At 48.5% G+C, this 141,810-nt stretch overlaps 2 protein-coding genes and 1 long non-coding RNA gene across 6 annotated transcripts; 2 read left to right on the top strand and 1 right to left on the bottom strand.

Annotated features, from left to right (window-relative positions):
* Positions 1 to 27,788: 27,788 nt before the first annotated feature.
* On the bottom strand, positions 27,789 to 34,559 carry LOC309812675. Its single transcript, XR_014295374.1, has 2 exons — positions 34,393 to 34,559; positions 27,789 to 30,924 (listed from the first exon to the last, which is right to left on the bottom strand). It is a non-coding gene; the product is annotated as an uncharacterized lncRNA (long non-coding RNA).
* On the top strand, positions 33,765 to 130,861 carry TCF20 (transcription factor 20). 4 transcript variants are annotated; one of them, XM_082636594.1, is made up of 5 exons: positions 33,765 to 34,050; positions 77,076 to 82,793; positions 115,564 to 115,657; positions 123,678 to 123,727; positions 124,806 to 125,876. In XM_082636594.1, exons 2-5 carry the CDS (start codon positions 77,112 to 77,114, stop codon positions 124,887 to 124,889), a joined length of 5,910 nt encoding a protein of 1,969 aa, XP_082492720.1. In that variant the 5' UTR covers positions 33,765 to 34,050; positions 77,076 to 77,111; the 3' UTR covers positions 124,890 to 125,876. The 4 variants fall into 4 exon arrangements, with proteins under 4 accessions (XP_082492720.1, XP_082492717.1, XP_082492718.1 ...); XM_082636591.1 differs by lacking the exon at positions 124,806 to 125,876 and adding an exon at positions 130,642 to 130,861 and having other exon boundaries at positions 33,932 to 34,050; XM_082636592.1 differs by lacking the exons at positions 115,564 to 115,657; positions 124,806 to 125,876 and adding an exon at positions 130,642 to 130,861 and having other exon boundaries at positions 33,932 to 34,050.
* Positions 130,862 to 136,389: 5,528 nt separating this feature from the next.
* On the top strand, positions 136,390 to 141,486 carry CYP2D6 (cytochrome P450 family 2 subfamily D member 6; the record flags this gene model as incomplete). The annotated part of the gene is given in 11 exon segments (XM_082636403.1): positions 136,390 to 137,413; positions 138,131 to 138,302; positions 138,953 to 139,071; positions 139,075 to 139,105; positions 139,194 to 139,354; positions 139,765 to 139,941; positions 140,088 to 140,186; positions 140,389 to 140,503; positions 140,506 to 140,615; positions 141,067 to 141,208; positions 141,308 to 141,486. Coding segments are annotated over 11 exon segments (1,485 nt in total). The 5' UTR covers positions 136,390 to 137,233.
* Positions 141,487 to 141,810: the final 324 nt, after the last annotated feature.

The raw sequence follows: 141,810 nt of genomic DNA, 5'->3' as shown, positions 1-141,810 counted from the left end.
TCCTGACAGTGCCGTTTCTTGAGAAGGAGGCAGGGAGGTACAGGGGAGGGAGGAGGGGTGTGGTCCTCATCAGGAGGAAGGGGTCAGCCACTACCTAGTATGAATTAGGGAATTGGCCCAGCTCATTAACTCACCCACAGCCTTAGGGCCCAGGAGACAGCGCTGGAGGAGCAGGGCTGATATTTGCTCCGGTTGTGTTTTAGGACCCAGAGGGTGTGCAGTAAAGGTCTTGCTCTCTCTCCCTCCCTACTGGGTGACCAGGGAAAGGGTTTATTGCGTGCCCAGAGCTCCCCAGGGGCTGTGCATTTCATTATCTGTAGGTCTCTGGGCTTCTCTGAACTTATTTCCTTGGTTTGGAAAGGGCACAAGCCATGGAGACAGACCCTAGGGCATGGGGCCGCTGGTAGAAGCTATACAGGCTAGCTGGAGACTCCGGGGACTCAGCCTGGAAGAGGGTCCAGTGCCTGCCCCCACTGTATAGGACATGGTGTCAGCTTCTCTGGGGAGACTGACACCTGGTTCACATCCCGCCAAGACCACCCTGAAGTGAGGGTGTTCCTCAGTGGAAATCTTGTGCCTCGATATGGAAGAATAGACACTGGGCAGCCCAAACCTGCAGCTGCTTGCCACCCTGGGCAAGTCACCCAAGTCCTGTGCCTCAGTTTCTCCAGCTATGAGATGCTTCTGCCCACCTCACAGCATTGCTATGACACTGAAATGTTCATCCAGGTGCCTACCTGGCATAGGCCTGGGCCGCAGCCAGCCTGAGCTGTGATGTGCTGATTACAATAGATACAAGTTGATCTGTAGTTGTCACTCGTCCCCAGCGCTTGCAGTGGGGCCAGGGGAGATCTCAGAGGGCATCATGGACATAAAGGCAACCAGCTTTGTGAGCCAAGGGGACGGTGAGAAGGGAGGGCTCGGGGGAGCATTGTGGGTGGTGCTGGCCAGGTAGGCACCCAGGACCCAGGGTGATATGTGACCCTCCCCCCCCCAAGTCCAGGGCTCTCTCCCTGCCAAGCTCCTGAGCCAGCCACCCCAGCACCCACCTGGAATCCTGGTGCCACCTGCACCTACCCAGCCTCCCCACTTTCTGGAGCCACCACTGCGTTGGACTCTACCTGCCTCTCCCCCAGCCTGTGTTCTGGTTACGGAATTCCTGGGCGGGAATCTAGCACAGCTTTGATCTTTTCCGAGGGAGGGAGGAATGGGCAGCTGAGGCCAGCGGGAGCTGACTGTATATTTTCTTCCGTAATGGGGTATTAAGTAGACAATCCAGATGGGGATCTTGGGCAGGAGGGGGTGGGTGCAGCCTGCTTTGTATCAGCCTGAAATATGGCCCCATCTCTGCCAAACCTCAAAGGACGCTACCTTGGGGCTGGCTGGGAACCAGCTTTGATGTTCTAGCGGCAGGGGGACTGGGCAGATCTTCCCTGGCACAGAGGGGGCTGGGGCCTTGGTCCCCGTTGGGCTGGAATGTGGCCCCTGAGGGAGAGGGGCCCCCTCCTCACGTTCTTCTCCCTTCCTTCCCGCCCCCTCTGCTTCCCCTTTGTCCTTTTCCCCTCCTCCCTCACCCCTTTTCCCTTCTCTTGCCTCTCCCTCCCCCTCTGCTTTCCCTCACGCCCTCCTCCCCCTCCTCTTCCCCCTCCTCCCTTTGGCCTGAGCCAGTTCAGAGCTGTGCACACTTCCCATCCACAGGCCAACCCCCTGGCATCCATGAGGGTCCCCTCAGTGACTGTGGAAATGGCACAGGCCTTGGAGACCAGCCAGGGTGCAGGTTCCGCTTCCTCCCTCACCAGGAGGCTGATAAGGGGAGAAGGTGGTTAGAGGTGTAGACTGGGGCCACACAGCCTGGGATTGAATCCCAGTGCTCTTGTTTGTCAGGCAAGTTACCTAAATTCTCTGTGCATCCAGGTCCTCGTCTGGAAAATGGGGACACAGTAATAGCTGCCTAAGGGGTTGTGGTGAAAGTGACGTGAGTAAAAATGCAAGGTGCTTGGGTCTCTGCTGTGTGTTGGCTGTAAGTCACTGCTTCTCTGTGACTGAGGGGAGTGGCTGGACCTCTCTGGGCCTCAGTTTCCTCCTCTGTACAATGGTATGAATAACATACTCCCCACCCACTCCCTCATAGGATGGGGTGGTGAGGATAAAAAGGATCATGTGTTACAGGACTTAGCACATGGGGGTTTCCACGAATAATTCACCTCAGTGTTCAGGAACCTCCTACTGTGTGCAGGGCTGGAGGCTGGGGTTAAGCCAAGTGGGGCCTCAGCCCTGGAGCAGGAGGGCTTCTACCCAGTGAAGAAGTCATTCCAGAGCTGCCAGGCAGGAGGGGGCTGTGTGCTCTGTAGGTTGAGGATGGTGCAGAGGTGCCCTGGGAGAGGCTGTCTGGGCCAGGACCACCAGCAGTGCCAATTTCTTTCCTTTTCCCTTTCCTTTCCCTTTTCCTTTCCTTTCCTTTTTCCTTTCCTTTCCTTCTTCACACTCCCACCCCCAACGTGAGACATCCAGGAATCCCACTAATGAAGGATCAAGGAACAGAGGGTTGGCACCTGGCTCTGCCTCTCATTGGCTGGTGACCTTGGTAAAGCATCCTCTCCTTGCCTTGGTTTCTTCATCTGTAAAAGGGGGGTCGTTGGTGGCTGGCAGGTGGGGTGGGAGCTCTTTGAGTATAGAGATTGGTCTCCTGAGCTCCACCTTCCCTGGGGCTGGGCACATGGTGGACGAATGGAAGTACCAGTGAGGAAGGCAGGCTGCCCAGGTGGTTCCCTTCCAGCCCCTCAGCCCCCACTCTCAGCCGTCCGTGGATTGTCCAGGATTGAGGAGAAAGCCGCCTACCCTCTGGGTGCTCTCTTGGGCTTTGTCCCAGAGCAGCCCCTCTGCTGGGGCCCTTCTGCCCTGTCCTGTCCCTTCCAGAGACCCTGACTGTGGTCTCTGCCAGCCTCAGTGCCTGTCCTAACTCTGGTGTGGGAGCCCCGCCTCAGTTTCCCCATTTGGAGAACAGGACTCATAACACCTTATAGTGTTGTTATTGGTGGCATCAAGGCTCGTGCTCAGTGAGGGGTACCCTCCAACTCCCCCCAAGCACTGACCCCTTTCCCCACTGTCCCCTTAGCTGCCCCTCTGATGCCGACTCCGGAATCGGGGTCAGTGCCATGCTAGGTCTATTGTAGGGGTTCTCTCGAGCCCCCCAATAGCTCCTCTCCTGGGGCTCAGGTTGAGGGACCCGCTGGAGGTCATCCAGCTGTCTGGGCCCGGACTTTGGGCCTGTCAGTCTGAGTCTTGCTCACAGCAGCCCGTGTGGCTGCCCAGCCAAAAGGCTCTGTGCACTAGAAAGTTTTCTTAACTGGAAGTGAAGTCTGTCCGCAGTGAAGCTGCCCATCTGCTCGGGTTCTACAGATAGAAAGGGAGTCCTCCCTCCCACCCCGTGATGGCCTTCAGGGGGCCAAGGCACGCAGCCAGGTCCCCTCACCCTGCAAGCATCAGTTGTCTTGCTCCCTCCCTCACTCCCCCATTGCCCTTGGGATAAAGTCAGGAAGCTGTGTCACCTCAGCCTGCTGAGCCACGTCTACTACTGACACTTGGAAAAGCCCTGCTTCGTCTCATCTCTGGGTCTGTGCACCTGCCGCTCCCTCGGCCCTCTCCTTGCAGGTGGGCTCCTATGCGGGCCAGCTCAGTCCGAGTCGCCTGCCCGCCCAGTCCGGGCCTCACCACGGCCCTCTCACCCTGCAGCGGTGTCTGTGGCATTCACACGGCTTCCCCCACCACCTGAGGGCCGGCACCCGTTTGACTGCCTCTCCTCCATCTGCCTGGGGCCTGGCGCAGAGTCAGTGCGCGGTGAATACTTGTGGAAGGAGGAAGTGGAGGAACGAAGGACTTCCATGGCAGCGAAGATCTGAGCTGACCTCCCTGCTGCTCAGACACCTCCAGGGGCTCCCAGTGTCCTCAAGAGAGATCTCCTAAGCTTCTGAGTGTGGTTTCTGAGGCTTCCACATCCACCTCCCACCCAGCCTTACCTCTAGACGCCAGCAGCCCTTAACTCAGCCCCCCATCACCTTCTGCCTAGAGTTCTCAGTCCCCTGCCCTGGACCTTCCTTTGGAGAGACCCCTCCACCCCAGTCACCACTCCACAGAGGTAGCTGCTTCCTCCTTGGAAGCCCAGCCTCTCCGTCCCAACCATAGTCCCCTGTCCTGGCCTTATTTGTGGGGTGGGAGTGGACAGCAGAATGAATAACTGAGTGAATTAATAACAATGCAGCTGAGCCTGGGGCCTTAGGGAGTGAAGGAGTTAGCTGATGGGTCAGGACGGAATGTGAGAAGTGGGCAGGGGGAGCAGGCTGAGTGGAGGCCAAGGGGCAGGTCTGGGGGAGATGAGTGGTGGGCGCATTGGCCCCCGGCTGGACGTGGACGGGGGGTGGGGTTCTGACACCATCCCCTGCCCAAGCCTTTCCCTATCAGCCACAGCCCTGCGCGTCCCTTGGGCTCTGGGACCCTTGCCTGTCTGCCTGACCTGGAGGCTCCAGCCTGACCTTGAGCAAGCCCCTTCTTCTCTCTGGGCCTCAGTGTCCTCACCTGGGATACAAGTAGTTTGGAGCCCAGCAGACTGGGGTCCTGAACCCAGGTCAGCACTTGCCCTATTTGGCCCATGTGGTGTTCTTTCTTTCTCTTCTCTCTCTCTCTCTCTCTCTCTCTCTCTCTCTCTCTCTCTCCAATATTAAAAAGAGGAAGCCTTCACCTAAAAATCTGGATTTCCGGCTGCTCTGGATAACTGGGCTGGCCCTGCCACCGGCCTCCCACTAGCGGGCTTGGAGTCGCTGGGTGGCCCTGGCCCTCGGCCACCTGCCCAGCGGCTGACCAGAGGCCCCTTCTGCCCTGACAGCCTCCTTGGAGGGAAAGGTTTCAAAACCTGCCTTGAGACAAAGCTCTCGGACTGCACCCCCCACCCCCCAATATTCCAGGCAATCTGCCTCGTTTTAAAATTCCTTCAGCAGCCCCAGGCCCAGCGGCTTCTCCCAGCGAAAGAACGAGAGGAACGAGGCCGAGCACGTGACTGAGCTCTGCGGCTGGGAAGGCTTTGATGTTGCAGGATTTCAGACGCCCCTCCCCCTCCCCCTCCCCCCTCCCCAACCCTCCCCTCTCCCCAACCCTCCCCTCCTCCTCCTCGCCCCTTCCCCTCCTTCCCCTCCATTCTCTCCTCCCCTCCCCCTTCACTTTTCCCTCCTACCCCTTTCTCTCTTCTCCCCTCCCCCCTCCTCCCCTACTTCCTCCCCCCCTTTCTCTACTCCCCTTCCTCCCTTCCTCTCCCTCCTCCCCCTTCCCCTCCACTTCCTCTCCTCTGCGTTCTGTCTTCCCCACTCCTCCTCCCACTCCAGGTGCCTGCTAATTGCTTTCCTTTCCTGACATTACAGACCTGGCCAGTCACCCCAGAAGGTTGAAGTTTTGGGGAGGGGGCTGCCTTGCCGGGGAGAGGTGCAGGGGGGTTGGTGAGTTGCTGGCTGGGGAAAGAGAGAAGAACCCCTGACCAATGAGGGTTGTGTCCACTGTGGAGGAGTGACCCCCCTCCTCCTGTGCCCCAGTCCTACCTGTTCCTGAGTGACCCACCACTGCCACCATCTTTTATTCATGAGGTCTTGAGGCCAAGGCTGCCCCGTTCAGGGCTGCAACCTTTTTGTCCTGGCGGGAAACTGGTGCCTGGGACGTTGGAGGCCCACTGTCAGGACGGAGGGGAGAGGGGAGAGAGTGGACTGGCAGGGAGTGATTTGGGAGGGGGAAATAAGCAATATAGGAGTGCGCAGTGCAGAGAGCAGACGGGGTGCAGGTGGGAGGCGGGTGTGAGAGGCAATCAGGGAAGGCTGTGAACGCCCAGAGGGGGCTGGAGGGAGGGGAGGGGCAGAGCTGGAAAGGAGCCCTCCGTCCCCTCCTGCCTGCCCTCTCCTGCCCAGTGGATGCTCTCTGGATCCCCAGTTGGTTGCCATCTGCCCACCACCCCTTCCTGTCTCCCCAAGCCTTCTAAAGGCTGACTCCCCAGGGCCCATATCCAGATTTGTCTGGTAGCCTCATACAGCCTCCTCCATTTTTCTCCCCGTCCCCAGAGGGCAGGGGTGGCTGCGATTCCACCGCACCCCAACCCGGGTTATTCACTGCCCAGTGCACTGGGCCGCAGTCACTGAGGCTGAGGATACATGAGCGGGGGCCTCCTCTAGGCCGACTGGCAACAGGGATGAAGTCCAGGGTGCTGGGCTGGCTGCTTCCAGACTGGCCTGAGGAGGGTGATCTGTGCTGGGGGGAGGGACATCCACCAGCCGGCCCCCAGGCTTTGGCCTGTCCCTGCTCTACTTTCTGTGGTTAAATTTGTCCTCCTGGCAGGCGTGTCCGTTAAAGGCAAGTGCAGAGACGAAGCAATTAGGGCAAAAACTGTAATTGTGCCGGCAGGCTGGTAGGCCTACTGTGTGCCCAGTGCGTCCCAGGGGCAGTGAGGGGGTCGTGTGTCCTGCTCCACCACGGCACAGTTGAGGAGCCCAGACTCAGAGAGGTGCCAAGACTTGCAGTCACACAGCCGAGCCAGAGACCAGACCCTCGTCTGCCATCCCCACCCCCACCCCGGATCAGGGTGCCTTCTGCTGCCCCGGTGTCTGGCAGGAGGGCACAGAGCAGGCTTCTGTGATGCCACTGGGACTTTGGGCATTTCTCACCAGCTCTCCCACTGTGGAGTCACCAGGAGTGCTCCTGGCATCTGCCGGGTTTCCCTCCTCGAAGCCTCAGTCAGTGACGCTGGGGCTGGCTCCTGCCTCTGGGTGCCCACAGTCAGCTTGTCAGGCTGACTGCCCGTGTGCCGATCCTTAAGTACCCTCTCTCCAGAGGACCTCTTCCCACCCAGAGGGTCATCCTTCACAGTCCTTCCTCTGCTCCCCTCAGCCTCTCGGAGGAGTTGCTCTGGGAACTGAGCAGTGGCTCTGAGCGGAAGGGCGTGGCCCTCCCTGGGTTAGGGTATCTGGTGATAGGTGTGCCAGGTTTGCACCCTGATTAGCTGTGTGGCCTAGGGTAAGGCACTGTCCCTCTCTGGGCATGTGGGACATGGGGACGATGGCCATATCGTCTTTCCCATGGGCTTGTTTTGAATTGAACGAGAAGAGAGATGGTTAAAAAAAAAAAAAAAAAAGCCCCCAGCACTTTGTACAGATGTGAGCAGCTGGGCCGAGTGGTTGCCTTTGCACCCTCAGTGCCCAGCCCTGATCCTGGCACACACTCACCACTGACTGCTCTGTGCCCTTTCTGTGAGACCTTGAACCAGGAATGGTGGGCCCTACTTGATGGTCTGCTGGGGGCACAGAGGATCTGGGCCGAGAGACCAGAGAGATCACACAAGATGTGTCTGCACAGGTTTGTCTAAATCCGTTGGCCTGTTATCCTCTGTCCAGTTTTTCCCGAGTTTACCTTCTTGGGGTGGGGAGAGGCAGTTACAAAGGGGCCTGTCCTGAGGCTGATCCTCAGGGCCCTGGCTTGGTGGACTTCCACAGTTGGCCCTGGGAACTTCCCCTCCCCAGCGCCCATTCCCTCTAGCCAGCTGTGGCCGTGAAGGGTGCCCTGGAGGCTGGTGCGGGGAGGTGGAGGCAGGCTGGCAGAGACTCCGATGAGATGGGTTTCCTCATCCTGGGGCTCATTCCTCCTCGTTTTGCTGCTTGGTGAATATGACCAACCCCCAGGCTGTATTCAGGGAGCACGTCCTTTGCCCAGTCCTGATTTTCTATCTTCAGCCCCTGGTCAGCGGTACAGAGTGGTCCTGTCTGATGGTGCCCATTTCACAGATGGCTGGCTTCCTTTGCCAAAGGTCACCCAGCTGGACAGTCCAGTGTGGGTACCTAGGCCTGCCTGAGCCAGTGGAGTGGAGGGGTTGGGGCATGGGTTCTGGAGCCTGAGTTCAAATTCTGAGTACACCCCCAGCTTGCTGTGTGGTTCTGGGTGAGTTGCTGCACCTCTCTGAGCTCAGTTGCCACGTCGGCAGAGGGGATAATAATAGCATCTCCCTTTGGGAGGACTCAGTGCAGTCACACATAAAACACCTGGCACAGAGTAAGTGCTTGCTAAATGTCAGCTGTAGTTGTTGCTGTTTTTATTATTATTTGACTTGAAAATTCCCTCTGCTCCACGTGCTACTTCCACAATAGTGAAAAGTTGAGCTGAGTAAATGCAAACGAGTCCTCTTGGGTCCCCACCCGGCGACATTATGTCCCGAGCCCTGCTTGGGGCTGGCAGCCACAGGGCCCCCTTGTAGCTGTGGCGGTGAGAAGCTTGGCCCTGTCCCGGTAGCCTGGCCAGGGCCCCGTTCAGGGGCGGGGGTCTCGGCCCCGCCTGGCCTGCCTCCTGGCTGACAGCTCGGGTACTGTGAGCTGGCTGCCAGCCAAGCTGCCTCCTCTCCCGGCTGGCTGGCAGCCCGGGCCTGATGCCAGGGGGCCGGCTGGTGGGCAGCAGCTCGAACGCCGCAGGGCTGTGATCCCAGCCAGGAGGCTCCAGGCAGGGCTGGGTGTTGGGGCCTCCAGCCACCGCACACAGCCCTTGGGAGCCAGGCACAGCTGCGACGGCTCTCAGCACCGCCCCCGAAGTTGGTGTCTCTGAAGAGCTGAGAAGAGCCGATTCACAGAAGCAGCAGCAAAAAGAGCACAGCCGGGCAATGGGTTCACAGAACAGCGGCAAGCCTCTCTGGAAGCCTCCATTTCCTCATCTAGAAAAAGGAGCCAGTTGTACCTCCACGGCCTGTCTCACAGGGTCAGTCAGCTAACAAGCACTCACTGATGCACATATCTAGGGCTTGTGCCGGGGCCAAAGGATACAGCATCCAGTTAGCTGAGGCCTGGCGGGGGGAGGATGGGCTGATGGTGATGGTGACGATGATTCTAGGCAAAACCACACACTTACCAGGCACTTACCTCTACAGATAGAGGACTTACCCCCCTGCCGCCCCATTTATAGTTGAGGGAACAGATTCAGAGACGTTCATACAGCTAATAAGTGACCGAAGCAGGATTTGAACCCCAGCAAGAGGGCTTCAGAGTCACCCTCTCAAGGATGCCTAGGGTCTGAGTGTGGAGGTTGGTCACTCTGCCTGGGGCACGGGAAGGCTTGCCCAGAGGAGGGGATAGATGTGGGGCTGGGGCCGGAGGCTGCACAGCATTTCTTTCGGCAGCTGCTCAGGGCCTTTGACGGAGAAGGACGAGGTAGGGAGTTCAAGGAAGGTTTATCCGAGACGGGGACCTTTGGGCTGTGACCTGAATGACATGAGCCAGTCGTGTAAAAATGTAAGGGGAGACCGTCCCAGGGAGAGGGAGCAGTGAGGTGGGAACAGGCTGGGCAAGTCAGAAGGTGCAGAAGGAAGGCCCCTGGCTTGGGAGTGTGGAATGGGCAGGAGCCACAGAGGGCAGGGCAGGGAGGGGTTTGGAGTTGTGCTGGGACAGAGGCAGCCATGCAGGTCCCTTCAGGTGTTATTGTCAGAGACGGAGTGCTCAGGCCAGGGGTGGGAGGCTTGGCTTGGGTACTAGGCTGTGCCACACCCTCGCCTTTCCCTCTCTTCATCATCTCCCTCGGTGGCAGCAGGGGTTCATCATGGGGGTCCCTGAGCCCCCTTGCCCCGTAACTGGTGATGTTCTTCTCCCGCCTTTAGGTTCTGCATGGGTCCCCCTGGGCAGCCTCTAGCCAACCAGCTCCTGGCTTTGCTGTGTCCATGGCCCAGCCCATCTTACCGCACAGAAGCCACTGTGCACCGTTAGACCTTTCCTAAGGATCATCCCTGTGCCCCCAGACCCTCCAACCACGTCCCTGGCTTGTGTTTCCTTCTGCAGGCATCCAGGCACTCTGCCTGTCACCAAGTATAGCTGGACAGTCCAGGCTTGGCTGTGTGACCACGGCATGCCACGGCCCCTCTCTGAGTTTCCTTGTCCTCATCTGTACAGTGGGGACATCAGTGGCTACCTTGTGGTTGGCTGTGAGGCTTAAGCGAGATAATCTTCGTCAGGTCCCTGCCAGGAAACTAGCCTTGCCTCCATCAGTGGCCGCTGTTGCAGAGATGAATCCTAAATCCTTGTGACCGCCAGACCCAGCACCCTGGACAGCAGCGGCCTGGCCCTGCCCTCTCCCTGGGTTGGAAGGGAAGCTGCTTCCCTGCCTCCGCCTCTCCGACCTCCATCAGCCTCCCCTGGCCTCCCTCCCGCTCCCGGAGTCTTTAGTCTTCGGCACAGTCTGGTAATTAAAAACCTTCAAGGGGGACTTTATTGAGTTAGCATTAGTTATTTTGTCAGGCTGGGAGAGCGAGAGAATTATCTGCCCTCCGGGAGAGGGGGCTGGGGCGGGGGCCGTGGGCTGAGATTGGCAGGTGCCTGCCTGTGCAGTGAGCACAGCGCTTGTGCTCCCTTAATGCGCTGCACTGCAGGCTCTGCGTGCAGGAGGCCGGCAGGGGTGGTTCCCCACCAGAAGGCTCATCCTGCAGGGATGTCCCCACTTCCCAGCCCCTTCCTCACTTCCATGCTAGGGCTGATAAGCTCCTGGCTTTCAAAACAAGCCCCCGCCAGAGCCCAGGATGACTGCAGGCTTGGGGATGTAGGCAGTGCGAGCTCTTTTCTTCCTGAGCTGGGGTTTGGGGCCAAGCTAAGCCTTTTGCCTCCCTAGCCTGGCCCTCAGGCTGGGGTTGGCCAGTGGGCTGGGTTTTGGCGCCTCAGGCCTCCCTGCCACCCCTTTGCAAAGCCTGAAAGCACCCACTTAGGGAATCAGGCAAGGAACACCTGGGACTTGGAGCTCCGTGACGTTGGGCAAGCCCCCTCACCTGCCTGCCCTCAGTTCCCCACCTGTAAAATTAGAAAAGTAGTTCCTTCCCCTCCAGGCTGTCACGAACCATAAAGGAGGTCAATGGGAATTCCCTTGTCCAGGAGAGGACCTGTTTTTATTTCTGTGGGTCTCTTTAAATGCCCAGCCCTAGGGAAGGAGCAAACATTTACCCCCTCTATTTGTCATTCACTTTCAGACAACTAATCACCCGGAGTCTTCACAATAACTTCGCAAGATAGGTTGTGCCCGGTCCATGTTTCAGATGCACAAACTAAGGCTTAGAGCTGAGAGGTGGTTTTCTCAGTCTCAGCCAGGAGTGGGGAGGCTGGGCCTGGACCCGGGTCTTTCCCTGGTTACAGCAGCCGGGAGCCAACACTTGAAACTGTTGAATCTCTTGGGGGTTGGTGCCCAGGAAGGACACTTGTCAGGGGACTGGGCCCCTGGTTCACCCAGGCTTCATGCCCTATCCCCTGCCTTGCTTTAGGGCTGAATCTAGGGAGAGCGCAGAGCCTGACTCCCTGGTCCATCTGCCCTGCCTGCAAGGTCCCAGCACCTGAGACCCAGGCCCTGCCACTCCTGGTGGTCAGTGCCACATGGGAGGTGGTATGTGGGACTGGAGCCCAGGGGCATGCCAAGCACATGTCTGTGCCACCATGGTCATATTGGTCATTCCGTTGGACTTTCCTGGGACTGTGCCTTCACTGGGTTTGGCCAGGCATAAGGTACCCTGGAGGCAGAAGATAGGGGTGCAGAGAATGGGGAGGGGCTGGCCTGGAATGGGCCTGGGAAGGAGGTGAGAGCTGAGAGTTGAACCTGGGCCCGGTCTTCCTCGAAGTCATGGGGCCCTTTGTCTCACGTGTATGGAGCTTTGGAGCTCACACAGGCTTCCTTGCCCTCTAGGTTGCTGCCAAATGCCCCCTTCTCCAGGAAGCTTTCTGGGATTTTCCCAGGGTAACTTGCTGACCACCTTCCTGGGGTCCCATGGTCCACCTTGGTTACAGTTAACAGGCTGGGATGTTACCTCCTTGAGGGCAGGGCTGGGCCCTGGCTTGCCCCCAAGTCTCGGAGTATCTGCTGGGTCCCAGCTAAGTCCCAGCCCTGCCTTGGATTTCTCAAAAGTGAGTCCAAGGCATGGGACTGGTGCTTGGGGACTGTAAGGGCAGGAGCTGGGCAAGAAGCTGTCATTTTACTGCAACCTGGCCTCTGTGAGCATGTTCTGATCAGGAACAGCGGGGCCTGGGGGACAGGACAGTGCACACACAGGCCCACATGTAAGAGCCATAAAAAGCTGCCTCCTGCTGCCTGTGGGACCTGAGTGAGCTCCCTCCTTGTAACCCCACCCTGTGAGATTATGGGCAGAGAGCCCGGCATGTAGGAGGGCCCCGAGTGTTCATTTCCATCCGTGCTTTCTCTCCCAGCCTCGTTTCTTTATCTGAGAAATGGGTGAGGGACCCCTTGGTTCTCTAATGCTCGTGAGGCTTATGTGAGGGGTAGTGTGTGAGGGGTGCCGGGCACCTGCCCAGGTCAGACACCTCGTGTTCACAGGGGAATGAGGGGTGACTGGTGGCCCTCAGGCTGCACAGGAGCTGCCTGCTGTGTGGGAGGCCCGGGGCTTGAACTCCATCCCTCACCTCTGTGTTTTTCTGTTCTTTTGTTTTTACTATTTATTTATTTTTTGGCCACATCACGTGGCCTACAGGATCCTAGCTCCCTGACCAGGGATTGAACCTGGGTGTGGAGTCCCAACCACTGGATCACCAGGGAATTCCCACCTCTGTGGTTTAAACCTTGATTCTCTTAACCTGTCTGTTCCAGAAAGGAATTGGGTTGAGCCCCAAACCCTCACATAGGCCCTTTTTGCTCACTTTGTTAGGCTGGACCCACCTTTTTGGTTATTCTTACAGGCCCTGCCTCCCAGTCAGATCACTGGACCAGGAGTCAGGAGACCCGGCTTCAAGAGGCCCCCTCCTCAGCCCTCTGTGGCCCGGGCCCTGCCCTGGCCTGGCCTGGGCCAGCCTAGACAACCTAGTCAGGTACTGGCTCAGCCCACCTGGATCCACACTGGGCCTGGGGCCCTGCCCAGCCCAGCACACCATCCCACCGACAGCTACACCCCTCCTGCTCTCATCTGATTCCTCACACAGAGGCCGCCTTCACTGTACCACTCACAGAAACCACTCTCAGCCCGATCTGTCCACTCTGGTCCAGACTCCAGTGCAGGGATCCCTTCCCCTCCCACTTTCTCCTCAATGATTGCCTCCTCTGGGAAGGCCTCTCTAACCCCAAGGCCATGGGGGAAGGCCCCTTCCCCTGCAGTTCAGACTGGAGTGTGGTCACTGGTTTACTTTTCTTTCCTCCCACCAGACTGTGTAACTCCTTAAGCAACATGACCTTGTGCATTTCTGGATCCTTGGGCGTGGTACAGAGTAGGTGCTCAATAAATGCTTTTGCTTGTTGGCCAGGATGTGGGAGCAGGAAGGACCTTAAAGATCATTTCAGAAAAGAGGAGATGGAGCCCTGGAGAGGGGAGGGACGGGGGTGTGGAGTGAGGCTGTGCCCTGGAGAGGAGAGGGCACTGGCTTTGAATTCTGACAGCCTGGGCACCCATCTGGCTGGGCCATTGACTTCACCTCTCCGTGCCTCAGGTTCCTTAGTTGTGAACTGGAGTATTAAAGTTGCTTCCCATGGTTGTACTGAGTTTGAACCAGGATAAGGTAAGAGGGGTGTTTTGCAAAGCCCCTGAGGATGCGACTCTTCCCAGCGGTGTTCTAGGGGTCAGGGTGGGCAGGAGGCGTGCTCCCAGGGCCTGTGTGCAGGGGAGCTCTTGTTTTTCTTGAATTGCTGGACGCTCCCTGAAGACAGGCCAGTGTCTCTGTCCCCAGACCCAGCAGCATACACTTCAACCAGAGCCAGTGGGCTCGGGACAGAGGTGTGATCCGTCTCCTCAGGGACCCTCCAGAAGCTAGAAGCTGTCCCTGCCAGCCTTTCCTGGGCCCCTCTTATTAGTGGCCACACTATGGGGAGAGGGTCCCCTCCTTGTGCTAGGCAAGGGTCAGGTATTGCCAGCAGTGGAGGCCTGCCCCCTCCAGGCTGGGATAGGCCCACAGCAGAGCCCAACTTCCTTCACCTGAGTCCTTTCCACCACCCACGGTTTTATATTTTGAGCAGATGAAAGACTTTCATTCCTTTTTTTGTGTGTTCTTCTTTTTTTTTTTTTTTTGGCTAGGATTAGCTGGTCCCTAGCTGCCCGTTTCCTCAAAGCTCTGTTGTGTTGAGAGGACATCAGAGGACTCATGCTTTGTGGCTTCTCAGGGGACCTGAGCCTCCTGCAGGTCCTGGGGCAGGGGGCTTGGGGGCAAAACTGGGAGAAGAGACAGGGTGAGCGGGGCGACCCTCACTGCAGGCATGAGCCACCTCCAGCCCTGCGGTGGCTCAGGTTAAAATGTAAGCCAGGCCTTGGGGCCACCGCTTACCACCGGGCAGCCCCCAGCCCCCAGGGAGGGTTTCTGACCTGGGCACTGCCTCCTGCTGGCCCCCTGTCCCCCTGCCCGGCCCCCTGATCCCTGAACAGCAGCCGGCCATGCAGGGGGCGCATGCGTGCGGTGAGAGTGAGCCGGCGGTGGAGAATTAATATTCCTGGAACATTGCCCCGGCCGCCTGCACACGCCGAGGAGAATATTATGGCGATTAGCGGTGGGAGTTCGGCCTGCACGCAGTATCTGGATGGAGAATTTGGTGTGATTAATCTGGCGCTAAGTAGCAGCCTCCGGGGTCCGCGGGGCTCTGGCATGTTTGGAATGGGAAAAAAGCTCGGGAGTGCAGAGATTCTTTGGGGGGCTCTTTGGGGGTCTGCCAGGGTGGCAGCTGTGCCCAGGGCAGGCTGCAGCCCCCTGATGGCCCCCGGGCAGGCAAATCACCCTTCATTTGTGGCCATTAGCAGACTGCCAGCAGATAAAAGTGTGCTTGGTTCAGAATCTCAGGCCACCCCAGACGTTTCTTTCCTTTTAGCCTCCTGCGTTGTGTCACAGACCCATGTTCGAGTTGTGGCTTCAGTGCACTTAACACCCCCTTTCTGGGCCTCGGTTTCTTCGTCTGCAAAATGGGATGCATGATTCTTGTCCTGCCATCTCAGGGAAGAATAATCACTATTATTCCTGTTTTGTGGAAGAGGAAACTGAGGCTGTGAGCCTTTGCACAGCCAGGAGGTGGCTATTATGCAGATGTTGGGGATTATTATTAATAATTCTACTAATAACCTGATTTCAGTAGCCACCCAGTTCCTCTCGCTTTGTCTCTGCTTTTGGGCAATGGCAGATGATGTTCAGAACGTCTCAATGTGTTGGGGGAGGCAGTGGCAGGGAGAGAGTACTTCCTTTATAGATTTGACTCTATAGCCCCATCTGTAGAATGGGTATTAAAATACCTCACCTCCCTGAAGTGGATTTCTGTTTTAAGATATGTTGTTCTGGAGCTGTTTAGTGGAGGTGAGATGAAAGTGGTGGTGGTGGTGTGGGTTGGGGGAACGTCTGCCGGCCCTTCTTCCTGTCCTTGGCACCAATCTTGCAGCCTTGTCAGTTGGAAGTACCGGATGCCAGGGCTGGAAGGGAGCTCCTGCTCTTGTTTCTCAGTGTCTTCACTTTAAGAGGAAACTGGAGGATCAGAGAAGGCACAAGGCCTGCCCAAGGCTGCACTGAAGTGGCAATGTTGAGGGCGGACCACAGTCTTTGGAACCAGCCAGGCCTGGTTTGTGTTGACTTTGGGAAAGTCTTCCTTCTTCTGAGTCTGTTTCCTCCTCTGGGGAGTGGGACAGTCATGCCAGCCTTTAGGGTAGAACAGTGCAGTGGGCCTGGAGCAGAGCAGGAGAAGGCCTGGGTCTTCTGGGAGCCCTGAAGGCTATCTGAAAGTGTACCCAGTGCATGCGAATGGGCTGCGTCCTCCTTGCCCAGGGGGCTGGACTTGTTGAAAGCTCTGTGGTGGCAAAATTCAGCCATTAAACTTTTTCACTCGACTGCTTCAAGCCCTGTGTACTATTTCCAAATCTGATTTGCAGGATTTTTTTTTTTTCCCCTGGGTCAGTGAGGCCTCGGACATCCATGCAATTCACCATTCTACCCAGAAATTGATACTGGATCAATCGTCTTCACTCCCACTTTCCTAAGCAAGCGACATAATGGCTTTTAAAAGGGGGGGTTGGTTTGTGGTTTCCCAGCAGTAGAGCGGTCTGTGGTCTTGAGCAGCTAAATTTGAGACCAGGCTTTTCAGGAGAATGGTTTTTAGTGAGCTCTGAGATGGCTGGGCACAGTACAAGGCAGCATGGGTCACAGAGAGGCGGGCAGGGCTCCGTGGGGTTGGCTGTGCATTCACTTCTGATTTTTGAGTGCCTGGAACAGTAGGAGCTCAAATAAATACTGCTTGAACGAATGCATGCATGCCTGATTGGGCGGATGGGTGCACGTATGCATGATGGGATGGATGCATGCTATGATGAGAGCAGTCGGGTGTATTGGTTAAGTACCCAGATTATGGGGCTGGATACTCTGGGGTTGAATCCTGGCTCTGCTCTTTATTGGCAGTGTGATTTTGGGCAACTTAGTTGAGTTCCCTAGGCCTCAGTTTGCTCATCTGTAAAATGGGGGGTAATGGTAGACCCTCACCAGAGGGTTGTTTGTGGGGCTCAAATGAGTTCATCTTCCTAAGAAGCTAAGACACAGGTGCACACAATAAGCACTATGTAAGTATCATTAACTTGTCTTTGCCGTTACCATTAAGAGAATTCTGACCTAAGGGTTATGAGACTAAGCGTAGGCAGGTAGGTCCCTGCCACTGACCTACCATGTGACCTTGGTCAAGTCCCTTCTTCTCTCTGGGCCTCAGTTTCCCCATCTGTAGAATGATTGGGGCAGATGATTCCAGCATCCCACCCAGCTCAGTTATTCTGGTCTCTGTGGTGTTGGTCTGTATCCATGACAACATGCCCAGCACAGAGGCTTGGTGCTCATGGAGCCCTCCAGCTCAGCCACTGTGCTACCAAAACCCCATGTTCCCAAACAGAGGCGACAGTGCCCCCTCTACCCTCTGAGTTGCTGTGTTGAAATGTGCTTTACCTTTGCGGGGGTTGGGTGCCCCAACTATTCTGTCCACGCATTTACTCCCTCCTCCCTTCCCCTGAACCTTCCTGACCCAGCTCACACACCTCCTCCTCCAGGAAGCCTTTCCTGGTGCCTCCCCCAGCTGCCATCCCTTCTAAGCCTCTTCTCTGCATCTGTTGCTCCCCACTTGGTGATCCCACCTCACCCATGTTGAGATATTTGTGAAAAGTTACTGAATAACTGTCCATGTGTGTCCATAGTTTGAGGGGACTGAAGGGAACCCATATTTATTCTGTATCTACTAAGTGCCCGGCTCTGTGGTAGGCTCACTCATATTCCCTGTCTGCAGTTTCCCACTCAAAAACTCAGCGAAGTAAGGAGCATAGTTACATTCCTTCAAGAGTGGGAAGTTGAGGCTCACTGAGGTTGTGTCGGAACCCAGTCTGTGTTCTTCCAAAGTCCACTTCCTTCCCACTTCCACCACGTCTCTCTCAGACTCCCCTCTGTTGTCTGTGGCACCTCGCAGGCCCAGATCACATAAGGTAATAATGATGGCATCTAACACGGATCTGGCTCCTGCTACGAGTCTGCACTGGTCTAAGCATTTTGCATCCCTTCTCTCATGTAATCTCACAACAACCTTATAAGGCAGGTTCTGTTTTTATACCCATTTTACAGGTGGAGCATATGAGCCTCAGAGAAGTTAAGTAACTTGCCCACAGTCACACAGGAAGGAAGTGGTGGAGCCAAGATTTAAAACCAGGTGTCTGCCGAACTGAATTAAAGTTCTTCAATCCACTGTGTCAACCAACCTTGCCTGGTTTCCTCGGTGCATATTTCTTCTTTTTTTTTTTTTTTTTTTGTGGTGCGCGGGCCTCTCACTGTTGTGGCCTCTCCCATTGCGGAGCACAGGCTCCGGACGCGCAGGCTCAGCGGCCATGGCTCACGGGCCCAGCCGCTCCGCGGCATGTGGGATCTTCCCGGACCGGGGTACAAACCCGTGTCCCCTGCGTCGGCAGGCTGACCCTCAACCACTGCGCCACCAGGGAAGCCCGGTGCATATTTCTTGAATGCCCACTGTGTGCAGGCAATGTGCCAAGGGTCAGAAGACAAAGCAGACCCATCTCCTTGGCTGGTTTAGCAGCCTGGCCGGGGAGGCAGGCAGGTGAACAGGCAGGCACAGTTCTGCTGGATCTGGTGAGGGTCTGCACTGTGCTGAGACCCTCTCAACAGCACTGCTGTTCTTGCCCACATTTCACAAAGGAGGAAACAGACTTAGAGGGGTCAGGTGGCTTGTCCAGGGTCACACAAGCCGGAAGCCGGGATTTGAACCCGAGCAGTCTGCCTTGGAGCCCCCGTCCCTTTCCACCACTTCCTGCTGCCTCCCGGGACACTCAGTAGGAGCTATGATGGGGGATAAACATGGAAAGTTGCATCTCACTTGGAGCTGGGGGTCAGGAAATGCTTCTCGGAGGAAGTGATGTTTCAGTTGAGACCCTCATGTAGCCAGGGAACGGGTGACGGTGGGGTGAGGTGTTCCAAGCAGCGGAACAGCAGGTGCAAAGGCCTGGAGACTAGAGGGAGCGTGCTTTGTTTAGGGAACTGAATGGAGGTGTTTCTTTTGGGTTTCCTCGCTGGTGTTTCCGCCTGTGCGCACATCTTTTGTGACTAGGGTCAGTTTACTACAAGGCTTTACTGAGTGCCTGGTGTGGATTTTGCACCATGTCAGGTCCTGGTGGTGGAAGGACCGGTGCAAAGCATGGCCAGAGTCCTGAGAACTGAGGTGGGAACGTTAGCTCCTGGCTTTGGGGAAAGCCTGGGAGAAAGGGAAGTACTTTCCAGACCCTGGGAGCAGCCTGGTCTCCTGGCCTCTAACCCTGACATCCTGGATGTGGGAAGGGTGAAATGAGATAGCTGGAGTCTGGCGCTTAGTAGGCCCTCACCCAATGCCAGGCCCAGGAGCTCAGATGCAGTTGTGAGCCGAATTAGGGGCAGCCCATGTACAGCAGCCCAGGCGCTCCGTGGTGCCAGGGGAGAGGGTGCTGCAGTGGGATTGCCACACCGGGGCCTGTCGGGGCCTGGGCTGGGCTGGGGTCTTGAGCTAAAGGGAACACAGTAGAGCGGGTTGTGTGGTGTCTCATCTGAGGGCAGAGGCTAGACTACCCATGGTTTACTTAAAACAAGTGGGCATCGGGGATGGTCTGTGCAGCTGTAGAGTAGGAGGCTCAGGCCGAGGGCAAGGATCTAGCCGTGGTCTGGAGTCCAGGCACTGGACACCTGGGTCTCTGTTTTGTCCCACCATGTATTGGGCCTCAGTTTCGCCACCTTGACATGGGGCTTTGGTGCCTACCTCTTAGGCATTGCCACGGAGTAAGAGGGGGAGCATGAATGCCTGGTGCTGGGCCTGCACGTAGCAGTAGCTGCTCAGCCCACTGAACTGGTGCTGCTAGCCACGTGCTGAGGGCAGGCTGCCTGCTGCTACCACCCCTGGAGACGGGATTTGGGTTGATGGGGACTGCTGCATTCTGCCTGCCCCTACTGAAGCCCAACTTTGCTGGGGGGTGGCCTAGGCTGAGTAATCAAATCCAAGGCCTTGATCCTGCAGCTGGTGAAAGGCTTCAAAAAGCCCCGAAGCTGCCTGGCTGGCCCTTCAGGCTCTGGGCCCCCTTGCTGGCCGTGACTGGCCCTATCCCACCCTCTTTGCCACCTGCCTCAAATCCCAGCTCGTTTTCCTTCTGCACCGCCTTGGGGAGGCCCTTCCCTCTCTGAGCCACACCAGGTGTTTGCGATCACCGCCCAAGATGCTGGATGCGAGTTCCCGCACACAGTAGGCGTTCCACGACCCGTCACACTGGCCTTGACCCACTGGGCTCCAAGAACAGCAGTGAGCTGTGATTCTTGCCTGTGGTGGGCGTTCAGCCCTTTTAAGCCATTCACTCGGGGGCCAATTATAGACACATAATCGCCCCTATCTATAGAGATAAAACATATTCTTCAGAGATGAGCCACCCGCCCCTCCCCTGCCCCCCCCCACGCTGGCACGCGTTCTCCGCATTTGAGGGCGATGGAGGAATCTGTGCTCCCCTCCTTCCTCCATCCATCCCCTCCTCCCCGCTGCTCCTCCATCTCCGCCCTGCAGAGGTGAGATCTGGCAGGGGCCGTGATGTCAGAGGCTCGGCTGATGTCACCGCCCCGGCCCTGTGACTTCACTTGCCGGCTCGGGCAGGAGGAGCCGCGAGGAGGCTGAGAGACGAGAAACTGCCCCCTTTCCTTTTCCTTCTCCTTTTTCCCTTTCCCCTCCTCCCTAGCCTCACTCGGGAGTTGTTTTCCTCCGGCCAGTCGCCCTGGGCTGTTGGAGGGGTCTGGAGCAAGTGCCAGGAAGGATGCTGCTGCAAAGGTAACGCAGCATGCGCCGTGTCTCTCCCTCCGGTCACGAAAGTTTGCTCTGGCGTGCGAGGCGTGCCGGCTGGGCGCTCCGCCGCGCCACGCTGCCCGGCCCGAGGCTCCCGGGGAGGGGCGGGAGGGGCGGGCGGGGGCGGGCAGGGGCCTCCCGGGCGGCCTTCACTGCCTTGTCCCCATCAAAGGCCGCAGCTGCTCGAGCGGCGGCTGCAGCTTTGAAACTGCCATAAAGAGCCATGGAGGGAGGGGAGCGCGGGGGATGTTCAGAGCGGTGCCTGGGAGGGTGGCCGGGAGAGGAGGGGGGAGAGACGGCTGCTCTAGGAGCGTGGCGGCCGGGGCGTGAAGGGCAGGGCTCCGGGTCAGAGTCCTAGGGGCTGAGTCACTCTCGCTGCCCCCCGTCCCCTGAGGTCCAGCCAGCTTCCGTGGCTGGGACCCTGGCAGTGAGGGCGCAGAGGCGGCCGGGGGTGGCCAGGGGCTGGCTTCTCCCCCCCACCATTATTTCTAGGCTTATTCTTCCACCTCCAGCAGGGCATTTGTCAGCGGTGATTCGGGACAAAGGAGGGGGCAGTGGGTGGTCTGCTGCAAGTTGGGCGAGGGGCACGGAGCGCGGGCCGGAGAGAAACGCCAGCAATTAAGAGGCAGATCGAGGGCTTTGCTCATTCAGGCTGTCGAGGGAGCCGTCATTTTGTGTTAGCGTGCGTGTCTGAGGTGGGAGGAGGAAGAGAGGGGAGAGTGACAGGAGAAGGATTATGACATTGTGTTGTCTCTGTTTGTGGTAAATGCAAATTTGGCACCAGCAGCTTCCCGGGAAAAGCAGCAGTAAGTAACCCAGGCCAAGGCCTTGGCCCAAACCCGCTGAGGGAGCCCATGTGGGGTGGTTTGGGGTTTTGTTTTTTTTCCTCCCTTTTTTCTGTCTGGTGTGTGCTTTTTCCATTTATTTTTACAGTGAAGTGCTGGAGACAGACAGGCCAGCATGGCGGGGAGGAGCTGGTCCTCCCTCCTCTCTGGCACACCAGCCCCCTCCTCACTCTGCAGGAAGCCCAGGCTGCTCTCCTGACCCCCAGCCATTGCCCCATCTTGGCTGCCTCCCTGCAAGGTCTCTCTGTCCCCAGCCAGGGTCACGGTCCTGTCATTCTCAGCCTGGGCAGCCTGAGGTCTCAGAAGGCTACTTCTGCCCACAGCTGCTTCCCAAGGGTAACCAGAGACAGAGAGCCAGGGACTGAGGCTCAGATGGGGTTCGAAGATACAAGGCCAGAGATGGGCCTGCCCCCGGCTGCAGGAGGGTGGCAACGGGTTCTGTGGCCGGGCTGGTGTTGGCAAGGTGTCCCAGGACCTTGTCTCCTCTGACGGGCACATGAGGGCAGAGAGCTTGAGCCTGACCTGGGCTGGGAAGCAATCACAGCTCTAGGCTCTGGGCTGCAGCAGGGCTCAGGCAGGAGCAGTGGCATGTACAGAGGTGGTCAGTCTCTAGAGGAAGTCTCCAGAGAACTCAGAGAGTGGGGCTTTAGTAGGGCCAGGCCATAGCTCAGGCCCCAGCAGGGATGGAGACATCTGAGCTGAGAAGCCGAGGCAGGAGCCCACCTCAGATGGAGGGTCAGGGGAAGGCCCTCTGGGTCCAGCCTGTCACACACTAGGCCTCAGGCTGTAGCCCTCATTCTAGCCCTCCTTCCCCAGGAGCTGGTTCCTCACCTGGACCTCACTGCCTCTTTTGCCTGGTCAAGTCCTTTTGGATTCAGTTAGCCTCCTCCAGGAAGCCTTCCCTGCCCTCAACCTGGATGGTCTGGGGGCCTGCGCCCTGCCCATCCCCATGCCCCCCTCACAGTGCTGTGAGAGGTGTGGTCACTGTCAGGCTCTTGGGTACAGGATTTTTAAGGCATCCTTCTCAGTGTTCCCAGCACCCGCCCAGAGCTGAGCACAGAGGGGGTGTGTGCCTGGAAGCTAGGGGAGCAGATCCAGACCCGCTGATACCCCAGGAAGGTGGGCCACCAGGATGGAACAGTCACCCTGCCTCACACCCTGGAAGGGGTGATGGGCTCACTTCCTTTGGGCAAACCCACCGGAAGGGGATTTTTCCCCACGGACCCTGACATGTAGGGACAAGCCACAGCTATGCCTGTGACCGGGACATCTGCCCCAAGCAGGAGAGCCTCATGTGGCTAATGTCCCTTTGGAAACTGCTGGCGGGCTCGCTCATCTACCCCAGCATTTCCTTCAGGTCCTGGGCCCACAAGCCAACCTGCACAGAGGAGCCAGGGAGCTGTGTGTGAGGAGTACCTGGCCTTCGCCTGCGGGGCTCTGGTGCCCCATGGAGCCTCCTTCATCGGATGGAAAAGGAAGGAACAGTGGATAGACTCTCCTCAAGGCCAAGATGCTGGGTCCGTTCCAGGCCTGGGCTTGAGACCCTTCTCTCAGAGGTGTTGGGAGTACCAGTTGAGGTTCCAGCTGGCCGGTCAGCTCATTTCACCCAGCCCAGGCTCACAGAGCCTGCCCACTTGGAGCCGTATGCCCACCCTCCTGGCATACATAGATGGAAGAAGCACAGCAAGCCCCTTCCCTCTGTATGCCCCCAATTTGATGGACCCCAGGAGCTTTGGAGTCAGCCCTGAGTTGCAGTCTTCCCTGGCCACTTTCTAGCTATATGACCTTAGGCAAGTTACTTAATCTCTCAGAGATGCAGTTCTAAAAGGTTTACTACCTGGTAGTAGTAAACTCTACCTGCAGCCTTGTTGTAGGGATTAAGGAGACTGCAGGTGCAGCACCTGTATACAGCAGGTGCTCAATTAATGGCAGCTGTGATTATGAGGGAGCTGGCTATGCCAGCACCCTAGAGGCACAACAAAAAAAGTTTTCCCTGGGGTACCCTTGTGAATTCTGACAGGTCAATCAAGAGGGGCTTCAGAGAGGAGGTGGCATTTGAACGTCTTGGAGGATGAGTAGGAGTTTGCCAGGCTAAGGCAGGGGAGGGTGTACCACCAGAAGGAAGGGTAAGAGCAGAGAGCTGCAGGTGTAACAGGCCAGTCACCTTGAGTGGCTGAAGCCCAGGAAGGGGAAGGGGGAGAGGGAACACTTTCTCTCGGCAGTGGGAGCCAGTCCTGGAAGAAGGGAGAGCCTGACTTGATGAGAGTGGGCAGGTTGCACACAAAGCTGGCTCGTTCTAGCTCCTCTCAGGGTGGCCTTGTGCTGTTGGAATTCCTGAACAGCCTGGGAATTTAAGGGCCAGCCTGGGTCTCCTTTTAATTTGGAGTCTCAGGACTTCTGGCATCCAGGGCCAGCCCAGGCCCCACTCTGAGATGGGGCCAACATTGCCAGGGAATCAGAGTAGATGCCTGGTCCCCAACTTGGGTGAGGGTTCCTGGAGCAGCTTCTCTTGCCTGGGACCCTGACGTGACTGGAAGCTCCTGCAAGAGATCAGGGCCGCCACTCCCCCCAGTTCATAGCGGGAGCCAGACTGCCTGGGTTCAACCCTGGCTGTGCCATTTACCAGCTGTGTTGCCTCAGGCAACTCACCTGCCCTCTCTGAGCCTTGGTTTCCTGGGGTAATAATAGTACCTAAGTCACAGGGCTGTGGTGAAGATTAGGCGAGATAACTCTCACAAAGCAGTCCTCCCAGAGCCTGGCTCCCAGAGGGCACTCAAAACAGCTGTTAGCTCAAAGAAAAGTCAGCGCAGGAGAGTGAAGGCTCTAGCATCTAGTGTCTGTGGGCCAGGATAATCGTGCCTAGTAATAATAGCTAACATTGGGAACTCCCTGGCAGTCCAGTGGCTAGGACTCTGTGCTTTCACTGCCGAGGGCCCCGGGTTCAATCCCTGGTTGAGGAATGAAGATCCCACAAGATGCCTGGCGCGGCCAAAAAAAAAAAAAAAGCTAACATTTATGAGCACTTACTGCGAGTCAGGCAGGCTCTGTTCTAATTGCACAACTATGTAGTAGCTTATTGAATACAGTCTCCCCTCACTCCACCTAACATGTGGGGGTGGGGGGTAGGGCACCCCAGAAGCCAAAAGCATGCAGGGAAGAGCCTCAGAGATATGGTGTTTTCTGCGCGAGGCTAAACGGACACCCTGGGTAATGTGGGCAAGACCAGAGGGAATTGGACGACGGCTGGGCTGTGAGGCATGAGGACCACAAGGGCCCACCCACCACTGCAAATGGGCCACCTGGGGCTGGACACCCCTCACACGTGGCAGAGCCTCAGACATACCGTGGGGCCCTGGACCAGTCACGGCCCCACCCTGGGCCTCAGTTTTCCTATCTGTCTGATGGGGGATTGGGCTCGCTCACCTCTCTCAGCTGCTGTAAGGGGTGGCAATTCTCTCGTCTCTGATTTTCTTGGATGGCTTCCGTGTAGGTTGTGACTTGGGCGGTCACATCTGTCCATTGATTTTTCCGGAAAGGATGCTTTCTTCCCTTTTATTCTGCAGTCAGCCCACAGTTGAACAACTTCGATGTCTGGCCTTCCCACTGTTCCTCCTGTCCCCACCAGCACACCTCGCCTGGGCTGGGGAAGGGGGCCGAGAGGGTCCAGCAAGATAGTGGCTCCCAGGAGGGCACAGGACTCCCCCAACACCACTCTATGGGCACCATTGGGGGAGAGCCTTGGGAGTGGGCGGATACAGGACTCAGAAGCCAAATCCAGCCCACACCTGGCAGTGTGACGCTGAGTTGCGTGGAAGACCCAAGCGTTTCATTTACCCTCCCTCCTCTCCTCCACTCATGCTTCAGAGTAGACAGACCGCTCATTCCTTGTTCTGCTGTGCTGTGCTGGGTGATCGATGCTGGGTGACCGTGGGCACCGTATTTCCCTGAGCCTGCCTGCTCATGGGACGAGTGATTCCCCCTCAAGGGGTATCTGAGGCCAGAATAATTGCAACCAGCACGTAGGTGTGAGTCATGGATTAAGCACTTGTGTGGATGCAGCCCTCCGTGGCGGGCGATGTTAATGTCCCCATTCTGCAGGTGATAAAGCTGAGGCTCCAGAGCTTACAGAGCCTTCTCAAGGTAGCATCGCCCTCTGCCCTCCCTTTCTTCTTTTTTTTTCTTTTTTTTTTTTTTGCGGTACGCGGGCCTCTCACTGTTGTGGCCTCTCCCGTTGCGGAGCACAGGCTCCGGACGCGCAGGCTCAGCGGCCTTGGCTCACGGGCCCAGCAGCTCCGTGGCATATGGGATCTTCCCGGACCGGGGCACGAACCCGCGTCCCCTGCATCAGCAGGCGGACTCTCAACCACTGCGCCACCAGGGAAGCCCCTGCCCTCCCTTTCTTTTGTACACCCCACCTACTACCAAAAAGGAGCTGGGGCGGGAGCCCATTGGTGGCAGGATAGGTAAAGGGAGCCCAGAGACCACGGGGTGAGGGCAGAGGAGGCTGGGGAGATGGGGTAGTTACCATGCCAGCTTGTCACTGCTTGCCCACACAGGATATATGGGGAATGGGAATAGCGGTCATCAAGTGTGTGCAGGAGGGGCACCCCACATGGTCGCAGTCCTTGAGGATGCACAGGTTTCTGCCCACCTTCACTCAGCCAGGGCATGGGGAGGCTTAAAGGGTTCAAATCCCAGCTCTGCCGCTCACTGGCTGTGTGATCCCAGGCTAATTAGCTATTGCTCCGAGCCTCAGTTTTCACACATATAAATAGGAATAATTGGCATACTCACCTCATAGCCTTGTTGTGAGAGTGACCCGAGTTAATGCGGGTAACTCACTTAGCATGGTTCCTGGCACACGTGAGAGCCGTAGGAGTGTTCTCTATTGTTATCCCCTCACATTGGCTCAGGTTCCCCTGGAGAACACTCAGTCTCCTGAGCACCTGCTTTGTGCCAGCACCAAGCCCAGGGAGGCGAGGATTCATCACTCAGGCCCCTCCCGTGCCCTGGGCTAAGCCACCAGCCTCAGGGCCTGGGGCTGAGCGTGCAGATTTCACAGGCAGGGGGAACGGCCTGTGAGAATTGGTGTGTTAGCTCCCACTGCTGGCTGACAGACATCCTGATGAAATATGTCACTTTAAAACATTTAAAAAAGAAATTTCCGGAAAGCTCTCTTAACCCCATGGGAGCCGTAAGTAGCCTGAACTGTTGTCAGGTTCTAGTCTTGGCTTTGAGATGACTGGCCAGGGACCCTCCCATGTCTGGGCCTCAGTTTCCTCATCTGTAAAACAGGGCAGCAACTGTATCCACCCGAGAGGGTTGACCCCGTGTGAGGCTGCTTGTGAAATGTGCTTTGTAAACTCGAAAGCACCTTAATAGCTGTTGGGGTCTTTTGGTTCTGTTTCTGGTCATTCAGGACACGGTCACGGGCAGATGCCTGTGCGGTGTCATGCTGGCCCTGGGCGCGGGCATCCATGGGATGCCGGCTCTACTATCAAGGGCTCCCCGAGTAGTGACCTTACTAAAACCCTTGAATTTTGTGATTTCCAGAGAACGTGGAAGGCCCCCCAGGCAGCCTGGCCTCTTCCGGGGGAAATGCTGGTAAGTGTCTTGTCTTATCTGTTAGTTCGTTCCACAAATGTTTTTGGAGCAGCTCCACGTGCTGAGGATGACGCGGGAGAACCGGAAGTCAGCCCTGCCCTCGAGAGCTCAGTCCAGGAGGAGGGGTTTGAAAACTTCACCCCCAAACAACCAGACAGCCAAGTTTCAGGGGTGGCTGGACGCAAAGCCTAGGCTTTTCAGGAGACACTCAGCCACGGGGCAGGATCATTTATAAATGAATATTGACTATTTTCTCTGCTCAGAATCCTTCAGCGGTTCCCCCTTTTGCCTTTGGGATAAAGTCCCCAAGCCTTTCGTGGTCTGCACTGTCTCGTTCCAACTGCATCTCCAGCTTACTCATTTCATTGAAATCGCACTGGCCTCCTTTCCATTCCTGGAAATCTACTCGCTCCCTCCTGCCTTAGGGCTTTTGCCTGTGCTGTGCCCACTGCCTGGAGCTCTCTTCCAACCGCATCACATGGCAACTTCCTATCTGTCCTTCATGTCTCAGCTCAAATGTCCTGGATCCCCAAGACCCAGGGTCCCATTATACACCCTCTGTGCACCTGCCCACTTGCTCACTAATGTGTTTCATGGCTGTTACCAAATGATTATTTATGTGATCATTTGTTTGCTCTAATGGTCCTATGGCACTGTAAGCTCCATGATAACGGGGCCCCTTGGGCTCAATGCCTGGCCTATGGTAGGGGCTCAATCAATGTTTGTGGAGTGAATTTATGATGAGTATTAAGGCTTCATGGAGGCAGTGGCATTTGAGTAAGACTTGAAAGAGTATAATTTCACTCTGTAGGGAAAAGAGAAGGGCTTCCTGCTTCGGGTAGCAGACAGGCACATGGTAGGGACACAACCCATTTGGTTTGGCAAAGAAGCAGAAAGGGACGTGTGAGAGAAGCTTGGAGAGGTGGCTGGGGCCAGGCGAGGGCTTTGTGTTCCAGGTGGATGAGAATTTACTTGAATTCTGAAGCTCCTTGGGGCCCACCAACAACCTTTGAGCCAGGGGTAGTAGGGTCAAAGCTGGCTTCTGGAAACTGTAATGAGTTTGCTGCAGGGATGGGTGGGCCGGGAAAAGAGGCTGCAATCAACAAGACCAGTTAGGAGTTGGAGAATCCATTGACTCTGCTGCTTTCTGTTTCCCCGGAATCACACATGTGCCTTGGAGTTATCCTGTGAGCTCCCGGGGAGATGCAGGGCAGTGATGAGGAACCTCACAGGGCATGACTGCTTCCAGAAGACCATCACCTTGGTGGCAGGGGAGCCATTCTTGAATCACTGGAGGGAGAGATGGAGTGGAGGGGACATCGATGTCCACACTTCTTACACCTGTGTCCTGGTGCTTTCCCTGTGGCTCAGGAATTGTGACACTGAGGGACCAGCCTGCGGCAGAAGATGAGCAGCAGCATTTCCCTCAAAGCCCAGCAAACAAGACCCACCTCCATGCATCCCATGGGGGTGCAGCTGTTGTGGTCAGAAGAGCCAGGATTCTCAAGAAGGACCTGGGGATGAATCTCAGATCTACTACTTAGTAGCTGCGTGCCTTTGGGCATCTTGTTAGCAATTCTGGGCTTCAGTTTCTTTAGCTGTGAAGTGGGGGCTACTTGGGTGTTGTGAAGGTTGAGTGTGAAGACACACATGGAGCCCCAAGCTCAGGGAGCACTGGAGGCACAGGAAGTAGTGGCTGTATTGTGGCCACATTTTTCTCCACGGTTTGAATTCTTCACAGGAAGCTGGGGTTTCAGGCTTAAAATGAAGAGCATGTCAACAAAGCAGGACGGAACAAAGTCTTTTCCCAGCATGCCTCAGCATGCAGCACTGCCTTCCCGTGGAGCCCAACAGTGATGGGGCTAAAAGTCTTGAGCTTTCAAGCAGAAATAATCCCAATGGAAAGGAGCCTCCCTATTGTTCTCTTGTGATAAAGCGATGCAGGGGCTCTGCAGCCTGACCTGCCTGGTTTCAGATTCCAACTCTGCCTAGCTGTTCTGTGACTCAGTTTCCTCATCTGCAGAATGAGGTGATAATAGTACCCACCTCGGAGCGCTGTTGTAAGGAGTAAGCAAGTTAGAGCAGGTGAAGTGCTTAGACGTGGCTTTGTCACTGCTATTGTTAGATCATTCCATCTTCACTTTAACACTCTGCAGTGCTGTAAGTGACTCAGTGGGGGCTCGGGGGCCAGAAGGCTGAGTTCAAACCAGCTCTGCTGCTTGCTAGCTGTGTGACCTCCGGCAAGTCTCTTAACCTCTCTGTGTGTCCATTTCCTGCTCTGCACAATGAAGATGCCAACCCCTGCCTCCTACTGTTGTTGGGAGCAGTGAATGGGGTCAGCCAGGTAAGGGACCCGACATCCTGGAGGCAGGCAGACCACTCGGCCCCTCCCCCCACGCATTCCAATTTCCAGATGAAGAAATTGAGACTCAGAGCCATTGGATGATTTGCTAAAGGACACAGATCAGTGAGACCAGGCTGCACCCCCAGCTCCATGACCTGTGCTGGGCCACCATGCCAGGGACTTCCCAAGGAGACTTGAGGCACTAGTGGCAGAAGTGTTGAGTGGGCTGAAGGGTGATCGTCTGTGAGGCCAGGCAGCAGGGGCCTCCCGTCGCGCAGCTGCGTCTCCTCCAGTGTCCCGAGCGTGCTGATGCACGGCTCCTGCGGCTTGTCGGTTAGGCCTGGGTCTTCCAGGCATGGGGTCTGAGGGTCCAACGCCTGCAAACTGCCCAGTCTCCAGGGCTTTACCATGTTACCTATGGGGAGAGACTGGTGCCGACCCTGCTGTCCCCTCAAGTCTGCTTCCCTATCCGCCTGCAAACTTTGGGGCCCACCAATGGTCTGTGTCCATCCATCTTTCCAGTGTTTACCCAGTGCTGGGAAACTTGGTGGTTAAGAGTGCAACCTCTAAAGACCTGGGTTCAAATCCCAGCTTGGCCTCTTCCATGCTGTGTGACTTGGGACAAGTTGTTCAACTCTGCCCCTTCGTCGTCCCGTTTGTAAGGTGGGGAAGAGAACAGTACCAACCTCATCATGTCGCTACAGACACACAGTACCTGTTCCCAGTAAGCTTGGATTCCTCTGGGCTGTATCGTCATTATTAATGTTACCATTTTTATGGTTATGGTGCCTTACCCTGCAGAGGATGCCAGAGACCCGAGGGAAGCAGAGGTGTCAGCCCTGTGAATGCTCACGGTCCTGTGGGAGAGGCAGACACAGGCACAGACAGCCCAGTGTGATCAGTGAGAGCTGAGGAGGACGGAGCCACGACTTGGGCCCTGGAGGAATGAGGTGGAAGGCAGGGTTGAGGGGCAAATCTCCTGAGCAGAGGTCACTGTGAGACCCTGTGCAACCAGTTCATGCCAAGCGGATCAGATACAAGGCCCTGTAGGACCCCACCCCTGCCCACCTCTGCAGCCTCATCTCTCGTTCCCCTAGCCCTGCACTGCACACAGCCCTCCTGGGGCCTGCAGTGGCTGTCCCCACATGGCTAAGGCTTGGTATTCCCGGACTCTCTATTTGGAGCCTTCCCCACCCCCCCTAGCCTTAAAGCCTGCCCTGCCCTTGCCCCAGAAAGACTTATTCTGAGGCCCTGTGTTCCCTCCATCAGGGTTTACAGCCCAGCACACAGCAGGTGCTCTGTGTGGAATGAAGGCCACCCTTAGGTTTGTGCTTTGCGTGGGAAAAGTGCCTGGCTTGGGACAGGCTCTGCCGGACGCTTTGGGGGGCTCCCCACTCTGTTAAGCAGAGGCTTTTTCTGGTAAGTTGTCTCCTGGAGGGCTGTGAGCACGAGTTCAGGAGGCCTCCCTCCTGGCATGCTAGAGTTAGCAGGAGGCCCCTCCCAAGAGGAAGGAGAGCTGGGGCCACTGAAGGATAAAGGTGAGGGCGGTACTTGTGCTCAAGAGAGCCAGCGAGTGAGAGGAAGGACATCCGCCTGCCGCTGAAGGCACCGACAGCCCAGCTCACTTCGCACAAGTCACTGATCTGCCGAGCAGGGCCAGTCTCCTCAATCAATCCATGCTGACAGATGGTAGCGGAATCAGTGACCTAGAGGCAGAAGGCTCCATTTGTAATCCCGGAGTGGCCCAGGCGCCTGGAGGAGGGCAGAGGAGTTTGTAATAAAGGGAGTGACACAGGGTTTCCAAAAGCCATCTCGGAGCTGGAGGAGGAGGGAAAGGATTAATTTTGCTTCTGGAATTGAAAACACTGATTCAATTCAATATGTAGTTTTTGAGTGGACTGGGCTAGAAGAGAGAGAGAGAAAAAAACCAAAACCCAAAAAACCCCCAACTAATCTACTGTCCTTTCCTTAAACTGTGGTAGGAAAAACAGGATTCTCTTGGGATTGACATATATACACTAATATGTATAAAATGGATAACTAATAAGAACCTGCTGTATTAAAAAATAAAATTGTAAAATTAAAAAAAAAAAAGAAAGGATTCTCACAGGTGAGACAGTGAGAGAACAACAGAAGACACTAATGTGATCAAAGAGGAGGGAGCTCCCAGGTATTGTGCTCTGGCCACTACGGGGTCCTGAGCAGTGACTTAACCTCTCTGAATCTCAGTCTGCTTGTATGTCCACATCATAGAACTGTAGCTATTGCTAATGTGTGCCTGGTACTGTACTGAATTTTTTATGCATTTCTCTTTAGATTCCCATAATACCTTATGAGTGAGGTCATATTATCCCCACTTTACACCTGAGGAAACCAAGGTTCAGAGAGGTGAAGTGACTAGTCCAGGGCCACACAGCCCAAGCGTAACTCAAATCTATCTGTTGGTCATAATGCCCACACATGTTCTTTTTCCAAATGGTACTGAAAGGGAAAGTGGCTGTTAGGGGTGAAGAAGTCCAGGCTGGCCTGGCCCTAGGACTGGGGAAGTTTCCAGGTGGAGGTTAACTAGCCATTGTTCCAGCAGGGTCCAAAGGGGTGGGGAGGGGTCTGTAGGGTCAGTCTCAGGACAGGAGGCAGGAACAAACAAGAGCCTGGACTTCAGTTATCTGTCTGCATTCCTTCTCTTCTGCATGAGGCTTTGCATGGCTTGTCACCATCCATTTCACGTTCTGGTCCCCGAGTCTGAGACCTGAATGAGCTGAGGAATAAGGGAAAGGAAGGGAAGAACGATGGGGCAGGAGACTAAGGAAATGGGCTTCCCTTTTCTTCATGAAGTCTCTCAAGAAATTGAGGGTGCTCCCACCACCAAGTGGAGGCTCTCATGTATCTTTCTGTGTTTGTCCAGAAAACATGGGTCTGTGCTGAGAGTTCCCTCTTTCCCTCTGTAGCTCTGACTCAAGCAGAAGCCAGCACTGGCCTTTTGAGTCTTGGTGCCAAAGAATTTGAAAATGAAACTCATAGAACAATGGGAACAGCCAGAGGGCAGGGCTTGGCGGCCTGTTCAGCTCTGCCCCGGAAGAGACCGGAAGAGACCGGCACCCTGCCTGGCATGCAGGAGGTGCTGGGGAATCAAGTCTCCAAGAATAGCCCTGACCCACATTGGAGCCGGCCCCCACTTTGTGTGATTGGACAGAAGCCAGGAGAAATCACTGCCTTCCCCCGCCACATCCTCCTGGGGTGCCAGAACCAACTCAGGCCCTACCTTAGATCCCTTTGCTGGGGGCAGGTGCTGCCACAGCCAGGACCCTCTTTGCATGGCCCAAGGCAAGGCAAAGTGTTAATGTCTCTGTCTAGGTGGGGTGAGAGGTGAAAGGGTAGAGCCAGGCCCTGGGGAGTTATGGACCTCAGATATACTGAAACTGGGCCCCCAGGCCACACCTGGTTCCTATCAGCCTCCACCTGCTACCCTCTTCTTTCAATTCCAATTTACTTTCAAGTTGGGTTGCTTCAGGAAAGGAAGCCACATACTCCCTTAACATCTAGGGCAGATGGGGTCTAATTTAGAATCAGCAATTTTAGTCAACGTTAGGGACATCCAGTCCACACTCTTCTCCTTCCCATTGTACCAACGGGAAACTGAGGCCCGGAGTGGGGGGAGAATTTGGCCAGGTCTCTGGGTGAGCCAGAGGCAGGATCACAAACACTCCAAGCACAACCTAGCCTCACTGGTCTTCTCACTTTTGATAGCAGTGGGTTAGGCGGCACAAACATCTTGTTTTACAACCGAGATATTCTTTAAAAAAAAGAAAAGAAAAAAAAAATGTCAACCATTCCTTTGCTCCATAAAACATACATGAGATTTGCAAAAGAAGGCTGGGAACGGCCCGAGGCCTTGGCACCGCAAATCCTCCACCTTATCTCCAAATTAATTCTGGACCCTGGGTCCAGTCAGCCAGGCATGGCAGCTTTTTAATGCCGCCTCAGGCGAAGGCGGCTGGCGTTTGGTGAGCATCTATTTTACATGTGAGGTTGGTGGGCCTCCCCACTCCTTGCTTGTATTGCGGAGGGAACTGAGTCCCAAGAGGGCCCAAGTCATTCATCCAAGGACACGGGGCGCCAAGGGGCGGAGGCGTTGAGGGCACTAGGCCTGAGGGCCGGGTGGGCGCTAGGCGGGCAGGAGCCGGCACCACTAAGTGGGTTACGGGGAGGAGAGTGGGCCCTCGCCCGCGGGCTCCCCAAGGGTGACAGAGACGCGATTCTGGCTTTGGCGGCTCCAGGGAACTCCAGAAATCCCAAGGAGAGATTCCGGGCCACCAACTCCCCAGAAAGTTGGCTCGCGGCCACTCCCAGGACGGCCGGGAGCTGCGGGCCAAGATGGCATTGATCGAGCGGCGAGACACGAGCGACGCACCCCACGGCCGCCGAGGGGACACCCGCGCGACCCCGGCCGCGGGGCGGTTGTATCCTGCGGCCCGGCGCGCGCAGGCCTCAGCGCCGCCGTCGCACGCGGGTGGGCACGCGCGCGCCCGCCGGCCCCGCCCCCTGCCGCCCCGCCCCCGCCGCGCGCCCTCCCGCCCGCCCGCGCGCCGCGGCCCGGAGCTTCTCGATTGGCCACGAACCGTCACCTGACGCTCTGTTATTTCCTGTGTGTTGGGAGAATGGAGAGAAAAAACCCCGAGCCGAGCCGCTTTCGGCCCCTGCGAGGCGGCCGCGGCCTCCGCCAGGAGAGCCCGCCCTGAGGCGCGCCTGACCAGGGAGCGAGCGCGCGGGCCGGAGCGAGCCTCCAGGGGCCGCGGCCCCGGCCCGCCCCGCCGCCGGCCCCGGCGCCCGAGCTGGAGGCGGCGGAGGCTCCCCCACCCCCACCCCGCGCAGCGCCGTCCGCCGCCGCTCCCTCCCCTCCCGCCCCCGGCCGAGGCCGAGGGACCGGGCGGGGGGCTCCCACAGGTAACCACTGCCCGGGCCTGAGGGGGAGGGGTAGAGGTCAGGGTTGAGGAGCTAGGGCCAGGCCGGGTGTCTGGCCTCTGGGGCTGGGGGCAGAGGTCTTTGCCCGGCCCGACCTGGGAGTGCTGAGCCCCAGGACTCCGAGGCCGGGACTCGGGTTGCTGAGGCGATTGTCCCTGCCCGGCCCGACCCGGGAGTGCAGAGAGGAGCGGCCTGCCCTGGCCTCGGAGCGTTGAGGGGAAAGGGTCCGGCCTGGCCTCAGGGCTCTGAGGGGTCTCGGGCCGGCCTGGGAGTCTGGCCGGGCTTGGGCACCGGTCCTGGCCTGAGGGTGCCGGGGGAAGGTACCTGCTTGTCGCGGCCTCGGGTGCAAAGGCGGCGGATGTGAGCGGGCGGCGCCCGGGGATCGGCGGGGTCAGCGCTGCCCGCCCCGGGGTCCCTGGCAGCCCCGGGTATCCCGCGGCTCTCGCCGTTTCGCTGGGGGCGAGGCGGGCGGGCTGAGGGCCGGGCTTGGGGAGGGGCCGGGCGGGCTAGCGGGCGGGAGCGGAGCTGGGGCGCCGGAGCGCGCCCCTGCCACGGGAGGGCCGGGGGCCCGTTTATTGCCATGTGAACACCTGAAGCCATGTGGACGCGGCTGCTTCTCGCCTGTTGGGGGCGGAGGGCAGGTACCGGCTGGCAGGGCGCAAGGTCCCAGCCCTGGGGGCGGGGAGTGGAGCGCGGGACACACTTCCTGCGTGGGGTTTTCTCCCCCTCCCCCGCCGCGGTGAGCAGGGCGGGGTGTTTGATCCGGTGGTCCCCGTGTGCGAGCGAACGCTCTTTGGGGGACCCGGTGGTGCTCTAGGCTTCTCGTCCTTTTTCGGGTGGGGGAAAGTGGTGGTGGAAATAGAGTGGCCGATGCGGCCCAGCCCGCTCTGTCAGCGGCGGGAGGTGGAACATCTCCTGTGCGCCTGGATGGGAGTGGAATTTACTGAGTTGCGGGGGGCGGGCGGTGCAGAGGAGGGGCCACCTTCCTGGGCCCGTGGGTGGGGATTATTGCCTGTTTTTGTGGTTGTGGATACTAGCACTGTGCAACCCTTTAGTTTGCCCTTAGGGGACAGATCGAAATTGGGATTTTTTCCCCCCCTTTCCTCTTTGCTTTTTTTCCCCCTCGAAGATTAGATGACTGATAAATCCTGTAAAATGGATGGAATTTTCGAGCTATTATCTAACAGACAGATCTTTGAATGATAATTGGACCCTTATGTTAACTGCCTCAGTGAGGAGTTTTATAAAACGTCTTAAATGGGGTGGCAGCTTGGTGAAGTGGGAAACTGCACTGAAGTTCGACTTGGAGGTCCAGGAATCTACTTCCAGCTTTACCACCAAATAAACTGTGACCCTGGCCAAGTTACCTACCTCCCCAAGGCTCCAGTTTTTTCATCCATTCAGTGAAGACTCTCCTTCAGGTCAAACATTACAGGGGTTTTAGGTAGTGCCCCCCCCGCCCCCATCTTGTGCTTTTGTTTTAGTCATAGGCAGCTTCCTGAGAAATGCAGGCTGTCCCTTACCTGGCTTTTAAAAGCCTGTCTCACTTTTTAGTTTTCAGCCTGTTCCTTCTCCAACAGAGTGTAAGACTTGGTCGGGGTGCAGTTTTTCCTCAAATCCCAGATGCTGGTCTGTGCTTCTCAGAAATATTCTAGCCTATGCTGAAAGTGCCTTGTATTTTTTCTCTTTGCAAGAAGGAGTTATCAGGAAAAAGGTTTTTCAGAGAACATCTGACCACTTGGGGTTGTGGCTAATGTGTGTTTGGGTCTGTGTGTGTTGGTTGGCTCCTAGGAGTTCCAAGATCTTTCTCTGCAGGGTACTGTGGAGGGATCTTATTTAAAGTTCTTTCAAGGGATATTTGGTGTTTGGCTAACTTTTGAAATTTCCAGCTTTAGTATTCTCAGAGTAGGGATAAAGTGGAATTCCATAATATCGCCTGTGAAGTGGTGTGCTAGTGGAGTTAACTGTCACCTCAGGGTGCACTAATTATTTGCATCCCCATCCCCAATTTATTCCTTAATGGGAGCTGGACGTTTCCTCTCAGATGCTGAAGAACCCCAGTCAGTTTCACTGATTTTACGGTGTGTGAGGGCCTTAGGCCATGCCTTTGACTGGTTAGTCCTTCTGGACCAATCTCAGATGTTGGTCTTGTTTGTCTTAAATTTCTAGTACTGGGATGCTTGAAGAACATGTGCCTAATGTGGTGTAATATGTCTTTCTTGGACCTCTTTTTTATTCATTCAGTGCAGACAGTTTCAAAAAGGGTCACAGCATTGGGAGGTATGCTCATAATGCTGACTTTGGAGACACCTTGGTAGACTTTTTCTTTTATGTTAACATCAGACCTGTCACATAGGTAGACACTTTTTTTTTTTTTTTTTTTTTTCTTTTTGCGGTATGCGGGCCTCTCACTGTTGTGGCCTCTCCCGTTGCGGAGCACAGGCTCCGGATGCGCAGGCCCAGCGGCCATGGCTCACGGGCCCAGCCGCTCCGCGGCATATGGGATCCTCCCAGACCGGGGCACGAACCCGTATCCCCTGCATCGGCAGGCGGACTCTCAACCACTGCGCCACCAGGGAGGCCCAGGTAGACACTTTTATATGGCTATAAAGATTGATTATTTGGAATTTCCAAAACTAAACAATTTATTCTATGTTGGTATTTGAATTATGACCTTGTGTTTTGTGTGGCCTTTTTAAAACCTTATAGTTACTTAAATTGTAAACAGTTACCACACGTTAATTTACATTTTTGTTGTAACTTATGAGGAAAAAGTGATAAAACTCTTACCGAGGTAAAAGTTTGTTTGCGTTTATGTATGTGAGATAAGGTTGCCAAGGTGGTAAGATGTCAGGAGATGTGGGTTTTAGGTTCTGCAACCTTTTGTTTTGTTTTGTTTTTTTTAACCTTCATAAAATGTAATGAATGTAGACCAAGAAATTAGATTTGGACTTCTGGTGAGTTCACCCTTCTCTTCAGAAAGAGAGGAAAGGATGCTAACATTCGTTTTAAAAAACAAAACCAGAAACACCTCAGAATGCTAGGTTCTGTCCGAGGTATTTTAACTTATCTTGCAAAATCCACTCAGCAGACCTGAGAGATATATCACCTCCCCTTTTCCTGACAGGTCATAGAGCTAATGAGAGTCAGGGTTTGATTGTGACTGTCCTCCCCTTGGCTCCAGAGTCTTTACTAGGTCTGTTATAGCTCACTGCCAGCTCAAGACACAAATCAGCCAGTGGTAGGTTGGCTTTGGAATACAAATTTCCTGCTGTGTCCCCCTTCTTTTTTTTTTTAAGTTATAATGAATCTGAAATCTGGACTCGGGCAAAATACTGGAAAGGATGGTTTTTGTTACTGTGCCATATAGTTTAGTGACCCTTGCGAGTTTTCTAAAATTTCACTTTCCCCATACCTGGCCAATTTTGCTAGTGCACCTCAGATTTAATCTAAAAACTTCTCTTTCATACCCAATTCTGTCGTTCTATCTTGAGCTGAAAACTTCTTATATCAGATCAAAGAGTGATATGATATGTAAGGGGCTGTCTCTCTTCTTGTCTGTGTTACTACTGGTTTACAATGCACAGGAATCATTATCTGGTGCCTGGTCTTAGTTTGACCAGATGGGACTCAAAAGATATATTTACAAAAGACAACCCTTTCCCCAGTATGCCTTAAGCTCTCTTCCTCATGGTGGCTTATGTTCAAGGCATCTTAGTGTTCGTTAGATCTGTCTGGGGCTTCTGACTCGGCTGCCTTCATTTTCTTTTTGTGGAGGTAAGAGTAACAAAATAAAACAAAACAATAAAACCCTATTTATATTGGAGCAATACTGTACATAAAAATCATACATTTGAAATATAGTGAAATCAAGGCTTTTATAGAGCATGATTTGGTCACATTGCACTTAGACTGAATAGTTTTTTTATATTATTAGGTAGCCTTGAAAGTTCTCTTAATACCTATGGTACATGCAGTATGGATGGAAAGATTCTCTTGGCAACAAACACAATCAGTACTTTCTGCATTAGAGCTGTGTTTGCTTTGTACGTAATGTGCATGACCCAGCAGGAAGAAGAACTATAAAGTGACTTATTGGTGTAGCTGTGGCTTGTTATCTGATGCTTCGTTGTGGGGAAGAAAGAGAAAACATTAGCTACAGGGGAAAATATCCTTGTTGCAGTCTGCATATGTAAGCTGTTCTGTGGGAAAGGGTGGAAGTTAATTGGAACACTTGAGTATCATCCTGATTGGAAGGTGGATACCATGTTTGAACATCATGTCCATAAACATGGGTTAAGGTCCTCTGTGTTCTAATTTTCATTAACAAGTTTTTTGTAGGCACCGTTCTAAACATGGGAGATGCAGTGGTGAGCAAGATAGAGAAGGCGCCTGCTCTGGAGAGGGATTGTAGACAGTAAGTGAGAGCGTCTGGCGGTGATAATAGCTATGAAGAGAATAAAATGACAATATGGTAGTGGCTCGAGGGGTGCTGCTTCAGAGTGGTCATGAAGGTGTGCCCTCTTATGAAGTGTTTGCTGCCAGCAGGGCAGTCAGACTTGATCTGTGGGACGGATGAAAATGGAACTAAACAAAGTAAATAATTTGCTTTAGTCCTGAACATCTTGAGAAGTTAATCCAAAGAGTAGAAGTGGGTTGGTTGAGGTCTTCCCTCTGTTTATATCTATGCTTTGTGAATGGGGACCTGGCTCAAAAGAACTTAAGAGGGGTCATTAGTGGTACCTTATAAAGGTTAAGAAAAAAGAACGTGTCTGCTTTATTAAAATTGTTCTCATAAAAAAGAGATGTGTAGGGAATTCCCTGGCGGTCCAGTGGTTAGGACTGCATGCTTCTACTGCAGGGGGCACCGGTTCGATCCCTGGTTGGAGAACTATGATCCCACAAGCCAAGCATGGGGCCAAAAAAAAAAAAAAAAAAAAGCCAGAGATCTGTTATTGTGTTGATGAGTGCTAGGCATTATTAGAAACATCGTTTCATTATGTTTATGTTTCTTTGTTGAGTTGGATTGGGGTGTTACAATCATTGTACTTTGTTAAAGCTTCAAATGAAGCCAGCAAAAGTTAGTGATAGCTGTATGCAGGACACTCTGCTAGGCATTGCTTCAGATGGAGGATCCCAGGTGACCTTGGGTTGGGGAGGGAGTTGTTGGAGGGAGCGAGGGTGGCTGAGAGTGGGGGCTTTGGCAGGAGAGGAAACAGCGCAGGTCAGACAGGATTCTTCATCCACAGCCAGGAGGGTTCGTCCTCCGCACTTTTCCCAGCCAGCCAGTGGCATCCTACATACCTTCACCCACCCTTTCTGTGCTCTCTGGTAGAGTTATATAGAGAACTGAAAGAAACCTAAGAAATCGTCTAGTCTGGCACTTTACAACTTCTTTTACAACTCAGGAAAGATGCCAAGAAGGTGGTGACCTGCCCAAAGTTATGCGGCTTTACACTGACAGTCAAGGCTAGGACCCTGTTCTTTGCCAGCGAGGCTAGTGTTCTTTCCACCGTAGCCCATGCTCTGACCAGAGGGTTGATAGTTAACAGTTGCTCCTGAGTAGAAAAAGAAAGGAAGCCTCTGGGTGCTAATGTATGCATTTAGGAAAAAACCTGTGTAGTTGCAATCTTAAGAAGTCAGGGAAAAGACAGTACATCAGTCTTGAAAGCAGAGTACTACTGTTAACTTTTCACAAAGTTAACGTAATATTGGTTTCTTTGGACCCACTGAGATACAGTCTCACCCTGATTATGTCTTGGTCCACAATGGACGACATGGAGAAGCTCTTTGCCACATTCAGCATTAGTTGTGAAGTTCAAATTAGGCCCTTTAGATGTAGGGAGAAATTTCTGGTATGTGGCTAAAATTGAGTTCTAGAATTGAAAAGAGGTAAGGCCCTAGCAGTCCTAAGTTTTTCACCTCTAGTGAAAAAGTTTCAGGGAAGGTTTCACTTCTACATTTAGAAGCGTCCTAAGATAAAGCATTACTTTGGGAGCCCGGAGATTATTCACTGTGCCTGACAAGAGTAGGGATTCTTGGGGCTTCCCTGGTGGCGCAGTGGTTGAGAGTCCATCTGCCGATGCAGGGGACACGGGTTCGTGCCCCGGTCCGGGAAGATCCCACATGCTGCGGAGTGGCTGGGCCCGTGAGCCATGGCCCCTGAGCCTGTGCGTTCGGAGCCTGTGCTCCGCAACGGAGACGCCACAACAGTGAGGCCCGTGTACCGCAAAAAAAAAAAAAAAAAAGAGTAGAGATTCTTGAGCAGGACTACTTCCCTGGACATTTCCCTGACTTAGTACTCTGGTGGGTCAGTTACCTGGGGACAGGTTTGTATCCCTTTGACAGTAATGTGAGAGGACATTCTTGCAATAGAAAGTCCATGTGATGGGAAGTTTATGGAGGCAGCAGAGCATGTGAAGGAGGATGTGTGGCCTCAGTCTGGCTCCATCACTTATTAGCAGTGAGTGACCTTGGGCATTTTGCTTGAGCCACAGTTTCCTTGTCTGTAAAATGGAGATATATCTTCCTCAGGGCCGGTGAGAAAAGGAACTAAAATAGGAAAAGTATATAGTGGAGTGCACCACCTATAGGTGACACTCAGTGAATGGTAGTGTAGTTGTCCATTAAACAAACATTCCACATTGTACTGTGTACCAAGACACTGTCTAGAGCGGGGCTGGTTGCTGACAATCCTGTTGATTTTACATCCTCCAATATCTGCTCAGTAGAGAAGGGCAACTAAACAGGGCTATTGAAAGTGCTCTGATGGGGGAGTACATGGTGCTGTACCAAGATAGGTCCTCCTGACTTGAAAGGTCACAGGAGGCTTCTCAAGGGAGGACCATTCGCTTCCTCATCCAGGCACTTGTCTCAGCAATCTCTTCCCACCTCTGTGGCTCGTTCCTCCCTTCTTCTGCTTAACCGTTGGCATTCTCTGGACCCTCTTATTTCATTGCCCTTGCTCCCTGGGTGCTCTCAGATATCCCTAGGCTTTGATGATTGCCCGTAAGCTGGTGACCTGCATGTTGATACCTTCAGCCAGACCTCCCCAGCTCCTCCAGCTCCTGCTTGATGCGGCCATTTGGATATCTCACTAGTAACTTGAGCTTCGTAAGTCCATAACTAGCACATACTCCTCAAACTCTCCTCCATTTGTCCCCTTCTCCGTAAGTGGCTTTACCATTTACCCACTCTCTCAAATCACATTCCTCCTTTTCTCTCACCACCCTCCCTATCTCATCCACCACCATGTTACTGTCAGTGCTGTTTCCATAGTACGACTTGAATCTGTCCACTCTACTACCACAACCACTGAGCCACCATCCTCTCCTACCTGGAACATTGTGATTGCCTCTTAACACAGCCTCCCCATTTCTACCCGTCTGTCTGTCTCTATTCCAGTGTGCCCAGAGCAGCCAAAGAGTCACCTGTCTTTCCTCCCTTAAAATCGTTTAATGGTTTCTCATAGCACTTAATAGAAAATCCAAACTCCTTCCCATTTCTCCCAAGGCTCTGAGTCCCCTGGCCCATACCCACCTCTCTGGCCACCTCTCTGCTGCTTTTGCTTGCCGTCCTTCAGACACATGGACTTTCTCTGTGTCCTCTGAAGGCTCCAAGCTCTTTCCCATCTCAGGGACTTCGTTATATGCTGCTGCTTCTGCTCAGATCACTATGGCCAACCCAGCCTTTTCTTATCTTTCAGTATATTGGTTGAATGAAAATAAATAGCATGAGACAGGCAATAAATGGGATGGGGTAAGGAGGAAAAGTGTCCTTGGAGCGCATCTACAAAGGTCTTTAAAAAAAAAGAAAGAAATATAGAAATGTTTGAAGAGCTAAAAGAGTGTCATTTTGGCTGTGGTGTAGGTAGTTATTCAAGCGAAACACCTGGGAGCCAGGCAGCAAGAACCCAAGTACACTGCTGATGAGGCCATAAAATGATGCCACCACTTTGGAAAACTATTTTGGAAGTTTCTTAAAAAGTTGAACGTTATGTCTACCCTGTGACCCAGCAGTTCCATTTCTAGGTATTAATCCAAGAGAAATGAAAATATATGTCCACAAATAAGCCTTGTACAAGAATCTTCTTAGGAGCTTTTTTCATGATAGTCGAAAACTGGAAACAGTCCAGACGTCCATCCAGTGGGAGAATGGATAAACAAAACGGTATGTTCATACAGTGGAAGACCACTCAGCAGTGAAAAGAAACAAACTACTGACACATGTAACAAGGAAGAAGGAAGAATTTCACACAAATTATGCTGAGTGAAAAGCCAGACACAAAAAAGTACATAGTGGATGATCCCATTTATAAGACATTTTAGAATAGGCAAAAGTAGTCTGTGATACCAAAAATCAGATCAGTGGTTGCCTCTTGGATGGAAGGGGGTTCACTGGGAAGGGGGCATGAAGGAACTTTCTAGAGTGATGGAAATGTTCTGTGTCTTGATAGGCATTCATCAAATCTTATTGAATCATATACTGTATGTAATTTTGCTGTATGTAAATTATACCTAAAAACAACCTACGAATTGTCCTAGATTTCTTTTTCCCCCTCTCACTCTCAACATTTAATCTCCCAGCAAGTTTTTTTCATTTTATGTCCAAAATACATGGTAAACTTGTTCCTTCCCATGTCAAGCACCATCCCCTCTTATCCGGACAACTGTACTATTAGCTTCCTGACTGGTTTTGCAACTCCCAGTTTTTTTTGCCCTCCCAAACCATTTTTTCTGCTTTTCAGCTAAAGTGATCTTTAAAAATTCAAATTGGGTTATGTCAGTTGTCTTCCTACAACCCTCCAGTAGCTTTCCATTGTTTTCATGGTGGCCGACAAGGGTCTCTCTGACCCCTACCTCCCTCTGAGCCCATCTGACCTGGCCTCCTTGCTCCCTTAAGTTCCAGCCTCTTTGACCTTCCTTCTGTTTCTTGAGCACCTCAAGCTCATAAGCTCATTTCTACCTTAGGAACTTTGCCCTCGGCCCTTCCCTCTGCCTCCTGGAACACTCTGCTTCCCAAATCTGTGTGAGACTTGTTTCTGTTTGTCATTCTGGTTCAGTTTATCTTTTTTTTTTTCTTTTTGGCCACACTGTGGCATGCAGCATGGAGGATCTTAGTTCCTGGACCAGGGATTGAATCCATGCCCCATGCATTGGAAGCATGGGGTCTTAACCACTGTGAACCAGGGAAGTCCCCAGGTTCAATTTAAATATTTCTTTCTCTGTGAGGTTTTCTCTAGCCCTCACAGCCTAAAGTAGTGCTCCATCACATCAGCCTGCTTTATTTTATTCATAACTTTTATCACCATCTGAAGTTGTCTCATCCTTTTATTTATTTGTTTGCCTGTCTCCTCCCTCTAGGATTAAGCTTGGCTTGTTCACTGCTGTACACTCAATGTCAACAGCAGTATTTGACACATAGTAGGCTGTATGTATCGACTAAGTGAAGATCTTGAGGCTGATGATGACGGGATGAGAGCAAGCCTACTAGGAGGTGGATTTGTGAGGGAGAAGGAGCAACCAAGGAGCGTCAGGATTTCTGGCTTGGAAATTCGGTGGTGGTGATACCATTCATTGAAGTAGAAAACAATGGAGAAGAAGAAGATTGGCGTGGGTAAAAGTGATGGATTTAATTTTGGACTTAACTTTGAGATGCCTGTAAGGAAGGCATCAAGTGTTTGAGACACAGAACTGACATTTAGGAGAAGGAACTGGGCTATAAAGTAAGACTTAAAGGTTAGCGTGTATGTTCCAGCCTGGGAGTAGTTAGGACTGCTCTCAGGGCTAAACAGGGAATGTCAGTATGTGGAGAAGTGGTTCCTTCCTTTTTTCCTGCCTGAGTGATGGGCATCTCCCACCAGTAACAGGGACTTTACAGACCTCAGCCCCTAGAAGGTTTTGTAATTTTAGACACTCCCCACCCTCCAAGCCCATGCCCCAGTTATGTTATTGTTGCTAATAATGACAAGTGCTCAGAGGGTCAGGACAAAATTCTGAGGAATGTGAACATTTAAGGGAGCGGGACAGTGTTGAAAGAGCAGACAGGATGCAACCAGACAGTTTAGGAGGAAAACCCAGAGAGCATGGCATGGGGAAAGAAAGTGTCTCAAGTCAGAGGCGGTAGCTGAGGTTATTGAAAAGGGTCAGCTGCGAGGAGAGGGGTTAACTAAAGCCAGGTGGTTGTGTATTGATGAGAAAGTGAGGTGAAGAAGTGGAGACAAGTTTGGAGTCAAACCTTCCTAAAATTTGGCTGTTGAGGAAAGTAAAAAGTAGCTATAGGGAAAATCTTGGGTCAAGCGAAGACTTTTTTAAATGTAAGAGAACCTTAAGCATGTGTAAATTGAGGTGTGAAGGAGCCAGCCCAGGGCCGTGTTGAAGATGCAGGAGAGTGTTGGGTTGAGGACCTTCCAGTAGAACTCAGGGCCCAGTGTGATCCAGGCGATTGGCCTTGGGTAGTAAGAATACAGGCTTCCAGGGGAAAGCAAGGTGTGTGGGCGGGAAACAGATACGCATGGGGGCAGGAAGGTAAGGAGTGCTTTTCTGTGAGTTCTGTGAAGGTCGTCTTTGGAGGGGCAAGAGCGAGGTGGAGAGTTGGAAGCTTGAAGAATACAGGAAAGGTCTGAAGAAACTGCTGCGGCAAGCAGATAGAGCCGGCTAAGGGAACAAGAACTTCAGGGGGAAGTAAAAAGTAGTTAAGATGAGCTTTCTGCCTCCAGGATTTTAGAGAAATTGGTCAGACCTTTACACTTGTTTGTCTAGTTTTGGATTCCAGTGATTTAGACTGAGCTTTTCCTGCCTGGTGTCCCCATAAGCTTCTGCCATTCCCATTCATTAGACCAGTGACTTATACATTATGCCAGAGCTCTCGTGCTTTATTTAACCAGTGCTTATGAAGCGCTCACTGTGTTAGGTAGGTGGCAGTGTTCTCAGTGTTGTATCAAAACAGGAAAGGTGGGGGATAGATACTCTTATCCCCTTGGACCTGAGGTGCCCCAGGTGGCCTGGCTGTAGTGGAAGAAGTAAGTCATCCTCTTCCCAACACCACAGCTAGAGCAACTCTCACCATCTCTCTCTCCTTATCTTGGGTATCTGTGGAAGACTTTTGCTGGAAAAACTGCAAAGTATTTTCGAATACCACTGCACTAGGCTCTAAGGTCCTTGCAGTCAAGGCTGTGTTTTATTTTACAGTCCCAGCAGCTGGCACATTGCTTATCAATGCATTGACAGTGAATGCACCATTTTGCTTCTGAGCCCCTGCCTGGAATGCCCCATCTTTCTCCTCTATCTTTATCCATATATTACAGTGATGTATGTCATACGTTAACAGTTACTATGGAATGTGTCTGTTTCACCACAAGATTGTATTCCTAGATGGTCACCATGCCTTGTTAATCTTTATTTCTTTATGTCCCTTTCACATAGTATGTATTAAAGTAATGTTAAATTTGGATTTGTTGTAAAAAACTTTAAAGCATCTTTAAGAGTAACTAAAATAGTTGAAGAATAGGGGGAAAATTCAGAGAAAATATCAGCCAAAGAAACGAGTTTATTTAGCCTGATAAAGTATCCTAAGCAATGAGTTAATGAGGGTCTTAGGGTATGTTAAAGAGTGATGGCCTGCTGTTCCTCAATATGAGAAGGAAAACAGCAGCAGATGAGGTCGGAGGGAGTGCTAGTGGCTTGGGTAGACAAACCAAAGAACTCCCTGCCCTGTGAGGAACTCTGGGAATTTCTCCTAGAGAGTTTTAGGCAGTAGAATAGACTCATTTATGTGCAATAATTCCTACTTGATGGCAGAGGCATGGCGAACATGCCTCCAAGATTTCAGCCAAATGACTCCTACACCCTCAACATACACAGTGTAAATGAACCTAAAGACTTACAGGCACCTGTACATTAGTGAACAGACATAGCAAAAAAGTACACACACGTTGCATTGAATTTAGTGCTGCTGTTCTGTTTTGCTTTTACCTAGTGGATATGTGAGTTTAAACATACCGGGAGTAAAATTTTCATCTTTTAGTTAAGAAGTCTTTGTGGAAGTGGAGTTAAGTTCTAACATATTGAATAAGAGAGGTTTGAGTTGGAGTGAAGGACATTGCAGCCTGTGTCACTTATTAAATGTCTTTTTTTTTTTTTAACTGAAATTTTGCTACATTGGTTAGCAAAGTGCTAAAAGTTGGCTATTACTAAAGAGATGAGAGACAGAGGCCAAGTGAAGCCTGTGGGAATGAAACATCAGAGAAAATACAAGAAAAAGAAAATTTCTATTTCAATTCAGCCCAGATTGCTAAATCTGTACCATGCTAGGCACAAAAAATGCAAAAGTAAATAAAACGTATTCCCTTTCCCCGGAGTTCAGTGTCTGTGGGAGAGTCAGACATGGAAAATTAACATTCATAAAATCTATATAGGATCTGCAAGACTATAATAGTGGTGCAGCCACTGTTCTAGGGGAGGACTAGGGAAGAGGTTTACCCCTGATTAAGAATGGGAAGAATACCAGAGAAGACTGAGGGGAGGGGACCTGTGAGCAGGATCTGCGAGGATCCATAGGAGAGAGCATTCCAGGGAAGGTCCTTCAAGAAGCAAAGCTTGGAAGTATGTGGCATGTTATATATATATATATATATATAGCAAAGTGCAGGCTCTTAAGGGGGCCTGGAGATTACAGGGAAGGGACTGTCAGAAGGAAGTACGGGCCAAGGGTGAAGTGAATAGCTTGATGATGGGCCTTGAATCTGGGCTAGAGCAGTTTATTCTCACTAATGAAACAAGGTTTTGTGAAGAGAGTTGTGATATGTGGTTGAGAGACTTGTCGATTGTGAGGAGAGGTGGAGGTGGGAAGGAGATGGGAGGGCTGGAAGCAAATGATGAATTGGTCATCTTTTCCTGTTCCTGTTCCGGAGGTTTTCCCATGGCCAAATCCCTAGTCTGCATGAGAAGGAACTAAAGCTGGTTTAAACAACATGGGCTTATAGGAAATGTTGGCATCAACCCACTTTAATTCCAAAACACATAGGCAAGGATATTTTATTTATGAAAAACTTTGAATAAATAATAAAATACATAATTATGTAATTAAACACTTGAAAATATTAACCCGCTTAATTCTTATAAAAATCCTATGAGGGTATACTATTATCTCCATTTTTTCAGGTGAGGAAACTGAGTGCTTTGCCCAAGTTCCCGTCTAAAAAGTAGCAGAGCCAGGATTTGGAATCAGGCATCCTAACTCCACATTCTGTGCCCTTAACTTGTGCACTGTGCGATTCTGTGCTTCATTTGATGAACTGGAAAATAACTCCTGCAGAATAAGTTTGTGACACCTTTGAAGGGAAGAGTTTGGGTTTGGATTTAGGGGGAAAAAAAAATGGAGTGGAGTCCAGAGTTGCCATTTTGGGCCTACTTGTTAGAACAACATCTGTGTGAGGGCGGTTCCCCATCATATCCTCGGCACCTAGAATAGTGCTTGGCGTGTAGTTAGTGCTCAGCAAATAGTTTTTGTGTGAATTAATAAATGAAGTAGGATTTTCCTGCCAGCTTTCAAAGGACTGTGCCATGGAAGCTTCAGTTTCTTTTTCCCCTTTCTGAATTAATGAGTTCCATGTGTTTATTACCTGTTTTTATTGAACTTATCTCACTCAGCTTTCAAAGGATGCCAGCCCAGTCTACTGTTCTCTAGATTAGAAAAAATCAGCAACTTATTTTCAAAATCAAAATATTAGGTTTTAAGATTTCGGCAGAAATCTTTTTATATAAACAAGATTTCTTTTGTTGATGCTTTTTGCTTATATTTAAGATGTAAACCTCGGAAATGTTATTAAGAATTGAAATTGGGCTTCCCTGGTGGCGCAGTGGTTGAGAGTCCGCCTGCCGATGCAGGGGACACGGGTTCGTGCCCCGGTCCGGGAAGATCCCACATGCCGTGGAGCGGCTGGGCCCGTGAGCCATGGCCGCTGAGCCTGCGCGTCCGGAGCCTGTGCTCCGCAACGGGAGAGGCCACAACAGTGGGAGGCCTGCGTACCACCAAAAAAAAAAAAAAAAAAGAATTGAAATTGACTTCTAATTATAGTAGTTGATTATATGTTTATTGAATCTTTTCTCAGCAGACCAAGTGTTATCTCTACTTCCCCTTTTTTGCCAATTCAGATATTCTTAGTATTCGATACTGGTCCTTCTGTATCTGCTGAAGAACCTTCCTCAGTGAATAATTCGTTAGGAAATCTCTTCCAGGAACCCAGTGATAATACTACTCAAGAGGTGTCTGCTAATGTAAAGTCACAACACTGACTATGTATGAGTCACATACCTGATTTCATTAGCAAATTCATAGGTGATATAGGTTCTGAGGAGGAGAGATATGTTTTCTCTCTGCTTTAGTTCATTCTAAATTAAATCATTTGGGACAGGAAAATGGGAAATTTTGTCTTTCCATCTAGAGATACATAAAGACTTGGTTCCATAAGCCAATATATTGTTTTTCTTGTTGACTTGATTCAGATTATTAATACTGTATTAAGAGATACACTTCATAATATTTTATTTCCTTTTAAGAATAAGATTTAACTCTACTAAATTAAAAATTTGAAAAAAATCCTACTACTCTAACAGTATTTTTGTTCTGAGTTAAAATGGTCATATGAAAATAGTTATTTTGTTGAAATAGTTATACATGGAAATAATTACATATGTTAAAGAAAAAAATGTCAAGAATGTTAGCATTGTGTTTTAGTTGAAACAACTTTTAGAACTTTTTTTTCTTGAAATGTATCCTTTTATTATAAAATTAGTACATGCTCTGGTTGTAAAATTCAAACAATACATAGGTGTATAACCTTACTCTCCAGAGATAACTATTGTTTACAGTTTAGTGCATATCCTGTACTTTAAAAAAAAAAAAAGGCTTTATTTTTTAGACCAGTTTTAGATTCACAGCAAAATTAAGAGGAAGGTACAGAGATTTGCCACATACCCTCTACCCCTGCACATGCACAGCCTCCCCCATTATCAACGTCTCCCACCTAAGTGGTACCTTTGTTACAACTGATGAACCTACCTTGACACATTTTCACCCAAAGTCCATAGTTTACGCTACAGTTCACTCTTGGTGTTATATTGTATATTCTGTGGTTGGGAGAAATTTATGACCTGTATCCATCATTATAGTATCATACAGAGTAGTTTCACTGCCCTAAAAATCCTCTGTGCTCTATCTATTCGTCTCTCCTTCCCCCTAATCCGTGGCAACCACAGTTTTTTTAACTGTCTCCATAGTTTTGACTTCCAGAATATGATATAGTTGGAATCATACAGTATGTAGCCTTTTCAGATTGGCTTCTTTCACTTAGTAATATGCATAAGTTTCTTCCATGTCTTTTGATAGCTCACTTCTTTTTAGCACTGAATAACAGAACTGCCTTTTTATTTGTAGATGAAGGTGGTTCTTAATACTGTTTTACAAAATATTCCGAGGTTTCTGTTTGCAGGTGGTTCATCTCCTGAAGACTTCTTTTTTTAAAGATTTTTAATTAATTAATTAATTAGTTAGTTTATTTATTTATGGCTGCATTGGGTCTTCATTGCTGCGCGGGCTTTAGTAGTTGTGGCTCGCGGGCTCCAGAGCGCAGGTTCAGCAGCTGTGGCTCATGGGCTCAGTTGCTCCGTGGCATGTGGGATCCTCCTGGACCAGGGCTTGAACCCATGTCCCCTTCACTGGCAGGTGGACTCCTAACCACTGCACCACCAGGGAAGTCCCTCCTGAAGACTTCTTAAGTATTTGTTTCAGACAGTTGATGCTAAATTATTACCTAGTTTTTAAATATTTCAGTGCAAAAATTTTTACTTTGTATATTAAACCACTGATTTAATGACTAACATTTATACATCCTTTACCAAGTGCCAGGCACAGTGCACAGTATTTATTTTCATTATTTTATTTAATTCTGATGAAAAATAGCTGGAACCCAACTCTGTGTGGCTTAAAACCTTTTTCTCCCTTTTAATATAAAGTGTGTACCTTGTAAAAATACATACTGCATCACTGCTTCCTCCCCCCCCATCTGAGCTTAGAAGCCCCCCCACACACACAGGTTTTCTCCCTCTGCGCCCCACTCTTTCTCCTCACAGCATTTAAATGACATTTTTGGCTTTTATCTTTTTTCCCCCCACTAAAATGTAAATTCCATGGTTAAAAACTGTGCTTCCTTCACCTTTGCATCTCTGTTGCCTAGAGCAGTACATGGCACCCAATAGGAGCCCACATATTTGTTATGAAGAATATGTACCATAGGCTATATCAGTCTGTAAGATTTGCTTTTAATTACTTTTGTGGACAAACTATTATTTTTCTTTTTGTATAGTGATTTAAGTGAGGAAGTTGAAGGAGGGGTCTCTTGAAAAGATGCTGAGGAACCGGTTGACAAGGCTGTTGTGGAAGTGGGGACTAGAAGTGGTTTGGACGAGTGTAGTGGGAGACCTGCCTGAGCTCTGTCAGAGCCTCTTTTTTTTTTTAAATTTATTTTATTTATTTATTTTTGGCTGTGCTGGGTATTCGTAGCTGTGCGGTCTTTCTGTAGTTGTGGCGTGCGGGGACTAGTCTTCGTTGCGGTGCATGGTCTTCTTATTGCAATGGCTTCTCTTGTTGCACAGCCTGTGCTCTAGGCACACGAGCTTCAGTAGTTGTGGCACGTGGGCTCAGTAGTTGTGGCGCACGGGCTTAGTTGCTCCGCGGCATGTGGGATCTTCCAGGACCAGGGCTCAAACCCTTGTCCCCTGCATTGGCAAACAGATTCTTAACCACTGCGCCACCAGGGAAGCCCTGTCAGAGCCTCTTGAATAGTAACTCTTCTTGCCTGGGCCGTGGTTCGGTCTCTTCCTAATAACTGCCAGAAGATCTTCTAAAATACACCTTTTGGGCTTCCCTGGTGGCACAGTGGTTAAGAATCCCACATGCCGTGGAGCAACTAAGCCTGTGTGCCACCAATACTGAGCCTGTGCTCTAGAGCCCGCGAGCCACAACTACTGAAGCCCACGCGCCTAGAGCCCGTGCTCTACAATAAGAGAAGCTACCTCAATGAGAAGCCCGCACACCGCAATGAAAAGTAGCCCCCGCTCACCGCAACCAGAGAAAGCCCGCACACAGCAGTGAAGACCCAACGCAGCCAAAAATAAAATAAATAAAAATTAATTAATTAAAGAAATAAAAAATAAAAATAAAATACACCTCTTGTGTGCCAAAGTAAATGTAGATGCCTTGCTTTGTTATCCGCAGTAGGACCCTTTCCTGCCTTTCCAGCCCCATCTCCCAGTTTCCCTACACGTATTCTCTAGTGCAGCTTCTGTGTTCCCATTTCCATGCATACATCTGTACCCTCTTTTCCCATTCTCTGTCATCTATTGGGATCACCATCTTTCAAGGCCTTTCTTAAATGCTCTTCTTCCATGAAGCCTAACCTTCCCTTACCTGGGTGTTTCTCTCATGGCATTTTGTAATCTTCTTGTGTACATTTAATCTTCACTTTTTATTATACTCTCTAAACATGTTCTTGCCCTCCCTTCCCAGTCCTCTTTGAGGCCAAGGATTGTGGTTGTCAACACTCCTTATATTTTCTGCAGTGCATTGAATATGAGAGCAGACTGTGAATAGTTTTTGAAGTAGAGAAGAACAGAAGTAGGCAAAGCACAGAACTGATGGTACAGTTGTCCCCCAGTATCTGCTGGGGATTGATTCCAGGAGACACCACCCCACCCACCCCCACCAGGGATAGCAAAATCTGCGGATGCTCAAGACCTTTATATGAAATGGCATAGGTTTTGCATATAAGTTATGCACATCCTCCCATATATTTTAAATCATCTCTAGGTTACTTATAATACCTAATACAGTGTAAATGCTAGTTAATAGTTGCCAGAGTGCAGCAAATACAAGTTTTACTTTTTGGAACTTTCTGGAATCTTTTTTTTCTCCCAAATATTTTCAGTCTACGGTTGGTTGGATCCGTGGATACAGAGGGCCAACTGTATTTGGGCACAGGGAAGGCTTGTCCATATCCACGGATTGTTTTGGTGGTTAGGAAACTTTTGGAAAAAAAGTCAGGATGGAGGTAGGTAAAGAACGAAGTGTAGCAGGTCTCGTATGTTGGAACAGACGACAGGAAGCCAGAAATGACTGGGTGAGCAGCAGCAGTTGTTTTTCAGAGGTCTGGGATGAGTCCCAGCCAGCACTTGTCCTCAGGGTGTTCAGCAGTATAGTGAGGGAAGCAAACAGGTAGATCAGTGATTATACATTGTAAAAAATGTGGCCGTAGAGAAGAGAAGGTGCTAGAAAACATTTGTTGATTCTAGAGAAGTGAGAGCAGTAAGAGCCAGCAATCTTAGCAAGATTGTGGTCCTGAACAGGTGGGCAGAAATGTTGGCATCATGCAGCAGGAGGCAGTCTTAGGGTCAAGACATCCATTGTCCTGTCCCCCTTAAATGAGCATCGCAGAAGGTATCACAAAGATATTTTAGAACAATGTTGGTGAAAGGTTAGCTTTTAGTGTTTATGCTCAGATCTTAAGGGAGAAGTAGGCTAGTATTAAAAGAAACAGTGGTGAATTTAGTGTTTGAAACCCATATAGCAGCTTGTTCTTCAGTACTTCACGTGTTTGCAGGACTGGCGATTGAAAGTCACAGGAGTGAGCCAGGATTGAGGGATATGAGTAAGGGTGGGGGGCACCAAGTAATAAGATTACTCACTCTTCGGTGTCCTAGGTTCAAGATACCTCCTTTGGGTTTGGTTTTGTTTCCTTTTTTTTAATTGATGTGAAACTCACACAATATAAAATGAACCATTTTTAATATAATACATTATTATTAACTATACTAATCATGCTGTAAATTAAATCTCTAGAATTTATTCATTTTACACCTGAAAGTTTGTACCCTTTGACCAAAATTAACTATTTTTAAGTGAACAGTTCAACGATTCAGTGGTATTCAGTACATTCACAACATTATGCACCCACAACCTCTATCTAGTTCCAAAATATTTTCATCACTTCTGAAAGAAAACCCCCATACTCCTTAAGCAGATGGTTCAGTTTTCCACTTCCCCCAGCCCCTGGCAACTACCAGTCTGCTTTCTGTCTATGGATTTACTTATTTTGATTATTTCATATAAATGGAATTATACAGTATGTGACCTTTTGTGCCTGGCTTCTTTCACTTAGCATGTTTTTAGGTTCATCCATATTGTAGTATGTATCATTACTTCTTTCCTTTTTTGGCTGAATAATACTCCAGTGTGTGTATATATCACAATTCGTTTATCCATTTACCTATTGAAGGACATTTCTGTTGCTTACAATTTTTGGCAGTTTACTAAGTTGCTGTAAACATTAATGTGCAAGTTTTTGTGTTTACATAAATTTCAGTTCATTTGGGTAAATAGCTAGGAACCTGGCTGCTGGATTATATAAGACTATTTTAACTTTGTAAGGAACTGCCAAACTATTTTCCAAAATGGCTGCACGTGGGACTTCCCTGGTGGTCCAGTGGTTAAGACTCCATACTTACATTGCAGGGGACACAGGTTGTACCCCTCGTTGGGGAGCTAAGATCCTTCATGCCGCACGGAATGCCCCCCCCCCAAAAAATGGCTGCACGTTAACTTCTCTTTTTTTTATTTTGGTAAAAAAAAAAAGTATATGACAAAGTTGCCATTTTAACCATCTTAATTTACTTTCTGTCTCTTTGAATTTGCCTGTTCTAGATATTTCATAAATGGAACCATACAATATTTGTCCTCTGTGTCTGGCATATTTCGCATAGCTTAATGTTCTTAAGGTTCGTCCATGTTGTGGTACATATCAGAACTTCATTCCTTCTTATGGCTGAATAATATTTCATTGTATGTATATGCCACATTTTGTTTATCCATTCATCTGTTGATGGACACTTGGGTTGTTTCCACCTTTTAGCTGTTTTGAATAGTGCTGCAGTGAACATTGGCATACAGGCATGTGTTTGTGTCTCTGTTTTCAGTTCTTTTGGGTATATACAAGAGTGGAATTGCTGGGTCATATAGTAACTCTGTACATAATCTTTTGAGGAACTGAGGAACCATTTTTCAAAGTGGCTGTACCATCTCACATTCCCACCAGAAATATATGAGGATTCCAGTTTCTCTACATCCTGCCCAACACTTGTAATTTTCCCTTGTTTGATTATAGCCATCCAAGCGGGTAGGTGGTATCTCATTGTGGTTTTGATTTGCATTTCCCTAATAATGTTGAGCATCTTTTCATGTGCTTGTTTGCCATTTGTATATCTTTGGAGAAATGTCTGTGAAAGTCTTTTGCTTATTTTTTAATTGGGTTGTTGTCTTTATATTGTTGAGTTGTAAGAGTTCTTTATATATTCTAGATACTAGACTCTGATCAGATATCAGATATGTGATTTACATTGTCTGAGAATTTGGGATTCTTTTTTGCTAGTAACATTTGAACAAGTTAGTTCAGACACATTGTCTTAGTTCCCTGACCAGGGATTGAACCTGGGACCTGGCAATGAAAGCTCTGAGTCCTAACCACTGGACCACTGGAATTCCCAAGACACATTGGTTTATTTATTTTTATTTTTTTGACACATTGGTTTAGATATGAATAAGCCTGTATGCACATTTGAACAGTACTTGAATCCTAGAAACAGAAGAAATTTTGAATGATTTTGAAGTTTGTTTGATGTCTGTATATTTATTTAGTCTTGTATTTTTTCCTGACCTCTTTGAAGCCTGTACAGCTCAGAAGACTCATGAGATCTGGAGAAACCAAGCTTTGAGAGGCAGACCTAGTATGCATAAAATATTGTAAGCCACTTTATTCCTAGACAGAGACATTTACAGTTATGTATTGAATCATGTCTTTGTGTTTTAGTCTGAAGGTCATACTCCAAACACAGAATCACAGGAGCGCTCCCAAGTGATGGACAGCCTATCCTGAAACTTCAGTAGCACTAGGCTTCAGAAAGGGTTTGTCTTATTTCCTCAACACATTGCTCAGTGTATCACCTGCTTCTTTGCATGTCAGCTTTCTGACTTGGGAGCAGGGTTTATGCATTAATGCCAGCTCCTCTCCCACTTGATTCCCAGTACGGGGATGTACATGCTACAGAAGCTTGAGGGAAGGGCAACAACAGAAGCTATTTCCCTCCCTGTGTTTTATCTCCTTGGATTAGAGGGTTCCCTTAGCAGTTTGAGTTTTCTAGAAGGCAGAGATCCTTGGGCTTTTTACAAGATTGATTTTCATATAACTTGAGGATTCCATGAATTATATTTTCACTTGTTTCCTGATTATCTGCTACAGGTAGTGTCTGTTCCCACATGACTGCTCTTCACTCAGCTCCTGGTGGAACTCTCCTTCCTTTGCCTGATCTTCCAAGAGCCAGCTTCTCCACATTGTCTCAAGTAACAGAGGAAAAGATGCTCATTAGAATTATTTATGTCACCATGAATAGAGCCAAGAGCTAAGTCAGAATTGTCTGTTTAGATTTAACATTTTAAAAAATTTTTAATTAGGTAGATTGGGGAGAAGGTATGAAGAAAAGATTCTTCTTTGACTTTCTCATGCCAAGGACTTTGAGTTTAGATTGTGAGGTATGCTTAATTAGCACAGTGAACAGAATGGAAATAGCATCTAGGCCTGGAACTCGGCTAACATTGGAGTGTCTTTACTTTTACTCCTGCAAGCGCCTTTTAGTTTATTGCCTTTAAGCTTAACCCGTTTTCCTTTTAAATACTTCTCTCTAGCATTTTTTTCTGCCTTTTCCTTTTCTTTTCTAACCCCCCTTCTTTTCAGTAGTGCAAAGGTAGAGAGAGTATTAGATTATTGTGATTTTACATATCTCTTCTAAGTGATTGACTTTGAGCTCTTCACATGCTGGGAGCGTTAAGTCTTTACATTCTCTATGTCTGGCCCCTAGTTAATTAGTTGTGGCACTAAACTTACAGAACAGGCCATGTTATTTTTAGAAGACGTTCTAGGATAATAAAGATCACTGATTTTGTATTCACCAGGCTTCTTGAATCTGTGGCTTGATTTCTCTCATCTGTTCGGGAGGATTCCCAGCAATTCTCTCCACATACTGCTTTGTCCCCATTCTTTTCTCATTCTGCGACTCCAGTTATATGGGTATGTTAGACTTTCTCACTGTTTCCTTTTGATCACTTATCCCTTCTCCTATATTTTTTATTCTCTTTATTTTTCATTCTGGGTGGTTTCTTTTGACCTGTATTGCATTCAGCCAGTTCTCTCTTTGACTAATCTGCATTTAATTGAAATTAAGAACTCAGTGGATAGGTTTATTGTATTGAAAAATACAATAAAAACTGAAAAGTTTGGGTCCTTTCAAATTTGCTATGTTGTTTTTTATGGATTCCTGCTCCCTGCTAAATTTTTCAAGCTTGGCTTTTATTTCCTAAAACAGGGTGAATAGTTGTTTCATAATCTCCTTTTCTCTCAGTTCATTTATCTGGAGTCCCTTTGGGTCTTTGACTGTTTATGATGGTTCTTACTCATGGTGTTTTGTCTATTCATGTGTTTGTGTGCTGGATGTAGTATTTGAAACATTATTTATAGAAATAATTAGAGGCCTTCATGTCTTTTTCCAAGGAAGATTTTCATTTGCTTTTTCCAGGTGCCTGAGGGCACTAGCGAACTAGGATTACTTTAATCTGGGTTGAGAGTTTGAGATCTTACCCTGGTGATTTGAAGCTGAGCCCATGAGAAGACTGGTTTACTTCTAGTTCACTCTTACTCCTAGGATGCAGCCCTTTAGGGCCTCAGTCCCCTGGTTTGGGGCTGGGCCGAGGTTACCGAGTGTCTCCCTATGCAGGGCCTAGAAGGGCAGGCATGCCACTGGGCCCCTTGACCACCTCTGGCAGATCAGCAGTCTTATTACATCTTTGGGTTTCCATTCCTTCTAGGATATTAACTTGGTAATTCCTCACTATCCTGTTAGCTTCTTGTTACTTTTTAAAAGATGTATATATATTTCATTCAGTTTTTTTCCCAAATTATTTTATTGAATGCAGAAAATGAGACCTTATTTTCATGGGCTCATGGTTTTTTTTTTGGTTTTTTTTTGGCGGTACACGGGCCTCTCACTGCTGTGGCCTCTCCCGTTGCGGAGCACAGGCTCCGGACGCGCAGGCTCAGGGGCCACGGCTCACGGGCCCAGCCGCTCCACGGCATGTGGGATCTTCCCGGACCGGGGCACGAACCTGTGTCCCCTGCATCGGCAGGCGGACTCTCAACCACTGAGCCACCAGGGAAACCCCTCATGTTATTTTAACATTCACCTTGAAACAAGTGACCATAAGGTGAGAGACACCACACTGTAGTCTTGGTTACATCTCAGTGTGACACTGAGTACAAGATGGCACACTGGTCAGGAAAACCAAGCAGTGTTGGTCAGAGGATTCTCCAAGAATCAGTATCTAGAGATGGTCTCCAAAGCCAGTTACCCGATTTTTGAATCCCAGCTCTGGCACTTACTAACAGTGTGACCTTAAGCAAATAACTATTCTGTGCCTCTGTTTTCTTGTCTAAAAAATGAAAATATGAATTGTACTTACCTGTGGTCGTGCTGATTAAATTTGTTAATAACTAAAGCTTTTAGAATATTGCCTGACTCATAGTAATCACCAGATAAAGTTTAGTTACTGTTATAACCATCTAGAAAGTTTGGAAATTGCTGATTTTTCAGAAGATGTTTATGTTGTTTTGACTTTTATTTTCAAAATTAGGGATTCCAAGTGGTGATGCCTTTTCATCAGCCACCTGTTCTCTATGGGCTTATTTCAAAATAACTAAAGTTGGTGTTTGCTAATTCCATGCCAGTGTTCAGGGAAGGAAGAGACACTCCCCTGCTTGTCAGAGATGAACTGCCTCCAAGTGGGTCTTGATAGTCAAGCCCGCTGTCCCTCAGTGGGGAAGGGGGAGATTTGTCTTGTGGCTTGCGGCTCCTGCCTATAGAATAAGAATGCGCTCCGTTGGCATTTTGATTGTGAATTATGAGCACTGATGAAGATTTAAATTTAACCCTGCTGTGATTTTTATGAATGGACTACAGACCCCAGGGTATGGGAGCTTTCTTAATTAGAGAATGACACAGAAATTAACTGTCACAGAGTGGTTTTCTATCAGTCATTTGTTATTTTGTTTTTTAGGGTTTTGTTGTATTTTGTTTGTTTGATTGATTGATAGATAACTTCTCCCAGTTTTTTTCCGTGTTGCTTGTCTTTTGCCTGTTTTGTCATTGGTTCAGACTTTACCTGGCAAAGTGAGAGATGATGGTAGTACTACTGATAATGATCATTTTAATTTATGTGGTACTTAGCAGTTTACAGTTTATTGTTGAGCATTCCTGTGAGGCAGCAAGGTAGGTAACTCCATTTTTACAAATGAAGAAAGTGGGACTTTCAGGTTAAGTAATTTGCCCAAGTCACAGAACAAGTGTGGCAAAACTAGTATTTAAATATAAGTTTCCTGATTCTAAATTTAGTATTTTTTCCAATGCATCACTCAGGAGAATCTATTGAAAACAGGTTTAATAGGGAAAGCAATTGTACCTTGCAAAAATAAAGTTGTATTTTTGCTCATTTGGGTTACTAAAATAAAATTCTATTTCCAGAAGGTTTTTTAAACATGTTTTTCTTGGTCTCTTTCTTCAAGACATTTGGTTTGACTCCTAGGTGAGAAAGCAAGGCTTGGTGCTCTCACTGTCCCGTAAGGGGAGAAATGGTTGTGTGCTGATTGGGCGGGGGCAGTCAAGGAGGGCTTTATGGTTATTGCTTTGCAAATCTCTCTTTTAAAAAAAATAATAAATTTATTTATTTATTTATTTTTGGCTGCGTTGGGTCTTCGTTACTGCATGCAGGCTTTCTCTCTAGTTGCCACCAGCGGGGTCTACTCTTCATTGCGGTGCGTGGGTTTCTCATTGCTTCGGTTTCTCTTGTTGTGGAGCCGGGCTCTAGGTGCACGGGCTTTAGTAGTTGTAGCACGCTCATTCAGTAGTTGTGGCTCGCGGGTTCTAGAGCGCAGGTTCAGTAGTTGGTGGCGCACGGGCTTAGTTGCTCCACGGCACGTGGGATCTTCTTGGACCAAGGCTCGAACCCGTGTCCCCTGTATTGGCAGGCGGATTCTTAACCACTGCGCCACCAGGGAAGTCCTGTTTTGCAAATCTCTAGAGAAAGACAGCAAACAGTTGTCAGGAGTAGTTTCTTTTGTCTCTCAGTGCCTGTTACTTGTACACTTGGCACTCTCCTTGTTATGGTTATGGCTTGCCCTTTTTTTTTTTCCTTTTTGAAATGAAATGAGAACATAAAATACAGTCGAGAGCTAAAGCCATTCACGAAGATCCTACGCTACTGAAATGATCTGTCTTTGTATTTCTTTAAAATCCTCCAACCCCAGATCAATTTGCTGATTCTTGAGGCTCTTATTGGAGACTTAAAGTTGACTCTTTCTCTTTAGTTTGGAGTTGGAGTTCAGAAGTTTGTTACATGTTTGAAACAATTCTTCCAGCTATTTATAGGTGTGGAATTTTTGTTGGTTTTTTTTGTTTGTTTTTTGTTTCTCTCTTTTTAAGTGGGAAGCTCAGTAATCTTTAGAAGGACACTTAGCTTATACATGCATTTAACAGGAACCAAAACGTTGTCCCTCAGTATTTCCAGGTTGTGGTGAGTTTGAGGCAATGGTGCAAGTTGTAGAGTGTGTCCACTTGGCTCACCTCAGCTCCTCCTAACTCCTGTGCGCTTTCACAGGACTCAGTCATCCAGACAGTATTCCTCCCATGCCTGCATCCCCAGCCATGCGGAGAGGACCCCATAAACTGTAAAAAGGTCCATTCGCTTTTATCTGGAGTGGACTACACCCATAGAGCTCAGTTCTGCCTTTGCTTCATTTGGCAGGTTGACCAGTGGTCTTGGTGTACCTCCAGTAAGATCAAGTCTTAATGCTTCAGTTGACTGCATTTCTCATCGCTTTACCCAGGAAGCTAAGGACATGTTAAAATCTGTTCATCCCATCCTGTATTTCCTTTCTAAGATTGCTGGGGCAGTGCTCTTGTTTTACAGTGTGTTGTTCGTTTGGTCTCAACTTCCGATAAATTCAGATGTGGTCAGATGGTGCTAAAAGAGCTTTTTGCATTTTAAGCGTGTCTGATTGACTAGCTCTCGTCTCTCCGTGTTTATGTGTATGTATAGTATCTTAATATTTTTACATTTCTTTGTGCTAAACTTAAAAAATACTTTTTTGTAAAGGTCAGAGCCTTTGGAAAAAGGTAACCAATTTTCAAAACTATTTAAGATGTCTAAAAAAAAAGTTTTGATTTACACTATTTACATTTTTAAATAAGTTACATGGTTTTTGTTCATCAGAAGTGGCGATCTATAATGCTCAGCTATTGTGGAAGAGGTGCAGAGAGGTGAGGCTGAAAGCGGGGAGTGAGGGAGGGATCCTAGAAACTCGTTCTCAAGATTAACTTCCCTCACAAATGAAAGCTTTTGGTCTCCATCTGTTATCTTTGCTTTTGTCAGAAGGAGAATTTACATTGTCAACTTAATTCACCCAGCCTTTGAATGCTTGCTACATGTATGGCAGTAGGAGAGCCAAAGCACTAGCTGTTGGGGAAATAGAGGGTTTAATTACTCTCAGGTAATGTTGGTGAACTCCTCTAGGGAGGAGTTAGGGGGAAAGCAGAATTTGCACTAGGCCTTAAAGGTGAGTGGCATGTCAGCAAAGCTAACATTATTCAGGCAGAGGAACCAGCCAGAACAAAGGAAGGATGCTGAGGTGTATGTGGGGGCACTGGGGAAAGCACAGAACAGGAATAAGGACAGGAGAGGTTAAGGGCACATTCTTTTTAGACCTGGGTTTAAATCCCAGCATCTCTTCTTCACTGACTAGCTAACTAACCTTGTGAGAGTTAACTTCAACTTTCTGAGCCTCAGTCTCTCCATCTGCAGAATGGCTAATAACTACATCATAGACTTGTTAACATTAAATGAGACTATAATATATTGCCTAGCACATAGTGTAAGGACTCAGTAAAAGTAGCTGCAGTCATTAAATTTCTTTGCTTTTTAAATTTTATTTGTTTTAAAGTTAACATGTTCATTAAACCAGTTCCTGGAAGGTGACTGTCCCCTGCAGTCTCACTCCAGAGACAGCTGTTGTCAACAGTTTGATGCATGTCTCCTTTTTAATTTCATGTCTATACATCTTTTTTCTTTATACTTGTTTTGACTGCCATTGTTCCAGCTTTAGAGTGTTCGGGAGGCAGGGAAGAGGAGCGCTGTATGGCGTTCCTAGAAGACAAGACTGAGTTGTCTGTGTGTTGTACTAATGATTAGGAGCCAGGGAAGGTTCTAGAGGTCAGGGAGTGACATGATCAGATCTGTTTTAGTAATAATGCTGAAATGTATTTAAATTGGGTTGTAGTGGGGAAGCAAGTCTTTGCTCGGCTGTTAGAATGCCAGGCAGATGTCAGAGAGGTTTGTTACATGCTTTCAACCATGTAGCCCTAGTCGGGGAAATGAGGCACTCAACTGAGGTAGGGAAGTGAGGACCAGGCAGGGACCAGGCACTGGATAGTGGTGTGTGGACAAGAAATGCTGTAGCTCTTCAGGGAAGGCAGGATCACTGAGTGTTTCCTGAAGGCTTCAGTGAGGAGGTCAGATGTGAGCCAGGCCTTGAAGAATGACGCAGATTTGGGAGACATTTTTGGGAGGGGCAAAGCACAAGTCAAGAGGTAGGAGTACCGGTATTGACACTTGGTCTAGATGGAATGGTGGACTTGAGCTGGCCAGCAGTGAGCAGTGTGGTTGGAAAGGAGAACTGCCCGGGCCCTCGTCAGATCTGCTACATGCTCTGCCTTGTGGCACTGACCTCACTGTTTGCAGTTTTCTCCGTTCCAGAGTGTAAGCTTTTTCAAATGGGTGGAATAGTTTTAGTCATCCCTGTATTCCCAGGCCTGGTAAAGAGCCCAGCACATGGTAGGTGCTATTAAAAAAAAATAAAATTGAACGACTGAATATTTGCTGTTTATGGAAATTATAGACTGGATATCATGTTGTCCCCTCAAAGTCAGGGTCTAAAGATCCTAATCTCGTTTCTCTCCCCTCCCCCTTTCATCCTGCCCTCAGCTGTGAGGCCTTAAACAGGTCACCCTCCCCTGTGCTTCCACAGCACTGTGTGCTTACCTCTCCATTCCATAATCATTTGTGTACACCTGTTTGGAATCACACTGCACAACCCTCACCAGCACATCTGGAGTCCAGCGTGTCACACTCCCTCAGCTCTGGGGATCCCACATTGCCTTTCTTCCTCAGTAGCTGTTTCTTCTCTTCACTCTCCTTTTCTGGCTTCTTTTCCTCTTTCCCAGCCTCTAAATGTTGGAGTGATTAAGGGATCAATCCTACACATAATCCCTAGACCAGTGGCTTTAAACCTTTTTTTGACCAAACTACACACCAACCTGGTATACACACACTACATTCACTTATGCACCTAGACACTCACGCCTGAAGCAGAAGTTTCATAAGAAAGTTCTCATACTTCATCTTACTCTGAGCCATGGACTGTTATTTTCCATTCTGTTCTATTTCATTTTTTTTAAGTACCGTTCATGACCCACTAAATTGATTTCACAACCTTCAGTTTGAAAAACTGCTGTGGGTGATCTCATCCACTCCTTTGGCTTTAAATACTATCTCTGTGCTGATGACCTTCCCATTTATATCTCCATCCCCACCATTCCCCTGAGATCCAGACATGCCAGCTGTCTACCTGACATCTCCACTTGGACGTCACTAGAAATCTCAAAGTTAACATGTCCAGCAAAGCACTCTTGGTTTCCTTCAGTCTCTCCCCCTCCCTGCCTTGTCCCTCTCCATAAATGGTGCAGTGGTCACAGTTGCTCAGTAAGGGACGGTGCTGGAGTATAAGCTCCCTGGACCTGGCGCTGCCGCCTGATGAGCTTTGAGGCCTTGGGCAGTTGCTAAACCTCTCTCTGCCTCACTGTCTTCATTTTAATAAAGTGGGGTTTTCAACTATACCTTCCTCCTGGGACTGTTGTGCAGACAACACACAGGTTAAAGTCCTCCTGGACTTTAACCTGTAAAGGACATAGAGCAGTGACTGGCACATGGCTGCTGCTATTTGTCATCATTGTTGGGTCCCTCACATCCAGTTCTGATCCATTAGCAATTTCCATTAGCTCTGACTTCAAAATATATCCTCTCTTTGACCACATATCACCACCTCCAGCAACACCACATCCATCTCTGCGGCCAATATCTCTTACCCAGGCGACCAAAATAGCTTCTTAACTAACTCCCCGCTTCTGCCCTTGCACCTCCCAAAGTCTGTTTTTCACAAAACAGCCAGAGTTGCCATTTGAGAATTGAAACCAGAGTATGTTGCTCTCTAGCTCAAACCCTCCAAAGCCTTCTAATAAAATCCAACATCCTTATGTGGCTTAAAAGGCCTTTCATCTGTACTTCTCAGACTTTCACATGTATGTGACTCACTGTTGAGTGTGTTAACATGCGGATTCTGATTCTGTGGGTTCACAAGGCCTGAGACTCTACATCTCCAGCAAGAACCCAGACGGCAGTGCTGCTGGTCTGCAGACCCCATGATAACAAGGCCTGTGTGCTCAGGGTCCTTTCCTCTGGCCGCGCCTCCCTCTGTTCTCCCTGCACTTGGCGATGTCGGCCACTTTGTTGATCCTTTCACCAAGCCCTTTCCTGCCTCACCTCTGCTCCTTTCCACAGGTCTCTGCACAGCCTATCCCCTCACCTCCTTCCAGTCACACGTCACCTCCTCAAGGAGGCTTGTCTTCCTGTGTAAACCATCCTGTTTAAATCCCACCCTTTTCCCTACACCCTTCTCTCTGTCCCCTTAGCCTCCCTTACTTCTCCCTAAGCATTTCTTAGTTCCTGGCATGTATTTATTTGTAATTGTTTTGTCTTTATTTTCTGTTTTCATGGAAAGTTGGGACTTGAGACTTGTTCATAGCTGTATCTCCAGAACCTAGAATCAGTGCCTGGAACGTGATAATTTGCTCAAATGTGTATTGAAAGATGAATATACATATGTGTAAATGTTTCTCCTGTTAGACATGGGCCCCTTGAGGGAAGGCACCTTCCTTACTCCTTTTTGCACGTTAGGTGTTTAGCCTGAATCCTCATTCTGGTCCTCTCATACCCCTCCTCACCCTCATAGCATCAGTTTTCAGTGTTTGTTAGCTACTGTTTGCCAGACCGTTCTGGGGGCTTTCAATAACCTTTTTTGTCTCATAACCAAACTTTTTTTATATAAGTAACACATGACTTTAGTCTTACTAAAAAAAAAAAAATCAAACAAGTAAAAAGTTATTCCTCCCCTAGTTAATGTTTTGGTATGTATCCTTTTCAGCCATTTTCTAGACTTATTATTTTGAAATTTATCAGTAATAAAGGAAAAGATGGGACTTGCTTCCAGTATCAGGAGAAATCTTCTTAGTGGAATAGTGCACTGTATTTTTCACCTTATCAAGGGCAAACTCCAGGGCAGTTCTGTTCTGCAGTTGAAGAAACTGAAGCTTAAGAAGTGAGTGATGTGCTCAAGATCTCACTAACGGTATGATGCAAAACCCAGTTCAGAATCTGACTGTGTCCGGGTTCAGAGTCCATGCATGCCCTTTCTGCTACGTCATGCTGCCAGGAGCTGTGGGGACAGAGACAGGAGTGGTTGGCTCACTGGAAGGAGGCTCCCGAGGAAGGGATGTTTGAGCAGGTCTTCACGGAAGCGTCTGAGTTAAGCAGATGGTAGAAGTGGACAGAGAACTAGCATTCTAGACATGGTAACAGCTTGGGCAAAGACCTGAGGTCTGAAGCACCTTTGGGGTATGGAGAGAAAGAAGTTCGGTGTCACTGGAGTAGGAGGTGTGAAATGAGGTTATGAGATGTGGAGCTGGAAATTCTGTTGGTGTCAGAAGCTGAAGAATCTTAAATTCCATGCTGTAAACTCTGTGGTGTTTCCTCAGACTGGTTAAGTGGGAAACCAGAATTTTGCTTATTTGCAAAATGTGTCAAACATACAGAAAAGCACAGAGTCTAATGACACCTGTGTACCCATCACCCAGATTGAACAGATGTCACAGTTGGATCCTCCTGAGTACCTCCCTCCCTCCACTTAGAACCATATTCCCAAACACCAGGCCTTTTTCATATGTATCATTTCTAAAATTTATCCATGTTCATACCTACAGAGCTAGAGAACTAGTTTGGAATTTTTCCATTGTTAATTCATCTAATATAGTAAAAAGAATAAAAGCTTGATCCTACAAAATCACAAGTACCCCCTCAGGCTGGTTTGATGTGTCTCCATTCGGCTGAAAGTATATCCTGGCTTTCTGGCACGGTTGAAGTTATTATAGGCTTATACCTTGTACTTTGCCCCTTGGACGATCAGCCATTTTTCTAAGAAGCCTGGGTTCCATTTAGTGAGGAATGGCATTTATAAACTCAAAACTGAATGTCAGCTTGGTTCCCTAGGATTATTAGCGTTTTCTTCTAAAATTACAGTGCCTGTGTGTGTGTGTAATGTTTAGCTTTCTAATTCACCTGGAGTTTATTTTTATGGTTATCATGAGATGGGATCTAACACAATTATTTTTCTTGCTGAAAAATTCCAGAAATGTAGCATGTTATCCCAATACCCTTTAATTTATTTTAATTATAATTTAGAAAAAGTTATGATACACGGTAGGACAAATATCTTCTGACTTTTCAGTTTCCCAAATTTTCTTGACTAGCTTCACATGTTTTCTTTAATTGAGCTTTAGAATTCATTTATCAAAGCCTCACAGAGACAGTGAGAGTCCTCTGGTTGAGGGGGTGATGGTGAGGAGACTTGAAGAATGAGGCTTCAGAGCTTGGGAGATTAGTTATGTTGAGCAAAATAAGTAAATTGATTAAGCAAGTATGTAAGTATATATTGAGGAAAATGGGAGCCAGGTGTCTTAACTGTCTGAGGAGGGAATTACAAACATGGAAAAATGGAAGGTTGGAAAGATCCTTGAGGGTGTTGGGTTGGAATTGGAGGTGTCAGGATGAATGCGTGGTTCTTAAACGTATATACAACTGTAGATATAGAAGTACTTACAGGTGTGGGTGTTCGTGTACGTGCATAATATTTTCTAGCTAGAAACAGTGACATCCCAATAGCAACGAACAATCCTAGCACCCAGATCCTTGTTTCTAAATATTATCCTCCTCTAAAATGAATCAAGTGTCCTTGGAGAAATGGCTAGTTCCAGGGGTGGGGGTGGGGAAAGTAAATGATGAGCCTGAAACATCTTGTGCCAGGAAGTAAGGGAATGCTCAAGGAATGGAACATGTCAAAAGGATACAGGAGCCAGTTTGAAGAGGTCTCCACTAGCCAAATGTGGATAGTTTGAGAATCAAATAGATGAATGAATACATGGGTGAGGAGGGAAAGTTCTGCCTGCTAATGATGGATAGAGGATCACCATTTGGCAACCATCCTAGAGGTGGTTGATTCACATGGAAGTCATCAATGAGTGGATGTTTTGACAAAGAACAAGATGTTGGCATAATCTCAGGATTCTCGCATGAGATACTCAACCGGTTATAGAGGTAAAGTGGTAACTTTACAGTGGAGAAACCTGGCAGAGGTGGGCTTGACCAGGTGAATGGGATTGACATCACCACCAGTGGAGGGATGGCTTGCCATCCATCCCTGATGTGATACACTGAAAACAGCACAGCATCACGTCTCTGATACTGCTGCCAAGATAGCGGGACCCGAGCCTGGACATGCAGGTTGAGGACCATCGTACAGAATGAAAGGGCTATGCTCTGTTAAGGACTTGGAAGTCAGGAGAACACTGGGGAACTATTTCAGATTGGCAAGACACTGGTGAGACATGACAACTTGTATTCCTGGATGGGATCCTGGGCCAGAAAGGAAAAAGAAACGTTGTTGGGACAGTTAACAAAATTTGAATGGACTCCGTGGATTGGATTGGTGGTGTAATATGAATGTTGATTTCCTGGTGTGGAGGGTTTTATGCTGGTTATGCAGATGAATGTTCCTTTTTTTGGAAATGTACACTGGACTATTTAAGGGTGATGGGGCTTCATGTCTTCAGCCTACTCTCAAAGAGGTCAGGAAGAAGCTAATAGGTATTTATACAGGGTGTATGTAGTCATCCCTCAGTATCTGCAGGGGAGTGGTTCCAGGACCCCCTCAGACACCAAAATCTGTGGATGCTCAAGTCCCTTATATAAAATGGCATAGTATTTGCATATAAACTATGTACATCCTTCCATACATCATCTCTAGATTACTTACAATGCCTAATACAATAAATGCTACATTACATACACGTAGTTATAAACTCAGTGTGAGTACTGTATATTATAAATAGTTGCTGGGCAAGCAGCAGATTCAAGTTGTGCTTTTTGTAACTTTCTGGAATTTTCCCCCCTAATATATATTTGATCTGTGGTTGGTTGAATCTACAGATGCAGAGCCCATAGATAACAGAGGGTTGACTGTATAGGTAATGAATATGTATAGGTAGTGGAGCAAAGGATATGAATATTAACTAAAAAATAAAATGATATTATCAGTTGGGGAATCTTGTTGCTTTCCTGTACATGTGAAATTATTTCAAAATAAATTATTTTTTAAGGGGCTTCCCTGGTGGCGCAGTGGTTGAGAGTCCGCCTGCCAATGCAGGGGATGCGGATTCGTGCCCTGCTCTGGGAAGATCCCATATGCCGCGGAGCGGCTGGGCCCGTGAGCCATGGCCGCTGAGCCTGCGTGTCCGGAGCCTGTGCTCTGCAACGGGAGAGGCCACAACAGTGAGAGGCCCGCGTACCACAAAAAAAATAAATAAATAAATTATTATTTTTTAAGACCCTACTGAGATTTTGACCAGAATGTTATTAGTTTTATAAACTGATCTGTGGAGACTTGACCTCTTTATGATACTGTGTCTTTTCATCTAGATACGTTATGTGTTTCCCTGGTGGGTTGGTTTATTTTGTTTTGTTTTTGAGCTCTTCTTTGGAGTCCTTTGGTAAAGTATATTTCGACATGTAGCTTTTGCCTACTACTTTGGATTGGTCCTCTGGTATCTTTTTAATTTTGTTGCTGTTATAAAATGAAGCCATTTTTGCCTATAAGTGACAACACTGATTGCTTTCTGTGATCCTTTTTGCCTGTGAAGGTTTAGAAATTATGTACTCATACAACCTTTAAGTGAGAAAAAAAATAACATCTCAGAAGCCCTCAGGCTCAACAGTTAGGAAAAACCGACAGGGAGCCCCAGCTAGCTCCAGAGATACCACCAGCTCTACCCCTTTTCCAAAACTATTGGCCATCCTGCCCACAGTTGAGGTCATCTAGATTGATCTTGTGAATATGAGACAGGCAGCTATCTAATGGGAATGGGGTTGAGCCTCTTTGGCCTGTCCAGGAGAAGTTTACGGCATTTCCATGCAGTTACAGAAACATGTGGTGATAGGATGCTGTGGTCTCTTAGCTATTTGAGATTATGTCTAAAAATAGGGCTGCCCACTCTTGGGTGGAATTCAGCTGTTTTTAGGTCTAATTCTGAAAAATAGCTCAGAGAGCCGGTATTTTCTGTGTACACACTCACTTGGGCACCACAGTGTATGTGTGGTGTTGGTGCCAGGTTTTCTAGAGCGAGGATTCCTGCTTGACATTGCCTTTCTCCCCCACCTGCCCCTGGGCTTGTAGGGTCTCCTCTGCCTTCCTTTTTCCCTTCTCAGTCAGGGAAGTGCTTTGCTGTCAGCAGAACAAAGATATTTTTGAGATAGTGTGAGAGGTATATTTTTTAAATAAGATAAATGAAATTTTAAGTGATTATTTTCTATGCAAGTATTAATGTCTATAGAAATGAAAATGCATCCACAATCCTGCCACCCTGAATAATAGAAGGGTTTTCATTTTTCCGTACTGTTTGGCCCTGGACTAAATGACTTCCAGATAGTTGTAACCATAGCACAGATATGGTTACTTTTCTTCATCTTATTATGTAAAATAAGCATTTCTTATGGTGCTAGAATCTTCACAGTTGTTTTCAATGACTATGTACTATTTCATTGAGTGAAAATACCATAATGTGTTTAATCATTTTCAAATGCTAAAAAGTTAGATTCTTAACCATCTTTTCTGCTTATAGATATCACTGGAGTGAATATGTTGGTACCTTGGTTTTTGCTTGATTGTTTTGAGATTTCCTTAGGATAGAAATCTAGTAAATATTGATAGAATCACTGGGTCAAAAGATGTTAATTTTTATATTACCAAATTGCTTTTCCAAAGGGTTGTAATAATTTATGCTGCTTTTGCTATTGTTTGTACCAGCTTCACCCCAACCTCACCAGGTGTCATATCATCTCTGCTTTTTTCCTTTTTTTAATTTAATAGCTATAAATTTGTGCTCCCACTTTTTGCCAGCATGTATTTGATCGTGGTTGAAGTTTTTTATAGCTTGCATGGTTAATACAAAACAGGTTTTGACCCTGGCAAACTTCTTACATCTGTAGCACTCTGGTGGGTGTCTTTTCCTCTAGACGACTGACTTGCAAATTCTGAGTTGGTTCCTTAAGCTGCTTTCTGGGCTCCCAAGCCAGGGACAGGCCAGTACCATCAGCACATGATCTTACTCTTAAGGCCTAATTGTACTGAGACACCTGTCAGCCACCAAGAAAGGTCTAGGCTCTGTTCATCTGCAAATATGATATAGAATATGAAATATCAAATCAAAACCTTGAGCAAATCTTTTTGCCTGATCTACTTAGGAAGATTCCATGTTTGCACATATATAGAGCAAACAACATAGAACTATCCAGGTATAGAAAGTCAACTCAACTCTGGAAAATTTCAAGATTTCCTTCTAAAATAACTCCCAATCTGTCAAAGTCTTGCTGCTGTTTCACGGAAGGCTTCTGTCAGAAGTACAGTTTGGGTTCTGGGGTGGGCATTCCATATCCCATCTGTCTGTTTAGTATGAATGTTTTGCTTGTTTAACTTCTCTGAGCCTCAATTTACAAAAAGGAGCACTAATAGTTGTTAGAGCCTGGTGAGGATTAAATACATTAATATTTACTTAAAGCGCCAGGTACAGTGTGTGGCTTGTGTTAGAGATGCAGGAAATAGGTGATAGCTACAGTTATTGTCTGTGTTAGGATTTTTTTTTTTTTTTTTTTTTTTTTCTGGCTGTGCTGCTAGGCATGTGGGATCTTTGTTCCCTGACCAGGAATCAAACCTGTGCCCCCTGCAGTGGAAGCGTGGAGTCTTAACCACTGGACCACCAGGGAAGACCCAAAGTGTTAGGAATATTTAAAACCTGGATTTAAGTGCTCCTTGCTCAATTTGTGATACAGTGGAAGAAGAGAAAGTGGGTTTTAGAACCAAAAGAATTTGAGTTATAGGATATCAGCTTCAGTTTATCCTAGAAGAGTGACTTTTGGCAAATTACATAATTTATCTGTTTTTTTTTCTCACCTATAAGTTGAAATATATGTAAAACTACCCAGTGCCTGACACACAGAATAAATGGTAGCTATTATTATCCATAGTGCATACCTTTAGATAGCGGTTAAAGGCAAATGCACTTCACTAGGTTTGTTTTTACTAACAGAGAAAAGCCAACAAATGACCTGCTTTAAGGAAGACTTGTGGAAAAGGTCAAATTTCAGGAGCTCTTAAGATTCTGGGAACCATATGACCTGACTCAGTAGGAAGGAATTTGTGGACCTAGGGATGTTTCAGAGATGGCTTCAAGGTGAGGGCAGGACGATGGCCCAGAGCAGACGGAGCAGGTTTGATTGAGAGGGCGGAGATGAGCAGAAATTGCGTTGGGAAGATGCCAGAGGGCTTCAAGGCATGTGGGGAGGCAGTGCTGTCAAAACAGCAGCTGAAGAAAAGCTGTTCCAGGTGATCGGTTCTGGGAAAGAGACCTTCTAGAGATGTTATTCTAGTCCAAGAAAGATGAGAATGGCAGTGACAAGGCTGGAGAGGTAAAGGGCAAATCCAAGAGGTGGAAAAGTCACAGGATTAGGTAACACCATAAATACAAAGAGTTCAAGGAAGAGATGAGTTTGAGGTTGTTCTAAAGCATCTTGCCTAGGGATATCTAAGAGGTGATTGTGGTTCTCCTTGGGGATAGGAAGTTGGGTCAATTGAGGAAAGAACATTTTTGTCCTTGAGAATGAGTCGGTGACTGCCTAAAAATGTATTTTGTCATCTTTATGGAAATTAATCCAGCCACAAGTGACACTGCCTAGAGTCTTTACACGCAAAAGTGACTGTTCTGTCTCCCCACCACCACCAAAAGAGGGCTGGAGGCCTTGTCATTAAAACCATTACCATATGGTTAGTAAGTCCTGCACACCTGACCCACCCCATCCCTGGCGGTCAGAGTCCCAACCAATTTTGAATCCTGGGCATTTCTTTCTTCCTTGCAGCTTGGCTGTGCATTTTATCTGACATTTATAGGTGTTTTGTTATGGGAGGATTTTTAGACCCTCTGGTATGTTGCATGAAATAGAAGTCTCTCCCTCCCCAAGTGATAATATTCTACTCTGAAATCCTAGGAGTGAGAGAAGAACGATATTAGTCAGGGTCCTGGCGGGAAACAGATGGCACACTCAAACTGGGTAATTTAAGGAGCATTTAATTGTTTCATTCAGGCAAAGGGAAGCTTTCTATTCTAGGTGTGAAGAGTTTTGATAGAGGAATTAAGGATTTACCCAACTGTTGGAAGAACTGGGATTGGGAAGGTCAGGGAAGCTGCTACCGAGCATCTCACACTGAAACACCACAGTGAGTGGTTCTCGTGAGCTCACGGGGAAGCCGCTTATGAATCCATGTCTGCTGCAGCCACCTCCAGGAGTATTACCCTCTCCTTTTCTTCTGCCTTTCAAATCTTTCTTGTGCTCCTCTTTGTAAACTCTAACCCAGATTATGCTGGAAAAAGGGTTCTGAAAAGGTAGCTCCCAGGTTCTGATCTGCAGAGGAGAACTTAGAAAGAGGGTGGTCACAATGCTGCTGAGTTGTCCACAGTGCAGAACTGGGACTATTTACAAAGGGCGAGCAGGGACTGGGGACACCAGTGTCCTGGGCTAGCAGTAGCAGGAGGTGTTAGTATCCCTGGGCCTGGAAGGCAAGAGGAGGAAGCTGTTCCTCGAGCCTGGAGAAGGCGGCTGCTGAGGTTGCCCACCCGGGGCTTGGCCATTGGTGGGTCATCTCAGCCAGCCTCAGCCACTGCAGGGTGGGAGCCAGGAGGGTAAATTCCTCCTCCTCACCCTCTTCCTGCCTCTTCCAGTCAACTGGACCAGAAGCCAGAGGGGCAGTGGAGCCTCTTGACCGTCCCTATGGTGCTCCCTCCCAGAGACAGTAGGATGGAGGTGGGTGAGGAGTAAGGTTGGAGGGAAAGCAGAATAATCCACCAGACAAGGGCCATAACTAGAAGTATTTGTGTTGTTAACATCTTGAAGATTAAAGCATTTTTTCAAGGTAAGGGAGGACAGTAAGCAGAAAATCAAAGGTTAAACCTGAAATAAAAGAGGAAGCAGGTACTTGAAAAGATCTCTCAAGGAAACTGTCTTGAATACAGTTTGGAAAACTTTGTGGAGAAGAGAACGGTTTGGGGAGTGGGATGATATTGGACACAGGAGGAAGAAGGACAAGGAAGGCTAATGTTGCTTTTCTACAAGACGGCGAGGCCGTTGGCCCTGGGGATGGTGGGGAGTGCAGCTGCAGGGGGAAGCCGTGCTTGTAGTGAGGTCAGTGTGGACTCTGGATCATGGACCGTGGAACACGTAAGGCACTACGTTCTGGACTTCACCAGTGCACCTCCATAGCCCTCTCGAAACCATTCAGAAGGTTAGGAAAATGGGAGAGAACCAGGAAAGGGAGAGTTGGGGAGGGAGGCGAGTTGGTAAACCTTTTTCATATTAGGTATAGAAATTCCTTATGGGTGACTTGGCTTCCTTTTAGAGTGTCAAATTTTCTTTACTTCATCTGTACTCATTCAAACGAGGAAATTCAGGCATTTGTCACTATTAATCATGAAGCTGTGAAACTGATTACACTGATGCTCTGCTTTTCTTAAATGATGGGACAGTATTGGAATTATCTATTAGTAGCTTATTTTATACACTAATGCTAAAATTAGTACTTTGGGTTTACATTTTCAATTGCTGGTATACTTGGTTTTCCTAATTGCTTTACTTGGAAATACTAAAAAATGAACTTGCACCCACTTTCTGGTGATGAGATACTTCATGTGTACTGAGAGTATTTAACTTGACTAGTACCCTGCAGGAGATACCTGGCTGTGGTTTTTTTTTTTTTCTTTTTTCATCTAGTCCATAAACCAGAACAATAAGAATAGGGAAGAGGATGACATCATACAGGACAGGAAACCTCTGAGAAGGGCTGAGAGCACACCTCCGAAGGAACTGTACCCAAATCTGTCTCGCACTCTGGAGATGGGATTCTCTGAGGAGCCAGGCAGCTGGAGGCGGAGGCGGGAAGTGCTGATGTTACAGTGTTCTTTACTTCTTAGCAGCTCTTGCTGAGGAAAAATTTGGAGCAAGTGGCAACATTGTTTATACACTCCTTTTTCAGAAGACTGATTTTATTTACAGAAGGATTAATTAAACAACATGTAAGATGTTTATTTATGGAGAGATGATCTCTCAAGGAAGCTTTTCATTAAACTGCCAGATTTAGTCTTTTTGTTCTCTTTAGCCCATCAGCTGCCTTTTATCATGTAGAGAAAGCCATTGGCATTGAGAGCCAGGGTAGGAGGACACCACAAACAGGAAAAATGCCTGTGTGGACAGAATTGGTCCTGACAGTCTTAGCTCCTAAGGTGGTTACTAACTTACCCTAAGTGGCTTGGTGGGGAGGTCCTTGTGAGAGGGGAATAGAGAAGCACGTAACTTCAAAGCATTGTTGGTGGGGTCATCCACTTTCAAGGCTGACCTCTGACAGGACAAGTGGCAGTTGTCACTGACTGCATATTAGATCCTCTGGGTACTGGAGTGTTAAGAACGTGGCCTGAAGGTGCAGACTGCCAGGCCAGCCTTGTGAACTCTGGAAGATGAGCATACTGATTCTGTGAGGATTCAGTGAGTCAGTGCTCGTAAAGTGCTGGTAGAGTATCAAGCACTCCAGTAAGCACTCCAGTAGGAGTTAGCTGTTGCCCAGCAGATTCACTGGAACACAGAAAATAGCTGTCTGTTGCAAAGGCATTTTGAAGAGGATGAGAAGAGGTTTCCTTTAGATTCTGAGATTATTCTTGAATGTTTAAAGGTGACTTTGGGTCATGTGATTATATAATCAAACTTAATATCCAAGTAGTAGACTCTTGTCTAGCTATTTAGACTTAAGATAGTTCAGGAAGAAGTGGGTCAAGCTTTCAGAGCTTAGAGTTACTGACCATCTTCAGCTGTGGTCCATGTTTAATTTCTGCAGTCTCCTCACAGCTCTCATGTGGACTTAAGTGGGGTTTTCTCCCTCTGGAACTGGATAATTTTACAGGCAGCATCTCAAGCATCATCTAGCTCTGCTTTCATATCAGTCATATTCTGTTTTCTCTTCCTGCTCTTCTCTCATCTCACTGCCACACCACCACCTCTGAGTATGGAAGTTCTCACCTGATTCTCTGAGGCTTACTTCTTGTGCGTTTACTGGTTTATAGAATGCCTGCTGTGTGCTCCTTACTGTTTTAATGACAGGAGGATTACAGCAAGGCACCAAGTCTCTGCCCTTGGAAGTTTACATTCTAGTGGGGGCCAGGGACAGATAGTATAGAAGTAGCACATATGTACTGGTTGGGAACAAATACTGGGGAGGAAACAAGGCAGGGGAATCAGGAAGGCCCAGGTGAGGGTGTGGAGTTAGCTGTTTTTTAATAGGATGGCCAGGGGAAGGCCAAGCTGGTTCCTGGAAGGAAGTAAAGGGGAAGGTCGTGTGCCTCTGGAGCAGGAGCATCACTGGCAAGAGCAAAGTTCCTGTGTAGAAATGCTGGCGGCCCGGCCCAGAGGCAAGGAGACAGCAGAACTAGGGCAGAGAGTGGCAGAGGAGGACGTCAGAGAAGTTAGGAGGTGGGGGGCGGGACTCCCAGACCAGCTTCACTTGGGATGAAATGGGGAGCCACTGCAGGGCTTGGAGGTACGGAATCCAGCTTACCAACTCACCTTTTAAAAGAATCACTGACGTTCCTGCCGGCAACTTCTTTTTCAGCTCCCCTGAGGGAATTAAGAAAGTAGATTCATAAGCCATTGTAGGAAAACTTCGTCTTAACTTACCCTAGCCCATGTGTGTTTTGTAATTTCTTTTTTGAATAATTGATTTTAAAGTCATTTGGAGCAGTTTGACCTTGTCTTATTCATCTCTGACTCTGAGAAGACAGACCCAGGCAAAAGGTGTAAAATAGAGAGCTAGTGGGAACCTGCGGTACAGCACAGGGCTCAGCTCGGCGCTCTGTGACGACCTAGATGGGCAGGATGGGGGGGTTGGGGTGGGAGGGAAGACCTAGAGGTAGGGGATATATGTATACATATAGCTGATTCACTTCATCGTACAGCAGAAAATACCACAACATTGTAAAGCAATTATACTCCAATTAAAAAAAAACAGCTCTTGATTAATTGTTTAAGAGGAGTATTATATTACATGAGAATTACATTAGCAAAGGTAATGGAAAGTGTTGACCCAATCAGATGACTTTGGGAAGAGTCTAGGTCCTAGGCTTGGTGAATTCTTATTTTCCTCTATATCTTTTGCTGTTCTCCTCTGTGACTGAGTTCCCTCTTTCATAGGAATGGCCAATAATAACTTTGTGAATACTAGATTGGTAAGTCAAAAACTACATTGGGGGGCTTCCCTGGTGGCGCAGTGGTTGAGAGTCTGCCTGCCAATGCAGGAGACATGTGTTCGTGCCCCGGTCCAGGAAGATCCCACATGCCGCGGAGCGGCTGGGCCCATGAGCCATGGCCGCTGAGCCTGTGCGTCTGGAGCCTGCGCTCCGCAATGGGAGAGGCCACAACAGTGAGAGGCCCGCGTACGGCAAAAAAAAAAAACTACATGGGGGTTAGAGATGCTAAAACTTCTTGCAAACCTCCGGAAAGAATCTGGACGAATAATCACTGCTACTTTGGCTTATGATGCCTAGCCCTTTGTACCTGGGAGTTGAGGATGGGGGCGGGTGGTGGGGCTTGGACATACTTATGTGTCAAGAAGAGGTTAACCCTTAAGATTGTATAGCTGACTAAAGCAATAAGGAATCCATACAGTGTTAAGAGTTGAGTGTCCCGGGGTCACCCATCATCACAGGTTGTTGGTAATTATAGTAAACCTGCAGTCACATGCATTAGGATATAAGGAGCTGACTTCTGTTCTCAGGCCAGTTCCATTTCTCAAAGTCGGGGGGGGAGAGTAACTGTCTCATCATTATGTGAGACTCTCGGTTCAATAATCAGTCTAATGATACATGAAACAAACTAAAAGTGTTTTTTCCTCACCCCTCCCCCACCATAACTGGAAGACTTTAAAAAAATTGTTGGATTTTTTATTGACAATAATAATATAGCCCCATATTTAACCCGGTTGAATTTTGGGGGCTCATTTATCTAATAGTGAGGTTTTTACTGTATTGAATTTGTATTTACCCAGAATGTTTCTTTTCATACTATCATAGACTTCTGCCTCACTCTTTTGGATGTTTCTCTGCTTATTTGCAGCTTCAGAAATGGATAGGATAAGAAATAAAGGAGATGAAATTCAAAGCAGTTAACTTCATCTGGGCATCTGAATTTTCACGTCCCCTCCATCTCTAAACTTGATTTTATTTGTACTGAGGAGATGCACGTCTAATACTCGTTTTTTTTCCTTCCATTACCAGGAGGGCTGTTGGCCTGCTGCAGTGCTGCTGAACAGTATGCAGTCCTTCCGGGAGCAAAGCAGTTACCACGGAAACCAGCAGAGCTACCCACAGGAGGTACACGGCTCATCCCGGATAGAAGAGTTCAGCCCTCGCCAGGCCCAGATGTTCCAGAATTTTGGGGGTGCAGGTGGCGGTAGTGGCGGCAGTGGCGGCAGCAGTGGTGGTGGACGACGAGGAACAGCGGCTGCTGCTGCAGCAGCGGCAATGGCCAGCGAAACCTCCGGCCATCAGGGCTACCAGGGTTTCCGGAAAGAGGCTGGAGACTTCTACTACATGGCAGGCAGCAAAGACCCCGTGGCAGCCGGAACCCCGCAGCCTGCTCAGCGAAGGCCTTCTGGGCCTGTGCAGAGCTATGGACCCCCCCAGGGGAGCAGCTTTGGCAATCAGTATGGGAGTGAGGGTCATGTGGGCCAGTTTCAAGCACAGCACTCTGCCCTTGGTGGCGTGTCTCATTATCAGCAGGATTACACGGGACCTTTCTCTCCAGGGAGCGCTCAGTACCAGCAGCAGCCTTCCAGCCAACAGCAGCAGCAAGTGCAGCAGTTGAGACAGCAGCTTTACCAGTCCCATCAGCCTCTGCCGCAGGCCACTGGCCAGCCGGCGTCCGGCTCATCCCACATGCAGCCGATGCAGCGGCCCTCAACTCTGCCAGCCTCTGCCACTGGTTACCAGTTAAGAGTGGGTCAGTTTGGCCAACACTACCAGTCTTCTGCCGCGACCTCCTCCTCCTTCCCTTCACCACAACGTTTCAGCCAGTCTGGACAGAGCTATGACGGCAGTTACAGTGTGAATGCTGGATCCCAGTACGAAGGACATAATGTGGGTTCTAATGCACAGGCTTACGGAACACAATCGAATTACAGCTATCAGCCTCAATCTATGAAGAACTTTGAACAGACGAAGATTCCACAAGGGGCCCAGCAGGGGCAGCAGCAGGGGCAGCAGCAGCAGCAGCAGCAGCAGCCGCAGCAGCCGCAGCAGCAGCCGCCGCCTCAGCATGTGCTGCCGTACACCAACGCTGCCACCAAGCTGCCGCTGCAAAGCCAGGTGGGGCAGTACAGCCAGCCCGAGGTTCCTGTGAGGTCCCCCATGCAGTTTCACCAGAACTTCAGCCCCATTTCTAACCCTTCCCCGGCTGCCTCTGTGGTTCAGTCTCCAAGCTGTAGCTCTACCCCATCTCCTCTTATGCAGAGTGGGGAGAATCTCCAGTGTGGGCAAGGCAGTGTGCCGATGGGTTCCAGAAACAGAATTCTACAGTTAATGCCTCAACTCAGCCCAACCCCATCAATGATGCCCAGTCCTAATTCTCATGCTGCAGGCTTCAAAGGGTTTGGACTAGAAGGGGTGCCAGAAAAGCGGCTGACAGATCCTGGGTTGAGTAGTTTGAGTGCCCTGAGTACACAAGTGGCCAATCTTCCTAATACTGTTCAACACATGCTACTTTCCGATGCCCTGACACCTCAGAAGAAGACCTCCAAGAGGCCTTCTTCATCTTCTAAGAAAGCAGACAGCTGCACAAACTCCGAAGGCTCCTCACAGGCTGAAGAACAACTGAAGTCCCCTATGGCAGAGTCGCTGGATGGAGGCTGCTCCAGCAGTTCCGAGGATCAAGGTGAGAGGGTGAGGCAGCTAAGTGGCCAGAGCACCAGTTCTGACACCACCTACAAGGGTGGAGCCTCAGAGAAAGCAGGCTCCTCACCAGCACAAGTCACTCAGAACGAAGCCCCCAGACTCAGTGCCAGTCCTGTAGCCAGAGAAGAGACCGCCTCACCAGGTGCTAAGGACATGCCATTGTCATCCGAGGGCAACCCAAAAGTCAGTGAGAAGACAGTTGGGGTGATTGTCTCCCGGGAAGCTATGACAAGTCGGGTAGAAAAACCTGGTGGGCAAGAAAAAGGCTCCCAAGAGGATGATCCTGCAGCCACTCAAAGGCCACCCAGCACTGGCGGGGCAAAGGAAACCAGTCATGCGTCACTTCCACAGCCAGAGCCTCCGGGAGGAGGAAATAAAGGAAACAAAAATGGAGATAATAACTCCAACCACAATGGAGAAGGAAACGGCCAGAGTGGGCACTCCACAGGGGGCTCTGGTTTTATAGGCAGAACTGAGCCTAGCAAATCTCCTGGAAGCTTGCGCTATAGTTACAAAGATAGCTTTGGGCCAGCCGTGCCAAGAAATGTCAGTGGCTTTCCTCAGTTTCCTACAGGACAAGATAAGGGGGACTTCACTGGCCATGGGGAGCGAAAGGGTAGGAATGAGAAGTTCCCTAGCCTCCTGCAGGAAGTGCTTCAGGGTTACCACCACCACCCTGACAGGAGATATTCTAGGAGTACTCAGGAGCACCAGGGCATGGCTGGTGGCCTAGAAGGAGCCACAAGGCCCAATGTGTTAGTCAGTCAAACCAATGAATTAGCTAGCAGGGGCCTTTTGAACAAAAGCATTGGTTCCCTATTAGAAAATCCCCATTGGGGCCCCTGGGAAAGGAAATCAAGTGGCTCGGCTCCTGAAATGAAACAGATCAATTTGGCTGACTATCCAATTCCCAGAAAGTTTGAAATAGAGCCTCAGTCATCAGCCCATGAGCCCGGGGGTTCCCTCTCTGAAAGAAGATCAGTGATCTGTGATATTTCTCCACTAAGACAGATTGTCAGAGACCCGGGGGCTCACTCACTGGGACACATGGGTGCCGACACCAGACTTGGGAGGAATGAACGTCTCAATCCAAGTTTAAGTCAGTCGGTCATTCTTCCAGGTGGGTTGGTGTCCATGGAAACAAAGCTGAAATCGCAGAGTGGGCAGATAAAAGAGGAAGACTTTGAACAATCCAAGTCCCAAGCTAGTTTCAACAACAAGAAATCTGGAGACCACTGCCACCCTGCTAGCATCAAGCATGAGTCTTACCGAGGCAACGCCAGCCCTGGAGCAGCTACCCATGATTCCATCTCAGACTATGGCCCACAGGACGGCAGACCCACGCCAATGCGGCGAGTCCCTGGCCGAGTTGGTGGTCGGGAGGGCATGAGGGGTCGTTCCCCTTCTCAGTATCATGACTTTTCAGAAAAATTGAAGATGTCTCCTGGGAGGAGCAGAGGCCCAGGGGGAGACCCTCATCACATAAACCCACATATGACCTTTTCAGAGAGGGCCAACAGGAGTTCTTTGCACACTCCCTTTTCTCCCAACTCAGAAAGCCTGGCCTCTGCTTATCACACAAACACTCGCGCTCATGCTTATGGGGACCCCAGTGCAGGTTTGAATTCTCAGCTCCATTACAAGAGACAGATGTACCAACAGCAACAAGAGGAATATAAGGACTGGAGCAGCAGTTCTGCTCAGGGAGTGATCGCTGCGGCTCAGCACAGGCAGGAAGGACCCCGCAAGAGTCCAAGGCAGCAGCAGTTTCTTGACCGAGTACGGAGCCCCCTGAAGAATGACAAAGATGGCATGATGTATGGCCCACCGATGGGGACTTACCATGACGCCAGTGGTCAGGATGGTGGGCGCTGCCTCATGTCTAGTGATGGTCTTTCTAACAAAGGCATCGAATTGAAGCACGGCTCCCAGAAGTTACAACAAGAATCTTGTTGGGATCTTTCTCGGCAAACTTCTCCAGCCAAAAGCAGCGGTCCTCCAGGAATGTCCAGTCAGAAAAGGTATGGACCACCCCACGAGACCGACGGACATGGGCTAGCTGAGTCTACACAGTCATCCAAACCTAGTAATGTTATGCTAAGGCTTCCAGGTCAAGAGGATCATTCTTCTCAAAACCCCTTAATCATGAGGAGGCGTGTCCGTTCTTTTATCTCTCCCATTCCCAGTAAGAGACAGTCACAAGATGTGAAGAACAGTAACGCTGAAGATAAAGGGCGCCTTCTTCACCCATCAAAAGAAGGTGCTGATAAAGCCTTCAATTCCTATGCCCATCTTTCTCACAGCCAGGAGATCAAGTCCATCCCTAAGAGAGAATCCTCCAAGGACCTTCCAAGTCCGGATGGTAGAAACTGCCCTGCTGTTACCCTCACAAGTCCTGCTAAGACCAAAATACTGCCCCCACGGAAAGGACGGGGGTTGAAATTGGAAGCTATCGTTCAGAAGATCACATCCCCAAACATTAGGAGGAGTGCATCCTCGAACAGTGCGGAGGCTGGGGGAGACGCAGTTACTCTCGATGATATCCTGTCTTTGAAGAGCGGCCCTCCCGAAGGCGGGAGTGGTGCTGTTCAGGATGCCGAGATGGAGAAGAGAAAAGGTGAGGTGGTATCTGACCTAGTCTGTCCAACAAACCAGGAGTTGAGCATAGAAAAGCCTCTTGCACGGTCTTTGGAGGAGTGGCGTGGCAGTGGGGATGACAAAGTGAAGACCGAGACACACCCAGACACGGCCACTGCTGGAAAGGAACCCCCTGGTGCCATGATGTCCGCCACCTCACAGAAGCCTGGGAGTAACCAAGGGAGACCAGATGGTTCCGTGGGTGGGACAGCACCTTTAATCTTTCCTGACTCAAAGAATATACCTCCAGCGGGCTCATTGGCTCCTGAGGCAAACCCCAAGGCTGAAGAGAAAGAGAACGATACAGTGATGATTTCCCCCAAACAGGAGGGTTTTCCCCCAAAGGGTTATTTCCCATCAGGAAAGAAGAAGGGGAGACCCATCGGTAGTGTGAATAAGCAAAAGAAACAACAGCAGCCACCACCTCCACCCCCTCAGCCCCCTCAGATACCAGAAGGTTCTGCAGAGGGAGAGCCAAAGCCAAAAAAGCAGAGGCAAAGGAGGGAGAGAAGGAAGCCTGGGGCGCAGCCAAGGAAGCGGAAAACCAAACAAGCAGTTCCCATCGTAGAGCCCCAAGAACCTGAGATCAAGTTGAAGTATGCCACTCAGCCACTGGATAAAACTGATGCCAAGAACAAGTCTTTTTTCCCTTATATCCATGTAGTAAATAAATGTGAACTTGGAGCCGTTTGTACAATCATCAATGCTGAGGAAGAAGAACAGACCAAATTGGTGAGGGGTCGGAAGGGTCAGAGGTCCCTGACCCCTCCACCCAGCAGCACTGAGAGCAAGGTTCTCCCAGCTTCATCCTTTATGTTGCAGGGACCTGTCGTGACAGAGTCTTCTGTTATGGGGCACCTGGTGTGCTGTCTGTGTGGCAAGTGGGCCAGTTACCGGAACATGGGCGACCTCTTTGGACCCTTTTATCCCCAAGATTATGCAGCCACTCTCCCCAAGAATCCGCCTCCTAAGAGGGCCACGGAAGTGCAGAGCAGAGTTAAGGTGCGGCACAAAAGCGCTTCAAATGGCTCCAAGACGGACACTGAGGAGGAGGAAGAGCAGCAGCGGCAGCAGAAGGAGCAGAGGAGCCTGGCCGCGCACCCCAGGTTCAAGCGGCGCCACCGCTCGGAAGACTGTGGCGGAGGCCCCCGGTCCCTGTCCAGGGGGCTCCCTTGTAAAAAGGCAACCGCTGAGGGCAGCAGCGAAAAGACTGTTTTGGACTCAAAGCCCTCCGTGCCCACCACTTCAGAAGGTGGCCCCGAGTTGGAGTTACAAATCCCTGAACTACCTCTTGACAGCAATGAATTTTGGGTCCATGAGGGTTGTATTCTCTGGGCCAATGGAATCTACCTGGTCTGTGGCAGGCTCTATGGCCTGCAGGAAGCGCTGGAAATAGCCAGAGAGATGGTGAGTACGAGAAATCCCTTACCAGTTGCTCTTTTTGTTACTTCTTTTTGATTCCTTTTCTTCCACCTTCACTTGTTTCAGCCGTATTTTTTATTCTTTCACATCACATGGTGATTCCTCCAAATTAAAGCCCCTAAACTCATGTACAACACAGGGAATATAGCCAGTGCTTTATAATAACCGTAAATGGAGTATAACATTTAAAAATCGTGAATCACTATGTTGTACACCTGTAACTTACATAATATGGTACATCAACTATACTTCAATTAAAAAATAATAATAAAGCTCCTAGACCCAAATAACAGAAAATTAAGTAATTTGGACATTTGTTTCACTTTTTACTTTTATCAGCAATATGTGTTCACAGGTTACAGGGTCATGCTCTGTCCTCCAGCTCATTAAACCAAACGTCCCTGTTTCATCCCTTCTCAAACCTGATTCCTCTGCCAGTTTCCTGTGTTTCTAAACGATAAGTTTTTACTGCCACTTGTGTTATCTACGGATCTTTTTTCCCATTTTTCAACATCTGACTCTAATACTTATGAAATATATGCTATGGATATAACTCCTTTTAAAACTTTTCACTTCTCTAAAATTATTAATTCATGTTTTTATTTGCTTTTTATTTTCTTGGACGACATCTTTCCAATCCAAACGGCTCCTTCCACAGGGGTTTTTGTTCTTCAGGTCTTTTTTTTTTTTTTTTTTATTGGGGTATGGTTGTTTTACAATGTTGTGTTAGTTTCTACTGTACAGCGAAGTGAAGTAGAGTTCCCTGTGCTATACAGCAGGTTCTCATTAGTTATCTATTTTATCCATAGTAGTGTATATATGTCAGGTCTCTTTCATAACTTTCCTGGGGCGTTCATCATCACAATCATCATCATTTACTTCTTCCCTCTGTGGAATGCTCTTACCTTACCCATGTCTTTACCTTACTTAGTCTGGGTCCTTATTTAATGGAGTGCATCATCCTTTAGGATTTTCCTGAGAAAAAGGATGCTTGGGAGGTAAATACATTGAGGTCTTATGTATCTGGACGTCTTTATCCCATCCTCACATTTGATGGAGGGTTGGTTGGGTATAGAATCTAGTTGCCTCTCACAATCTTGGAGTCATGCTTCCTGACCTGTCCTCTACCTCCTAGTGTTGCAGTCGACAGGACTGGAACCACTCTGATTTTCAGGCCCTTATATGTGTGTTGAGTCTTTCTCCTCTGGAAGTTTAAGGATCTTCTCATTTCCCTAGAGTTCTGAAATCTCAAATGATAGGCCTTGAGGTTGGCCTTTTCTTGCCATCTGTAACTCATGGCTGTTAGATCAGGAAGTTTATGTGTTACTTCTTTGATAATTTCCTTCCCTCTGTTTTCTCTATTCTCTCCTTCTGGAATTCCCATTAATTAGGAATTGTACCTCCTGGATTGATCTTCTGGCTTTGTCTTTTCTTTCCTATTCTGTGTTCTTTCTGTCTTTTTGTTCTGATTTCTCCATGCTTTCTACAACTTTATCATCTAATCAACCTTTTATATATTTATTTTCATATCTGATATTTTCAACAACTTTCTCTTCTCTGACTATCCCTTTGTGGGGACAGTTACCTGGTTAAACTGGGTTGAGTAGGGGACCTAACTCCTCATACAGGCTTTGAGCTAATGTTCTGGTTTCCAGCCCCACCTTGTACCCCCCACTTTCTGAGACACCAGTGCTTCCCAGGCTCTGTGCCACAAGGTGGCCGGCTTTCTAGTGGCTCCTCCCCAGCACTCTCCCCTCTTCTTCCCTTCAGTCTGCTGAAGCACTTGCTCTGTTTTATTTCCAGTTTCCAGAATTTGGACATCTCCTGTGTGTTGTTTGTTTCCCCTCCCATTCTTCAGGTCCTCATGAATTTATAAGTTTATCCCTTCGTTTTTGTGGAAAGGAAACAGATGTGTAAATGTATGTTCAGTCTGTGATGTTTAATCAGATGAGAGTTTTTTGTATTGATTTGTATTTAAAACTTTCCATGCTTGACAGATGTACAGGTGACTTTCAGTCATACTTAATAAGGGTTTTATCAGCCAGGATCATAGTATTCTTGGACACTTCATACTGTCCTCTCCTCCCCACTACATCTTCCCCACAATGCACTGTATTTTATCATTGCATTATCCCCAGAATTTATAACAGTGTCTGATGAAAAGGAAGTGCTTGTAAACTATAGTCCAGAAAAGGTAATTAATGTGAAATTTACATATATTTTAAATTAGAACATTCTAATTCAGCCACACAAGGAGTTTGCTTTCCCTCCAAGACATTGTCCCCACCCCCCCACTTCCCCACAGAATCTTTTTTCTCCCTCCTTCACCCTCTGCACCACCATTGTCACTCCTAAAGCCCCAAGTTTGAAATAGATTTGCTTTTTAGACACAGTGGCTTTTTTTTTTTTTTTTTTTTTTTTTTTTTTTTTTTTACCACACTTCTTGGCTTGCGGGATCTCAGTTCCCCGACCAGGGATTAAAGCCAGGCCACGGCATTGAAAGCCCAGAATCCTAACCACTAGGCCACCAGGGAAGTCCCCCACAGTGACATTTTAAAATGCAGAAGTCCTAAAGGGACATAACATTTAAGACTGTAAAGTAAACACAAAATTCTTTAGTCAGTTCTGAGAGCTCAGTAATCCATTAATCATCCTCTTGCTCCAGTTGATGGCCTGCTTGCCAACTTCACTCTGATGGTTACAATATTTGGTGGGTTGGTTTGTTTTATTTGTTACTTTTTGGTGTGTGTCGCTATCTGCCCATGTTTTCTTTATTTCAACATAGAACATTATTGACATCTCTCAGAGTAATTTTTATGTGTAAACTTTTGAACATTCTCTAGTAATAACTGGTAACCAGTAATCAGCAGGCTAAATCCTTCTCAGCAAACCACTAGATCCCGTGTCTCAATTCAAGTCTGGTTTATAGAAAGTAGAAAGCACCCTATAATGATGCGACCACCCTAAATCACAGCTCCCTCCATCCTCAAAAGGGCCAAACAGCAGGCCTGCCTTTTAAAACTCCTAGTCAGGAATCATGTCTTCAGAAAGTGACAATTTAGTCTTCTACTTGTCAGCTTTGATCCCAAAATAAAATCTGGAATGTTATAATTGGAACAAATACACTGAATATGATAAATCAGTCTCTTTAACCCATCCCTCATAGCTTTCATTGACTAAATGGTTAAAATAACATGAAGGACATTAGGTAGAGAACATTGAAAGTAGTTTTTGATTTTTAAAATATTAATTGCAGCCTCAACTGTTTAAGTTGGAAAGTTTCATTTAAAGGTAAAAGGCATAAAAACAGGTATTTTTGTCCCTACACTTTTTCTATATAGTAGAGGCTCTAAACTTAGATCTTGGGGTTCTGTGATGGCACCATCAGGGCTGCAGATTCCACTCTCCTTTAGTAACTGGTTTTAGAACAGTTGACCAACCTTTTTTTAAAAAATTGAGATGTAATTGACATATAACATTATATTAGTTTCATGACCAATCTTAAATCTCATACTGCAGCTTTAAGCTTATTTTCTTATATTGTACTCATTCACTATACCAGTGCCCTTTAAGAATATTACCAGGCTTCCCTGGTGGCGCAGTGGTTGAGAGTCCGCCTGCTGATGCAGGGGACATTGGTTCGTGCCCCGGTCCGGGAAGATCCCACGTGCCGCAGAGTGGTTGGGCCCATGAGCCATGGCCACTGAGCCTGCGCGTCCGGAGTCTGTGCTCCGCAACGGGAGAGGCCACAACAGTGAGAGGCCCGCGTACTGCAAAAAAAAAAAAAAAAAAAAAAGAATATTGCCTTTCTCTTCCCTTGATCCATTCTATTTTTTTTACATCCCTCTTTTAGAATAGAATGCCCGCTTTGTATATTGAATTTTTTAGTACACTGCACATCTGTTTCGTTCTCACAAGCCACTCAGTGAGATAGGAAGAGAGAAGACACCATTCCATTACCCTCAGAATAAAGGACGGCTTGGCTTTAGTGACACATGCTCAGGTAGTATAGCCCAGTGATGTGCTGATTTTTAAAATGGTTTAAAAAGTTACGCTTCTTGGCTCTTGGAGCTGATGCTCTGCTGTGACTACAAGATCCTTTTCAGTTTTATTTGCCTAGTTTTTACTCTCCTTTTCTTAATGTACTCGAGAACAAATTACACTAACTTGCCTTCTTTTATTTAATTTGATGGATGCTGTTTCAATTTGTCAAGGTCACTTTGAGTCTAGTTTTATCTTGGGTTTTAGCAGATGCCTTCGATTTTGGTCTGCTTAATAAACGTGCTCTCAATCCTGTCGTGTTGCGATAAGGCCACATATATTTGATTAAAGATCCATTTTGGCCTATGTATTTATCAGGTGTTTTGACAAGCATGATATTATAACAGAATAATACAAAGTCTTTGACAAACAATAGCTCCTCTCCCTGTAAACTTCACACTAATCTAAAAATAGCTGAAAACTAGAACATTCCTGTACAGACGGCCTTCACTGTCTTTACTTTTCTGAGTGTCCTCTTTGGTTTTGTCTAACTATGACCTCTGATTATTTACCGTGATGTAATTATATATGTGAATCCTCTGACATGGATGGTATGACAGAAGTAATTGCCTCTAAATAGACATACAAATAATTTGTTACATAAAAACCTGTTCAATACGTTTAGGAATGGGAAGGCTTTCAGGGATCTGGTGGCCATGGATCTCTGGTGTGTCCCTTGAGACTGCACATCTCAGCTTTGCCGGCCTGTGCTTATTTCCCTTCCCCTCCTCCACTACCTAGGCTGGTGGCACCGCTTCCAAATAGATTGTTTTCAATCTTGAAAAGTATATTAAAGATTATATTTAAAGGTTATTTAAAGTATTTAAAGGTTATTTATAGTATTTAAAGTTTATTTTTATTACAAGTTTAAATAATGGGCAATAATAATTTGCCTTCACACATCTAACAGGCTAACATCCTCCTTAATTTACTTTAAATTGTGACAAAAAACATAATTTGACAAGTATAAAAGTAATAATACGTTGATTATGTTGTGAAAGTGTGACTACGTGTTAAAATGTCAAAAACAGGTTAGTTAGTTTCTCCGGTTATTTGTAAAATAAAGGCATTGTCCCATATTCTCACTGAATTCCCATCTATGTGCTCCTTAAGTTAGCAGCCTGGCACGGATGCTGCCACCAGCCCATGTCCTGCGGAAGCCTTCCACAGACTCCTGGTCTCTGCTCTTAGCTCCAGTATCCTTCTTCCCCCATTGACTCTTTCCTTTCCCTCATCCCGTGCCCCCAGCTCATCGCCCCTGCACGCTCCTCTACTCTGCCCCTCCCTCTCTCACATTCCCACACTCTCTCTCATTCTCCTCTTCTGTCTTCCTCACACTCCCTCCCTCCCCAGCCCCCGTCACTTGGTCTTTGTCATCACAGCTCTCATTTCTGTTACAGCCTGTCCACATTACACATTAAGGCACCGAGGCCTATTCATCTCTCTATTCCCATGACTTTTATCATACAGCAGAAAGTTGTGTAATTATCTTATTTCCTATTTTTCTTAACATTTACCTGTGTGATAGATATCTCTTTTTATAACACTACATGATGGCCTTGAGACTGAACCTACAGAGAAAGGGTTAATTTTCTTTCAGAATTTGGTTTTTCTGAATTCTAGGGAATCTCCTGTGAAATTTGAAGCTTAGAATTTTATTTTTGTTTATGTTACCTTACAAATGGAAAGACTTAGTGTTCCTACAATCTATTTCTTTATTTCTTTTAGGGATGAGAGAAGCATTACACCTGATTTTTAAATAAAATTTATAAGGGGCACACTCTTCTTTGAAAATGCTGAAGGACCATAAATAAGAATATTGACAAGTCACTGTATATTAGGCCAGATAATTCATCCCTGAGATGTTAAGCTAGTTATTGCTGATATGTTAAAAGAGCTCACATGATCAAATAGTATGTAAAAGTAAGTATTCATTTCAATTCAACAAATATCTGAGTCCTTGTTAGAAAACCAATAGAAGTCTGAAGTTAGAATGCTGTGAGGGACCTTTGTCACTTCACAGGTGAGTGAGCCTCAGCCCCGGGCTCCAGGGCTGGTGCGTGAAGAGAAGCCCTGTGTGAGGGCTCCTAGACCTTGTCAGGAAGGTTCGTGCGCTTCCTGCAGAAAGCAGTGCCTTGCCCCACACAGCTCCTGCACGAGGGAGGCACAGCTTCCTTTACCCAGCTTTGTTAGAAAAATGGAGCTTCCTCCCCCTCATCCCAAGCCAAGGCCAGTTTTGCAGGCACCTGAAGGCCACAGCCGAGACCAGTTTCTTCCCATCTTCCCATGTATTGGAAAGAAGTCTAATAAGGGAAAGTCCAGTCAGCTTAATGGTTGCCCTCAAAGATCGTCCTCACCTTTCTGCCTTTGCCGTTCTGCTCAGCAGCTGTGTGTGTGTTGGCGGGAGAGGGGGCTAGGTCAAAGACCTGGAATCATGTTGCTTCCTGTGAATTTCCTAGCTGGTCACTTGCTCAAGTCACTAACCTCTGTACTTCACCTTCCTCATATGTAAAATATGGAAGCTGATGGCACCTGCTGTAAAGAGGGTTGTCCTGAGCATTAAATGAGTTACTCTTTGGAAAGTACATAGAGAAATGCTTGGCATGTACTGTGGGCTGGTGTCTGCCCTAGAACGGCATCCTCACTTGTTGTTTTGGCGAAGATGTGTTCCTGTTATAAGCTCGCTCAGTAAGCTGTGGTTTATATCATTCCATCCTAGCACAGTTAGTGATTCGTCCCAGGAGTGTCCAGAACGTATCCTCCTGGATGGCAGAGTTGCCCTGCATGTGAAACAAACAGTTTCTCCTCATTTTTATTACTCTGGTGGGAAACTCAAGTTTGCGGGGAGCGGGGAGCGTGGTGTTTAAGGTGTAATGTTAATTACTGTCTCATGAAATAGCATTAGCCCACACGAACACTCTCAGGAATTCGAGTCCTCAAGGAGAGGAGGCAAAAGGAAGAGAATAAAATCTGTCTACACATTAAGTAAAGACATTAATATTCTTGTGAGTTGGTAAATTTTTGATAATGATTATCTAAGGCCACAGTAAAGAGTCTACCTAGTAATAGAGTTTTTTAAATAAACATTTTTGACAGGTCAGCACTATAAAGGAGATCCAAAATTATTAAGAATTCATGGAATGATTCGGGACAACCACACTCCACCTCCCACCAAAACTAGTTAATATGTGTAGTATAGATGGACCACAGAGGGCTCTATTGTAGTCTTGGGGTTGAGCCTTTATAATTTATGGGCACTGCGAAACCACCAGCAGTTGGTGGGTTCCAAACCATTCCTGGAGGCTTTTGAGTTGTGGTTTTTAGATGAAATAAGTACTGTGGGCTGATGTTAGTCCTAGAAGGTGTCCTCACATGTCATTTTAGTAAAAATGTGTTCCTGTCATTAAGCTTATTGGGTAGAAGTCAAACCAAAGAGAAAATTCAGCCCTATATGACCCTGTCCCACTAATCCAGGTACAGTGGAGTGATTTTGGCTATGTGTGCTTATGACTGACGCTTGATTTGAATATATTGGCAGCATACTGCTGTCAAGTAACGTGCATCGTGAGAACAGAACTAAAGAGCTGCTACATAAGCAGACGCGTGAGACCAAGGCCAACAAAATAACGAACTTCAAGTCTGAAGTGGTGCAGGTCCCTTCTGATGGGAGTGAGACCCAGCTGCAGTGACATCAACTTTTGTTTTTTAATTTTATTGGAGTATAGTTGATTTACAATGTTGTGTTGTTTTCAGGTGTACACCAAAGTGAATCCGTTAAACATATACATATATCTACTCTTTTTTAGATTCTTTTCCCATATAGGCCATTACAGAGTATTGAGTAGAGTTCCCTGTGCTATACAGTAGGTCCTTATTAGTTATCTATTTTATATATAGTAGTGTGTATATGTCAATCCCAATCTCCAATTTATCTCCCACCCCTTACCCCCTGGTAACTGTAAGTTTGTTTTCTACATGTGTAACTCTATTTCTGTTCTGTAGATAAGTTCACTCGTACCGTTTTTTTAGACTCCACATATAAGCGTATCATATAATATTTGCCTTTGTCTGACTTCATTCAGTGTGACAATCTCTAGGTGCATCCGTGTTGCTGCGAATGGCATTATTTCGTTCTTTTTTATATGGCTGAGTAATATTCCATTGTATATATGTACCACATCTTCTTTATCCATCTGTCGATGGACATTTGGGTTGCTTCCATGTCCTGGCTATTGTAAATAGTGCTGCAGTGAACATTGGGGTGCATGTACCTTTTCGAATAATGCTTTTCTCCGAATATATGCCCAGGGGTGGGATTGCTGGATCATATGGTAGTTCTATTTTTAGTTTTTTAAGGAACCTCCATGCTTTTCTCCATAGTGGCTGTACCAGTTTACATTGCCACCAACAGTGTAGGAAGGTTCCCTTTTCTCCTGTGACATTACCTTTGAAGGCATTTTATTTCTCACCTGTTTTACTAAGCAGCTAGTAGAAGAGTTTCTAGTAAAACGTATGCTCATTTAACAACCCTCAGGCATACTCATTGTGACTGGCTCCGTGGAGATGCCAGGTGGTTCCAGACTTTGAAAATAGTGTCTATGAAATTTAAATCTTGGTTCAGACAGATATCAGATGTAGGTCCTTTGTTTGCTTGAGAGTTACTTTTTTTTTTCCATTCAAAAACTACTTAAAACTGGTTAAGATAAGCAATAGGGTAATTGCCAGATGGTTCTCTTTGCTTGTTTCTAAGTAGAGTTCTCTCTGGAAAGAATCAAAATATATTAATGCTTTGAAAAGGCAACACCTCACAATATATTTGTTTGCTGACACAAGCCCTTGCACCTCCCAACAGGCCTGGGCATTTTAACCCACTGTTGTTCATGAAAAGCACATGGATTTTAAAAAAGCAGCTCACCTGTCACCTGGTTCCCCAAGCAGCAGGTCCCCAGCACTCCCATTATACCTGTTGCACTACTTAGCACCGTGTACTGTGACTGTCTTCCTCACCAGATTGGTTCCCCAGGGGCTAGGTCAGCCCTCGGGCGCACTGTAGAGAATGACACAGGGCTGATCAGCACAGCGTGAACCTGTGACTTAAGAAAGACATGTAATGAGCAACGAAATATCTGGTGGAGGAAGGTGGGCCTTTGGATGTCATTTAAAGTATTTTTCGAAGCATGTAATAATTGAAGAGAAATGTTAAAATGTGTTTTGGTAATGAGACTGAGTGACAGTTTTTTCTATATGCCACTTCATAGTTTCAGCAAAAAAAATTAATGGTTGAGAGATAGTCAACCATGGTAGTGTTAATTGCTCATCCCGGTAGTTCTTTGTGAGGCACAGCATACAAGGCACTCTCCAAAGGTTTTGTTGTTTGCGTGTTTTATTACTGTGTGCCCTTCGAGACAAAAATGTGAGATGGAGGTCAGTCACCCAGAGCCCTAACACTGGTTTATTGTCCTAGACTGACCACCTAGAGGAGAGATTTGACTCAGAAGGGAGAGGAACAGTCCCTGTATGAGAATATGACCTAATGACACTCAGAACTCATGTTCCAGATCTGTCTATGAAGCTGCCCACTGGCCTCCCTCAAAACCAGCATATGTGTGTCCCCTGCCTAGTTCTGTGCTCTCCTCTGCCCCAGCCAAAACCCTTGGAGCCATCATAGACTCCTTCCCTTGTTTCCTATTGAGACAGTCATTGTTCTTGTTTCCTAGAGAACTCAAGTCTCTCATATCTTCATTGAAACACCCCAGCCGCCCCCTCAACCATCATCTTTTCAATTAGGTACCATCTTAATCAGTCTCTCTACTCTTTAGTTTGACCCCCTTCCATTTTCCACTCTAAAGAGATCCTTCTAAAACCCAAGTGTGGCCATGCCGTTGCTTACAACCTTGGTTTACTTACACCCTTTACTAGTTGGCATCTGATAGGTGCCAGGAACAGATTGGTGCACATAATTAAAAGAAGACAATGTGGTAGAAAGTAACCAAGGTAGCTGCTTTAGGTTGGGAGCCCAGGGGAAGTTCCTGGAGGTGCTGAGGTGGCAGTGGTATAACGAGCCAGCCTTTGAGATCAGAGAGGTACAGGGTACAGGGGCTGCAGGGAGGAGTGGAGCTTGGTGGATTTGAGGGTCAGGAAGAAAGCCAGTGTGGTGAGGCCGTAGCAGAAAAGAGGAGAGGGTAATGAGGTTGGAGAGGTCGGCAGGAGCTAATCCCCATGGCCTGTGTGGGCAGGAGTGGAAACAGCAACTGGGCAAATGCGGTGCCATTTCTTTAAACAGGAAAGCCTGGCGGAGGAACAAGTTTTGGTGGGGAGATCAGGAGGTGTACCACGTCCATGTTAAGTCTAAGATGCCTCCCTTTTAGACATCCAAGTGACCATCTACGAATTAATGAATTTCTGATGGATAGTTCCTTGCAGCTAAGAGCAGCTCTAGATTAGCTTAGATCAGCACGTGTGTAAGGACTGTGAGGGTGTGGAGTCTGTGTAAACACCGAAAAGCTGCACCTAACTTGGGCGAGGGGAAAGGTGAGTCAGGAAGGCTCCGGAGGCCCGACCTGCCCAGAGTTACTGTGCGCTCGGACCAGCCCAAAGCTCAGAGTGAGCGGTGGGAAAAATAGGCCCACGTCACGATCCATACCTTCCCGCTTTCCCAAACCCCTCCATCAAGCCCTCTGAAACTCACAGTCCGCCAGGAGCACACTCTTAATTCTCTTCTCTGAACGACCCCTCCCTGGCTTTCTCAGTGTCACTACCTCTGTCCCCTTATCCCTCACAGGTGGACACAAACAGTCATTAACATTTGCACCTTCACTCTGGTCCAGGTACTCTCCAAGAGTGACATGTCAGCCCAGGGGTATAAGCAAAGCACCCGCAGTAGAAACTGAGGAACAGCATGCAAAGCTACCATGCGCTTGTGGGTGGCATACTTACAAATGGCTGCTGCTGCCTCCTGGCAGGCGAGGCTTTGCAGTGCTGCAGACCTTTTCCTCATTAAAGCCAGTCACCTCCAAGGATGCTGCCTCTCCAGCAAGGGAATTCCGTTCTCCCATGCCATCTACCCCACCCACACTTAGCAAAAAAGCGAATTCCATTTAAGTTGAATATGCCAACAAGATCTCGTTGCTCAGCTCTGGAAGGCTCTCCATTCAAAACCTTCCAAATTAACTTTCAGAAGCCCAGGAAATGATCCAGCCACACATACACACACACACTGAGACCACCAGCAAACACCAGTTGTTGCCTTTAGCTCCTTAATTTGACTTGGGAATTATGAAACCCCATCTTCTGTTGCTTCTTTGTAATCTCACTCATGAAAGAAAACCCACATATATGGTGGAACCACCTTTCATCACATAAATACTGTGTCCTGACCAGGCTGCCCAGAGAACAGGTACCAGAAGGAGAGCAAAGGAGGTTCTTGGATTTACCCCACAGATGGTCTCCGAAGACACCAGAAGAGATTGTTGGGAAGGAGTGCTGGTGACAGAACGTTGTAGATCTCAGTTTTTCCTTCATCCAAATATTGGTAGGGGTTGACTTCTTGGAAAATTGTAATGGTAGACAAGTCACTTCAGCCTCTCCCAGCCTAATTTCTTAACCTGTGAAGTGGAGATAATAACTGATCTACCCTGTCAGGTTGTAAGGGGTAAAATGAGATATGTCAAACAGTCACTTGACATTAAAAAATTGAAGGTGGAGGAGGTAGTCGTTGAATTTAATTAATTCTGATCTTGGTCATATTATCTCCGAGTTCCCATTTTCTCCATCTGTTGAAGTGAGGATTGGCCTCTTGCTGAGTATCTTCCTGCTCTTGAAATGAAGAAGAAAGTGTCCCCATCCACGAAGGTGGATTGAGCCAATAGCTGTTAGACTTTCTTGGGGGTAAGAAACACCTGGAATGCTGCATGTTCAGTCTTCTTGGGTGGCGGCCACGACGCTTCTGGTGATGCCGGGACAGGTGACAGACTGAAATCAACTCTGAAAACTCAGTGTTTAGCTGGTCAGCTAACTTTGGTACCAAAGTTTCCATTCTAGGTTTGGACCAAGTTTTTTTTTCCAGTGCAGGGTTTCTGGGAAGTCACGGTATGGAAGGACCTGAAATGTCCTGTGAGGTGTCTCACACATTATCACCTCATTAAGTGGCCCCATAAAGCCTGCTGAGAGGGTTGGTGGGATCTGGCTCTAGGGTGTGGGGACCAGTGACCCTGTGGATAGTTGAATTGGCATGGCAGTAGCTTAAATATGCAAGATGTCCTCATTTTTTAAAGTTCCTTTCTGCTGGGACTATGCCCCCATATAAAAGTGCCTCTGCTGTCTGTCCCTTTTTAGGCTGCCCCTGCCCTTAAAGAACCTGCCACTTCCAGGAATAGGGTGGCTTTGCCTGACAAGATCTTGACTTGCAATACTCAAGTTGTTCTGTTGGGAAGATGGGGATGGGTGAGGTGGAAGCAGATCTGGTCAAGAAAGTATAAAACAAATGCAAGTAGGAAGAGAGGCAGTGAAAATAAGGAAAAAGATCTCCAAGAGTTTGGAACTTCTTTGGAGCTTTAAGTTCCAGTATGAGCTGCACAGGTTTGAGATCTTGCTCAAGGAGGCCTGTTGTGGCAGCGAGTTCGTCATTTCTGCCACCAAAATTGTAAACAGTTAAATATAAGTGCCTTTCTGGATGCATAGACCCAACTTGGCGCTGGATGATCAGTGGAGAGGAGCAGGATTATCCTGAGAGTCACTTTCCTGGCAGGTGATTTCTTTAAAAAAAAAAATGCCTTTTTAATGCAGACGTAGAGAATGGACTTGAGGACATGGGGAGGGGGAAGGGTAAGCTGGGACGAGGTGAGAGAGTGGCATGGACATACGTAGGCTACCAAATGTAAAATAGATATAGCTAGTGGGAAGCAGCCGCATAGCACAGGGAGATCAGCTGGGTGCTTTGTGACCACAGAGAGGGGTGGGATAGGGAGGGAGGGAGGGAGACGCAAGAGGGAGGAGATATGGGGATATATGTGTACATATAGCTGATTCACTTTGTTATAAAGCAGAAACTAACACACTGTTGTAAAGCAATTATACTCCAATAAAGATGTTTAAAAAAAAAAGATGCCTTTTTAGATTCAGAAAGCACAAAAGGCAATCATTTCTCCTTGTAGGCCAATCCACTGTTTGAGCAAAGGGTAAAAAAATTAAGCTAGTATGTGGTCTTGTGCAACTTAAATTTCACTGTTTTAAACTCTGTCTATAAGCATTTATCTGTACACTTAGAGAAAGCTGTTCTCTTTCTCACAGGGCTGCCGCAGGGCTCCTCCTCCTGCTGAGCTAGCCTTTCTCAGGTTCTCAGCTGCTATTCAGAGCAAGCATGCTAATTACTGCCTTAAACCTCCTTTCTAACTTCTTAAAGGGCACACATCCCTTTTCTTCCTACCATGTGGAAACTCCCCTCAGACAAAATATATAATGTTCTCAACAGAGTTACAGCTTTCTGCTCCAGCTATAAAAGAAAACCTCTGATTACAGTTGTTTTAATGGAGTATATGTACCTGTGAGTTAGATAAAATGCAAACTGTTTCAGGAAAAAACCAAAGTCTGGTTAAGCCAAAGAAACATCATTAGAGAGGCCTGTGTTGACTTTCTTGTAAGTGGAATTATGAAGAATATGTATTTACATAGCAATGTACATTTTAAGATCAAGAGAAAAATGATTAAACTAAGCCTTCTTTTATAATGCTTTAATATTCTAGAAGGGCAGGAATGAAGACTGGTTTTAACTTAATTGTGGCAGGTAGATACATTTTATCTGGGATATTGCTTTGTATTGCTTTGGTTTTGCCTCTGTAAATTTGTTATTGCTGAATCTGAAGACTGTTAACCCAGGAGAATGAGAATTAGACCAGGAATTATAGGATATTTAAAACCCACAGTGAATGGCCAGCATCTGTGCCCACCATATCCACGTTTGAAGTTCATTCCATATGTGATCATTAAAACTTTAAGCTTTGTGAGCACCTTGGTAGAAATAATGACTAGTACCTGTACTAATACATGTTTAGAGAACATTATCATCATTTTTTAAAAAGTCATTAAATACCGTGCCTGTCCTATTAAAAAAATGCTGTTGTAATAAAAAGATAAATGTTCAAAACAAGTGCATGAAAGTGGCAACATTGCTGGGTGTAAGCATTAGTAGTGGATTGTTTTACAAGCTAGCTCCTCCTGGATGCCTGCACTGCCATCCCCAGCTTCCTGTGTCCTTGCAGATAAGCCCAAAGGTCTCTGCTGTTCAGGAGGCCATCCTGGGACTGCTGCTAGGCCCTCATTTTCCCTACTTTTTTTTTTTTTTTTTTTAATCAATTTTTTTTTCCTGGCCACATGGCATGCGGGATCTTAGTTCCCCGACCAGGGATTGAACCCGTGCCCCCTGCAGTGGAAGTGCGGAGTCTTAACCACAGGACTGCCAAGGAAGTCCCATCCCTTCTGTTTTTATACAGAGTGTCTTAGGAATACCCTACACGTCATTTAAAACATACTCTTCTCCTTCACTGTCGAGCACATTCTGGGTTGATTGGGGGGATTTTGGGTTTGTTTTCCTCATTGATTTTCTTAAAAGATTCTCCACCCTCCTCCTTTTTCCCATCTGGGTACTGTTCCCAGTTTACTGTTGAGACGAAATTGAGGCTGAAATTAATTAACTGGCCCAAGCTGGTCTAGCGGAGGAGGCAGGACCGGACGCTGGTCTCCTGTCTCCTGTGGAGCCCCTGCTGCCGGTCCACCTCCACTGCCACTTCCCTGGACAGCTCCACCCCAGGAAGGAACCCAGAGCCTCCTCTCCAACCCAGCTGTCTCTCCATTTTTCTCTTTTTGTGTCTTTGTCTCTTTTTAGGCTGCCTATATTTGAGGCAGGAACCAAGAAAAAGAGCCCACTGAATATAAGGCAGGCAAATCCAGGAGATGTCAGCAACGACTGGAACATGTCTTTAACTGGATCGTTTTCTCCCTTCCACTTTAGGATAAACAAGAAAATGATAAGGAAAAAAGCTTGATAGAGATTTATTTTGAAAAGCAAGTTTTAAGTTATACCTCCGAGTCACTTTGATTTAAAAAAAAAAAAAAGCCTAGTATCTTACAAGAGTATTCCTAATAATAGAATCATCACTCTGAGGCAATAGAGAATAATCAGTTTAATTCAAAATAGTGTAGACTCATGTGTTCAAGAAAGGGTTTCTAGTTTTACCTTCAGTTACCCAGAAAATGTCATTTGAAATTAAACCCTTTCCTCATCATTCCAGTTGAGATATTGCTCAAAGTCCACAACATTGTATCCTTAACTGGAATTTTTCTAAGAGTAAGTAGCTTTTAGAGCAGGGGCCACTTGTGTCCTCTCCTCATTGGAGTCCTGCTGCACAGGTGCTGGAAGGGCTCCCCTTCCACTGTGCCTGCCAAGTGAGGGTCCCGCCACTTACGCCACACACACCTAGGGCTCACGAGACACATCTCAGACCCCTGTCTCAGACCCCTGTGGCTGTGGCTGTAGCTTATCACCAAGTCCTGTTGGTTTTATCTCCAGATCTCTAAGTGCAGCCTCTTGTATGCACTTCCACCCCCAAACCCCCGTACCCAAACTCTTCTGTGACATGCCTCACCCAACAACAGGCCACCTTTGACCCCACATTCCTGCTCACCAGCTCTCTGCGCCTTCAGAATCCTGCGCCACTGTGTCAGCTCTCCACACCCTGAGTGCTTGTTCCTACAAGGCAGTTTGTTCCTTCTGCCCTGACATCTGAATGCTTTCCTGACCTGCCTCACTAGGTCAGGGATACTACCTCTAAGCTCTAAAGTACTATTTACCTCTTAACACATCACAATTTTGGTGTCTTACCTACAAACCATTCCATAAGTTCCCCAATGGCAGACTTTTGATCTTCAGTTCAGCCCCCTTGCCTGGCACATAGGCAGGTAAAATTTGTTGAATGAATAAGAAGGAAAGATGATTACGTTTCTGAAGTTGATACCATTTAAGAAAACTTAAATATCAAGGCAAAGACCACCGAGAATCAAAGGCACTTTGATCATATGGTCTCTTACAACCTTGAGAGAAAGCAGGATATTAGAGGGAAAGATAAGGAATAGAGAAAACTTGAGCCGACACAGACCAAACTAATTGGGTTCTTATTAATTTTCTTCTAGCCCATGTTTCCATTTTCTCAACTTTGCGGTTCTGTGCTGTAGACTCAGAATTGACGTGTTAATAAGGCAAATTAAAAGTCCCAAGAACAGCTCATTAGGAAGTCAAAATCCTTTCTTTTCAGTAGAATAACTTGTATTTCGTGATTCTGTAAAGAAGCACCAGCCTGGCTTTTTACTGTTAGCCAGTGGTTACTCACCTTCACCTCTGATGGAGGCACAACAGATGCCTTACTTCTAGTGCACCTAACATGTGAAAGTCCAGATGTGTAAAATAGCAACAACAAAAAAAGAGATGTGATAGAATCTTCTAGAGAAAAGACATCCTTCCCCAGCTGCATCTTAGACCTAATAAGTTTTCATTATTTGTTTGCTGAATGGTAAAGTGAACAAATCCATTGTAAAAAAGGCACGTGCACTCTAAATGTATTCTTCGTGTGCTCAAGGTTGTGGGTAAATTCTGGCCTCCTCTGTTTGGCAAACGAAGTACAGAAAAACAAGAAAGGATATTGTTAATGAAGAAAAAAGTCCTTTAATCCCAAACCTTGTAGCCTAATTCAAAGCATCAAAACTTCAGTGTAAACCCATCTGCAAGTACAAAGACAGTAGGAAGGGAATTCAGGGAACAGGCTTTCCTCGTGGATCAAAACAGAGGCCAGGGATGTAACTGGGAGACGCTGCCAGAACAGCCGCACTTAGATTTTGACCTTGGTCATGCTGTCATGCGTTTTGTTCCACTTCCAGGGCCAGTCACCCCTCAACTCCCACTGAGCCACAAAGACATTTTTTATATGTTTATAATGTGGTTTGAAAAGCTTTCTCAAAGAAGCTAATATTTTTCAGGGTCAGCAGCAGAACCGCTTTTTGACTGGGGTTTTTATGGGAGGAAAATGGGAATCTAAATGAGTAATTTTATCCCAGATTTTTATATCTAAAAGATGACAGTTGGATTAAAGAAAGTTGTGCATGTGTGTTTTCTCTCCTGGTTTTGAGGGGAAGCAGATGACTCTATCCTGGAGGCAGAGAAGATGAGCCACTAGGCTCTGGGTGTGTTGTGAGGATCAGAACCACCAGCTGGGTCTCGGCCCCTCATCGTGAGGGATCCAGAAGCAGAGGTGGAAATTATTGTAGATTATCCTGACGTGAGTGAGGGGTTGCATAACAAGGGTGGGGACAGGCTGGGAGAACTGTGGCTAGGAGCACGTGGCAGGTGACACTGGTGCAGACAGCCTGAGTCAGCGTCATACAACAGGCAGGGGGCAGTACCTACAGAGCACAGCAGGCCAGCCCACAGGGCCCTTTTCCTCATTCTGGTTTTGCTCAGCTTTGGACACTTTTGACCTCCTGCTAGTGTTTAATTTGTACTTGATTGCTTTATTCCTTGTTTGTTAAATTTTATTATTATTTATTTTACTTATTTATTTTTGGCTGTGTTGGGTCTTTGTTGCTGTGTGCAGGCTTTCTCTAGTTGCAGAGAGCGGGGGCTACTCTTCATTGCGGTGTGCGGGCTTCTCATTGCCGTGGCTTCTCTTGTTGCGGAGCACGGGCTCTAGGCGTGTGGGCTTCAGTAGTTGTGGTTCACGGGCTCTGGAGCACAGGCTCAGTAGTTGTGTCACACGGGCTTAGTTGCTCCGCGGCATGTGGGATCTTCCCAGACCAGGGCTCAAACCCCGTGTCCCCTGCATTGGCAGGCAGATTCTTAACCACTGTGCCACCGGGGAAGCCCCTCCTTGTTTATTTAAAACCTTTCCTTCCAATGCAAAAGTGCTTCACAAAACATTAAAAATACTTCCCATTAATCTGTATTGTTCAAGGACAGAATTAGGAGGGGAAATAAAATGAAAGTAATAGTGAATAGTAGCTAAGAGATGCAGTGTTCAGAGATTTGGCCAAGAGCTGTCCATACACACCCTCAGAGGTGAAATACTGTTGAAACACACACAGCAACTCAAATTACAAAAAGACTGACAGCAGATGCTCAGGACCACCCAGGGTTTGCTTGTTTCAGGCAGTATTCTAAAGGAAAAAATTAGTTCCAAAAAAACAATTTTTAAACTTACTTTGTCTTAATTTAATAGAATCTACTTGGTATGTGTTTTCTAATTTTGACATCAGTAACTGCCAAAAATATGACACATAATAGGGACTTCCCTGACAGTCCAATGGTTAAGACTCTCTGTGCTTACACTGCAGGGGGGCACGGGTTTGATCCCTGGTCATGGACCTAAGATTCTGCATCCCGCACTGTGTGGCCAAAAAAAAAAAAAAAAAAGACATGTTAAGTCCTAACAATTATGTAACTTTCTAGTTTATAAAACACTCTCACACTTATTTCGAACAACTTTATGAGGAAGGAAAACAAAGTTGACCCTTGAACAGCACGGGGATTAATCCGAGTATAACTGATAGCTCTCCATACCCTCGGTTCCTCCACTTTTGCCTATTCAACCAACCACGGACTGTGTACTACTGTAGTGTTTACTGTTGAAAAACATCCACGTATAAGACCCGGCAGTTCAAACCTGAGTTGTTCAAGGGTCAGCTGTATTGTTAGCCCCATTTTGCAGATGGTAAAATTGATGTGACTTTTTTGGCTTTCATGCAAGAGCTGACACCCTCAGGTTCTCTTTCCGTTGGCCCCTGTGCTGCTTCACACGAGTGTAGTATTTACATTAGACCATCCATGTTTATTCTGAAAAGCCGGTCAGACGGGGAGCTTTTGTCTTAAGGCACAGTTAGCCGTTAGCCAGTGAATGCTGCTGACATGACTGATGGTATTTAAACTAGTATCATCATAATTTTTTAAGATTTAATGGTTTTGCTGGAACAACTATGGGACATAGATGCTACTTTAAAATATATACCTCTCGTAGCACTGAGTAAATGGATGGGGAAGGACTGGGTGTCTCTCCCCCCTGAGGGGGGCTCTGAAGCCTTAGTGGTGCTCTGGGCTGTGGTGTGGCCTCCAGAGGCCGGTGCCAGTCCCTTCTTCCAGGTCTTGAGAATGGCAAACAGCAGCAGAACTTTCCAGCTGGTCTCATGAGCTTTCAGGGGACATAAAGAGATTATCAAACTCTAAGGAAGCAAGAACCCAAAACATAGAGGGTTTTATATGTATTGCTTTGGCCAACACCTTGAAGTGCTCTTGAAAGAAAATTGACAGGGTGCAGAGTTGCCTCAAAGAAAGCTGCTCCCAGGGCAGCTCTACCTGTAAAGAGGGCAGCTCTTTACAGGTAGGCTGTGTCGCTGCCACGTGGCTGGAGTAGACTGCTCGGGCGGCAGAGGCTTCTGTCCTAGATATGGAAGGCGTAATTAAAAGGAAAAGGAAGATCTTGCTGGTGGCCAAAACTTAACACATACCTTGTTCCACATGTTCCACGATCTACTGGCACCAGCTTTGTAACTCATGTTGAAGAGTATTCTCGTTAGTTACCTCCACGTTCTCAAGTGTGTCAGGCATCGCGTTCATTCCATCAGCCCACATTTACAGTTCCTACAGTGTGCCGGGCCCTGAGGATACAAGAATGAGTCTCGCAGTTTTTTTTGGGGGGGGGGCGTGGAGGGTGGACAGACATGAAAAAGTTAATACCGTAAGCACGAGCAGAAGTGTGTGCAATGCTGGCTAAAAGCCATCTTGGGCACAGTAGTGGCAACGTCTGTGATCTTTAAAGCTCTAACGGAACTGATGATCATCAACACTAACAATACCCTGACCCAAATGCTTCAGTGCACTGAGGCTGCTCAGAGATGCTCGTTAAGCAGAGCGACTATTCAGGTCGCGGTTACATCTCATAGGAAAGACATTTCTGTAAATGAAGAGGCATGCAAAATTCTCCCTCAGAGCTTCCTTTGGATATGAACTAAACTACTTTTAGGTGATTCGGCACCAGCAATTTGCCACCTCCAGTATTTCCCAAGATCTACAGTATCAAGAAATGCACAGTTGCTTAAAAATAACTTTTATTCCCCCCTAAATAAACGAAAGATTCACGGTTGAGATGATTGGACCGTTGCTTGTTGTAAAAAGTACTTTGATTTAGAAACCATGATTGAAAAGTCCCACTGTGTGTCTCACTTGTGTGGGGAACAGTATTGTGTGGACTTATCTCTCCTGGAGATGAATATCATTAAACTTGTAACAACAGTGGTGTCAAAAACAAAGGACATGGGGCTTCCCTGGCGGCGCAGTGGTTGGGAGTCCGCCTGCCGATGGTGGGGGGGCACAGGTTCGTGCCCCGATCCTGGAGGATCCCACATGCCGCGGAGCGGCTGGGCCCGTGGGCCATGGCCGCTGAGCCTGCGCGTCCGGAGCCTGTGCTCCGTGGCGGGAGAGGCCGCAGCAGTGAGAGGCCCGCGTGCCGCAAGAGGGGAAAAAAAAAGAAAAAACAAAGGACATTTAGCTGTACACTGACTTTATTAAATTATTTGCACTATGGGAGAGTGGTAGTATACATAGTTTCTTCAGGTAAAAACTAAAGAACAAAAAATCCAGTTGGAAATGGTACTGCCCTGGGTATTGATTTTAGGATAGAAGGGGCGAATAGAAACAGAAGCTATTATACAGATAAGTTTTTATATTGTCTTTGGCACCTGGCATGTAGGAAGTACTTTTCAAATGTTGGATAGTTGAGTAAATGAAGGGGACTAGAAGGCAGCACAGTGTGGTATAAAGAATGGTTGAACCTTGGTGTTCAGAAGAAAAAAGGCTTTAGTTCTAAGTTCTGGTACTTCTAGTTATGGGATCTTCAGCAGGTCACCTTGCTTCTAGCCTCTTTTTGAACCAGAAAAAAAAAAGGTGTTGAAGACAGACCCAGTGTCTCTTCCAGTTCCAGTGTCACTGATCTGATGCCAGACAAGTCTGATGCCTAATAAAAAGAGTGAGTGAAATTGTGGGGGTTTCCATGAGGGAGAAACTTGTTACACTGAGGGATGTAACACAAAAATGAACGGTCGCTTCTCTTACTGTGAGATTCTCAGGAAATCCCCACTTACTAGATTTCTATCACTGCTGTAACATATTACCACAAACTCAGTGGCTGAAAACACACACTTGTTATCTTACAGTTCAGATTAAGGCATCAGCAGGGCTGTGTTCCTTTCTGGAGGCTCTAGGGAAGAATTTTTCTTGTCTTTTCCAGCTTCTAAAGGCTGCCCACATTCTTGGCTCATGGCCTCTTCCTCCATCTTCAAATCCAGCAGTGTTGCATCTCTCTGACCCTGCTTTCATTATTACATCTCCCTAAAGCCTGCAGCTCTGATACTTCTGGGAGAGGTTCTTTACTTTATGGAACCGTGTGATTAGATTGGGGCCACCTGGATAATCCAGCTTACCCTCCCCATCTGCACAGTCCCATTGCTGTGAGGCAAAGATTTTGAGGATGAGGTTGGACATCTTTGACATCTTTGGGAGTCAGTTCTGCCTATCATGCCCCACTGTCTACATTAGTCTGCCGGGGACAGAAGTATAGTGGCGAAAGCACTAAATGGCTCCCAGGAATTCTGAAACCCTAACTCAGCCAGTCATAGCATCTCTCTGGGTCTTTGTTTTCCTCATCTAAAAAGTTGGGGAGTTGACGGGACTTCCCTGGTGGTCCAGTGGTTAAGTCTCCGCACTCCCAATGCAGGGGGCCAGGGTTCGATGACTGGTTGGGGAACTAAGATCCCATGTACCGCAACTAAGCCCGCACACTGCACTAGAGAAGCCCGCACGCCACAATGAAGAACCAGTGCAGCCAAAATAAAATTAATTTTTAAAAGTTGGGGAGTTGAGGGCCTCCCTGGTGGCGCAGTGGTTGAGAGTCCGCCTGCCGATGCAGGGGATACGGGTTCGTGCCCCGGTCTGGGAGGATCCCATATGCCGCGGAGCGGCTGGGCCCGTGAGCCATGGCCGCTGAGCCTGCGCATCCGGAGCCTGTGCTCCGCAACGGGAGAGGCCACAACAGTGAGAGGCCCGCGTACGGAAAAAAAAAAAAAAAAAAAAAAAAAAAAGTTGGGGAGTTGAAATGGGACCAGTGGTTCTCAAACTGTATTGGAGCATCAGAATTGCCTGGAGATTTGTTGCACATTGACATGGGGCTTGAGAATTTGGATTTCTTTATCTTTTAAATTCTTTTATTGTGCTGAAATACACTTAACATAAAATTTACCATCTTAACTTTTTTTTTGTTTTTTATTGAAGTATAATTGATTTACAATATCATGTTAGTTTCAGGTGTACAGCACAGTGATTCAGTTGTACATATATATATATATATATATATATATATATATTCTTTTCCAGATTTTTTCCCTTATAGATTATTACAAAATATTGAGTATAGTTCCCTGTGCTATACAGTAGATCCTCGTTGTTTATCTATTTTGTATATAGTATGTGTATATGTTAATCCCAATGTCCTTTTTTATCCCTCCCCACCCCCCCTTCCCCCTTTGGTAACTGTAAGTTTTGGAAATAAGTTCACTTTTATCTTCCTTTTCTTTTTTTTTTTTTAAGATGCCACATATAAGCGATATCATATGATATTTGTCTGTCTCTGTCTGGTTCACTTCACTTTGTGTGGTAATCTCTAGGTCCGTCCATGTTGCTGCAAATGGCATTATTTCATTCTTTTCTGTGCCTGAGAATATTCCATTGTGTATACATACCACATCTTTATCAAGTCATCTGTTGATGAGCCTTTAGGTTGTTTCCATGTCTTGGCTATTGTAAATAGTGCTGCAGTGAATATTGGGGTGCATGTATCTTTTTGAACTATAGTTTTCTCCATATATATGCCCAGGAGTGGGATTGCAGGATCATATGGTAACTCTGTTTTTAGTTTTTTAAGGAACCTCCATACTGTTCTCCATAGTGACTGTATCAATATATATTCCCACCAGCAGTGCAAGAGGGTTCTTTTTTCTCCACACCCTCTCCAGCATTTATTATTTGTAGACTTTTTTATGATGGCCATTCTGGCCAGAGTGGGGTGGTACCTCAGTGCAGTTTTGATTTGCATTTCTCTAATAATGATGTTGAGCATCTTTTCGTGTGCCTGTTGACCATCTATATGTCTTCTTTGGAGAAATGTCTATTTAGATCTTCTGCCCATTTTTTGATTGGGTTGTTTGTTTTTTTGATATTGAGCTGTATGAGCTGTTTGTATATTTTGGAAATCCCTTGTCAGTCACATTGTTCGCAAATATTTTCTCCCATTCTGTAGGTTGTCTTTTCATTTTGTTTATGGTCTCCTTTGCTGTGTAAAAGCTTTTAAGTTTAATTTGGTCCCATTTGTTTATTTTTGTTTTTATTTCCATTACTCTAGGAGACAGATCCAAAAAGATACTGTTGCGATTTATGTCAAAGAGTGTTCTGCCTGTGTTTTCCTCTAGTGTAGTTTTATAGTATCCAGTCTTACATATAGGTCTTTAATCCAGTTTGAGTTTATTCTTGTATATGGTGTTAGAGAATGTTCTAATTTCATTCTTTTACATGTAGCTGTCCAGTTTTCCCAGCACCACTTACTGAAGAGACTGTCTTTTTTCCATTCTATATTCTTGCCTTCTTTGTCGTAGATTAATTGGCCATAGGTGCATGGGTTTATTTCTGGGCTTTCTATCCTATTCCATTGATCTATATGTCTGTTTTTGGTGCAGTACAGTACTGTTCTGATTACTGTAGCTTTGTAGTATAGTCTGAAATCAGGGAGCCTGATTCCTCCAGCTCCATTTTTCTTTCTCAAGATTGCTTTGGCTGTTCAGGCTATTTGTGTTTCCATACAAATTAAAACTTTTTTTGTTCTAGTTTTGTGTAAAATGCCATTGGTAATTGGATAGGGATTGCATTGACTCTGTAGGCTGACTTGGGTAGTATAGTCATTTTAGCAATATTGATTCTTCCAATCTGAGAAAGCAGTATATCTTACCATCTGTTTGTGTCATCTTCAGTTTCTTTCATAAGCATCTTACAGTTCTCAGAGTACAGGTCTTTTGCCTCCTTAGGTAGGCTTTTTCCTAGGTATTTTGTTCTTGTTCTTTTTGTTTGGCTGTGCCATGCAGCATGTGAGATCTTATAGTTCCTTGACCAGGGATCAAACCCATGCCCCTGAGGTGGAAGCGTGGTGTCCTAACCACTGGACCGCCAGGGAATTCCCTATTTTATTCTTTTTGATGAGATGATAAATGAGATTGTTTCCTTAATTTCTCTTTCTGATCTTTTGTTGTCAATGTATAGAAATGCAGTAGATTTCTGTGTATTAATTTTGTGTCCTGCAGCTTTACTGAATTCATTGATGAGCTCTCGTAGTTTTCTGTTAGCGTCTTTAGATTTTCTATGTATAGTATATCATCTGCAAACAGTGACAGTTTTACTTTTCCAGTTTGGATTCCTTCTGTTTCTTTTTCTTCTTTGATTGCTGTGGCTAGGACTTCCAAAACTATGTTGAATAAAAGTGGCAAGAGTGGACATCCTTGTCTTGTTCCTGATCTTAGAGGAAATGCTTTCAGCTTTTCACCATTGAGTATGATGTTAGTAGCTGTAGGTTTAACCATTTTTAAGTATTAGGTTAGCCAGAAGGTTTGTTTGTTTCTGTAAGATGGCTCTAGTAGCGCTTGGTTGTCTTTAACTTCATTCGAAACAATTTTGTTAGATTGTATTGTGACAGCTGTTGCATCAGCATGCATTTAAAAAATGACATCAAAATTGGTGAAGTTTTGTGTAGCCATTTTAATATTGAAGATGGAAGGAAAAAGCAACATTTTTGGCGTATTATGCTTTGTTATTTCAAGAAAGGTAAAAACCCAACTGAAACGCAACAAAAGATCTGTTCAGTATATGGAGAGGGTGCTGTGACTGATCAAACGTGTCAAAAATGGTTTGCAAAGCTTTGTGCTGGAGATTTCTCACTGGATGATGCTCCATGGTCAGGTAGACCAGTTGAAGTTGATAGCAATCAAATTGAGACTTTAACTGAGAACAATCAATGTTATACCATGCGGGAGATAGCCAACATACTCAAAATATCCAAATCAAGCATTGAAAATCATTTGCACCAGCTTGATTATGTTAATTGCTTTGATGTTTGGGTTCCACATAAGTTAAGCGAAAAAAACCTTCTTGACCATATTTCCGCATGCGATTTTCTATTTAAATGTAATGAAAACATTCTATTTTTAAAACAAATTGTGACAGGCGATGAAAAGTAGATACTGTACAATAATGTGGAATGGAAGAGATCGTGGGGCCAGCGAAATGAACCACCACCAACCACACCAAAGAAGTTGCATGTGGTGGGATTGGAAGGGAGTCCTCTATTATGAGCTCCTGCCGGAAAACCAAACAATTAATTCCAACAAGTACTGCTCCTAATTAGACCAACTGAAAGTGCACTCTACGAAAAGCATCCGGAATTAGTCAACAGAAAATGCATAATCTTCCATCAGGATAGCGCAAGACCGCATATTTCTTTGCTGACTAGGCAAAAAACTGTTACAGCTTGGCTGGGAAGTTCTGATTCATCCACTGTTTTCACCAGATATTGCACCTTCGGATTTCCATTTATTTCCGTCTTTACAAAATACTCTAAATGGAAAAAATTTCAGTTCCCTGGAAGACTGTAAAAGGCACCTGGAACAGTTCTTTGCTCAAAAAGATAAAAAGTTTTGGGAAGATGGAATTACAAAGTTGCCTGAAAAATGGCAGAAGATAGTGGAACAAAAGGATGCATATGTTGTTCGATAAAGTTCTTGGTGAAAATGAAAAATGTGTCTTTTATTTTTACTTAAAAACTGAAGGCACTTTTTTGCCAACCCAATACATCGTTTTTAAGTACATAGTGGTATTAAATACCTTCACATTGTTGTGTAACCATCACCACCATACGTCCCTATAACTGTTTTCACCTTGTAAAACTGAAACTCTAGGGCTTCCCTAGTGTCACAGTGGTTAAGAATCCGCCTGCCAATGCAGGGGACACAGGTTCCAGCCCTGGTCCGGGAAGATCCCACATGCCGCAGAGCAACTAAGCCCGTGCGCCACAACTACTGAGCCTGCACTCTAGAGCCCGGGAGCCACAACTGCTGAGTCCGTGTGCTACAACTACTGAAGCCCACATGCCTAGAGCCTGTGCTCTGCAACAAGAGAAGCCACCACAATGAGAAGCCCTCGCGCCGCAACTAGAGAAAGCCCGCGCACAGCGATGAAGACCCAACGCAGCCAAAAATAAATAAATTAAATAAGTTAATTTAAAAAAAATCTGTGTGCAGGTTTAAAAAAAAAACTGAAACTCTATACCCATTAAATAAGACTCCACACTTTCTCCTCCCTCCATACCATGGCAACCACCATTATACTATGATTAAATTATTCTAGATACCTCATATAAGTTGAGTCATATAGTATTTGTTTTTTGCTGACTAGCTTATTTCACTTAGCACAGTGTCCTCAAGGTTGTAGCATGTGTCAGAATTTCCTTCCTTTTTAAGAGTGAAAAATATTCCATTGTATGCATATACCATATTTCGCTTAGCCATTCATCCATCGATGGACACTTGAGTTGCTTCCACATATTAGCTATTGTGAATAATGCTGCTGTGAACATGGGTGTACAAATATTTTTCATACTCTGCTTTCATGTTGGTGGGATATATATGCAAAAGTGGACTTGCTGGATTATATGATAATTCTATTTTTAATTTTTTGAAGAACGACCATACTGTTTTCCATAGTGTTTGTACCATTTTACATTCCCACCAATAGTGCCCAAGTGTTCCCGTTTCAGCACTGTGCTTTTCTGTTTGATAGTAGTTATTTTAATGGGTGTGAAGTGGTATCTCATTTTGGTTTTGACTTGCATTTCCCTAATGATGAGTGATGTTGAGCTTTTTTTCCTTTGTTTATTGGCCATTTGTATATCTCCTTTGAAGAAGTGTCTATTCAAGTCCTTTGCCCATTGTTGAAATGGGTTGGGTTTTTTGTTTTGGTTGGGGTTTTTTTTTTGTTGTTGTTGTTATTTGGTGAAGTTTTAGGAGTTCTCTATATAGTCTGGATATTAATCCCTTATCAGATATCTGATTTTCAAATAGTTTCTCCCATCCTGTATGTTATCTTTTTACTCTGTTGCTAGTGTATTTTGATGCACAACATTTTAAAACTTTCACGAAGTCCAATTTGTCTACTTTTTGTTATGTGGGCCTTTGGTGTCATAACCAAAAAATCATTGCCAAATCCAATGTCATGAAACTTTTGTTTCATGTTTTCTTCTAAGAGTTTTATTGTTTTAGGTCTTACATTTAGGTCCTTGATCCTTTGTTAGTTGATTTTTATATATGCTGTTAGGTAAGGGTCCAGCTTCATTCTTTTGCATGTGGATATCCAGTTTTCCCTGCATCATTTGTTGAAAAGACCGTCCTTTCCCCATTGGATGATCTTGGCACCCTTTTCAAACATCATTTAACCATATATGGAAGGGTTTGTTTCTGGGCTCTCTGTTCTCTTCCATTGGTCTATATCTCTGTTTTTATGTCAGTGCTACACTGTTGACTACTGCAGCTTTGTAGTAAGCTTTGAAGTCAGAAGTATGGGTCCTCTGGCATTGTTCTTTTTCAAGATTGTTTTGGCTATTCAGGTTACCTTAATATTCCACATGGGAATTACCTGCCGGTCCAGAGGTTAGGACTCTGTGCTTTTACTGCCAAGGGCCCGGGTTCAATCCCTAGTTGGGGAACTAAGATCCTGCAAGCTGTGTGGCACAACAACAACAATAAAAAAGATTCCATATACATTTTAGGATAGGTTTTTCTATTTTTGCAAAAAACGTCGTTGGGATTTGATAGATTGCATTGACTCTGTAGGTCACCCTGTAGATCACTTTGTACACATTTTAATAACACTAAGTTTTCTAATCCATGAGCATGGGATGTGTTGCCATTTATTCATGTCTTCTTTAATTTCTTTCAGCAATGTTTTGTAGTTTTCATTGTACAAGTCTTTCATTTCCTTAGTTAATTCCTAAGTATTTTATTCTTTTTGATGCTATTGAGAATCAAATTGTTGTTGTAACTTCCTTTTCAGATTGTTCATTGTTCATGTACAGAAATGCAACTGATTTTTCTGTGTTGACTTTGTATCCTGCTACTTTGCTGAATTCATTTATTAGTTCTAGCAGGATTTTTGTTTTTTGTTGTTTTGTGATCTCTAGGGTTTTCTACATGTAAGATCATATCTTCAAACAGATAATTTTACCTTTTTCTTTCCAGTTTGGACCCCTTTTATTTCTTTTTCTTTCTTAATTGTTATGGCTAGAATTTCCAGTGCTATGGTGAATAGAAGTGGTGAAAGCAAGTGTCCTTGTTTGTTCCTCATCTTAAAAGAAACACCACTTGTCTTTTACCATTGAGTATGATAATCCTTCTCAGTTTTTTGTTTTTTTTTTTTTTTTTTTTTTTTTTTTTTTTGCTGTACGCGGGCCTCTCACTGCTGTGGCCTCTCCCGTTGCGGAGCACAGGCTCCGGACACACAGGCTCCGCGGCCATGGCTCGCGGGCCCAGCCGCTCCGCGGCATGTGGGATCTTCCGGGATCGGGGCACGAACCCGTGTCCCCTGCATCAGCAGGCGGACTCTCAACCACTGCGCCACCAGGGAAGCCCTCCTTCTCAGTTTTTCATATACGTCTTTTGTTTCCTTCTATTCCTAGTTTGTTGAGTGTTTTTATCATAAAAGGTGTTAAATTTTGTCAAATGTTTTTTCTGCATATAATGAAGTGGTCATGCATGTAGTTATTTCCCTCATGCTGTTGACGTAACGTATTACATTGATTTCTGTGTGTTGTACCATCCTTGCATTCCAGGAGTGAATCCCACCTGGTCATGGTGTTTAACCCTTTTAATGTGCTGTTGGATTCTGTTTGCTAGTGTTTTGTTGGGGATTTTTGCATCACTGTTCATAAAGGACATTGGTCTGTAGGGTTTTTGTGTCTGTGTATGTGTGTGTCTGTGTGTGTGCGCACGCACCATTTTCCGGCTTTGGTATCGGGTGATGCTGGCCTCAGTAGAATGATTTTGAAAATGTCCCCTTCTCTTCAATTTTTGGGAAAAGTTTCCCAAGGACTGGTACTAGTTCATTCTTAAATGTTTGGTAGAATTTACCAGTGAAGCCATCATCGGGTCCAAGGCTTTTCTTTTTCAGGAGGTTTTTGACTACTGATTCAATCTCCGTACTAATTATAGATCTATTCAAATCTTTATTTCTTTGTGAGTTAATCTTGGTAGGTTTTGTGTTACTGGAAATTTGTGCATTTCATCTAGATTATCCAATTTGCTAGTGTACAGTTGCTCATAGTACTCTCTTATAATCCTTTTTATTTCTGTAGAATCAATAGTAATGTCCCCGCTTGGGTTTTTCTCTACTATTCTCTGTCTGTTCTCTGTTTCATTTATTTTTGTTCTAATCCTTATTATTTCCTTCCTTCTGCTAGCTTTGGGTTTAGTTTGTTCTTCTTTTCGTAGTTCCTTAACATGTATAGTTAGGTTGCCTGCCACTTGGCTGGGAGTGGGAGATGGGCAGAATTAACTGCTGTTCACCATCCACATCTCCCCTGGAAGTTGCAGGTCTTCAACAGACTCCAGAGCTCCAGAGCAATTACATCAGACAGATTCTGCCAGTGCAGTTATTTTCCAGGTGTGGGGACAGATTCCCAGTGCTACTACTCTACAGTCTTCCCAGAATCCCAAAATTTGCATTTCGAACAAGTTCCCAGCTGATGCTGATGCTGATGCTGCTGGTCCAGGGATCACACTTTGAGAACCACTGACCTAAACTCTTTAAGGTCCTTTCTCTAAGGCCCTACCTAATAGGTCATGCAGGGTCTTTCTCCTCTGGAAGTAATATAGTAAGTTAATTGTGCTTTTTTAATTGAAAGAAGCATGCATCATTTTATTGATGTGATTTCCTGGTGAGGGATGGGTTTGCTTTCTTTATGAGAAAAATGGGGCCTGTGGGCTGGTTCAGGGCAAGAAGCTTTGAGAAGCCCTGCCGGGGGCAGAGGGGTGTGTGTTGAGGTAGGAAGGAAATGGACAGTGTTCGGATCCGAGGGTGATGACAGGGCTGCTCCACAGGTGGCTGTTTGTCAGTCTGTGTCGTGTGTCTGGCGCATGGTCATCTTGGGTCACATTTACGGAGCATTTTTGATCCAGCCACTGTTGTAAGCCTGGATTAACACATTGAACCCTCACAATATCTCTGTGAGGTAGATTGTATTACCAGGTCTACGTTTGCAGCTTGAAGAAACAAAGTTTAAGACTTTGGCCAAGAACAACACAAAGATGGTCAGTGGTAGAATCACTTACCAGGGAGTTATTTAGGTTCCAGAGCCCACATCCTTAACCTTATACAGCAGGGCCTCAAGTACTAGTTCCCTTTCTGTATCAATCAGGATATTTTGACTGCAAGTTACAGAATTAAACTAAAAAGTGATTTTTTTTTTTTTTTTAAGAAAAGTGTCCTCCCCCTTAACAAGTCTGGAGATGGGATGGTCCCGGGGTTGGTTACTTTAGTGCTAATCATGTCACAGAAATCCAGGTTCTCTCCATCCTGTCACTCTGCAGCCCTCAGCAGGTTGGGCTCTGTCTTCAGAGCTGTCCCCTTGTGGTGACAAGATGGTTGCTACAGATCTCACCATCCCCTTCTCACAGAGGTCGAGCGAGAAGATGGCCTGTTCCTGCCTTTCTGTCTTGTGTCCTTGTTAAGGGTGCAAAACTTTCCCAGAAGTCCCTTTCCCTGCAGACTTCATTACCAGAAATGCTTGACACACCCATTCCTAAATGGCCACCACTGAGATTCACCCCCCAGGGGTGTGGGGAGGGCGTGGAGCATGAGTCCTCTGGATGGCTGACCGTTCGAGGCTCCTTTAGGAGGAAGGGGTGTAATGGGAATGGATATGGGTGACCACTGAGAAATTAACCATGTTCATTCCCTCTGGTTGATGGTGAGACCTTTGTACTGAAGGTGCCCTGTGGCACTGATAAAAGCAGATAAAGTCTAGGGCTGCCCGAGAAGCTGCCAACTGTCCTTGGTTTACTCTGGGCCAAGTAGTCTTTTGTTTCTTGGCAAGGGTGTGAGGGCACATGATAAACATTTACCGGTTGTCAGCACCCAGAAGAATGTTGGTCTTCTAGGGCTGTCTTACAGCCCCGTTCCTGCTGCATTTGCCTCTGGAGGATGCCAGGCGTGGTCAGCTGGGATCAGCTCTGACCTGGAGCAGGTTACTTCCCCTTACGGTGCTTTAGGAACCTCATTTGTAGAGTGGGGATGTTGCAGGGTAGTTAGGAGGACCAAATGAGCCGCATCATTCGGGTGATGCCTGACGCGTTATTCAGGGTGAGCGTTGGGCTTTGCTGTTGGTGGCATCTGTGTGGTTTTCCATCAGCATCAGCATTAGGGAAGCTTGATCCAGCTCCCTGTCATCCTGCTCCTGCTGCTGTGAGTTGGAGGTGTTCATTCCATGGCACCGTCCAGGTGGGCTTCACTTCATTAGGTGAGGCATTCCTGACTGCTGCAGGCCTGCAAGCCACACAGACCCTGATAGGCTGACATCCCAGGCAACAGAGAAAAGAGGGAAGAGTGCCCTTTGGTCGCTTTGCCCCAGGAAGGGTGCAGTATATGTTGGGGAGCCATTTTCCACAAGTGTAACTGCTTATGGCGCACCTTTATTTTCCCTAGAATCAGGAACAAGTGTCTGTATCATTCAGGTAGCCTTAGCTGTGTGTCCTCGGCCACCAGAAGGGTCTGCATCTTTCCTCAGTAGGGCCAGTGTGGTTTTTCCAAGTACGATTATTGTTGACAGGACACAGGACTGAGCGCTCATAGCAGCTGCATCACATGATAGAGATGTGCCCCACTTTACGAAAACCTGACCGAAGAAGGAGGAGCATCTCAATTACAGAATAATGTCTCAGCCAGAAATTCATGGCAGGTTTCCTAGTGCCTTTAAAATAGGATTTGTGTGTAAAAATACCGTTTGCACACAGGAGCCCATATTTTCTGAAAAGAGAAATATACTTGTATTGGGCATTTGGGATAAGCAGAATAAAAATAAAATCTTACGAAAATAAAAACTAGAAACGAAATTCCACTTTTAATTCTAAAAGGTTTATATATAACTCTACTATCGTACCCTCTTCTCCTACCCCAGACTTCCACAACAGAAATAGATGGGCAAGATCTGTAGGCAGTTCACCATAGTGGTGAGGACTGAAGAGAGGACAGGCAGGCTCGCAGGCGGGTGGACAACGGGCACACCAAAGGCAGGGCTGGGCGCCTGTGTCTTGTTGTTTCATTTATTTGTGAACATTTGTAAGGCCTGGCCTAAAACATTACTGCTGGATCCCTTGCATGGTGTGGTCAGTGAGTGGTGGTTAGAAATTGACAGCCTGTCCTGCTGCCAGACTCCTGTAACCGCAGAGACATGCGCTGAGGTCTGACCCATGGGGTCTGGGGAAGGCCTGGGGGAGAGGGGTGAGGTTGGGATGCTGACACGCCTGACTTCTTCCTTGCTTTCAGAAATGTTCCCACTGCCAGGAGGCAGGCGCCACCTTGGGCTGCTACAACAAAGGCTGCTCCTTCCGATACCATTACCCGTGTGCCATTGACGCAGGTAAGATGGGACCACAGACCCCTTGTTCAGAGCATCTGAAGGGTAGGAAATAACATTTTGATTCTCTCTTCTTTATAGTTCTTTTTGTCTCTTCTGACCTTGTTCTGTTTGTAAATTCTGAAGGAATGCAGAGAAGATAATAAAAAGGAATTAAATGGGGTGATATTTTTTATAAATTTTATAATTCACAAAAGATTTACCTATTTAAGTGTACAATTAAATGATTTTTACCATTATATTCACAGAGTTGTGCAAGCACAATCACAATTAATTTTAGAGCATTTTCTTCACGTCTTAAACTACTACCTGTTGGTGGTCTCTCTCCCTCACCCCCAGCCCCTGGCAACTACTAATCTACTTTCTATCTCTGTGGATTTGCCTTTTCTGGCCATTTCATGTAAATGGAATCACAGAATATGTGGTCTTTGTGATGGGTTTCGTGTGACTTAGCTTCCTGTTTCTCTGGTTTATCCACATCGCAGCATGTGTCAGTACTTCATTGGTTTTATTTTCTAACAATATTTTATTGTAAGGATATACCATATTTTATCATTCTTCAGTTGATGCATGTTTAGGTTTTCCACTTTTGTATTATTATACAATAATAATACAAAATAATGCTGCTATGAACATTCACAGACAAGTCCTTGTGTGGACTAAATGTTTTCATTTCTCTTGGGTATAAACCTAGGAGTGGAATTACTGGGTCATATGGTAACTCTGTGTTTAACCGTTTGAGGAACTGTCAGACTGTCTTCCAAAGTGGCGGCACCATTTTACATCCCTCCAGCAGTGTGTGAGGGTTCCGGTTTCTCCACATCATCACCAACACTTGTTTTTATGTCTTTTTTATTATGGCCATCCCAGTGGGCAAGTAGTGGTATCTCACTGTGATTTGAGTTTGCACTTCCCTGACAGCTAATGATATTGAGCATCTTTGGTGAAGTTCAGTTTATCTGTTTTTCTTTTGCCACTTATGCTCTTTGTTGCTTGTTGCTTTTCTTATATTTAAGAAGCCATTGCATAATCCAAAATCACAAAGATTTATGCCTATGTTTTCTCCTAAGAGTTTTATAGTTTTAGCCCTTACACAGGTCTTTGATCCATTTTGAGTTAATTTTTGTATGTGGTGTGAAGTAGGGGTCCAGTTCATTTCTTTCCATATGGATTCCAGTTGTCCCAGCACCATTTGTAGAAAAGACTACTCTTTTCTCATTCTATGACCTTTGTCGAAAACCAGTTGACCACAGATGTATGGACCTATTTCTGGACTCTCTCCAGTACCACACCGTCTTGTTTACTGTAGCTCTGTAGTAGATTTTGCAATTGGGAAGTGTGAATCCTCCGACTTCGTTCCTTTTTTTCAAGATTGTTTTGGCTATTCTGGGTCCTTTGCTGTTCTGTATGAATTTTAGGATCAGCTTATCCATTTCTGAGGGGGGCGGGATTGCACTGAATCTGCAGACCAGGTTAGGGGTTGTCACCATCTTATAAAAAAAAAATAGTGTGTCCTCCAACCTGTGATCATGGGGTGTCTGTCTTTCCATTTACTTCAGTTTTTAATTTCTTTCAACAGTGTTTTGTAATTTTCAGAGTACACATTTTGCACCTTTTTTGTTAAATTTATTCCTAAGTATTTTATTATTTTTGGTGTGGTTATAAATGGAATCATTTTCTTAATTCCATTTTCAGATTGTTCACTGTGAGTGTATAGAAATATAATTGATTTTGGTGTATTGATCTTGTATCCTGGAACTTTGCTCCACTCACTGATCAGTTCTAATACTTGTTTAGTGGATTTCTATATGCAAGGTATGTCATCTGTGAGTAGATTGTTTTACTTCTTCCTTTCCAATCAGATGCCTTTTCTTTTCTTTGCCTAGTTGCCTGGCTAGACCTTCTAGATAATGTTGGATAGAAGTGGCAAGAGCTGGGACTTCCCTGGCAGTCCAGTGGTTAAGACTTCACCTTCTAGTGCAGGGGGTGCGGTTCGATCCCTGATCGGGGAACTAGGATCCCACATGCCTCGAGGCCAAAAAAACAAAACATAAAACAGAAGCAATATTGTAACAAATTCAATAAAGACTTTAAAAATGGTCCACAGCCAAAAAAAAAGAAGTGGCAAGAGCTGACATCCTTGTCTTGTTTCTGGCCTATTATGATGATAGCTGTGGGCTTTTCATAGCTTTCTTGACGCAACTGAAGAGGTTCCTTTCTATTCCTAGTTTGTTGTGTGTTTTTATCGTGAACTGGTGTTGGGTTTTGTCAAACCTTTTTTCCAGGTCTCTGGAGATGATCAGAGCAGTGTTTTGCAGTGTGATAACTGTTGAAAGAAGGACACCATTTGTCTGAGAAGCGCCATCCAATGAGCAATGCAGAAGACTGGAGTTCTGACTCAGAGCTTCAAGCAGCCTGGGAAATCCTCTTTCTTCCTCCTGACTTTTGGCTTTTTGTTGATTGTTTTCACCAGTTACTTTTTGAGCATCAGATGGGTCTGAGACCTTCACCTAGCAGGTTCTCATGCTTTCAGTCAGGATGGAGGAAGAGAAAATGGGAAGACAAACAAGAGTGCTCAAGTGGCCTGGTGGCTGACCAGGTGATGGGAGCAGGTACAGAGGCGTAAAGCACATGGAGTCGGATCCGACAGGCGTGGGAGGAATCTGAGTTCCTCTCGACCACCCTTCCTCCCAGCGCTCCTGACGTTTGCTTAAGCGCATCCCCCTGCCTTTCACATCCTTCTCGTTGCCCCTCCTTTCCTCTTCCCTCTTTTCTTTCCAGGTTTCTGTAGGGGGTGCAGCTAAAAAGACCAAGAAAGGGAATTCCCTGGTGGTCCAGTGGTTAGGATTTCGGGCTTTCACTGCTGGGGGCCTGGATTTGATCCCTGGTCAGAAACTAAGATCTTGCCAAGCCACACAGTGTGGCAAAAAAAAAAAAAAAGAAAGGTACAGAAAGATGATGCTTATGCCAAAGTTAGATGCTCACGAAAGTTTGTTTGCATGTGCTGAAGGGCAGCTGGTGGCCAGGGTGCCGTGTGACCAGAGGGATAAGTGGGCAGTAAGAAGAGAGCCTTGAGGGCTTCCCTGGTGGTGCAGTGGTTAAGAATCCGCCTGCCAATGCAGGGGACACAGGTTCGAGCCATGGTCCGGGAAGATCCCACATGCCATGGAGCAACTAAGCCTGTGCGCCACAACTACTGAGCCTGCGCTCTAGAGCCTGCGAGCCACAACTACTGAGTCCGCGTGCTACAAGTACTGAAGCCCGAGCGCCTAGAGCCCATGCTCCGCAGCAAGAGAAACCACCACAATGAGAAGCCCGCACACCACAACGAAGAGTAGCTCCCGCTCACCGCAACTAGAGAAAGCCCGCATGCAACAACGAAGACCCAACACAGCCAAAAATAAATAAATAAATAAATTTATTAAATTTAAAAAATAAAGAAAGAAGAGAGCCTTGAAATGTCAGTTCAGGGAGTTTGGGTTTCATTCTGTCCCTTCCATCCTCTGTCCTCCTCTGCATGTTTACTTGTTGAGTCTGAGCTGTAACTCACCCGGGGTCGCGGTCTGGCATGTTCTATAGAACAGCCGTTAAATCCTCTTTCAGAAGCCCAACCACTGCCTTTTCTCATTTCCATGACACCGCCCAGGGTTACATCAGAACCTTTTTGTTTCTTTTTCTAGTTTAAGCTTCATGGTTTTTAATGAAGATGTTCAAGTTCTGGGTTTTCGGCAGTTGTGTGTAACTCTTTTGTGGGGAATGCTGCAAGCATTGGCTTTCCCTGTCGGTGGGCGGTGAGAGGTGGTCTCCTGCATGGAGGCTCTACCCGGCAGCCTGAGGTGAGCAGCAGGCAGGTGCCTTGTCCCCCGAGCGAGCGTGCTCCCTGTGTGCACACAGGGCACCTGCCTCCAGGTACAGTTTCTCCAGGGGTTGAGTGGAGTTGCTCGGTAGAACTTGGCTGCAGTGAGGGAATGTTCTAGATCTGTACTCTCCAATACAGTAGCCACAAGCCATGTGTGACCATTGAGCACTTGGAAGGTGGCTAGTGGGAATGAGGGACTGAGCTTTTTCTTTCGTTTAGACTCCCATGGCCATGTTCAGCTGGCCGCTGGAACGCCCTGCTCTAGCCCAGGCGCTGGGGGTTCTTCGGGACAGGCACTGGGCTCTCCTCCCTCAAGTGGAGGCCCTCCAGCGCGCACCGCCAGCAGTGAAGCAGGGCCTGCTCTACCAGCTGAGTGTTAGGGAGCAAAGGCTGCCCGGATACGTTGGTGATATCTCTGTTTGGCAGAAGTTGGTGGCCGAGTGTCCAGGGAGAGGACGGCTGTCTGGGTCGGGGCCTTGGCCCTCTGGCTTTGCTGTCCCAGCTGCTGCAAACTGCTCCTCCATGCGGAGCTGGGACCAAAGAAGCAGCTTAACAAGGTGACCGTGTCTTTGTTGGTCTCTTGGATGACCTGAGTCACAGTGACCCGGAGCCTGCACTGCTCTGTGTAGCTTGATGCTTGTATTTATCCCACACAGTCTTCTCAGGAATTCTGTTCTATATGTAATGGATCTTTGTATCCAGGAAAGGCATTCATTGATTGACTTTCTTTCTAGTTATAATAAAAATAAGTCCCTGAGTTTGAGTCCCCCATCTCTGTATGGAGCAAGGAACAGTTTGGCATTTTCATCTCTGCCCTGCTGCCAGCTGCCCAAACCTTAAAGAGCTGTTCATAACAAAGGGAAAACTTTTATCACCGGGGACATCTCCATGGAAACATGAGGATCTGTGGCTCCTGCAGCGTTTCCCCTTCCTAATAGTGATTGCACATTTGTGACATCACAGTTTGCTCTGTTGTGCTGCTTGTTATGTCACAGGCATAGGATTTGTCTCCAGGTGGGAGAATGCAGTAATAAGAACATGAGCGCTGTTTAAAAAAAAAAAAAAAGATTTAATGTATTTAATGCAATAAGCCACAACAATTAATACCAAAGGAAAAAAGAGCTGTGGTAGCTCATTTATAATCCCACTGTGCATATAGAATCTTGCCTAGAGGGGCTTTTTCTTTTACCCTCATGAGGAAACGCAGCTGGGAATTTCACTTCTGTAGCCACCCTTCCAGCAGCATTTTAAAGCTGCTCTCTCCACTGCTGACTTTGATCTTGCGGCAGTGGGTTCAGAGCCCCAGATGGGTCATACGAAAGAACTGGTGGTCTGGCCTCTCCCTGGAGAGGAGCTCTCTGCACCACAGGGCCTTGCTTCTGCCTTCTTATTCCCCTCCTTCGGCCCCAGGAGCTGAGGCTGCCTCTCAGCGAGGTGGGGTGAGGCTGGCGGGTCCCTGAGTCCCAGCCTGGATTTTGCCATTATGAGTACTAAGCGTAGCTCTGAGGAGACTGTAGCTGAGTTGGAGACTGTCGGGGCCTGGCAGATCCAAAGGACGCTAGACATCCTTTCGTTTTCTCCCTTCCCCGGCTCACCATCCTCAGCATGGGGTATATATGGGTGCATGTGGGTATCTGAAGTGCCACATAGCTTGTTATGAGGAGCTCAGCAGAGTCCTCTACCTTTAAGCCTAAAGAGAGGACTCAGAGTGGAACGCTGTTCTGGGGTGCTGACGTTTGTGTCTGGAAGCCACCCTGCCGACTAGACAACCTGGTGAGTCTCTTCCAGCCAGCATGATGATCCAGCCGTTGACTCTGACCTCACTGTGGGGAAGTGCTGACCAGGCCCTCTGCACAGTGCGGGATGTTGCCAGGGGCTTAAAGGAATCAGACGAGAGGCTGGCGGGCCGGCAGTGTGGGGCCAGGCGCCTGTCCAGAGCCCTCAGGAGAGCTTTTACTGCACTTCCTGCCACTCTTGGCTCTTGCCCAGCAGAGCCTGGCTGGAGGCAGCCCAGGAGAGGCTCCCCGGCCCCTTGCAGGTGTCTAAGCCCTCCAGCTGTGGTTCTCGCCCTGCCAGGAACAGGAAGTGCGGTTCCTGATGGCCGGTGGGCATGACGAGAACGGGGACAGCCTCTGCCTGCTCGGGAGGCCTAGCCAAAAGGTGCACCCTGTCTCGTAGATTCATTTCGGAGACTTCCATCCCCAGAAGTACCTGGCATTAGTTCCAAGTTGCCTTTAGTGTTTACTTACATTGTTTTATTTCTTCTTTTTAACTTTGAGGGAACATGTTTCCTAACTTTAAGCATGTTTTACTAATGGTCCATCACAGCTGGTCACTGTTCCGTGGCAGTGAGGGGCCCTGAGCCACCTCTGCCTTTCTGATGCATCTTTTCCAGCTAACACGGCCCCCTCCTTATTTCTGTAAACCGCTGTGGTGTAAGGGTGGCCTTCCCCCCTCCGCGTGGCCTGTGCCGTTTCTCTTCGGCCCAAACTGTAGGCTCTGCCAGCATGCGCTGCTGCCTCAGTCCAGGTAAGGAGAAGGTGCTTCTTCCCCGGAGCTCCAGCTGTCCGTCTCCTGCTGTTCGTGAGCTCTCTGGCACGTGGGAGCAGCAGGAGCCTCGGTCACACCATGTACTTGTGGGTTTTAAATTAACACGTTTCATTTACTGCCTCGCTGTTTGCTTGGAGGAGGGAGGGGATGGGGATGCAAAGGTTAGCAGGACTTGCTGTTTCTTGTGCCCCGAGGCTTGCCCCAGGCTCGCCCCGGGAACTGTGAAGACTAAACCCGTCTGACCCTAGAGATTCTAGGACTCCAGAAGGGGAGGTGGCTTAGCCGAATTATGCAAGGGTCTTTATTTAAGATTATAGAGGACCTCAAAAGTTTCCATTTGTGTGCTCCCTTGCTTATTACTGTTTCACTTGAAATCTGTGGGTACACAGGCCGCTAATCTGGACCTCACTTTATTTTTTTTTATTTATTTTTATTAGTTTCTGCTTTATACCAAAGTGAATCAGTCATACATATACATCTGTTCCCACATCCCTTCCCTCTTGCGTCTCCCTCCCTCCCACCCTCCCTATCCCAAACGTAAGGTAGATAGATAGTGGGAAGCAGCTGCATAGCACAGGATGGACCTCACTTTAAACCTGAGTAGAACTGGAAATTTAACAAGGCTGAGTACCACGGCCGCCTCCCGCCTTGGTGCCTGGGAGCTCTCTGCGAATATGTGATCAATAGTTATTAACATTCTGCCACTGCGTCCCGCACCAGCGACCTGGTTGTCCGTCTCCGGGAGCTGTGGTGTGCAGAGTGAGCTCGTTAAGTCGGTTTCCTCGCCCTGCTCCGCGCACGACGCTTGTGCCGCAGAGCACAACGCCCCTGGAGGCAGGTGCGCATCCTTGCCGTCCTGGAGGATGTGTCACCACCGTGTTAACAGTTGGAATGAGTGATTTTCCTCCAAGGATTAATCGCCCCCTCGTGGGATTTCACATTCCTCTGAAGCATTTAGCAGGGATTATGGAGCTTCTGCAGTGTGTCCATGGGTTGTGTGTGGGGCAAGGGTGGCAGCGGGGCTCATGGGCCTGGCCTCCTTGCTGTCTCTGACCTGTGACTCTCCACGGAGGAGAAAAGATGCCTCCAGATTCAAAGTGTTTTCACAAAGAAGCTTTGGCGTGGGCCTGTGGAATGGCCTTAGCCTAAGATAAGGAATTTTTAAAATAACATTTATTGGAGATTGTTTCTGATGATTAGAATAATAGGATATGATCATGGAAATACAGAAAAAGTAAAATTAAAATTACCTATAATCTTACTATCCAAAGAGAACCACTGTCATATTTTGGTAGATTTCCTTTGTCCTTTTTTATGCATATAAAATATTTTGGTAAAATTGGGATTGTACTTGTACATTTATGTATCCTGGTTTTTTGAGCAATTTGCATCGTGTTCACTATTCTGAAACGTTTAATGTTGGACTGACATTCCACCATGTTGAGGTGCCATAGCTTATTTGGGGGTGTCTTGCGTGTTTTCCTATTAGAAATCATAGTGTGGAGACCTCTCATCTCCATGTGTGACCCTGTCTGTCCTGGCCAGCATGGCCCCATGCCCCTCAGGCTGTGCCGCACGCCAGGCTCCTCCTGACTGTCCCCTTCTGTCTTGCAGATTGTTTGCTCCATGAGGAGAACTTCTCGGTGAGGTGCCCCAAGCACAAGGTGAGTCAGAGCCTGCAGGACTTGGGGGTGGTGGCGGGGCTCCTCCTGAAAGACCTGGAGACCAGACATTGCAGGGTCACGGCCACACCGCCAGGGCCCGGGCTGCCGGGCTGCCGGGCTGCCGAGCACTCCTGGCCCCAGGGGGGCCGAGATGCACATGGGAGGGAGCCCCGTGGCCTGGGGTCGGCACCCATGGAGTGGCACAGCTGGGGAGAAAGGTGTTTGTCTGTTAAGAGAAATTGGAAGAGAAACACACAAAACTCCTGGTTTCCCCCGCAGTTGAGTGGAACCCCAGATCACAGATCGGCGTGAGGTGAGATTGGTTGTAGGTCTAGGTACATAAGCAGAAGTGTCTTCCCAGACTAAAGAGAGTTGACTCCAGGCTTTTGGGGAAACTCACAGACAGTCTCTCCTCCAGGTTTTACTTCAGCCGAAGCAGCCAGTGGTGCCTGCAGCTGATTGAGGAGGTGGTCTCTTGGTCACCTCTTAAATTTAGGAAAGGAACGAAGATGGGGGCGGGGGTGTGTGTGAATGGCCTGTTTCCAAGACACCATATGCGTGTGTGGAGACGGGAGGGCGTGGAGAGAGGGACCCCAGGGAAGGACTGGGATGGTGGAGACCCACCACCTGGCAGTCCCTGCAGCGGCAGCTCTCCTCCGGCTGAGGTCACACTGACCCCTGGTGGCCACTGGTGCTCACAGTCTTCAGTCTCTAAGTGGGGCCAGAAAGTACTAGAAAGAGGTCGTCCTGACAGGTCTGCCCTCAAAATGCTTCTGAAAGATGCTTACTTATGCTTTTCTTTAACAGTTATTTCCCAATATGGATCATAGGATCTTACAATTTTCTCTCCCATTTTTTACTTAGTTTACATGTTTTTATTTTTAAAAACTTCCCTTTTTTAATGGTCACAGTTTACCTCAGAAGACCCTGTCTGAGTATCTCCTGTTTGTCACTCAGCACTGACTCTGCTTTTTCTTTCCTTTTCCATGTGCGTTCCTCTCCTCACCTCCGCCTGCCCTGACCCCCACGCTCGTTCTCTGTCCTTCCTGTCCTGTCTCCTTGGCTTTGCCGGCATCAGCCTCCCCTCCCGTGCCCTATCCCCGCCTTGCAGAACAAGACAGCGAAAGGCAGCCTCAGCACAGAGCAGTCGGAGCGGGGGTGAGGGGGGCAGTGTGCTCGTGGGAATGGAAAGTACAGCAAGCACAGGTGAGTCGGGGCCGCCACCCCTGCCGGACTCCGAGGGGGTGTCGGGGCCTCTGCCTCCTGCTTGCCCCGGGCCAGGCTGCCCCACCGGCATTTAATCGCATGGACTGCCATCACCAAGTGGATACAATGTCTTTCCATCTGTTGCTCAGCTCCCCAGAATACATGTGGAAAGGTGGCATGGGGCTTTAAAATGGTCCCATCCTCCGCTGGGGTTCAGGCCTTGTGTGTGGAGTCCCTGGGGGCTTCGGGGACGGAGCCTCTGGCGGGGCGGCTCTCCTGCCAACAGCCCTCGCTCTTTCCCTGTCTCAGAAAGGCTTCTCACCAGAGGCCTCTTCTTAATTTACTTAACATCTCTAAAGCTTATGATGGGTTCTCCTTTGAAAAACAAAAAATACCTCAGGTTTTGTTTTTTGAAATCTTTTTTTTTCCCCCAGGTCTATGAAGGATTCCTTTTCCTAGAAGTACAAAGGGAAGGAAAATCCCCTCAACGATTTAGTAGACTTTAGCATCCCACTTAACTTTACTTTTTAAAATCTCAGAAGGTTGAGTTGTGCTTTTTGTGAGTGTGTCTGGGGGCTCGTGGTCCGGGCTGGCAGTGTGTGCCTGTGAGAGCAGGATTATGGGACTTGGGTCTCTAGAAGCAGCAGGCCTGCAGTGCTCCCACTGCCTTCCTCACCCGCCCCGTCCTCACTGAGCAAAACAGATCATGAGAAGAAAAACCAAAATGTAACTTGGGGCACTTGCTTCTACAGGATGGGGTGGGGGGCTGGTTGTCTCAGAACTGTTCGTTAAGGGATTATTTCTCTGCAAGTGAGGGCGTCTGTGTTTACTCCAGACGGCTGAGACCCACACAGGTGTGCTAGGCCTGGCTCTCTGGGGCAGCAAGCACCATGTGCCTGAGTCTCTGTGGAATGTTCCCTCCCCCTTGTTACAAGTCGGGGTTGGGGGTGTCTGCCTTTCTCTGGAATACCTAACAGTAATTTGAGGAAGAAACAGAATTCACCTCAGAATGTGGCAGTTTTCATCTGGGAAGTCATCTGCTTCTTAGGTGGGTGCCGGTACTGACCTCCAGAGAAGGCCCCTGTGCTGAGGGATGAGTGTCTGGGGCCAGTGGGGGTTACAGTGCTTCCTGAGGGGCTGTCGAGTGAGGACTTTGCACTCACACTTTTCTGTCTTGCTCTTCCAGGGAGTCGGGCTGGGAGTGGAGCGAGCAGAGCAGGGCGGGAGGGTGGTCCTCGCACGGAGCCCCACGCACGTCTAGAACCCGCGGGGGCCACTGACCCTCAGGGCAGGCAGCAGTCGGGGGGGTTTTCAGGACTGTTTCTGTCGGCCCGTCTTCTGTGTCTAGGCGGCTCTGCCACCTTCCTGGCCCAGGTGGTCAGGGCTGGGTTGTATAGGAGACCACATGGAATGTTCCTGGAAGTGTCCGGGAAGAGCCAGTTAGGGAGAGAACCGTTGGTTACTCAGTGCCTTTTGTTCCCGTCCTGGAATCCCAGCCCGTGTTTGAGAAAAAGAAGAACGCTGGGCCCTGGGCCTGGTGGGCAAATCTCCTCTTGGAAATTTTAATTTTGTTCATCACGCTTTTCTCTCTGTTCATTCTTGGGCTCTGTCAGCTGGCAGAGCCCTCGGCTCTCGTGGGACAGTAAGCTTCATAGTTCATTCCTCAGAAGGTTGGTGTTCTCGTTCCTGTTTATACAGAAGAAATGAGGCACTGAGCGATTAAGTGGTGTGTCCCTCGGTTTGGGGTCGTTTCGAGTCTGTTGAGGTCAGACCTTCACCTCTTGGAGGGAAGGAACGCACATGCGCCTCTGGTCTCGTCCACCTGAACTGCTTGTCATCGAGTGCTTCCCCGCGAGGCTGGAGCCGTCGTCCTGGGTTCGCGGTTCAGCAGTCACGTTGTGGGCCTTCACTGTCAGCCCTCTGCAGACTGTGCGGAAGCCCCAGTGATTGGGGACAGAGACGCAGCCCCCCACCTCAAGGAGCATTCATCTCAGTGTCCGTGCTGAGGACACAGAGCCACCATCGTTGGGTCTCCCGACAAGGTGGGGAAGGGACAGTGATTGTACACGTGAGTTCTGGTTCGTGGTGCCCCACTTTCTCACCCAGAGCGGTGTGGAAAGTGCTGTGTGAGCAGGATCAGGCACTTAATGTCTCTGTGCTTCAGTTTACCTTCTATAAAAAGGGGGATAGCAATGGCCAACCCTGTGAGGATTCAGTTAAGAAATGCCTCCACCGTGCCCAGCGCAGCCTGGCCTGGGGTGCAGTGTCAGCAAGTGCTGGGCGCACTGCCCTCTCAGCCATGCCCGGGAGGAGCAGGAGGTTCAGAGCTGCAAACCGGACCCTGCAGCTGCCCTGTCTGGCAGAAAACCCCAGGGCTGGGGCGAGGAGATGAGAGTTCTAATCTCCTGCCACCACGTGAGATACCTGGCGCTTGTCCCTCACCAGGCCAGCAGTGCCGCAGAGGACAGGTCCTCGGGCAGCCGTCAGTGGGCCGCCTCCTCCCAGCTCTTGTGGATGAGGGAGCCGTGTGGCCAGCCTGTGCTGCCCTCTCCCCGTGCTGAAGCCTCCCTGGCTCAGGGCAGTGAGTGGGCAGGGCTCTGACCGCGGAACCCCGCCCCCGGTCTTCCATTCTCATCTGAGTAAACAAGGAGACCCACCCCCCAGGTCTCCTGATCCAGTGGGCAGGAAGCAGTAACCTCCATCCATCTGCTGCCTTGTCCTGGGTGCCAGGGGGTGCCAGCTGCACACAGCAGCCTCTCTGCCCTGGAGCTGGGCCTTCCCGAGCAGTTTCCGTGGTCAGAACGTCACACAGCTGGCCCGCGTATGAACAGCGTCATGTCCCGGGGCTCCCCTTCCCTCCCACCCCAGCAGCCCCTCACTGCCTCCCACAACTGCAGCTGCAGAGGTTCCCGTCCCCAGTAGGACTAAGTCCAGGCTGCTCAGCACGCCTCTGAGCTTCCTCCTGCGGAGCTCCCTGGGCTGGAGCGCTGTGCCTCCGTCTCTTCTCTGGGTCTCAGCTTCAGTGTCACTTCCTCACGTCAGCCCTCCAAGTCCCCTTGTCCCCACTCTGCAGCCTTCCTGGCATCACCACAATCTCGAGTCATTTGTGTGTTCACGTATTGTCTGCATCTCCACTAGACTGTCTGCCCGGTCCTCAGGGGCCGCTGTCTGTGTCCCGTCGTGCACTGGCCGGAGGGGGCACACGGCAGTCCCTGTCCTCGCAGGGCGGACGGCCGAGTTAAATAGAGGAGCACCTGCAGCGCAGGGAGGAGAGTGCTGACCTGACGGCGCCCGGGTGGGTACAGGTTGAGGACAAGGCCACCCTCCACACCCTGGCCAGGTCCCGTGGGGCTGAGGGGGTGCCACCTAGCCGCAGGTGGAGGGGGCAGCTTGGCATCAGATGCGGGAGGATTTGGAGGACAGACTGACCTGGCCCAGGTTCAGGCCACGGAGGTGAAGCTGAAGGGCAGCAGGAAGGAGGGTGACGAGGGCGGGGGTGTTGGAAGGCTTTGGCCCAGCATGAAGTCCCGTTCGCCGGCAGTTGCCTTTTTACAGAGAAGAGTGCAGGTCCTCAGCACAGAGGGCCGCCCGCTCGCTCACTGGCGCGGCGGCTCCACTCCTGCTCCGTGGCTCTGCCTGGGGTGCTGCCTTCTCAGCCATGTCCTGTGCGTTTGGATGGGGCCCACAACAATGGAGGCTCGAAGGCAGAGTCCCTGGGGCCCAAGCAGAGGAGCTTTGCTGGATGTGAGCCCCAGTCCCACTTCTAAGCAGCCACGTGGCCTTGGGCCACGTGTGTCACTGCCCTCAGGTGCCTCATCTCCAAGACATGGGGGTCGGGCCTCTCAGTGTTACTGTGAAATAATGTCTGTAAAGCTCCTAGCATAGTGCCTGGCCCCTACTCGGTGCTTAAAGAATTTTCTTCCCGTTCTCCCTACTGAAGGAACAGTTTTGAGGAGCAACTGAGAAGTGAGGGTCCCATTACATTCAGGGTATCATGTGTTTGGGCCAGTCTAGTATCAGACCCTTGGGAAGGTCCCTGCTGGGAAGGCTGGAAGGCAAAGCCCCAGGCGGGAGGTGCGGAAGGACCGAGGCTGCCTGGACCACCAGGTCCCCCTGTGGCACCAGGGGAGGAGCCCAGGGTCAGCAGCCTGCACAGCCCACCGGCCAGGCAGAGCCTGGTGCCGAGACGGCCTTCATTCTGAGGATGGGCGCTGGGCTGGGGCCTGCTGTTGTGAGTAATGATCAGGATAGGGGTGCAGGCCCAAGACTGTGACAAGCACTGGGGAGAGGGCACACCCTGCCCTATCCTCCCTCCACCAGCAGAGCTTTGCAGGATATGCATGGCACCTGTCCTCTGTCCTCGCCTGAGAAGGCTGCTTCTCCCCCGCTTTCCTGGCAGCGTTAGCCTCAGGAAACCAGAGTGAGGAGTGGAGAGTGTCCGTGCTGGGGGAGGGGGAAGCATGGACCGCATAGGTGGGGCCAGAGCCACCATCAGTGCTGGGGAAACCACACTGTGGCCGGGGACTTCCTGAGAATGGCTCAGCAGCTGGCCCACGTCCCCAGGGCCTCCAGCTGGAGTCCCGGGGTTTGCTTTTACCTGAGGGTGGCGACATTGTCCTGCTGTCTCTGTGAGTCTCTTCCTGTTTATTCATGTTTTCTGTCAAGCAGTTAGGAATCTCTTCATGGCTCGTACACACAGACCAGTGTTAACTATTTTGCGTATTAGTAAGTTTTATGGAAACAGAAAAGGGGATAGTGGTGTCTGGGTTTTCTTGAGGTTTATTGGTTAGAGGAGGGCACCAAAGAGGGTTTGAGGAAGAAGCAAGGTGAGCCCTCCGAGAGAGAGAGAGAGAGAAAGAGAGAGAGAGAGAGAGAGAGAGACTTTCCAAGAGTGCTGTGATTGGCAGAAAGGTGAGGGTGCCACCACTCTTGGCTTCTGGTGTAATTTTTCTGGACTGAATTCCTTGGAAATCGCTGTGTCTCTCTGAGATCTTTGCACATGTAATGAATGACCCACAAAGCATTCTGAGGAGGCCCTTGGTACAACCTCACGTACCCCATGTGATCACCAGGATAGTCTTCCTGAGCCTGGAGCCTGGGCTGGAAGGAGAGACTCCAGTGGCAGGGCCTGGGGAGCCTCAGAGGATGAGCTGAGACCTGCCTTCCGTCAGAGCTCCTGGGAGGAGTGTTCACTGTTAGAAATTAAGAGCTGCCTGTGACTGGAGGCCGCCATCACGTGGTCCTGAGCCGGCTTTTCCGCAGACTGGCTGGGTACTCAGCCACCTCTGTGAGGACTGGTCCCTGCCACCAAGTGCCAAGCCCAACCCAGCTGCAGGCCCCAGCTGGTGGGGTCCTGAGCAAGGGGTTGCCCCGAGAGCTGCCCCACTCCAGGGCAGCCCCACCTGGCGGGTCAGAGAACTCTCTCCTGGTCTTGGTTCCTTCCACACACCCAGGATGGGGCACTCAGAGTCCGTTCCTGGTGCAGCTGGCCGGGCCATTGCTGCCTTTACCCTGTTTCAGGCCCAGAGCCACACGGTTGGCTCCGCCATTGGTCTTGAGTGTCTGCAGTGTGAGCAGTGTGTTCACAGGGGTTCTGCAGCTGCTGGACCCTGCAGAGTCCCCCTACCCCGGCGCTGCCACGGAGCAGGGGCTGTTGGCTACAGCACCACACGGGGGTTCCCAGCACCCAGTGTCTGCTTGTTTTGCAGGTGAGACTGTGGAGATGAGAAGGTGGTGGACCCTTGTGATGGAATGGAAATGGTCCTCCTGTGCAGCCACACCCCACCCCGCCCCACCCTGCGTGCCTGCCGTGTCAGCACTTCCTTCCTAAGTTCTTACATCACTCTCAAACTGGTGACACCACAGGAAAGAAAGACCCAAGAAGTTGGAATGGCTGTTTCCATGGACACAATCTCCATAGTGACAGTGTGGGGGGAGGGGGGAGGGGGGATGATGGGAAAGGGTGGGGGGAATTAAAAAAGGGAGGGATAAAAATATATATATATAAATCTATTTTTAGTCTGGAAAGACTTTGTTTAAATGAAAGGTGCGCTATCCCTTTTGATTCTATTTTAAAATTATCTAGCTTAAGAATTCCAAATTTGTTCCAATAACAATGAAATTTAAATGTGAAATTGAACTGAACAAACTCTCATCTCACAAGGACAGGGCTAACTTAGATCCTTAGCCCAATTTACACAATTCAGAGATTCTAGACCCAGGGTTGGAAGAGCAAACAAACCACACCAAACTATTCTTTTGTCAGTAATTTGTCTCAAAGTGGGAAGGTCAAGGGGGAGGGAAGTGGGGATGGTCCGTGTTTTCAAGAGTGGGAGAACGAGTTTAAACACAAAAATTTTTTCATTTCCAGAAACACTATTTATTTATTATTTTTAAGATTTTTATCTTTTGGGGGGGTGAAATTGGCACATGCCCCAAGGTCACAGCTGCGTCCTGGGTCACTGTGGCTGGTGAGAGCCCCGAGCATCCCACTAAGTGGCTCAGCTGGCAGGGTCAAGGGATGGCCGCCTCTGGGCATGTTTCAGGCAGCTGTGCCCTGACCCCCAGGACAGATGGGATGGAAACCTAAGCTGTAGGAGTGGACACAAGGAGGGACAGTGTCAGGTATGATCGTGTGAGGTAAGCTGACCAGGAACACCCACTCCACCCTTTTTTCTTTTGCTTTCATTTTTATAAAGGAAAAGAGGGCCTGTCGGTTGAGCAGCCCCATGCTACATGATTCTTTATGTTGTATTGTTTTGTTTTGTTTTGTAAATTGTACAGTTTTTAAATATCTGAGTTTTAAAAAAAGAAAAAAGTACAAAAAAAATCTTGTTAAGGCCTTAAGAAGGGGTTAGTGCATCTTTCAGGGGTCACTCTGCCGTGGGGATAAAATAGCTGTTTCACAAACAGTTTTATTTAAAAAACAAAACAAAAAAATCAAAAAAAATAATAAACTTCATTTTAACCTTGTTTCCTTTTTTGTTTAAAGCAAACACGTCTCTTTCTCCTCCCATCCCAGTCCCCAGGGTGGCTCTGGTTCTGCTGCAGGGGCGGCTGCCGGCTCACTGGTCCAGCCGTCCTGGCCTCCCGCAGACCCAGCAGCCCTTGCAGCAGAGCCTGGAATGAAACAAACCGAGGACTCCTGCCACTCGCCCTCGAGGGTGGAACTCAGCTACGTATGGGGATGGCCAGATTGCTTAAGTTGATATGAGGACATATTTCCAATCGACATTAATTTTAAAGGTTATTAAAAAATAATGCAATGTTAACAGACTTTATTTTTAGAGAACAGTAATACTGGAAGGAATGTTGTGAAGTAGAAATAAGCAATTATAAATGAGTTATTATGTGCTCATCAGTTTGAGGCTGCAGAAGTGGCAGGTTAATTTTGTTATAATAGCTACAGCAAGCAGTGCGGTCCATTTATAATTTTGCTCGGCCAGGATGGAGCTGTGTGGGTGGGTGTGCTGTGTGGGCCACGGAACCTGCATAGAAATGACAGTTTTTTGAGCTCCTTGGCTTCCCATCTGGTCTTGACTTGGCATTAACACAGTTCAAATGAAATTGATAGATTTCAGGTGTTGAGAACTAAACCACAGAACTTGGAAGATACGCATCTTAAGGAAAATATTTTCCTGACAGCAAATGGTTCTTCATGATTTTGCCTTTTGTTCTGTCCTCTTTTGACTTGCTGATGATACTCTGAGTAAAGCACTTCTGATGGTTCCTCAAACTGGCTACTGAAATGACCGTTAACTGGGGAGTGGCGCTGTTCCAGGCTCCACTCCTGACTCTAGCTTTCCCGGTTCTGCAGGAAGCCTCAGCTGTTCATGTGCATTTCAACTCCTGCCACTTTTGAGCTCTGTGTATTTTTTTAACCACTGTATTTTCTAGAGCAGCTTGAGGTTCATAGCAGTGTTAAGCAAAAGGTACGGCGGTTTCCCTCGTATGCTCTGCCCCCACACACGTGCACAGCCTCCCCCAGTATCAGCGTTACCCACCAAAGTGGTGCTTTTTCTTTATGACTGGTGAACTTGACACATCACTGTCCCCCAGAGCCCATAGTTTACGTTAGGGTTCACTCTTGATGGTGTACATTCTGTGGGTTTGGACAAATGTTTAATGACATGTATCCACCATTATAGTACCATGCAGAGTAGTTTCACTGCCCTAAAAATTCTCTGTGCTCCCCCTCTTCATCCCTCCCTCCCCTGAGCCCTGGCAACCACTGATTGTTCACTGCCTCCATAGTTTTTGCCTTTTCCAGAATGTCATATAGTTGGAGTTACACAGTATGCAGCCTTTTCAGATTGGTTTCTTCCATTTGGTAATAGGCCTTTAAGGTTCCTCCTCCATGAAAGGTTCCTCTTTTCATGGCTTGATAGCTCATTTCTTTTTTAGTGCTGAAGAATATTCTATTGCCTGGACATACCACAGTTTACCCATTCACCTACTGAAAGACATCTTGGTTTCTCCAAGTTTTGGCAATTATGAATAAAACTGCTATAAACGTCAGTGTACAGGTTTTTTTGTAAGGAACAGCCCAACTGTCTTCCACAGTGGCTGCACCATTTTACATTCTCCCTTGAAGTGAATGAGACTTCCTGCTGCTCCACATCCTGGTCCGCATTCGGTGTTCTCAGTGTCCTGGATGTTGACCACTCTAATAGGTGTGCAGTGGTGATGTACTTTTTTAAAGCAATTTTTACGCCGTGGTTTAAAAACACAGCAAAACTACCATCTTAACCGGTAAGTGTACTGTTCAGTAGTGTGAGGCATATTCGTATTGTTGCGCAGCCGAGCTCCGGAACTTTTTCATCTTGTCCAGCCAAAGCCCTGTTCCCGGAAAACTACGGGAGGGGCCGTCCATGCCCGCCCTCCGCCCGCCCGCTAGCTTGCTCGCTCTCCCGCTGCCCGCCCGTGGTGCTCCACGGCCACGCCCCCCCCACCCCCAACCCCGGCTGCCGGGCCGGCCCTCCACCTGGATCCCAGCGGGCCGTTCCGCGAGTCAGATACCAGCTCCCACTTCTGTCCCCCGGGAGGAGCGGGAATTGAAGGGTTTCTGCCGCGGGGGGAGGGGGAGGGGAGCGAGCAAAATGCCAACTTTCCAGCGCCCTCTCTGGGCGCTGCAGCTCTCTACTTGCTTTCTAGAGCTCTCTCCAAGGTGTTTGCTCCGCATCGCGTTGGGGTCCCAGGGCTGGGTCTCCGTGCTTGGGGTCCCCAGGGGCTGGCGCTTTCTGGTCCGTCATCTTGCTGACTCAGTCTCAGGTCGCAGTGTCCAGTTGGGCCTTCCCTGCGCGGGCGAACACCTGTGACACAGATTGAGAGGGGGGAGGGAATGGGGGGCTCATCCCTCTAGCACCAGCAGCTTCACCAGAGCAGAAACCAGCAAGGGCAGGCTGAGTATGTTTCTAAAATAATAAATTTCAGTAACTTAAATGCTGGCCCTCATAGAAGTTTGTCCACTGTAGAGCAGTGGCTCAGAGCGTGAGTTTTGAGATGGACCCTAATGGTGCTCTGTGACTTTGACCCCGTGATCCCTGAGACTCCAGTGCCTTGGGGACCATAAAGCCACCTACCTTACAGGGTGTGGGGAGGATGGGGAGTGAACAGCAGTGCCCGGCATGTGTGTGCGCACAATGACTGAAAAAGGCTGTTGGCCTCACGATCACAGGTTTTCCTCAAGGCCTGTCCTGGACAATAGGCCCCCAGTAACAGAGGGCACTAACTGAATTACAGGCGTGTCTGTCACTGCCCTTCGTATGTCCATTAGAGTGACTGGGGAGGGCATGACACATCCAAAACAAAAGGTAGATGCAATTTATCGAGGGCCGCTGTGACAAACCTGTGATGGACCATCCTGCCAGCCCGACGAACACCACCTGATTCTCTGGCTGGCTGAGCCCCGATGAAAGACCACAGGCTGGATCTGAGAAGACCCCAGGGTGCCCATGGGTCTTACCCTCTCAGTCTTTTGAGTGGCTTCAAAACTGGTCCCCCTGCCTCTTTGAGGCCCAGCAACCCTGGTTTCCCACAATCCAGTCCTCTGCCGGACGTGCAAAGCCCCAGCCTCAAGTTGCCCCGGTCCTGCTGTTTTGCATTGGTGCTTTAGTCCCGCTGCCAGGTCACCTTGGCTTGCAGAGCCAAGCCAGCTGAAGTCCTCTGGGAAGTCTTCCTGGAAAGTGCGCTCCAGCCTGGGTCAATGTCCCCACAACCCTCAACACAATCCCTGCACTGCTGGCCTGGTGGTCAGCTCTCTGGCTCCCACTCCTCTTGGTCGTGAGCACCTTGAAGCAGGGGCCCACCGTCGGCTTCCCGCCATGCTGCCAGTGCCCAGCCCAGCACGCAGCACCCAGCACAGGGTGCATCCAGACAGGGTGGGACAGAACCCGAGCCTTGGCCAAGGCAAGATGCAGGAAAGGCCAGATAAACTGAGGAAGGCCCAGTCGGGCCCCAGCCAGCTACACCCTCTGGCCCTGGGCCTGGCAGGAGAGTGGAGATGTGGGAATCTGGAAGGGGAGGAGCAGCTTTCACAGACCAGGGATTGCAAATGTTGAAAGCCAATACCTGAAGGCCACAAGCACTCTGTGTTGTCCTGCACCCAGAGAAGAACCTGGTCCTCTCCCCACTGGGGAGTGAGATGGGAGGGAGGGAATGGGGGTGTCGGGGTATGGGAGTGGGGAGTGCCTCCTCCAGGCTCTCCTTAAGCTAGGGGTGAGCACCTCCAGGACCCTGGAATACTCCAGCTGTTTTCAGAAAGAGAGGTTGCCTCACATACTCCTGGGATGAGTGAGGGGGCTTGACCCCTACCCAGGAAATGCCACAATTCCAGCCAGGAGGTGGCACACACTGGTGCAGGGTGGTACCAAGGTTTGCACATTTCGTTGAGGACTGGAGCCACTGAAGGGGACCAGAGAGTCAGGATTGGAAGGTGTGGGGCTGGAGCCAGGGTGGACTGGACCCATGGAGAGGGAGGAGGCCGGCAAAGGGAGAGGCCTGACCATTCTTTGTGGTCCTCAGCAGGCCTGTGAGGGTGTAAAGAAATTACATCCCCATCTGGTATCCATGCCCTTGTCTTCTAGAGTTTGAACAGCTGATGTTCAAGGACAAATCAAGGAGGAGGAAGCAGGCCCACTCCTCTGAGGACAGTCACAGCCTATGCTAAGCCACCCTAGTACCCTGAGCTTACTGGCAGTCCAGTCAACAAGGTAAAGTGCCCACCTCACATGTCTCCAAGTTAGGAAATGGGTACAGACATGTAGGAGATTCATCACCTGGGTGGCCACAAGAGCTAGAAGGTCCAAGGACCAATCTGTAACAAACTTAGGAAAGGGTCTCTGGGCCATCAGACCAGCTGGTCATGTGACTAGGGAGCTCTGAAGACAATCCTGCTGCCTCCCCACCCCCAGATTCAAACTTGTCATGGCCACAACCAGGTGGAAACGGGCAGAAACCAAGGAAGCTGAGCCAGCGGCCAGCCAGGTGAAGGTCCCCAGCATCAATGCGAGCAGCCTCGAGGTGGGAGGAGGTGGGTTGGGTCCAGGCAACCACTGAGAACTACGAGGACTTGGTGCTGGGTCTCTGTGCAAGCGTGTAAGTGGTACATATGTGTTAATGTGTCTGGCTTTGTGGGTGTGTAAATGTGCATGTGAGCATGTGAGTAGGCAGTATGTGAATGTGTGTGTGGTTTATGAGTGTGTGATTCTCTGTGTGTGTTGAGCATACTAGTGTGAAGTGAGGGGACACCAAGAACTTTATCCCCCTACAGTGGTCCCTCTGATCATTAGGACCTCCCTCCAGCACTGGGCAAGGGCCAGTAACAAACTTGGGAGGTGAAGGCCGCTCAGGAGGACGCAGGTGATACATGGGAGGACAAGGACATGTTCTGGGGATGAGGCTGTGAGCACATTAGAGTGTGAGCCTGAAGTGACAGGTGGGTGGCAGGATCAAGTCTGAAGACCCCTGATTCTTCCTTGGAATCTTTACAGAGCTGGGGAGTCAGGCTAGGGGGAGGGGAGGACTTCTTGTGTCCTCCCCCTACCCTCCATAAGCACGTGGAGAGGGCAGGAGGGACAGTGGCCATCTGTGCACCTGACTTTCCCTGACCCCTCCCTGCACCCTCTGGCAGCACACTCTCCCTGGCAGGTTGGCTCAGGGCAGAGGGCAAAGGCCAGTCTCAGCTCCTTTTATAAAGAAGACCCAGACTGGTTGAGCCCTGGAGGTGCAGTGAGGGTGCCCTGCCTGGCCTAGTCCTAGGTGTCTGATGTGGTGAGCAGCCCACTGCACACTGAGGCAGCCATGCTGCTGACTGGGGATACACTGGCGACCCTGGCCGTGGCCATCTTCCTGCTCTTGGTGGACCAGATGCACCGGCACTCACGTTGGGCCGCACGCTACCCACCAGCTCCCATGCCACTGCCTGAGCTGGGTAACCTGCTGCAGGTGAACTTCCAGGACCCACTTCTCAGCTTTAGCCAGGTGAGGAAGGTGGGGGTGGGAAGTGGGCAGCGGAGGTCCTAGGGACCCCACCTAGCAGCAGACAGTGGGTGGTGGAAGTCACAGGCTGGAAAAGGAACTGGGCCAAGAGGAGGCGGCAGATTTGAGAGGTTTCCTGAGGGAGGGCATTTGTTCAGGGCCCGAGAACAGTTTGGATTTTCCCAACAGAGGTCCAAGAGAGCAAAGGCCAGGGGGTGGGGGAGTACGACTTGGCAACAGGCTGGGGATTCAGCTGGCCAGCTCTTACATTACGTGAGCCTGAGTCCCTTATGATTACATCAGGAGGAAAGGTCTCGAGAATGGGGGAGAGGAGTCTGGTCTTGAGCCCTGTTTAAATCAGGTAGTTGAGGTTGAGAGAGGTACAGTGATCTGGTTCAAATCTTTTGCCACCGTGAGACCTTGGACCTCACTGCTAACCTCTATGAATTTGTTTCTTCACCTGTAAAACGGGATGCTAACTTGGTCTACTGACAACTTTGGTGACCTCTGCACAGTCATAGCTGGGTGGTCTGATCCAACTTGAGGTCCTCGACTGTGGTGGACGTAATTAACCCCCAGGCTCACAAGACTGGATAAAATCTTTGCACCCCCTCGCTCCTGGTGGGGGCCCAGGGTTCCCGGAGGGCTCACGCCATGAGGCTGGGCCCACAGCCTGGCAGGGCCTGGGCTTGACAAACGCCCTCGACCTTCGGCCTGCAGCTGCGGCACCGCTTCGGGGACGTGTTCAGCCTGCAGCAGGTCTGGACTCCCGTCGTCGTGCTCAACGGGCTGGCGGCTGTGCGAGAGGCGCTGGTGCACCGCAGCCAGGACACCTCCGACCGCCCACCTGCGACAGTCTACGAGCACCTGGGTTACGGGCCGCGCTCGGAAGGCAAGCGGAGGAGGGGACAGACCGCGTCCCGGCGGGGACTGGGCCAGCAGTGACCCGATACCTGCAGGGCCAGGCGGAGGCAGGGTCGCGGACATTCGGTGCAGGGAAGAGCCAGCGAATTTGAAAGGGCAGCAGGAGAAAGGAGTCTGCGCCAAGGGACTGGGGAGGAAGACTGCGGGCGAGGCAGGGGGCGGGGCCTTACGGAGAGAGGGCGGCCCAGGGCCAGAGCGGGCACGAAGGGGAGGTCAGGGTGGGCAGGAATGAGGACAAAGTCAGAGTGGGCGGGGCAGGGCCGGGCCAGGACCTTCCCCGAAGAGGAAAGGGGGTCCCGGTGGGCAAAGTAAAAATTGGAGCCAAGACCTGACCCTAGCAGGGCAGAGAAGGCGAGCAATGCGGGCGGGCAGAGTGGGACCGGTCCCCAGCTGGAAGGGGGTGTCAAAGTGGGCGGGATTTGTTTGGGAGGGGAGGGTGAGGTTGGTGTGGGCGGAGCGGGGGGGCGAGGCCTGCCCCCAAAGGGGGCGGGGCTGTGTGAGCAGAGCACCGGGAGGGGCGGGCCGAGGAGGACTGGCGAGCCCGCCAGCGCTGTGGGCGAGCAGAAGGCGGGGCCGGCACACACCCGAGCCACGCCCACGTGCCCGCTCCGCCCCCAGGAGTGATCCTGGAGCGCCATGGGAAAGCCTGGCGCGAGCAGCGGCGCTTCTCCTTGTCTACCCTGCGCAACTTCGGCCTGGGCAAGAAGTCGCTGGAGCAGTGGGTGACCGAGGAGACCTAGTGCCTCTGTGCCGCCTTCGCCGATCAGGCCGGTGGGTGCTGAGGGACAGGGAACAGGTTTGGAGAGGCTGGGGAAGAGGAGATGGAGGCGACGCCCTGACTTGCACCGTTCCCTCCCAGGACGCCCCTTTAGCCCCAACGCCCTCCTGAACAAAGCGGTGAGCAACGTGATCGCCTCCTTGACCTTCGGGAGCCGCTTCGAGTACAACGACCTTCGCATCCTCAAGCTATTGGACATATTGGAGGATGGACTGAAGGAGGAGGTTGGCTTCGTGCGCCAGGTGAGGGAAGGGAGCTTCATAGAGGAGGCCTCCGTCCTGCAAACGGCCTCCCCCGGAGGAGGATTTGCGTAGAGGGTCAGAGGAGGAAAGGGCATTCCGGGAGAGGAAACTGCAAGGGAAAAGGCCTGGAAGTGGGGAAATGACAGACAACACAGATGGGAGAGGCGGGGCGAGGGTCAGCGGGCTTAGGGGAGGCAGGGTTCCTTCATTGGAAGGCACCGGCACCCATGAGAGGTAGACTTTAGGTTTATCTTTCTGGGTTCAGGGCCAGGAGAGAGGGGCGAGGCCTGCACTTAGGGAGGAACAAGGTCAATGGTGGGGACATCCTGGAGAAGGCTAGGACCTGACTGGTCCAGGTGAAAGCCTGAGCACCACAAGGTCGCAGGGCCCCAAAGCTGTGACCCCCACAGGTGCTGGAAGCAATCCCTGTGCTCCTGCGTATCCCAGGGCTGGCTGCCAAGGTCATCCCGGGGCAGAGGGCCTTCGTGGCCCCGATTGATGAGCTGGTCACCGAGCACAGGATGACCCGGGACCGGGCCCAGCCACTCCAAGACCTGACTGACGCCTTCTTGGACGAGGTGGAGAAGGTGAGGTGGGTTGAGGGCCCCGTGAGGCAAGCGCAGGCCTGTGTATCACCCCGTGATCAGACACCTGGGCTGACAGGAGCAGAGTGGGAGGCCATGTGGAGGCTTCCTCCCTCTGTCCCTGCGCTTACCTTCTCTGCGTAGCCCAGGCCAAGGGGAACCCCAAGAGCAGCTTCAGCGATGAGAACCTGCGGCTGGTGGTGTCTGACCTCTTGTCTGCCGGGATGGTCACCACCTCGACCACGCTGGCCTCATGACTCTGCACTCAGATGGGCAGCGCAAGCCTAGCCCGGGGGCCAGGTGGGATGGGGAGGGGGAAAAGGGGCAGCCTGAGGCCCCTGAGCTTGCTGGGTTTGGCCACCAGCAGCAGCTCTGTGCAGAGGTCACAGTGACCTCCCCCTCCGAGTGGGCACAGCCCTACACAGGAGTCAGGAGGAGGTCAGAGCCCAGCCCTTGGGTCTGGCCACTATGAGGCTGCTTGTTTTTCCAGGACGTGTCCAACAGGAAACCGATGAGGTGATAGGGCAGGTGAGGCGACCAGAGATGGGGGACCAGGCCTTCATGCCCTCACCATGGCCGTGGTCCACGAGGTACAGCACTTTGGGGACATCATCCCACTGGGCCTGCCCCACATGAGATCCCATGACATCGAAGTTCAGGGCTTCCTCATCCCAAAGGTAGGCCTGCGGCTCTCCTCACCCCAGCTCAGCACCACCTGCCCCCTGGTAGCCCCAACGTGGGCATGGCCAGGTGGGGTCAGGACTGGAATCCAAGCCACCCAATCCTCATTTACACAGGCACTGAATGTCCCAGGCTGGGTGGGTGTGAGGATGAGAGCAGAGGCAGGGCTGGCCCTGTCCATTCAGAGCCCATAGTCGGGTACGGAAGACAAACTAAAGCGTGTCACAGGGTGTTGGAGGAGCTCGTTCACCAAGGGACAGGTGGCAGTAAGGGCACCCATGGGAGGCAAGTCACTTACCCTGCCATGGGGACAGGGAGGGTGCCGAGAAGCTTCCTGGGCTGAGGGTTACTTGAAGAGTCCAGGTGTGTGCCAGGCAGAGGGTGTGTGCCCATGTGTGTTTGGTCGCAGCGGTCCAGACCCCACCCATGCCAGACATTTCCTGCCAGGGGATGACGCTCATCACCAACCTGTCATCAGTGCTGAAGGACGAGACCATCTGGAAGAAGCCCTTCCACTTCCACCTGGAGCACTTCCTGGATGCCCAGGGCCGCTTCGTCAAGCAGGAGGCCTTCATACCCTTCTCAGCAGGTACCTGTGGGGTGCCCGGTTTGCTTACCTGTCCTGAGGGAGTCTTGGAGGGGTGGATCCAGGCCCCCAGGCTCAGAGAGCCCCCATGCCCACCCACAGGCCACCGCTCGTGCCTTGGGGAGCCCCTCGCCCGCATGGAGCTCTTCCTCTTCTTCACCAGCCTCCTGCAGCACTTCAGCTTCTCAGTGCCCGCTGGGCAGCCCCGCCCCAGTGGCCACGGTGTCTTTACCTTCCTGGTGACCCCATCCACCTACCAGCTCTGTGCTCTGCCCCGCTAGAGGTGGGCACCAAGCCCCCAACCCACTCCTCAGCAGTAGCCCTGATGTACAATAAACCAGTCTGGTGGCTCCAACCTGGCTTGAGTCCCACCAGGGGCCCCTGACCAGCCCCTTGGCACTCATGGGGCCTCAGCAGCCTCCCCAGATCCAGCCCCTACCCCTGCCTGATCCATCCTTACCTGGCATTTGACCCCATTTGAGAGATGGGTATACCGAGGCTCATAAGGTGACACCTTACCCCCTAGTCACCCTTGGAGACCCAATACTGGTTACTTGGGTTAGTGACAAAGTCTATAAATAGGTCCTGGCTTCTGCCAGAAGGAA

This window comes from Mesoplodon mirus (assembly GCF_964341445.2).
Source record: "Mesoplodon mirus genome assembly, chromosome: 11".
Classification (NCBI taxonomy): Eukaryota; Metazoa; Chordata; class Mammalia; order Artiodactyla; family Ziphiidae; genus Mesoplodon; species Mesoplodon mirus.
This window is presented reverse-complemented; position numbering and strand designations above follow the sequence as displayed.

Bases quoted from the DNA above. Each gene is read 5' to 3' on its own strand.
- TCF20 (XM_082636594.1), top strand. From the start codon at position 77,112: ATGCAGTCCTTCCGGGAGCAAAGCAGTTACCACGGAAACCAGCAGAGC. The intron at 115,658-123,677 runs GTAAGATGGGAC...TCTGTCTTGCAG, and splicing joins CCCGTGTGCCATTGACGCAG to ATTGTTTGCTCCATGAGGAG. The intron at 123,728-124,805 runs GTGAGTCAGAGC...TGCCGGCATCAG, and splicing joins TGAGGTGCCCCAAGCACAAG to CCTCCCCTCCCGTGCCCTAT.